At 47.0% G+C, this 144179-nt stretch overlaps 3 protein-coding genes and 1 long non-coding RNA gene across 7 annotated transcripts in view; 2 read left to right on the forward strand and 2 right to left on the reverse strand.

The window, feature by feature from the left end:
• CYBA (cytochrome b-245 alpha chain) overlaps positions 1-17322 on the reverse strand; it is a 17375-nt gene extending 53 nt beyond the window's left edge. The window contains exons 1-6 of the mRNA XM_083164237.1: positions 17176-17322; positions 11589-11658; positions 7935-8009; positions 6622-6705; positions 5510-5591; positions 1-969 (exon numbers count right to left, since the gene is read on the reverse strand). The exon at positions 1-969 is cut by the window's left edge and continues 53 nt beyond it. Of these exons, the coding sequence (XP_083020363.1) occupies positions 790-969; positions 5510-5591; positions 6622-6705; positions 7935-8009; positions 11589-11658; positions 17176-17233 (549 nt within the window). The 5' untranslated portion in view covers positions 17234-17322 and the 3' untranslated portion in view covers positions 1-789. The remainder of the gene's footprint in view (positions 970-5509; positions 5592-6621; positions 6706-7934; positions 8010-11588; positions 11659-17175) is intronic.
• A 6194-nt stretch (positions 17323-23516) lies between these two features.
• On the reverse strand, positions 23517-65499 carry MVD (mevalonate diphosphate decarboxylase). Of its 4 annotated transcripts, XM_083164984.1 has the most exons (12): positions 65311-65499; positions 58789-58913; positions 42176-42248; positions 42003-42073; positions 39685-39799; positions 39053-39196; positions 37875-38074; positions 37668-37742; positions 35606-35824; positions 35210-35325; positions 31992-32100; positions 23517-23879 (listed from the first exon to the last, which is right to left on the reverse strand). In XM_083164984.1, exons 3-12 carry the CDS (start codon positions 42225-42227, stop codon positions 23799-23801), a joined length of 1182 nt encoding a protein of 393 aa, XP_083021110.1. In that variant the 5' UTR covers positions 42228-42248; positions 58789-58913; positions 65311-65499; the 3' UTR covers positions 23517-23798. The 4 variants fall into 4 exon arrangements, with proteins under 4 accessions (XP_083021110.1, XP_083021111.1, XP_083021109.1 ...); XM_083164985.1 differs by lacking the exon at positions 58789-58913; XM_083164983.1 differs by lacking the exons at positions 58789-58913; positions 65311-65499 and adding an exon at positions 43159-43299.
• Positions 43459-60904, forward strand: LOC146045873 (uncharacterized). The gene is made up of 3 exons (XR_014465646.1): positions 43459-43616; positions 50684-50834; positions 60563-60904. It is a non-coding gene; the product is annotated as an uncharacterized LOC146045873 (long non-coding RNA).
• Positions 65246-100318, forward strand: CA7 (carbonic anhydrase 7). Its single transcript, XM_083164986.1, has 7 exons — positions 65246-65405; positions 82022-82219; positions 83315-83433; positions 84447-84542; positions 88856-88918; positions 94474-94629; positions 98703-100318. Exons 1-7 carry the CDS (start codon positions 65366-65368, stop codon positions 98829-98831), a joined length of 801 nt encoding a protein of 266 aa, XP_083021112.1. The 5' UTR covers positions 65246-65365; the 3' UTR covers positions 98832-100318.
• Positions 100319-144179: the final 43861 nt, after the last annotated feature.

The following is a 144179-nucleotide window of genomic DNA, read 5'->3' on the forward strand; positions in this document are numbered from 1 at the left end:
AGCAGCAGCTGTATACGGTGAAGCATCTGGTTGTCTCCCGTCAGCACAAGTCCAGAAAGGACAATGCTGGTTATCTCATATTTCATATAGAATTCTTTCCAACATGTCCCTCTTGTATTCGTAGGAGGCGATGGCTGGCTTATCAGTAGGTACTCGATATTAGGGGAGTTTAAATTTAGCGCTCAAACCTGCTGAGAAGCGGAAATATAGCCCCAGTACCTTTATATCATTAATTCACCACATGGAACACAAACATCTTCAACCCATCATTGCCGAGAGTGAGACGGGCACACATTTCAGCCATTTGACTCATGTACAGAACTAAATATAACAGTTACAAATTATGGGGTCATTCTTTTTCTTTCCTGTAACGCAAAGCAAGAGGTTGCTTAAAATAAAAAGACACATTTTCTGCACAAATCCAAAATGTCCGCCTTTACATCCAAACATTTTGAAGGCTCTTATTAAGGAATGATCTCTCCTCTGTTTAGCATCTAAGCGTGATATAAACAAAACAGCCATCTTCATCCGGTATCCCGCCACAAATACGAGAGAACCCACACTCTCCTCCACGGAGGAGGATATAAAAAAAATTGGGGACAGATCCATGAAGAGAAGGCAATTTTACCTCCACCCAGGGGAGGCAGTCCACAGATGTGGCCGGGGAAACCAACTGTTATACAAGAGTGGGTTATATAAACCGTCCATCAACAATGTTGACTTAAAAATAAAAAGATAAAAAGATCCTTCAGCCATGTGGCAACAATAAAAAAACTTCTACCTATAATGTCATACTTCATCCTGGACTGGAATGGGGTTGACATGTCCCTCGTCCACCTGCTTGCGGCGCACCTCTGGGGGAGGCCGGGGAGGGGGGTTCTGTGGCGGATGTTTAATGGTCTCTGCCGCTCTTAGTTTCGGAGCTGCTTGCATTTCGATGGGACGCCATTCCTCTTTACATATGGCAGCCTATAGAGAGGGAGAAGAGGTGTCAGTTCTGGCAAGACAGAGAGAGGCCATATCATAAATGTAGATGAGAAACAATACACAGGTAACATCAGTAAATAGCTGAACAAAGGGATGGGCCGGCACTGTCCAGCACTGTAAGATAGCATATTTGGGAACCGCAATCTAACTTTCGGTCAATAGAAAGTAGCGCAAGTCCACTACCATGAAACCAGTCCAAAATATGGGTGCTGGACGGCTCCCCGACAGTCGGGATTCCGACAGTCAATACTCCAACGTCGGAATCCCGACTGCTCCCTCGTGGGGGTCCACGACCCCCATAGAGGGAGAATAAAATAGGTGGCGAGCGCAGCCCGCAAGGGGCTTCATTGCGCTCCCCCCGCTGTGCAGTCGGGATTCCGATGTCTGAATAATGACTGTTGGAATCCCGACTGTCAGGTAACTATACCACACCCCAAAAATATATAGTAACATTAATACATATTGTTTATATTGTTAGCTAACTCTAATATATCAGATTTGAATATTGTTATAGGAAGCACCTGGATGCATATGATATTTTGGGAAATATAATGGACTTTAATAGAGCCGTCCTCCCAAAAAGAGTCAGGAGAACAGATCGTCACGTATCAAGTGGAACAAAAATGCCTTGAACAAGAGGGGTGAGATTGGAATGCCATAACTGAGAAATACGACTAGGTATCTTTATGCCTAAGCAGGGCTGGTGCAAGGGTTTCTCTCACCCTAGGCAAAACTTTGGCTTCCTGCTTCCACCACCCACATGCCAACGTCGACTTTCCATGCCGTTTGCATTGAGTTCAACAAGCATCAAAATAGGTCTTGGTTTAAAGATAAAAGGGACTTAGAGGCCGATTTACACACGATTGCATGGCTGCTTTTCGCAGCACGGGTGATTATCGAATGTCTGTGCATGCATAGGTTACACAGTGCGCATGCGCGAGCCGTTCGTGCGACAGAAGCCGGTGACTGCCCGCAGGGTGATTGATACCCTGTGGGTAGGTGGTTTAGAAAGGTTTTCCCCTCATGTGCACGACTGAGATCGCATTCACAGCTGTAATAATGGGCGGGGGGGGGGGGGTATGTGGACACTGTAGCCGCGGGCTGGCGTTTACCTGATTGCTGGGTTGCAAAATCTCGCAGCCCAGCAATCAGGTCTGAATCGGGCCTTGTTATCAACTTAAGAGGATGCCTTAAAGGGGGATGCAGTCAATTTAGCTACAGTCAAAGTCACATTCATTATGCCGACATGGTAAAAGTGCCAGCACGGTCAAAATACCAAAAAGTCTAAACGAGTTTTTCATGATTTTTTTTCTTTGAAACCGACTTGTTTATACTTTAACATTCCAGTTGACATGGTGGGGGAACCTAATAGTGTGCCTGAAGCATGGAGCGCGCAACGAGCCATGCGAGTAGACGCAGTACACTTATACAATGTTCATGTGACCTATGTTGTCATAAAAACCCCCCCACCCCAAAAAAAAAAGTATACTTTTTTGTCGCCATTTTGACCACACAGATCGTATCTGTATTTTGACCATTGGCCAATAGTGGTCGGCATTTTGACCGTCGGCATTTTGACTGTAGGTAAATCATCCTGAACCCCTAAAGGTAGTCAGTGCAGGTCTGGGCCTGTCAAAATAAAGCAGAGCAATCCCTCCGATATTTACTCACAAAATATATAGAGGTCTATTTACTAAGCCGTGCAGAGAGATAAAGTACCAGCCAATCAGCTCCTAACTGCCATGTTACAGGCTGTGACATATAAACAAGGCAACTCATGTACTGACCAGGCCGAGACTCAGATCCCTTCCACAAACCATCCCAACCCCCCTGAAGGATTACACAATATATATCAAACACAAAGAAACAACCCAAACAAAAACAGAACCCGAAAAACAGAAATAAGCACATAGAACAAAGAACCTTCTGAAGCATCTAAACGCTTAGTAGGATACGTCCGTACAAATTAGTTCGAAGATTAAGAATAAACACTGACACGTGTCCTATGGGCAACAAGATTGCAGCGTCGCAAACCAGCATATATGGTGCCAGATGTACTAAGTCTTGACAAGTGATAAAGTGAAGAGAGATAATCCAATCCAGCCAATCGGGTGCCTGATGATGTCCCGACAGTCAGAATTCCGATGGGCAGTATACAGACATCAGAATCCCGACTTTTCAAATGCCAGTTGGGATTCCGACTGACAGGGGGTATTCTCCCTCGTGGGGGTCCATCACCCCTGTAGAGGGAGAACAGGACCTGTGATGAGCGCAATGAGCTACCGAGCCTGGAGCTTGTGGCTTTCCCATTGTATTGACTATTTTTTGTGGGACGCCACCAAGAGGTACAGTAGTTAAGCCATTGAAATGTTGTGACTATTTGACAAGTGCTAACACCATCTTTAGTTTGACTGATATGGTTTAATCACCATATCTCCACAGGCTGACGAATCACCTAGCAAAGTAGGCAAGGTAGGTTTATTAAACTGGTGTAGTGCTGACCCTTTAAATGACACTAGCCACACATTGTTTCCCCGCGGACAATTTTCAAGATCATCCAGCTTATCAGCCATAGCATTGTATAATAAGACATATATTTATTTACAGTTTCTTACATAGTGCAACATATTCCGTTGCGCTTTACAATTGGAAACAACAGTGGTAAAACAAACTGGGTAGAAATAAACCGACACAGAGGTAGGAGGGCCCTGCTCCCAAGCTTAGAATATATAGACCTGCAACTCAGTGGTATCACACTTGTACACCATGAAACAGCGCTCCTAATTGTGATTCAGCCTGACCAACTCTCCATGTAAGCTGATATAAGCTTTCCATGAACTCAGTTATAGCATTCTTAAAAGTGTCTCCTAATCAAAGGGGCTATAGTTACTTTTATAGCTTTTACTATGACACAGTAGGAGTCCTGGGATGGGATGAATGAGATGGACTCACAGGGGAGAGCTTTGTCAGATGCCGCCATCTTGGTTTGCTGCTATTGATGAAAGGACCTCCAGCGTTGCTGATTTCTGGGCATGAGAGAGAAATATCTTCCCATGCAATAGGGATATGGCTCCTGGACCCTTCCGATGGGCTCTCGGCCAGGTGGACCCCTTGGTGCACTAGTAATAACCCCACCCCTGTATTCCTAATGCTGTGTATTTACATACACAATAGAAGGACAGAGACCCCTTGTGCCTGGTGGTAGCACCCACGCCCACCTGTCCTATATATTGGTTTTAATTAGGTTCCTGACATTTCTGAGACTGCATGCAGAGCAAGGTGAGTCCTGCACAAATGTATATTGGATTATCAGATGGGAGGGTGGATTTCTGGTTTGTGGGTCCCCCTGGACTGCTGTGGCTGTCTGGCCTCAGGAGCACCATGGATTAACACTTATTTTCATATTTACTTCCATCCCTATCATGTGTGTTGTTTCAGTGTAACTCATTTACCACCTTCACTTCTCACTACTTTATTTCTCACCTCGTTACCTCTCACTAATTTACCCCTGCTATTCTCAGCAGCCTCTCTCACTAACCTATTCTCACTTTTTTCACTATATATTTTTTCACTTTTGTGTTGCCCTGGGGTCACTCAGCTGCTTTGCTTTGGGGTGCCCCATGCCTTAGATTTGTACCCCCCAAAATGTTAGGGACTTGCCCGTTTAGGACCCCACCCCTGTATACCTATTGTGCACCTGTAACCTTGTCTTTGTATGCAGTACTACTGAAAGGTCTCCGCAGGGTCGCACCTCTCATTACCGGTGTGCACCCCAGGACACAACCACTGTAAACCTATTGTGCACCTGTAACCTTGTCTTTGTATGCAGTACTACTGAATGGTCTCCGCAGGGTCGCACCTCTCATTACCGGTGTGCACCCCAGGACCCCACCCCTGTATACCTATTGTGCACCTGTAACCTTGTCTTTGTATGCAGTACTACTGAATGGTCTCTGCAGGGTCGCACCTCTCATTACCAGTGTGCACCCCAGGACACCACCACTGTAAACCTATTGTGCACCTGTAACCTTGTCTTTGTATGCAGTACTACTGAAAGGTCTCCGCAGGGTCGCACCTCTCATTACCAGTGTGCACCCCAGGACCCCACCACTGTATACCTATTGTGCACCTGTAACCCTGTCTTTGTATGCAGTACTACTGAAAGGTCTCCGCAGGGTCGCACCTCTCATTACCGGTGTGCACCCCAGGACCCCACCCCTGCACTAGTAATAACAAAGGCTTGTTCATAACTATATTTTCAATAAAGCATAATGCCATTGGTTGGCACACAGTTCACTTGAAGGGAACACGTGATATTCTGGTTCATACCTCGCCCCTCAGTCAGAGGTGGATTTAGACCTCATGGGGCCCTAGGCAACATACCACGTTGGGGCCCTGCTCTCTCAATCCATGAGGGCCTCAGTGCACAGATACATCCTACAGGCAGATTATTACTTATACATAACTCCGGGCCCATGTCTGTAACCTCCTAATACACCCAATCAGCATCCGCAATACTCACCACGAGGTAAATGATGGCTGCAATACCAAGACACACTGTGCCCAAAATGGTGGCCAGGATGAATCCTCCGGGCACTGCCAACCTGTGGGAATGGCAAATTATAATTTTAGAATTGAAATCCTTGAATGCGTGTCAATTAGTGGCAGATGTTGGTCTCCCTGAATGCGTGTGAATTAGTGGCACATGTTGGTCTCCCTGAATGCGTGTGCATTAGTGGCACATGTTGGTCTCCCTGAATGCTTGTGCATTAGTGGCACGTGTTGGTGTCCCTGAATGCATGTGAATTAGTGGCACGTGTTGGTGTCCCTGAATACATGTGAATTAGTGGCACGTGTTGGTGTCCTTGAATGTGTGTGAATTAGTGGCACGTGTTGGTGTCCCTGAATGCATGTGAATTACTGGCACGTGTTGGTCTCCCTGAATGCGTGTGAATTAGTGGCACGTGTTGGTGTCCTTGCATGTGTGTGAATTAGTGGCACGTGTTGGTGTCCCTAAATGTGTGTGAATTAGTGGCACGTGTTGGTGTCCCTAAATGTGTGTGAATTAGTGGCACGTGTTGGTGTCCCTAAATGTGTGTGAATTAGTGGCACATGTTGGTGTCCCTAAATGTGTGTGAATTAGTGTCATGTGCTGTCGTCCCTTAATGCATGTAAATTAGTGGCATGTGTTGTTCTTCCTGAATGCGTGTGAATTAGTGGCACATGTTGGTCTCCCTGAATGCGTGTGAATTAGTGTCACGTGTTGGCGGCCGTTAATGCGTGTAAATTAATGGCACGTGTTGGTGTCCCTGAATGTTAGCTCTCACGAGCAGGGCCCTCTCTCCTCATGTGCATTTCTCAGAATATATATAAATATCTCTGCCACCCTAATGGTTGCTTCATTGTCCTGTCCCCTGATGCAACTATCCGTATTTACCATGTACTTGTCCTAAATTGACTTGATTCGTTATGAGTTATTGCTCATATGTGTATAGTTAGGCGCTGCAGAACCTTTGTGGTGCCATAGAAATAAACGATAATAATAAGGTGTGTAAGTTAGTGGCACGTGTTGGCGTCCCTCAATGCATGTTTCATCCACAGTAAGTAGAGTTATGGATTATTAGTGATACTTACCCTGCATGCAGTATAGCGCGGACATAATAATTCCGTGTCAGGGGCCCGAACACTTTCACTACCGCCGTTAAGTATTTCTGTCCGCTGCAAATACAAATATCCACGTGTCAGTCCAGCAATAGAATATCTAATCCTACAGGACAATATAACATCTTTGTCCTACATGTGAGGCTCTGGCGCACTGGGTGTATGATTCATATGAGAATGCAAATGGTTTTCAGATCTGCTTCATCTGATAGGAACAGGGGCATTAATAACGGCAGCGGAGGATAATCCCCCCCCCCCCCCAACCATAAAAACAGATATAAATGCTAACTGTAAACCATGTGTCTACAATTCATTAACAGCCTAAAAACATTGTCTATTCATTCTCCAAACTAGGTACGTCACTGAGGCACTTTATGCCTCATGCCTCCTTAGTAGAACTGGTTTCCAGCATTTGGCTAGTTTGAAAATGGACACAGGCCACAAAAAACAGCTCTATCCACCACGTGATGCTGGTAAATCTCTTCTATAATCATATCATGTTTGCACTTACCTGTAATAACCTCAGTTCTGCCCCAATAATACCAGTAATAACTCTCTCTGGGGTACATTTATCAAAGTGCAGTTTTGATACTGAAATCGCCACGTGAGGTGTTCAGCCCCAATAATGGATGATGTTCAATGAGAGAAGTGCCAACATTGCGATGGGTGCAGCCCCTGCGGGTCTCAGATATTAGGGGGATGGCAATGCCGGGTCACCCAGCTGAGACCTGGCTCTGAGGAACCAGCTGTAAGCATGGCCAGTGGTCCACAGTTCTGCCTCTGCTCTGGACAGTGTTTAGCGCACATTAATCCCGATATACAGTATATATATATATATATATATATATATATATATATATATATATATATATATATATATATATATATATATATATATATATATATATATATATATATATATATATATATATATATATATATATATATATATATATATATATATATATATATTGGAAAAAAGGGCACTCACCAATTTGATAAAAAGTCCAAACGGTTTTTATTCCATATGATAATTAGATGCTGACATATCAGCTATGATATGTCAGCATCTAATTATCATATGGAATAAAAACCGTTTGGACTTTTTATCAAATTGGTGAGTGCCCTTTTTTCCAATATATACTCTGATGTTTCATTCATCTGTAGGAGCACCCCCCAGTCAACCAGATACTAACTAGAGTGCGGACTTTACATAAAAATTATATATATATATATATAGCAATGTATGTGCATTACACCACTAAGGCCTGACGCCCCTCACTCACCATCTCTCCATAGTAGAACCCTTCTTTCTCTTACTTCTGGGATACTCCAGGAGGCTGATGAAGACGCCGGCAGCTCTGGGAACAGGAGTTAAGAAATCCAGCCACAGAAATTCCTAAATACCCTAAAAAGTTATCCGGAACGGCCCTTTTACTGCCAGGGCCAGCGGCAAACCCCACATTTCCAATTACGGTGTCTCTGTTTTATTACACACTTATTGCACATTCATCAGTCGGGTATGAGGGATATTACAAGAGGATAAAGGCAGCAAGGAACTGGTGCATGTATGTATGTATGTATGTGTGTGTGTATGTGTGTGTGTATGTGTGTGTGTGTATGTATGTATGTGTGTATGTATGTATATGAGATCTACTAATCCTAATGACTTGTAGGCTGAACTATCCCCCCCAAAAAAGACTACTTAATTGGAGGGCAAACATGGGCGCTGGTACTAATATAAATATGTCCGTCAGTACTGATTCAGCAATAACATTCGGATTCGGTATGGAATCCCGGCGGTTGGAATCCCGGCGTTCAAAATCCCGACCGCCGAGATACCGACAAGGGGGGGACGTGGAGCAACCCCCCCCCTTGCGGGTAATCATGACTCACTGACAAATTTTAAAAGGGAATACATATAGATGACCAGTGGTGGCGATGACAACTCTATGGTGTCTCTGATCTGCGGGCGCCCTGTGCGCGGTCAGCTGACATCCACTGACATCAGCTGCCTGCCCCTCGCACCGCGTCATTGGGGAATTACCCATGAAATGCTGGGCGTTCCCATAGGCAAATTCCCCAGCCTGCCTCCCCACACCCGTCCGCGCCCCCCTGCCTGGACTTATGTGTGCGAGCGCTGTGCGGCTGCCCATGCACAAACAATCTATCCCCTGTGTGAATGCGCGGGGGACCGATTGAATTACAATAACCCCACTATATATATATATTTATTTATTTAATATGCCAGCCTATGCTGAATCTCATTACAACACAATTAACATAATAAGACTGGGGATTATCAAACAGATACACCATGTACACCAAACATTAGCTTCCATTCATGTAAGGAACACAGACTAGACACTAGACCATTCTGTATGCTTCTGGATTACTGCTGATAATTGCTGGTTTACCCTCTAGTATAATAATAATAATAATAATAATAACTTTTGTATAAACAATAGTTCTCCTGCTAAAACTATATTAAAGAATAAATCACTGAGATTATATATAGGTTACAACCTAGGATGTCCTGGAATGTACCAAACATCGTCACCTGCGCCGCCGTCAGGAGAAAGCGGTGTGAGGAAACCACAGAGGGCAGAAGTACAAGTATTCCTGCAGGTGGGGGAAGTAATAACAGGTTGCATCAGGAGACTGTTCACTGATCACAGGGTAAATCCTATAGTGAGAGGAGTAACTGTCACAGAGGATGGGGAATAATGACAGGGAGAGGGGCCGCAATTAGACAAGGGTCAGGAAGAGGAATAACACTCTGGTCATTTTTTAAATAATAGAAAGATAGCAGTGTGAGCTGGAAATATTGCACAGTGCTGAGAGACAGCACGGTTGGTGTTATGGTTAGCATTACTCTGCCTCACAGCACTGCGGTCATGGGTTAGATTAGCACCGTGGCTCAAACTGTGTGGAGTTTGTATATTCTCCCCGAGCTTGCGTGGGTTTCCTCCAGGTACTCCGGGTTCCTTCTACAATCCACAAATATACAGGTAGGTTTATAGGATCCAAACTAGAATTGAACCCTAGAATGTCTGTGTGTGCGTACATAGGCATACTATATAGGGCCTACATCGAACAGTGTTTGCCATCTGTGCAATTGTGACGAGGTCTGAGGCTTCCTCAAATCTGCTACAAAGCTTGGCTGAAAGAGGCTGGTGCGGATGTCACAGACCCTTCCTTAAAATGCCCAGGCACTCCTGCATTTTTTCTGACACACCCAGAAAACGGCAGGTTACCAACCACAAATGTCAGCTTTCTGTCAATCAAACTGCAACTACTGCGCTCAAACTGCGAGCACATAGCGATGCAGCTGATGCGCAAACCCAGTCGTTCCATAATCTGCTGAATTGTGATAACTCTGATTCCATTGCGGGAACCAGGAGCGACCAAGTAAGAATTCTGTCCCCAGCAAATTAGTATGTTTTCCCCTTCATTTATACAGCAGCAACATATTACACAGTGCTCCTCAATCTGAGAACTATGCGCCTGACTCAGACCTGTCAGCAAGGCTGCAATTTTTGCAGATGGACAAAACCATGCTGTGCTGCAGGTGGGGCAGATGTAACATGTGCAAAAAATTGTAGCCTTGCTGACAGGTTTGGATCAGGCCCTTTATATGCACATTATTCCTTGGCCAGCAGCTCACAATCTAATTCCCTAACACAGGCAGACAGTCTCTCTCTCTCTCTCTCTCACACACACACACACACACACACACGTGGCAATGTGACGTGGCAATGTGTCTTTGGATAGGTGAGAAAACATCTAAAATTTAAGAGAACATGTAAACTCCACACAGATAACAGCACTGTAACGATGTATACAGCAATACTCACATAATCGGGTCGATTCAATACGGTGCACAATAAATAGAGACGGGAGGGAGCTCATCAACGTGCCGCTAGCTCCGCCTACTGTATTTCTGCTTACACCCATCCTGGGGTGCGTGCGAGCATAAATCCAACAAAACTAGGATGGTAATGCTGTTTTAAGCGCTAGTTTGGCGTAAACAGCATTGTCCCGAGGCACTTAAGTTGGGGACTATGTAAAAACCGGACCCGGACTAAACCCCGGACATCAAAATCTGCAGTCCGGAGCTTGTAGTGTCCGGTCCAGGGGGGTGTCCTGTCCTGGGGGTTCCCTGTGATAGCTATCATCAGGGTCATGGGGAAGTGGAGATTACAGCCTCCCTGTGTGGTCCGGACCGTCCGGTTTTTGCTACATGCCCGGACCATACATGGAGGCTATAGGGCTATTTCACACACTCCGGCTCCTGCCGGGCGGTGAAACCCCACACGGCCAGGAAGCCGTGCCGCACACAGCAGTTTACTATGGTGGGGATGGCCACAGCCAGGCAGCCGTCCCTTCAAGTGGTGGGATCCGGCTGCAACCAGGTTATTAACTACAGTGTGTGGCACAGCTTTTTGCCGTTCGGGTTTCGCCGCCCGGCAGGAGCCGGAGCGTGTGAAATAGCCCTTATTCTTCCCCTCCACCACTCCATGGCGACAGGTATCTCAGGCAGCCCCCCCCCAGGCAGGACACCCCCCGGACAGGACACCCCCCGGACAGGACTGCAGAATTTGATGTCCGGTCCGGGGGTCTTGTCCTGGTCCGGTTTTTACCCATACCCCTTAAATTGGAAAATGCTGATACAACGTGAGTACCGGTATTCTCCAATTTAGCAGAACGCTGATTAGAATATACCGTATTGAATTGACCCCGCCATTATATTCTGTGAAGCATTGTGTTGTTTCTCCTGTGTGTTAAATTTACACCCTCTGGATTTTACTCCCCCAAAACGTATAAAAATTGTAATAAATATATAGGAAGGTAGGATTAACATGAGGTTCCAGGAATGAGAATGGTGAGGAAATGGGGTCTCACCCACAACAAAGGACGTTAGTTGTCACAAAGGATACATGGCGTAAGCGCCAAACTCCCAACCTTTAAACTGCCCGGCCACCGCCACTATGCCGCCAGAGAGGAGGACTGTGGGAAGAAAAAACATGAGTTACTTCAAGGTGCCAGTCGGGTTATCTGTGCTCATCGTCATGTAATCCAGACACTGCAAAAAACGCCATCAGATTCACCATGTTGTTACCTGGGAGGAAAGATATATAGTAATATTTTGATCAAAACAGGCTGTTTATAACAAAGATGTGATAAATTGGCTGATGGAGAAGGAAGTGGGGCTATGAAGATCAGTGCTGCACGCCAGCATTGGGACTAATGCTGCCTCAGGTACCTGGGGGCAGATGTATTATGTCTGGTAAAGTGGCACCAGCCAATTATCTCCTAACTTACCTCTTTCACATCGCAAATGTTGGGTCGCACCAGGGATTTGGACCCGGTATTTGCGATGATTATCCCCCATACCGACCAGGCAATAAGCCGGTTCGCTGACATCAGAGAGGGGGCGGAGTGTCACCGGGCAGGAGGGAGGCAGAGCTTGGAGCTGACACTGCCTCCTCCCTACAGTGTGAACGTCACACTGTACAGCAACCTGGGTCCAACTGAGTTAATACCCTTCTTTTAACCCGGGTTGGAATGCCGAATTGCTGGACCCGGGTAAATCGTAAAGGCCCTTTCACACTGCACATCAACCTGGGTCAGACCCGGGTTATCTGTGCTATGTGAAAGGGGTAACTGACATTTTTCAAACACAGCTGATTGGCTGATGCGTTATCACCTTGCATCTTAATCACAACTTTATCAGGCTTAATACATCTGCCCCTTGGTTACTAAAGGCAATAGATGGGGATGTGAACTGACCTGGCTCCTCCCCCTGGCGTGGAATGTCACATTGTTGGGTATCAAAGGTCCTTTCTCCCACTAGGATCTAGCACAGTGATGGCTAACCTTGACACTCCGGATTTTGTTGAACTACACATCCCAGCATACTCAGCTACAGTTTTGCTATTTGGCCATGCTAAAAATGATGTAGGGCATGCTGGGATGCGTAGTTCAACAACAGCAGGAGTGTCAAGGTTAGCCATCACCATACCTCCTAACTTTTGGACATGCCGGGGCGGGACAGGCGATTTTTCGGGGGGCGTGACCTATCGGAAAGGTGGCGTGCCATATAATCGTGGCGCTGTCGTGAGGCCACGCCCCCGTTTTCCGCCGCTGTGGGGCATGCCTATGAGCTGCTGGCCAGCCCCCAGCCCCTCTGCCTGCATGCGCACAGCATCTATTCACGGACTACAGGGGGGACTCCCAACTGTACCCCCCCCCCGCTGCGGGACACTGCCGGCAGCTGGAGGGACATACCGGGACATTCCCGCGATAAGCGGGACAGTTGGGAGGTATGCTCACCGATCTAGCATCTCGTGCTCATGCAGCCTATATACCCATCGGTAACCATACTAGGACTCAGTGTAGGTGTTCAGGGTTCTAGGCAGATTGTATAACATTGTTGTATTGTCCCTAGGGGGTAGTACATTATATAACAGATAAAGTAAGTGTGGTATCAATTATCAGTAACAGATAGGAAAGTCTGGTTGATACGTAAAGCTGCAAAATTCGCAGATTTGAATGTCATTTAAGGGACCCCCCCAAGCCATTTCCCCGCATGCTTGCAAGTGGATGTTCACCATAAATATCCATTCACAGCCTGGCGTGTGGGGCCAACATTATTCAATGGTTGCCGACCAGCGAATGATTTTGCAGGCGCTCGCAGACCTAAGACACCATCTGCGGGAAGCGGGCGAGCAGCTAACATCCGCTGACTACCCCCCCATAGAAACCGAACAGTTTTCAAAATATCCTCAGGAATAATTTGTACCGCCTGCACATCTATGGTGTTAGTTAGCACACAGCAGGCGCCCAATCTAGATGACCTGAAAAACATGCACCTCGGGCTCCATGAGGGCGGAGTGTGATAAACACGATCCATGGCCTAATTCAGTTTCGCTAATGTGAAAGGGTCGTAGCTCACTGCGAGTTGATAGCCGCCACCGCCGCCCAGACACTACTCATGGTCACATATGATAAAATATATAAAATAACACCCCAATAAACTTGTGTCAGCATTTTCTGCGTCCATCCTTTGCTTGGCAACTTTTTGTACCGGTTGACCCTCTCACCCAGTTGACCTTGTAAAAGTCGATCATATGGGGGTTGACTTATTGCCGAATGACTGAACCACACCCAGTTGCAGCACATCAGGGTTGCATGTTAGAAGTAGGACGTGCAGATTTCCCCGCTTCCTCAGGCCTCTGCTCTCCCGCCATGAAGCAATCGCAGGACAGGACATACATTTATGTAATACGCGATGCAGCAACTAGCTGCTGCCACACTTCCCCCCAGAAAGATGAACTAGCTCCTGTCTTGCAACTGAGCAATTGCCCAAGTAACAGTCACAGTGTAGGATACAGCGGCCTCACGTACCATAGTGCACAACGCCAGCTGGGTGCGGTAAGGCCGCGCACCTCATGCGGTCATTCCTGTACCCAGCGACGGAGCACACCCGCAGGTTACTCATTTACCAATGTTTATAGACTCATTGTTACAGACAGATCATTTCTACAACAATATTTTTCTTTTTCCTTCGAAAGGTTGACTCATTACCACAACCCGACCCATCGACTTCAACACGGAGTAAAAACAGTGTTTTTTGTGGCTGCATTGTTGAACTGTACATAGAATCATGAAAGCACGTGTAGGCTGAAACCTGAACGCTCTGTTTGGAAAGGTCTCTGAAGTTTGGTACGGGAGTCATGATATCCTGGCGGTTAGGATAATGGAGATCAAAGGGTGGACCCCAGCATCCCGATCCTGAGAATCCCAACAGAGGCTTCGTGTTTATCCTAGCCCGAACCGTCTTTTGCAGGAGCCTCACCCTAACCCTATCGGTAGCACCTAAACCTAACGGGTATGGATCATTAGGTCTACAAGAGAATGGTCGACATCATTAGGTTGACATGCAGAAAGGTCGACATGGGTCTAGGTTGACATGCCATTAAGTCTACACAAGCATTAGGTCAAAATGGGGAAAGTTCAACAGTCAAAAGATCGACCTGGGGTTTTTCACAGTCGACATGGACGCTGCGCTGCCATGCTTCAGGCACGGGGCCTCGCTATGCTCGGCACACTATTTTATTCTCTCATCACGCCCTAGTGGATGGTAGGGCATGAAATACCGCCTGTCGGCACATGTCGGCTCAAAAAATTGTGAAAAACCTCATATCGACCTTTCGACTGTAGACCTTGCCCATGTCTACCTAATGCTTGTGTCAACCTAATGACCTGTCGACCTTTCTGCATGTCGACCTAATGGTGTGGACCCAATGCTTGTCAACCTAATGACCGTATCCCAACCTAACCCCCGTACCCTGCTGCTTAAATTAAATCCCCCCTCGGCACACACTAGACCGCCTCGCATACTTACTGATTGGGATGACGGCCGTCGGAATTCTGGCATTGACATCTTGATCTTGTCAAAGGTTCCATGGCAGTCTGGGTGCTGGTGTTTGTTAAATTGAACACCAGCATCCTGACAGCATCCTTTATTTACAACATTAGCCTATATAGCATTAGATTACAGCATTAGCCTATAGATGGGATGCAGTTAAAATCCTGGCGGTCGGGATCCCGTCGTTAAGAATCCCGACGCCGGAATCCCGACACTTTCGCCCTCCGTAGGTGTCCACGACACCCCTGGAGGGAGAATAAATTAGCGTGCCGAGCGTAGCGAGGCACCGGGCCTGCTGCGTGGTGAGCGCAGCGAGCCCGCAAGGGGTGGGCGATCCACGTCCCCCCCTTGTCGGGATTTTGGCGGTCGGGATTTTGACCGCCGGGATTTCATACTGAATCCCTATAGATAGGTCCTAGTGATCAACCACACATGTCTCTCACATAATATAGAAGTAGGGAACTTCTACATACTCGCCTACCTGACCCTCTCCATGAGGGAGAAAATGCTCTGTTCCTGGCCTTCCCTGGTAATGTAGGATTGCCATCACCTGTGGGGAGCTAGGTGACTGATAATAAAGGTGTTTCACCACAGGTGATGGCAATCATACATTACCAGGGAAGTCCAGGAACAGAGCATTTTCTCCCTGAAGGAGAGGGTCAGGAAGGCAAGTATGAACCCTACTTTAAGAGGGCTGTCACCCAGGGTCCCAAGAGTTTGCATTCTTTGGGATAAATTTACTAAAGCTTTAAAAATGAAAATCAGTGATGTTGCCCTGAGCAACCCTTTAGATTCTGTCTATAATTTCTCTAATGAATACTAGAAAATGATACAGAATCGGATTGGTTGCTATGGGCAACATTAACGCTTTTCATTTTCAGAAGCTTTAGTAAATGTACTTCTTTGTGTGAGTAATGTTGCAAGATATGAAAGGCCGTGGTGGAAGAACCAGCTGCCTCCAGGTGCGGAATGTGGATTTCTGGTTCCTCATTTTACTTCCTCCTCACCTCATTAGTGTTTCATAGACATCACGCTGCTGGGGCTTAACCCCTGCTAACCTGGGCTGTGATCAGGAGAACGTTCACACAAGTAAAGGTGCCTGCAGATAGGTAATAGAGGACCACCTGGACCCTAATATCATTGTGCGAGGACCTGCTAATATGACAGCAATACTGATCCTGCATTGCCCTAATGGTTTGTGATGTTGTTATACAGAGGAGCCGTCAGCAGGTTATACACGGGCTGCGTAGATAGATAGATAGAATTCAGTACTGAGCAGCGGCACATAGGCTTAGAAATAGGATAAAAAGTCCTTTATTTGGGCCCCGAAATAAAATACTTTTTATCCTATTTCCAAGCCTGTTTCAGTGCCGCCACACAAATACATAATTATTATTATTATTGTTTATTTATATGAAGCCACAAGGGTTCCACAGCACCGAACAAGGCAATTTAGGACAAGCGCATGGTAAAAAAGGATAGTTGTATCAGGAGACATGACGTTGAAGATATATCTATCTATCTACTGTATCTATACACACATCATCTGACAATACATAGATGAGCAACAAACAAAACCAAGAAAATAACGAATTACAGTACAAATACAAATGAGGACAAATACATGGTAAATAAAAGACAGTTGCAACAGTGGACACTGACGCTATTATAAAAGTGGCAGAAATATATTCTTATAAAAGCACATGAGGAGAGAGGGCCCTGCTCGTTTCATATATACATATGTGTGTGTGTGGGTAAGGCAGTGAAGAAAAGGCCCCTTCCTCTTTCGTCTGTGATTATCCAGTCCTGTATTATTACAAATATTAAATTGCAGAAAAATAAGTTTTTAGCACCTGTGGTACCCAAAGGGTTAACAGAAATGGAGTTTTGTTAGACTACAAATGAAGCAGAGGGGTTCTTAATGACATACGAGACTTCCCTGCAGAGTACTGGGGTGATGGGAGATCCGTGTACCACAGCGATAGAAGAAGCTGTATCAGCACCAGCAGGAGGATGTCACCTGTACTATCTGTGCCAGAGTTACCTGGGCTGCTGCCTTACTGCCACCGTGTGTGTGCCCGTATCATACTCACTCAGTCCTGATGCCAGGGCCTGCTCATTCGCCCACATCGCCCATTCTATCTGACCCATCGCTGGCACTCGCAGAGGTGCTCTCAGGAGTTAACTAGTAAGAACTCTGCCACAAAGTATCACTTCCTGCTGGATGGGGCTGTGTCATATACATGTTTCTCCTCCCACTCAGCAGAGTGCAGCCTCCCCAAGCCCCAGCCCCTCCTGGTTCTCTTACTGGGGTAATGCTGGGCTGCTGGGACTTCTGCTCCTATCTGCGGCATGCAGTTCCAGTATGTTAGCTGGGTGTTGTGAGGTCATTATATTAATTATTACTATTATTATGATGGAACTCTGTGGTCACTTGCAGCCTGTACAGAAGTTGCTGCAACTTTGCAGATAGACGTTGCCTTTCTGTACAAACCTATAAATGGGATAACCCTAAGGGCCATTTATGTACAAGAATTAATATTGGCGATTATTTATTTACAGTACGAATGCGCAGGCATTTGATAATTGCTTGATCTGCGAAGTCGTCAACCAGCGATCAACACTAAATCAGACCCACTATAAGATTCGCAGCACCGCTAATATCATTAAACGAGTGGAAACAAACTTAATTATATCACGAACGACAATGTTTAGTAAGGTCACCAATCCCCCCCCACTGAACATGCAGGCATTAACGATATAAAAGAGTGCCTTTTCTTGGTGCACCTAGAGAAATAATACTTAGTAAAACATCACTTTTATTGAGTTCATTTAAAATAGTTGCGAAGATATAAAAAGTACTGGACAACACATAAGACAACAAATAGTGATTTTTAAAAAGGATAAGAATCCTCACCTAGCGGGACCCCACTACCCGTTATCACCGTTATTATTTATAATAGATATAGTGTGGCACGGAAGACTTGTTTATATTACCAAAGTCATGTAATGTGGATAAGTCAGGTTTGTAACTTTATCATATACAATGTATCACAATAGTCCTGAGGCTCACTTAGTGCAGCCACCAGCACGCGCTTGAACACGGATGTGATGCCGTTTCAGCGCTGCTGTTAGGCTTGCTGGAGCCAGTAGTTCCACAACCTGCGTTCCAACCGCAGAGCTGAGTCTGAGGTGTGCCTGTGTGCACTCCCTCGCTCATGTGGATCTAGAACAGGCAGGGACACACACGGCTCTGGCGCCAGAGACCGTGTCAGTGTACTGATTGGGGACCGTGTCCAACGGAAACCCCAATGTAGCCAACAACAAATATATATACAGTTTGTAAGTGGGGAGGGGAAAGTGGGGTATTAGACACACTAGGTGTGTAGTTAGTCGAGCGTACGCTTTCGCAAAAAAGCTTCCTCAGGGTCCTGAGGAAGCTTTTTTGCGAAAGCGTACGCTCGACTAACTACACACCTAGTTGGAACGCAGGTTGTGGAACTACTGGCTCCAGCAAGCCTAACAGCAGCGCTGAAACGGCATCACATCCGTGTTCAAGCGCGTGCTGGTGGCTGCACTAAGTGAGCCTCAGGACTATTGTGATACATTGTATATGATAAAGTTACAAACCTGACTTATCCACATTACATGACTTTGGTAATATAAACAAGTCTTCCGTGCCACACTATATCTATTATAAATAATAACGGTGATAACGGGTAATGGGGTCCCGCTAGGTGAGGATTCTTATCCTTTTTAAAAATCACTATTTGTTGTCTTATGTGTTGTCCAGTACTTTTTATATCTTCGCAACTATTTTAAATGAACTCAATAAAAGTGATGTTTTACTAAGTATTATTTCTCTAGGTGCACCAAGAAAAGGCACTCTTTTCTGTCCTCCTTAAAATATCCTGTCTGTGCCTTTGGTAGCACACCCTCGCATTTACATATATTCAATTAATCAATTATGCTATGAGGGTCCACCCGTTTGTTACAATAAATCTACCTCTGTGCAACTGACAAACCTTTCTCTAAACATTAACGATATAAGCAGATTTGCCTGCGGGAAGAGATGCATTAACAATATAGTCTATACACACTACTAGACTACATACACGATATTGTTAACGATATCAGACTTTGCGGCATGGCCATGCTATGCGTTGTGCCAAATCCTTTTGAACAACATTTTCTTGGCATCGCTAATGTGACAATAGTACAACATACGAGCCCCCTGTGATGCGGCATTTCCTGTAGCCTCTGTGTGCGTCTAATCGGTACAAAGGCAAAACACAGAGGATAGACACCAGTGCGCCGCACCATGCCTAGCGTCACATGTGCTTAGGACCATAGGGTTGAATCACTAATTAGCCTGGAAGCAGTTGCCAGTGACAGGCAGTTGCAGCGTTATAGAAGTCTGCAGGTTTTTGTTCGAGCCTCAGGATAGGCCACGATATCCTGCAGCACTGGGCACAGAATCTATGGGGTAATAACTGTTCGCTGTGGACTTACTGAGCGAGGTAAACGGCTTGTAATTGAATAGCTCTGGGCTATAAAGTCTGAGGCTGCAAGCTTTTTCCCCCATCGCCTATAAAGCTATGTACACACGCTTCGATTTGCTTTTGATTTGATGTTAGATTCGATTTTCTATTAGATCTGGCATTAGATCTTCAGATTCAATTTGGCATTAGATCTGTACTTTTGCATATATTGAATTCGATTTACATTCATGGTACAGATGGAGCTTGGCCCATCTTTGCCCGTCTTCCTGAAGCAGAGACAGGCAGGGACACACAGTGTCCCCGCCGAGAGACAGGGACGCGCGTGCGTGTAAGACGCACGTGAGTCCCAGTTCAGTGTAGCCCCTGTCCGCCGGCACTCACCAGCGGGGAGGGTCTGGCGAGCCCCGGCCAAGGATGGCAGGGGCTACATCTGTACATTGTACACATTCGATTTACTGGATCGAATTCCATATTTCCTTGGCTGCACAGTAGATTTTCTTTTAGATTTTGAGAAAATGGGAGCGCGCATCGAATCGGATGTGTCCTAAAAACCATTCGATGTGGATTCGATTTTGCTTCTAGAAGCAAAATCGAATCGAAAATAGCCAAAAATCGATGCACGTGCACAGGGCTTAAGTAGCTAACGGAATCATGTCCCATAATATACAACAGAAGGTTCACATGGGAATGTTCAACACAGGTTTTTCACTTTTTTGTCTATGTCAACATCTGTCGACATGGACACAGAATTGGTGTACCACATCCCCTCACATGGCTTGCCGCGCTCAGCACACAATCATTTGTGTGCCCACTTGTGGAAGTAAAATCAAGTCCAGAGCCGGCCTTAGGCATAGGCAAACTAGGCAATTGCCTAGGGCATTTGGAATGCCATGGGGCACCAGCAGCTTCTGCTGATTAAAATGATATGCAGCATGCCTATATTCTGTGTGTGAGTGAGGCTGTATCTGCATATGAAATAGTGTATTCATGGAAATCACTGTAACAGCATTCCGTATGCAGGTACAGCAACAGTCGCACACAGAATATAGGCATGCTGCATATCATTTTAATCATTGGAAGCTCCTTATGTGTACTGGTCACATAACAATGCAAATAAAACAAATTTTCAGCAAAAAAGGCACCCAACGTTAGCAGAACTGGCCAGGAGCTGCATGGCCTATTGAGGCTAAATGTATGAGGAAACATCTGTATCCAAGCAGAGGCAGAGGTCATGGCCATGCCCCTTCCTAGCAAGAACACACCCCTGTTTGGGCTGCGCACCGAATGTGTGCACTGTTTCTATTTAAAATATTGAGGGTAGGAGCACCAATATGATGACTGCTGTGATGAGGGTTGATGGTGCTGGGGAAGGGGAGCAGGGTCAAAGGCGGAACTATTGGCAGTGCTAGGGGGCACCAGCGAAAATCTTGCCTAGGGCGTCATTTAGGCTAGGGCCGGCTCTGATCAAGTCAGTTTCAAAATTAAATCAGGGAAAACTCGCGTCGACCTTTTGTCAATGTCGACCTTTTGTCAATGTCGACCTTTTCACGTGTCAACTTATTGCCTGGCGACCAAAAGTGGCCAACCTATTGCTCGGATACCACAGTGCAGTGAGCACAGGATTACAGACATACTATTACAGGAAGCGGTTTGCTAATGGTCATTATTACCAAAGGGTTATTTCTTCACTTGTAATGGTCTCGTTATCAGTAGGGAATCCTCTGCTGTAATGCATCGGTGGAACAGAAGAAAAGACACTGCAATGGTTGAGAAGAGTACGTGTACTTAGCATTAGCACGTGCTTCTAATTGATTCTGGTAGGCAACTTTATCCCATAGGACTGTCTGTAACCAAAACCAATAGAATCAACACTGTTTAAAATTACCTTTCACCAATGTCTCAACACATTGCTGCTGCTTCTTATAAATGTAACAATACATACCCTCCAACACCGGGTGTGGTATGGGACTCCGACAGTCGGGATCCCGACAGTCATTATCCCGACTGCCCGGAGTCAGACAGCATGGCGAGCGCAAAAAAGCCCCTTGCGGGCTCGCTGCGCTCGCCACGCTGCGGGCACGGTGGCTCACTACGCGAGCCACCTATTCTATTGGACCCCCACGAGGGAAAATAGCGGGTGTCCGTCGGGCACCCGGCTGTCGGCATTTTGACAGTTGGGATCCCGACGTCGGGTAAATGACTGTCGGGATCCCGACCCGTCCGGCACCCCCAACACCTGTAGGGCAGAAATGGGTACAAATTCTGAAAGGGGGCACGGCCATGGGTAAAGGGAGTGCAGCCACGCCCCCTTTCCTATACTTTCAATAGATAGCAGGATGCCCAGAAAACCGATACAGAGCCCTTTTTGGCTAGTACAGGCCATGAAAAAAAAAAAAGACCTGTACTGGCCAAAAAGATGCTGTTGGAGTGTATGGCACTGCTACCTCTTGTGTGATGCCTTGGAGAGGTTCTACTGCGCTGGACTAAGGGGTCCCATGTTCTGGACTTGAACCTCAGGAATGTTAGGCACCATCGTAGTGTCTAAGAACATTGGAAAAATGACGGCGCCATTTTCTAGATGTGTTGAAGACAGTGGGTGAGTCCTTTGCGTCCGTTACACAAGACGTCTTCTACAGCATTATATGATCACACATCTGCTGTGTACAAAGATGCAGTAGCTGTGTGAACTGGGTCTCATCCCTTACTCAGGACCCCGTTCGGAAGTGCAGAGTTAAATGCAGGTTCAATACCTCCTGCTAATCTCATCTCCGATGCTCTACTGTGTAGGAACCTCATACCTCCCAACAGTCCCGATTACCGCGGGAATGTCCCGGTTTTTGGGGGACATTCCCGTGTCCCGCGGCGAGGGGGCTGTTGGGAGTCCCCCCTGTCAGCTGCTGAGCAGCGGTGAATAAATGCTGTGTGCATGCGCACAGCGTCTATTACCGCAGCTAGCGGACCATTAGCTTTAGTGGTCTGATACAAATTAATTAAGCTTCCAGCTTTTCATTTTTCCATATTCGCAGTCTCATAATTGTCCCCTGATCTGTCTGTAAGTAATTGATTATAATGAAGTATACCAACATGACAACCACAACTCAAATCGTTCCTCTACGGCCGAGTGCACACTGGGCAATATATGGACGATATTGTTAACAATATTGTTTGCATATGATCCAGTGTGACAATCACATCAGCGGCTGTATGTACGGAGGGGGAGGTGGGTGACATCACGAGAACGATCGGTGTGTGTGCACTATATCGTTCTCCCGCAGCACTGCCGTTATAATTAACTAGCGGGAATCCCCTCCCCCCGCAGTCATTAGCCACTCACATCGGCAAGTGTGTGCCGATGCTCACAGTCGTGGGTATCGCTATGTGTACACACTAGAACTCTCTCCTTACATAGCCTCCAAATTTTCTTTACTGATCCCTATAAGGGTTAGAGATTCAAACTAAGCAGAAAGGCAGATCTCCAAATGGTTTCTAACCGACGAGGATTGGGTTGAGCTATTTCCGAACATTTTGCAGACACCCTAATTGCTCTTATATTACGCCCCATAAATGTTTATGTTTCACCAAATAAATTCTAAATTAAATATTAGATTAAAAAAGTCTGAGAAGTGAGCCTTCTGCGGTTATAGTGACCTGTGGACATGGGGGAACGGTTATCTCCCAGAGGAACGCAGAACCATTGGCAGTTTGCTATAGTGCCGCTACTGTATACACACCATGGACTGAGCGGCTTCCTGGGCCACACCCTCTTTCACTGGTGACATCATTGACAGGAGAGCTACTCGAACAATGTTTCAGGCCATGAAATAATTATTAGCAGGTTGTCGCAACGAGACACCAATTAAGTGATGATTAAAAAGGTTCCAGTGCGGTCGAGATCTTGAAGGTTTTTCCAAACACAGACAAAGCCAATAAACTGCGTAAAAAAGGGGAGCATTAGCTTGTATTTATTTGCCCATTAAACAGGGAGTGACCAATACAAAAGGGTGAACCGGACAACGAGACTTGCCAAATTATTTCATTGTTAAAGTTCTTCTGCGTTTTCCATGACAAATTAGAATCAAATTAGAATCTCCCCCCCCCCAACTGTGGAAGTGACCCAGGAACAGGTCTCATTTATAGTAACAGTCCTGGGCATCCAATCTTGAGAAGACGTTTGGCTCCTGAGTTGTACAAGGGTCTTGTGACTCGATGATGCGTCATGTACTTGGTTTGGGAAACCCATCGGGTCCTAACAGATCCAGGGAAAGATCTTGTGATTCCGCAGGGCCTGGGCCAGGCTGAAATATAAAACCATAAAGAAAAATATCAGATCTGCCTATAAGACAATAACTGGGTACAGGAACAAAGAAAGCTCACAGAACTGCCTGGTGCCACCACTGGCTGGCACAGATGGCATGGAGAAGGGTTGCTTCCTTAGTAGCGTGTATGCGGGCTAGTATCTAAACCAGTAACTTTGAGGGGGAACCTGGCACAGAAGATGGCATTTGTACATAGTGAGAGGAGGGATAACATAGTCACTCACTTTACTGAGCGCAACAGCGAGAATTGGCATGATGTAGGAGGAAAGGAGGTGGCAGAGAGGGGAGGGATAAAAAGAGAACAGATATAATTTGATTGGTTGCTATGGGCAACATCCCAGCTTTAATAGAACTCCCATCTTAGTATATTTACCCCTTCATGGCTGAGACCAAGAAAACCAAATTATGAAAAAGAGAGACAACATTGATTACATTGCCATGCTGACTACCCCTTGTTTTAGGGTTGGGGGTTTAGAGTGTGGAGAGGTCGGAGTTCAGCTGATGTGACAATCCTGCCTAAAGGCCTAATTCAGACCTTACCGCAGATATCAGCAGATCGCTACTCTGAGATTTACTGAGATCTGCGCAAGCCACGACCGCAGTGTAACATCTCACATGCAGCTGATGTGACCCGAAATATGGATGGCCTGTGCCTGTGCCTGGCTTTGCTGCTAGGCTGTGCAGCCAGGGTACAGGCGGTGATGTGCGAGTGCTTTGCTATGCTTTAAGAATGTACCCGCATCATTTTGAAGGCACAGGGTTGGAAGGCATCCTAGTCCTGTGCCGGGCAGCCCCACATAGTTGCATTCTGTTTTAGTCTGTACTTATCTATCTTGTTGTTTGTGGTCCCCTTGTACGACACTACAGAGCCATTCTTAGCATCCTTATAAATAAATGATGCTGATAAACAATACCATGCCCAAAGACATCCTGGATCAGCACTGGAATGGCCACTGACGCAGGCAGGGAGATGGGAGAATAAAAACAACATCTGCTGTGATCACTGCCGGCATGGCACCAATGTGGGTAATCTCTGCATGGGGTGTATGTACGAATACTTGGAGAGAATAAAGGTAGGCACACATGCAATACTGCTGCACTGCCATCCAGATAATGTGGTGCTGTTAATAGAAATGAGGGACAGAACAGTGATCGTTCAGACGTCCATTAACCCCTTCCCGACATTTGACGTATATATACGTCATGGCCGGGATGTACTTCCCGACACATGACGTATATATACGTCAAGACTTCAAAGTGCCACTGCGTCTCGAGACGCAGTGACAGAGGGACGATGTCTGCTGTCCCTGACAGCAGACATGTCCCTGCATGCCCAGGGGGGGCTGCGATGCCGCCCCCCCGTCGGCGATCGCTGTGATTGGCTGTTCAGTGTGAACAGCCATTCACAGCGTTTTCCTGTGTTACTGGCGAATCAGACGCTCGGTAACACAGGTGTCAATCACCGCCGGGCGTCAGGGGGCATGAGGGGGTCATCGGTGACGACGACACCTCACCCCACCTGCCCCCAAGGCTGTGATTGGTCCGTGGGACCCACGGACCAATCACAGCCAAGGCGCGTGATTTAAACTAACGGTGACTGCGCTGCAGACGACATTCCGGTCTGGAATTGCGTGCAGAGCGGTCACCGTGCCAATCTGTCGTGATACATACCTGATCCTTGCCTGAAACTTACCTGATCACCGCTGATCACCGCTGGTAGCGTGCTGCCAGCAGCTGGATACTTCCTGGATCTTGTGACTTCTGTGTGTGCTGCTGCAGCAGTGTCATAGAGTCACAGATCGTGAGAGATAGGGACAGATAGTGACAGAGAGTGATAGAGAGTGATAGAGTGATAGAGAGTGCTATATTTTGTGTCTGCTACCCCCCCTTTTGTGCTGATCAGTATATCTGTGCTGATCAGCAACTTTTTGGGGGTGCAGGGTTTTTTTTTTTTATATATACCTGTCAGTTGCTGCCAGTTGCACTGTCAGTTGCACCAAAGGTTGTGCACCTGCTGCCCCTCACTGGTAATCAGTGTCGCATCACTGATCACCTTTTTTTTTTTTTTTAAGGGTGCTGTGGGGTCTTTTTTAATTTTTTTTTTTTACACACACTGTGATTTTGTGGGTGTCCTGTGGCCACTGTGCGCTGATCAGTGACGTACATCACTGATCAGCTTTTTCGGCACAGGGTTGATCTATTTTTTTTTTTTTTGATCAAATTCCTGTTGCCTTTGAGCGCTGTTCAGTGACGGACGTTACTGACCAACATCTGTGCTCAATTTTTGGCGCAGGACCTTTTTTTTTTTTTTTTTTTAACCCCTTCAATTTTTTTTTTTTTTATTGGGATCAAATTCCTGTATAAAGTATTTTTTTTTTCTGCACTACATACACACTACACACTACATACCCCCCGTGTTGAAATAAAGTTTGTACCCCCCCTACACTATACACGTGTTGAAACATTACACTTACAGAAACACAAAAATAAAAATGGCATCCCAAATGTCATCCCAGTCATCCCAGTCATCCAGAAGAATGTATTCAGCGGAGGAGGCATATGCCATGCTTGCCTCTGACTCTGACACAGCCAGTGATGCAAGCGGGGAATTTGAAGGATTCGCCTTAAGCTCCTCTTCCTCCTCTGCTGATGAGGGACCCCCTCAAAGACGCCCCCGTAGAGCAGCTGAGACCCCCCCCCAAATGATTGATCCCGTATGGACCCCACCACCAGACAATTTTGAGCCCCAGGTTCCTGAGTTTTTGGCCATCCCAGGAATCCAATTTGATTCAGCAGGTCTCAGAGAAATTGACTTTTTCAAATTATTTTTCTCTGATGATTTTATAAATTTAATGGTGGACCAAACTAATTTATATGCCCAGCAGTTTATTGCTCAAAACCCCACGTTATCATTTGCTAGGTGGACCCCTGTAGATGCAGTAGAGATGATGACGTTTTGGGGTCTGGTGTTACATATGGGCATAGTAAAAAAGCCAGAAATTAGGCAATATTGGAGTACAGATGTTCTGTACAGCACCCCATTTTACCGTATGGCCATGACTCGGGCTCGTTTTGAGATAATCCTTAAATTTTTACATTACACCTATAATACACTGTGCCCACCCAGAGATGATCCCACCTTTGACCGGCTATTCAAAGTCAGGCCGGTCATTGATCATTTCAGTGCCAAATTTGCAGAGATGTACATCCCTGAAAAATTTATTTGTATTGACGAGTCCCTTATACATTTTAAAGGAAGGGTTAAATTCCGCCAGTACCTTCCCAGTAAGAGGGCAAGGTATGGCATAAAAATGTATAAGCTGTGTGAAAGCACCTCAGGGTACACCCACAGGTTTAGGGTATATGAAGGGAAGGATTCAAGAATTGAACCGCCAGAATGCCCCCCCTCCCTCGTAGGTGTTAGTGGAAAAATTGTCTGGGATTTAGTGCACCCCTTCCTGGATAAAGGTTATCACCTCTATGTGGATAACTTTTACACTAGCATCCCCCTGTTTAAGGCCCTTGGTTCAAGAGGTACAGCAGCTTGCGGTACTGTGCGTAAGAACCAAAGAGGCCTCCCAAAAACGCACATTGCCCAAGTAATGAGAAGGGGTGAAAGCAGGGGAATATGCACCGAAAATATGTTGTTGGTCAAATATAAGGACAAGAGGGATGTCCTTATACTGACAACAATTCATGGAGACAGTACCACCTCCATCCCTGTACGAGGTACCAGTACCCACACCTCAAAACCTAATTGTATCCTAGATTACAATAGGTACATGGGCGGAGTGGATCTTTCAGATCAGGTACTGAAGCCGTACAGTGCCCTGCGGAAAACAAAAATCTGGTACAAGAAGCTGGCCGTGTATATCATCCAGATGGCACTGTATAACGCTTACGTGCTATTCCGTTCTACCAGCCAGAGGGGGACATTTATGCACTTTCAAGAGGAAGTCATAAAGGGCCTAATATTTGGGAACCAGCAGGCAGAGGGCCCCAGTACTTCTTGTACTGGCCCCCGTATTGTACCAGGGCAGCATTTTCCTAACGAAATCCCCTCCACTGCAAGAAAGGGCAGGACACAAAAAAGGTGCAAAGTTTGCTATAAAAAGGGAATAAGAAAGGAAACTATTTTCCACTGTGAAACTAGCCCCCACAAACCCGGCCTACGTATAAAGGAGTGTTTTAAAATATACCACACATCTATGGATTATTAGGTTCATCATTTCACCGTGCTTCGGGGGTCTTGCTAATGCCACATAGCACCCACCATTCATTCCACCAGAATCTGAGCTGCAAAATCCAAAAATCACTCCTTCCCTTCTGAGTCCTGCCATGCACCCAACTGGTATTTTTTGGTCACATATGAGGCATTGCCATACTCGGGAGAAATTGGGGCACAGATTTTGGGGTGCTTTTTCTCCTTCATACCTTCTGAAAATGAAAAATTTTGAGCCAGAACTGCATTTTTGTGTAAAAAAATGTAATTTTTCATTTTCACTGCCCAGTTGTACCACAATTGGTGAAACCCCTGGGGGTTTGAAATGTACACTATACCCCTAGATGAATTTTCTGAGGGGTGTAGTTTGCAAAATGGGGTCACTTGTGGGGGGGTTCCACTGTATTGGTGCTTTGGGGGTCTTGCTAATGCGACATAGCACCCACCAACATTCCACCAGAATCTGTGCTGCAAAATCCAAATATCACTCCTTCCCTTCTGAGTCCTGCCACTTTTTGGTCACACATGAGGCATTGCCGTACTCGGGAGAAATTGGGGCACAGATTTTGGGGTGCTTTTTCTCCTTCATACCTTCTGAAAATGAAAAATTTTGAGCCAGAACTGCATTTTTGTGTAAAAAATTTAATTTTTCATTTTCACTGCCCAGTTGTACCACAATTGGTGAAACTCCTGGGGGTTTGAAATGTACACTATACCCCTAGATGAATTTTCTGAGGGGTGTAGTTTGCAAAATGGGGTCACTTGTGGGGGGGTTCCTAAATTTTAGCATCTTATGGTGCCTAGAAACCTACATGGTGCCTAAAAAATAATCTCATAAAAAGGAGGCTCCAAAATCAAGTAGGTGCTCCTTCTATTATGAAGCCTGTGGTTTGGTCAACGTGCACACTAGGGCCACATATAGGATATTTATGAACACAAAAGAATTGGGGGAATCAATTTTTAGTCACATTTCTCTAGTAAAATCTACTGTGTTCCTTAGAAAAATGTATTAAAATTGAAAATCTGCAAAAAAAATGAAATTTTGAAATTTCACCTACACTTTGTTTTAATTCCTGTGAAACACCTAAAGGGTTAACAAACTTCCAAAATGCTGTTTTGAATACTGTGAGGGGTGCAGTTTTTGAAATGGCATCATTTATGGGGGTGTCTCACATACAAGTGCCTCAAAGTCACATCAGAACTGAACTGGTCCCTAAAAAAATCAGTGTTTGAAATTTTCTTGAAAATTTGAGAATTTGCTATTCATATTGTAAGCCTCCTAGTGTCCAAAAAAATTAAAAGGAAGTTGAAATAATGATGGAAACATAAAGTAGACATATGGTCTATGTTAGTTATTAACTATTTTGAGTGGTATGATTATTTGTCTCACAAGCAGAAAATTTAACATTTTGCTAAATTTTCAATTTTTTTACGACATTTTGGTATTTTTTACAAAAAAACACAGACTGTATCGACCCAAATTTACCACTAATTTGAAGTACAATGTGTCACGAGAAAACAATCTCAAAATCACTGGGATAAGTAAAAGCAAAAAAAAGTTATCCCCACTTAAGTGATACATGTCAGATTTGAAAAAAAGGGCTCTGTCAGGAAGGCAAAAACTGGCTGTGTCAGGAAGGGGTTAAATCTTCCTTGTGGGTAAGGGCAAATCGGGCAGGGTCCGGGCCAGTGGGAATTTGGCCTGACTGCCCCTCATCCAGGTGTGTACACTACCCACCCATAAAGCAGACACAACTATAACAAAAAAGTACCAACCAACCAGTTCCATACCCACTGTAAGGACTCTTGTGCCCCCTAGTGGACAGAAAAGTAATAACGGCTGGAAGCTTGTTGAATGGTACTATATCTTTCTCCAATGCTTAAGGTACACACCTAAACTATGGCCAATTGGAAGTATGGACAGGAGGATTTCCCTTCGTCCAGTGTCATCCAACAATTGGCCGTACTCATTAGATTTGTAGAAGGAAAGGGGGTTTGTTACAGGCTGTGTTAACGATATGATACTGGTAAAAGTGTTATTAAAGAAACCAACATGAAACTAATAATGACACAATTGTCAAGAGTATTAGGTTGGTGGTGCTCCCAAAAGACGTTCAGCAACGAAGCTATAACAACAAGGTGTGTCCAGAGAAGGAAAAAGGAGGAACCAATTAGGTTTTTGGGTCACACTTACTAAATCGTAAGGTTGATGAAATAGGTCTACAATTAAAACATAGCTTTTATTGCACTTATTATAAAATGTAGGAATCAAAACTATTGTTAGTGTACATATGAGTACACTTGTTACAATAACACAAATAAATCACTGGTGTTCGGCGAAAATGATTGTTCCATGGTAACCACCCCCAAACAATTGTGGGTTAATCCCTGTTCCAACCAATTGGAGAACAAGACAATCCTGATGTCAATATTGTATTCAATATGAGTATTACAAAATAGGGTAATGGAGATCTCAAAGAGTAAAGTGGGAAACGGTTCCTCATGGGGTACCAGGTGCTTCCGCCTCACACAGTGTACATACAGCACCGAATATTCCCTACAGGTCTCCCAGCAGGTACTGATCCGGCCGGTCACTGCTTAGCTGCTGAGATTGGACGGGAACCGTGATGTGTGGTCATATACTCTGATGGGTGAGAGCATGGCATGTGGGACCAAAGGCCGCGTCTGCTTTCCAAGGGATTAGCTCAGACACCAACCTGTTGCCATTAGGGTATTGCAGGGAGGGTCTGGTCATCCAGTGAATGAGAGAGCAGTGAAGGAAGATTTAGAAAGACCAATGTCGTTTTTACAACATACAGATCCTTTTGCTATCCACCATATTATATTGGATGGGGGTTGAGAGGGGATGCAGTTAAAATCCCGGCGGTCGGGATCCCGGCGTTTAGAATCCCGACCGCCGAAATCCCGACACATTCTCCCTCCGTGGGTGTCCACTACACCCCTGGAGGGAGAATAAATTAGTGTACCGAGCGTAGCGAGGCACCGGGCCCGCTGCGTGGCGAGTGCAGCGAGCCCGCAAGGGGGGGGGGAGATCCACGTCCCCCCCTTGTTGGCATTTCGGCTGTCGGGATTCCGGCGTCGGGATTCTGAACGCCGGGATCCCAACCGCCGATCTTCAGTACTGAATCCGTTGAGAGTGACGGTCTGCACGCGTTCCCCACTAGAAAAAAAGCTGGTTGGTCCACCAAAAACGGGAAGGGTGGAAAAATAGGTAGATGTACCCCCTATACCTGAAGGGCTCACTGGTGTCAGTATTGTTTGTACCTGATCACCTGTGTGAACATGGGGGTTGGAATATAGATTATCAGCAAGATCATAAAATTGTGACAATATCATTTAAGTGTGTACTCACCCTTAGTACATAGACCACTATATCCTGCTAGTTCAGGCCTGTCCATCTTGTGGACCTCCAGCTGTTGTAAAACTACACATCCCAGCATGCCCTGCCACACTATTGCTATTAGAAAATGCTAAAACTGTGGCAAGGCATGCTGGGATGTGAACTTTCACAACAGCTGAAGGGCCAAAAGTTGGACAGGCCTGTGCTAGAGGAACATGTTACGCAATGCTTAGTAAGTGTGTTTGGCATTGCGGATACAGTGTTGGGAGTAGCTAGTACACACTGGGAAGTATTGGTACTTATTAGGCAAGCGCATTCCCAACAGTTCTGTATTAAAGCAACGCACCCAACAAATATTTCCTTACAACATTGCTGATGCAGGATCTGTAAACAAAATTAGCCCTGTGTCATGTGACCTTACAGTTTTCTTCTCTGTCAGGGACGCAGAGTTTTTAAACCAAGTTCTTATATATCCCAAAACACTTCCCTGCTCCTGCACGGTACTTGCCTGTGTGACGATCATATAGCGGACACCGCCTGGACACACCTCAGTTTCTACAGCAGACAACAGCTCCTGAGATAGGGGGGCTGGGCTGACCGGCAACCCCTTCAGATATCTGTAAACACATAGTCAATGACACAAGATGCGTGTGACTGAGAAACCACTTACTAGAGAACAGAAATATGCATTTCAGCCAATGAAGTTAAGTTTGCGTGGTGGTAATAGTGGTGGTGGGTTGTGGAGTCAAAAGATAGCTCCCCATACTGCAGCCATGCAATCAGGTGCATTCATGTCCCATCACAATGCACCTTGGGTTTCCATGAGAGAGAACCTGACTGGCCTGCTACAGAGGAGCCCTTTATATATAAACCAATACTATATGGATTCATGGATTGCACTCATAAATGGATTTATATATAACAATTAGCAATTGCTAGTTCTGGTGCAGTTGGGCAGGCCTAATACACACATTATATATTATTAACGCCGCTCAAAGCAAAAGCTTCGAAAGCTAGCCTGCTACCTTCTGTGTTTGTGAATGTGTGAGAGAGAAAGAGAAGTAGTTTTACTCGATGTAGTTTCACTTCCTGCCAACAGAAGGCAGTGTTTCCTAGTCACACGGACACTAGACAATATATATATATTTTCTTTCTTTCACAAGAAGGTACTTTCCTCCCCTATAATCTGCATTCCTGAGTCACTGTTAGGACCTGTAGTGCAGGTTTTGATGGAGTTTTAGACTAATATCACAATGGATAGGTCACGCTGCATAGAAAATACAAGTCATGGATCACAGCCTCTGATGACACACAATGGGGGAAATTTACTAAGATGTGTATTCTACTTCACATGTGATATTGCTATGGGCAAACAATCAGAAACTACTTCTTATTTATTTAGCACCCTCTGGATTAGAAGATAGTAGACAGGATCTGATTGGTTGCCCATAGCAACATCACATGTGAAGTAAAACACACATCTTAGTAAATTTACCCCAATATATCTAGGACATCTCCAAAAGGGGTCTAAACCACACGCATGGGAAATTACAAGGAGAGGTAGACATGACCTGGAGCTGTTCAATCTCGGATGAAATAAGAAACTATTTTACAGCTCCCTACGGTTACTGGACAGGTCCCTATACTGTCCAATCCTGTAATAAAGTCACATGTAGGGTGCGGTAAGTGTACAAGATGGAAATCTCTGCATGTAGTGACCAGTTTTTCAGTGCATAACACATGCAGTAGATTATGTATGAGACTCATGTGGCAGAAGAGAAGTTCTCAGAGTATGGGAGTGACATCACTGAGGGATAAGGGGTTTCCTGGGTGACTGACAGCAGAATGCATGCACTAGTTATTAGCATCAGTGAGCATTCAGGGACCATCCTGTGGAAACTGGATACTGGCCTAGGAAAGCATCTCCCAGTGAGGGCACTGACGTACAGCATTGCAGCCATAAAAAAAAAAAAAAAACAGACTTCACTTACATAACAGGGCCGATTTCATCCCCTTCCCCGATGCTCGGAGTCTGTGCATACGCAAACCCCAGAAGCCAATGGCTTTGGAAAGTTTCACACTCGCCAAGCGGTTAGCTCGAAGAGGGTAGGGAAGGAGAGAAACGTTGGACGTTTCCCTGGGAACACAAGCGTGTTGATGCCTGCTCGGGGCAGGTGGCTGACATCACATGACGTCAGCGGCCGCCCCCTTTTCAGTAATCTGCGGCGCGAATAAAAGTCAGGGTACTGCTTTCCTAGCATGGCGCCCACGATCTAGATTGTATGTGTGGGGCTGATATCTCAAGCATCTCATGTGTTTGTGCGGCATAAGATGCATGAGATGATGCAATCGACGAGATTTTTACATTTAAATCAATGTAAAAAGCCCCCAAAACCCCAATTTTAATTGCTAACCCCCCCTCATGGGTGAAATGGCCCCCCCATTGTTAACGCCACCCCACTATTGACGCCAACCCGAAGCGTGGCAAGCGCGCGAGGGGCGGCGGTACGCGTCCTGCTACCTTTTCATACCCCCACTATCCACGTCGGCGTGGAGTTCATTTTATATAGTGTGGCGAGCGCAGCGAGCGGATGCGGAATACATGTAAAGTAGTCCGCGTCCGCTTGCCACGCTTCGGGCTCAGTGGCTCGCTGCGCTCGCCACACTATATAAAATCAACTCCACGCCGACGTGGATAGTGGGGGTATGAAAAGGTCGGAGGACGCGTACCGCCGCCCCTCGCGGGCTCGCCACGCTTCGGGTTGGCGTTGATAGTACTGGTGGCGTTAACAATGGTTATTGGGGGCTCACGATTTTTTCTCTCATGGATCTCATGCATCTTATGGATGCATAAGATCCATGAGATTAAAAAATCGGGTCCATCGCGTTGATTGTATGCCTTAAGTACCTTAAACTTAAGGCATTCAATCAATGAGACGGGCGCCGTGCTAGGAAAACAGTACCAAAGTCAGTTTCAACTGACTTGTATTACTAAAGGGGAGAAAAATCATTGAACGGTGTGCGGACATCTAATGAATTCTATCCCGTTCGGCTGCATGCAAGGGGATGTGTTAGGGAACATACGCAGCCTAGCAAAAAGACCTGAATCAGGCCTAATGTACGCCCATTTTAGGGCATTTATTAGGTTATTTCATCTGTATTTCAGGCTTGTGCATCATACAAGAACATGCAAGAACTTAACAGAAACAAAAACCCATAAAACAGACCATGCGTTTTATAAAACTGAGCACCAAATAGTGGTACTCCCACTAAGCAGGAGTCATTTGTACCTCGCCAGATACACTCTGCACTGCAGAGGGCCAGATTTAAAATGTACAGATGTCTTTAGTGTTGGGAAGCAGCTTTATTCTAAATATCAGGGCAGAAGAAAATCTGCCCAGTATACGTGGGCTACATGCAAAAGCAGATAGTATTTTCCCTGCATGCAAAAAAATCCATGCCATAAATGCATTAGCCCTCCCCTTTGCTTGGTCTACTGAAGTGAGCCCATTATGTAAATGTTGAATGGACAGATATCACTTGGCTTGCAGCAATGGCTCACGCAGCGGCCAGATCTGAGGCCTTTGCTGCGCTATTGTACCAGGTAATAGAAGCGTCTGTTTGTTTAGGACCAGATGCAGCCAGTATTCCCATGTGCCCTAGGATACTCTGAATAAATCCCACACTGAGCAGAGAAATCTGGTTTTAGGCTTTGGTGCGACTTACGGGTCCCCGTTCGCCTCCGGTGGAAAGCAGCATTTCACAACCTCCACAAACTCATTGACTGTCGGCTCCAGGGTGAAGATGACAGCGTTAGGACCGGCATCAAAGCTGTATGCAACCTGCATGAGAGCAGAAAGACGTGGTTACTAAATGGACACAGAGTCCCCAGATCAATGGACCGCTTCTGCTAACGAGAGAGAGCGAGTGAGGGCACACGAGACACAGAGAGCGAGCAAGGTAGCGCGCGAGAGAGCAAGGTAGCGCGAGAGAGAGCATGGTAGCGCGAGAGAGAGCAAGGTAGCGCGAGAGAGAGCAAGGTAGCGCGAGAGAGCGTGCAAGAGACAAGTCTACGGATAACAGGATTCCTGGGAATTGGGCCTTGTGCAATTTCTGTCTTACCTTGGTCTGACCATAATGGGCGTTGTACCGATGGACCAAGCCGATTATTCTCTGTGATACCTGGTTAAGGTAAAAGATAGGTGGATAGGTGTCCAGGCAAGTAGCATGGAACTGATTACTGTCCTTCATGGTCAGCTTCCCAAAGGCTTCAAAATCCTTTTTCTTGATGGCTTCAATCATCTCAGCCATTCGTCCCGGCACCACTGACTCGGCCCGCAGCTGAAACGGCACAAAGGGGAGACACAGACATTGGAAAACAATATCCACAGAATTCAGCTTGTCGTTTATCCATGAGAATTCACCAACAAAGTATTTGGCTGTAGGAGGCTTCCTGCTCCTTCCATACTGACATTCATTCAGCAGTGCTGTATTTTCTGTTTACTAGCCCTGTTCCAACCACATAAAACCCATTCTTTATGCCAGTGGTTCTCAAACTCAGTTCTCAGGACCCCACACAGTTCCCGTTTTCCAGGTCACCCGACAGACGCACTCATTACTTACTGACACATTTTAAAAGATCCACAGGTAGAGCCAATTATTTTACTTGATTCAGTGAGGAAACCTGCAAAACATGCACTGTGTGGGGTCCGACTTTGGGAACCTGTGCTCTACACTCATCTACACTACCTATTAGATGGTGATTGTTTTTATGATTGGCTTACTGACCTTCAAAGTCCTACATGACCAGAGCCTAAGGTACCTGAAGCAGTGTCTGATGTGGGCAGAGGTCATGCTGCGACACTCAAGGATCTGCTGCTGATCGTCCGCACCCCCACTCCTGGAAACCTGCTGCACCACCGATCGGCATCTGCTCCCGCAACCCAGCTGCACCGCCGATCGGCCGCACCCCTGCTTTCGCCCGCACCATGTGAGTATATGCGCGGCGGACGATTTGTGGGGGGAGGGGGGCTTTTTTAATTAGGGAGGCCAATCCCGGGATTGCGCTTTTTTCAATTCCGAACTGAAAAAGTGCACCGGAATTGGCATCCCTACTCTACCATGCAAAGAGTCCCCCCACTGTCGAATCCCTCACAAATAGACTCAGGACTTTTCTGTGCACCCAAGAATTCACTAATGTCCCTTGTTTTGTATTTTGTGCTGTAACTGCAAATGTGGAGCATTTTGAGTCCTAGAAGTGCTATATAAATATCATATTTATTACTGGGAGGATGCCCAAAAACGATTGTATTAAATCTATAAACCATGTCTTAATGGAACATCTTTTGTAGTTTCATTGCTCTTAGGGGATAACACGCAGTGTTCTGAATTTGGCCCCTGCCCAGATGGTCAGCTTTTTGCATGCGCACTTATGACAGCGAACGGACGCAGTGAGTTACACACTCGCTGGGCCGTTTGCAGCGGGGAGGGACAGGGTGGCGAAGGGCCATGGGAACGTCCAGCGTTTTATGGACATCCCATGAAAACGTTGGGCGTTCCCATGGGTGAGCAGGTGGGCCAAGTCCTGTGGGGGCCGGCAGACTGACTTATTTGGGAAGGCAGGAGAAATCATTTGATGGTTGGTGACCATTAAATGATTTCTCCTGCATGCGAGGGGATGGGTCTTCGTTACAAATCCCCTTGCATGGTTGCGAGGGGAAATGGCGGCGAGGGGGAGGCGGATATTCAGTGGTGCAGGCTTTCTGGCACTCCGTAAACTGCGATCTTCGCAGCTTACAGAGTCAACCAGTATCAGGACCTTAATATAAAGAAAACATTCTATAAGTGAAGACTAAGGGGCTGTGGCATGCATATCTGTTTAGTGTTTGCATCTTGCGATTTCCTTCACTGCACTCCTTCTGTAGGCGAGAATACAAAACTCCATAAGCATACACATCTCAGCGGTGCCTCCATTTGCAGCTTACTGGGTGCACCTGGGCGTTTACATGTAATCTTAGTGTTCAGAAGGCATGAAACTGGGCAACTCAAAGGTCAGTATATGCAGAGATCATGTTGGACAGAGATCTTGCACAAAGGAAAGGGGCTAGTGCACATGGATGCATTCCAAAAGCATCTGGCCAGTGTACACAGGCAGGGACCGACTAGAAGAGTAATCAGGCTCTACCTTGAGCAATGGGCTGGTCTCCACACTGGTCTGCATGCCGGCAGTACTTCCCACGTGTTTCTTTTCAGCGCTGGCCTGAAACGTTACATTGATAATTTAGTGTATGTGTTACCGAATGCAAAGGTCTAATACAGGCATTTTAAACAGAAAAATGTCCCCAGTGCTGCATGCAGCCATCATGGACTGTACAGAATTGTCTGTAGTTACCACCAATATCAGGATCCGCAGTTCTGGCCAGTGCGATTCGGGTTCCACCTGCTGTGCCAGGCTGTCCTTGCCATCTTCTCGGTCTCCCATGAGCCACTGGACAAATCCTCCATACATACTCCGGCACGCACTGCCGGAACCTTGCCTGGCAATCTCAGACAGCTCCCCTTCCACGCCATACAGCTTGGCCAGAGTGTACACTGACAGAGAAAATATAGTAGGTATATATCTCATAGAACATTAACATTTGCCGAATAGCTGAATGTAGGCTATTCTCTATGGAACAGGACAATAACGGAGAGGGAGGCTGGTGATGGAATGACTGAATAGGAAGACTGCAGGAAAAAGATCTTCCTGAACCTTATAGCTTAACCTTATCCTTCCGATGATCTTCAGACATATAGGGGGAAATTTACTAAAGGAAATTTGTAAAAAATAGGTGTATTTGTATTAAGAAATACACTTATTTTTGACATTTACTATCCCGAAAAAATACGGCAATTCGTATTGATAGCACATCAATACGAATTGCTGTATTTTCGGGATAGTAAATATCAAAAATAAGTGTATTTCTAAATACAAATACACCTATTTTTCTACAAATTTCCTTTAGTAAATTTCCCCCATAACGTGTAAGGGTGTTTTATTAGAAGCTATTTTATATAGAGTAACTTGTATTTCAGAGTTGAATGGCACATAAATTGCTGGTTATTTAATTTCAATAAAATCATCTATTTAAGGTGCATACACATTGGGTGATTTTGCCCAGCTTGTATGGACAGCGATGAAGGAGGGGGAAAAAAATTGCTGGCCTCAAAAAAAATCGCTCAGTACATATACACGATTTTCACCTGTCAAAGCGATTTCCGCGGGGGAAGACAATTTTCCATAGTAGGATGCTATGGAACCTCGTCCACCCAGTCGTTCATCTGCTGGTAATATCAGCAGATAAGCAGCGGTGGCTGGCGATAATGCGGGAGTGCACAGCAGCGCTCAGTGCTGAACGCTGGCCCGTGGGCAGCTTTTCAGCTGAAAGCAAACTTTACTATTCAAGTGGCAAAGCTGCCTAAAGCATATTTTTCTAGTGAAATAAGTGCAGAGATAAAGCTGACTGTACACCATATAGTTGGCATGTTGAAGCTCCTCTCCCAAGCTAGTTCTAGCTGGTGATTCCTTACCCAAACAGGCGTATCCTGCGGCAGAAGATGCCAGCCCAGCAGCTGTGGGGAAGTTGTTGACTGAACATATGTGAACTTTGTCATTTAGAATCCTGGAGACTCCAACCTCGCTGCCACTTCTCCTCTTCCTGGCCAGTCGACGGACTAAAGGGAATTGGAGATTTCAACACAGAAATGTATTACCCAATAACCTACACACAGACTTGTACAATCAGGAATATTTCTGCGGTGGACGTTATTAGATCAGTTACCAATGGTGGGTTCCTATTAAAAGGAATCTGACGCTTCCACGGGTGACAAACTGAGAGGTCAGGGTTGGGCCAAATCCCAGTATCTCAATGGGCCCACTCCTGTCCTTGCTCCCTAATTTTCAGACTTCCCCTGAAATAAGGAGTCATCTAGGTAACATGATTAAGGCAGAATTGGACTTCAGAAGTGACTGTATTTCCGAATTCCTCTCCCTAAAAATGATCCAGTGGCAGAAAGACAAGTTTCTTTTTAAACTACTAGAATTTAGTAACGATCTTCCAGTTACTTCTAATTTGCATATTGCCAGTGACAAAATAATAATAATTATTTTAAAACTGTCCAATCAGAGAGATTATTCACAGTTTAGATGTCACATCACTCACTCTCACGTAAACAGGACTGTAGGCGCGGGTGGTTAATGTTATCCTCTTTCCCATTCAGCCAAATACGATCCTCAGTAAAGTCCCGGCTTGCGGCAATGGTGGTCGTGGTTTTTAGCTGCAATTTGCAAAACACATAAAGCATTAGAGACTGAAAAGGGGGCCCGATTCAGTCCTGATTGCGGCTAAGTAAATAAGCAGCGGCCAGCAGTTAGGTAAATGCTGACTTGCGAATTGTTCTGCTCCCTGCGCAAATAGATGTGTACTAGAGCAAAAAATTTCCAATTCTTGTTGCTATCCGCTCGCCCTCAGATAATTTTTCCACTGGGCACCAGTCATCGCAGGCTGGGAATAGTAAGGGACTTCTAATAGGTATATCCAGCCCAGAGCTGCCATCACACACCCTCCAGAGAAATGAATGGGTGCGCCTGGATTTTTCCTAACACTCCCAGCATTATTCTTAGAACTCCCATGAAACAGCCAGTTACCACCAATCCTCCCCCCCCCCCCCCTGAAAGCAAAAAGTAGTCATTTGCTAGCAGGTGTCGTGCATGCGTACTACATTCCTTACACATGTGCAGTGTATCAATAATCATCCGCTGTGCGAATTCGCTCAGCAGCGATCAAGTTTGAATCAGGCCCAGTGACAATCTGATTTATTGCTGTTGACTAAAGCACACGTCTAGTTATGTGTTGTCTGTTCTGATACCTGTATAACGTGGATGTGTGTGTAGGTGACAGGTACAATGGGCCTGATTCAGATCGGATTGCTCATCTGCACAGTTGCAGGCGACTACAAGTAGATCGCCACTGCCCAGACAGAAATAAAACCCGTCCGGTAAATTTGTGTGTGAATTGCAAAAATATTGCGATCTGCTGTCCTGTCATCGACTCTGCAACAGAACGGTTGTGGATCTTTTGGTCTACACGCATTGGGTCGACACCACTAGGTCGGCAGTCAGGAAGGTCAACATGGGTCAAGGTCGACACAAGCATTAGGTCGACATGGGCAAGGTCGACAGTCAAAGGATCTACATGGGGTTTTAAACTGTTTTTTTTTTTTTTTACCCGAATGTCGACACAATCGACATGGACACAGTTTGAAGTGCACCGTTATCGCTCGCTTTGCTTCGGGCACGGTGTCTTGCTACGCTCGGCACACTATTTTATTCTCCCACCACGCCCTAGTTGATGGTAGGGCATGAAATATCACCTGTCGGCACACAAACCAGTGAAAAAACCCCTGTCGACCTAGTTGGTGTAGACCTAAATGACTGCATCCCGCGCCAACTTCCTGTCAGTCAAATTGCTAGGGGATTTTGATTAGATCTATTCAGTACTCCTGTTGCTATCCTGGCTATCACATGTATGGCACGATACGTATGCATGTGCAGTAATGAAATAGATTGTGAATTCGCTCATCAGCTCAACGCTGTATAAACCCCAATACACAGCTCTCCCACACATAGGGCCTTATTCTGGTTCACTCTCAGAGGCAAATTCCTTCTAAAATGACAAAATCATGTGCACTGCAGGTGGGGCAGATGTAACTTGTGCAGAGAGAGTTAGATTTGGGTGGGGTTTTTCTGCAAAGTGAGATCTATATTGCAGTGTAGAAATAAAGCAGTCAGTATTTACCCAGCACAGAAACAAATAACTCACCCAAATATAATTCTCTCTGCACATGTTACATCTGCCCCACCTGCAGTGCACATGGTTTTGTCCATTTGAGAAGGAATTTGCCTCTGAGAGTGAACCAGAATAAGGCCCACAATATTTTATTAGTATGGTTTTCTATCTCCTTAATATTCCTAGCGGCCAGAATACAGGGTATGTGGTCACTGGCAGACAATGAAAACTCACCTGTTCAGGCAAGCCTATCATATTTCTACACGCATAACCCTCTGAGGCACTTACGTATTATATAGCTTTTCTTCTGGACTTGTAACTTGGTGGGACTGTTATGCCATTACTGGTGCCTGTCCTTGTGTTTCCCTCCTATATACCTACAGATTGTAAACTTGCAGCAGGGCCCTCCTACCTCCAAGTCTGTCCGTTGTTACCCAATTTGCTATCAGTGTCTACAATTGTAAAGCGCAATGGAATCTGCTGCGCTATATAAGACACTGTAAATAAATTAGTGGTCGACCTATACATTGTCTACTACTTATACCGTAACCAAGACAGGCATCAGAGTGCCAACATGAGGATGTTGATGCTGGAATCCGGACTGTCAGCATAGCGAACTTAAGTATGTGGGTCTGGATATCGTAAGGTAAGGGGGTGTGGGGGGGGGAATACAATAAGAATCTGTGACTAACCTGGTCCTGGTGGAGGGTAACGCTGAGGGAGGAGTTAATTGGCAGAATAAGTTGCTCGTTTCTCTTCCCCCCTGAAACGGAAATGAAAGTGGATTAATAATGCACCTGTTCCACTCCATGCTGAAGGCAATAACTGCATCTTATCAGATTGATGAAGTATCAAGGGAACTTACAGTATTTTATGACAGCGATGTTGACAGGGGCCGTACAGGTAACTTTCTTCATCTTCAAGTCACTGTTACTGTTCTGCTAGATTAGAGACATTCATTACACTCATAATTGGGCAGAAGTGCAGGGTACTTGTAAAACATGCAAGCCCTAATACACGCAAACTGTACCATTATAATCCATACACCCAAACATGCAATATCAAGCACTAAGCAGCTGTGACTATGACAGTGAGACAATATGCACACAAACCTGCAATATTATAACAGAATATAATGTATAGAACCACACTGCCTTCTATTTATTACAGTATACAGACACAAAAGCCATAGTTTTGACCACCAATATATAACCCCCTGATATAGTACATTATAGGGCACCAATCTGGTTGCTATGGGCAACGTCACGTCTTTTCCTTTTTAGCACCACTTTCTGTGTGCAGTTTATATGTTCCATATGTGCAATATAGTGGTATACACGGATATGTTATATATAGCATAATATAGGCCGTGCATAGTAAATGCATGCATTATATATACCAGTGTACACCTTTGTTACCAGTATACTGTATATTACCCAGATATATCACTATAAAACCAGTAAAAATATAATATAGTGAACACCCTCATTACCAATATATTAAATACATGGTGTTACATAGTTCAATCTACAGTACATAAATGCAATACAGTATCAATTAAATATATGTAATATAACAGCGTATATTCCTATTTACAATATATTTTCCCCATATATATCACACCTCATGCTACAAAGCACCGCTTACAGTAACCACAGGCAACAGATTTGTACGAAGGAAATATATAGAATAGACTGTACCCCAGATACATCACAATATAAAGATCAAGACAGAGTGTGTGTTTTATATATATATATATATATATATATATATATATATATATATATATATATATATATATATATATATATATATATACGTGTATCCTCTCAGCAGCAGCTGCGTTACCAGTGTGTGATCCAGCAGCAGCAAGGCAGGCCTCCTGCTGCTGTGTATACCGGCAAGGTTGGCAGGGCTGGCAGCGGCAGCAGCATGTGTGTGTATCACGTGATTATTGTTGTCTCCCACACGCACTCTCAGCATATCAGCCGCCGCTTTCCTATTGGACCGTGCAAAACCAGCTGCTTCCGCACTACCCAATCGCCGCTCAGACCCCTCCTTCGTCCTGCCCCCACCCCACCTGCTGGCCTATAGCGCTCATCGGAAGACTGAAGCCTGAGAGTGACAGAGAGGGAGAGAGTGAGAGAGAGAGTTGACAACCGGAACCGGGATCTGCACGGAACAAATGTTATCTCAGAGCAGTTTAAGGCGGGTGAACTTTCATGTGACACCTGTTACAGCCATACAGCTTCCTTTTTAGTTGTGAACTTGTGACAGGACTATATTGAAGCAAATAGGGAACCATGGTATGTAACGAAAACTCCCTGAGTATAGCCTTTGGCTGAGAGAATATGCTGTGACTTGTGGTTCTACAACAATTCTCGTCACAGGAGGAGGGGAAGATGGAGGCTGAAACCATATATACAGTAATGAGAATGTTGCTAGTGGAGAGTTATACCCCTTTTACACCGCCGAAAAATCCGGGTCAGCGGCGGGTCAGAGCCGGATCTTCGGCGGTTTAAATCCCTAACGCTGTGTCCCTTTACACGGGACTTCTACCCAGGTCCTGACCTGGGTAGAACACGGCTAGGACCTGGGTAGAGGGCGGTGTAAATGGGAACGCCGGGTCGGACGACCCGGCTCCCATTTACATGAATGGGGAACGTCCAACCTGCGGACCGCAGCGTCCGCAGGTTGGATGGGTTGTCAGCCTGACACTGACAGCCGGCGCTGCTGTCTGCTATACCCTGCAGACAGCAGCGGGGGAGGGAGGTGAACGGATGCCTGTGTGCCCCGGGGGGTGCGCGCGGGGACTGGGGGCAGCCCAGCAGCTTACCTTAGTGCTGGGCTGCCCCCAGCAGCAGTCCGGCGGCGGCGGTGATTGGCGCTTGGAGATGACATCATCCTGTCATCTCCAAGGGAGGGGGGGGGGGGGGCTGCGGGCCGGGCTGTCCACCCGGTGTAAATTGCACTAAACGCCGGGTCGCACCCGGCTTGAACCTGGGTCTAAAAAAGCCGGGTGCGACCCGGCGTTTTGGTGTAAAAGGGGTATTACAGTAAAGGCCCATACACACTGGGCGACTTTCATGTGAAAGCCGCTCAGTATCTCGTCTGAGCGGCTTTCAGCATGTGTTGACCTAATGACTGTCCACCTAAGTCGGGTCGACAATATGTCCGTAACCCAATCATCGATAGTTTTAGCTATAAATGGTTATTCATCACCTTTGGCTGAATGGCCGGAGAACTAATAAAAATGTGGGGGCGGGGCTTCCGAGTGTCGGGGGCAGGGCTATGCTCCGTGTCCCAACACCTTGAAGAAAAAAAAAACGATGTTTCTACTATGCCATCAATGTAGGGATACCATCTGGTTCTCTCCCCATCGATGGCAAAAGTATTCGACATCGGCCATAAACCATCAATGATTTTGAATCATCGATAGCCATCCCTATGGCAAGGCATGCTGGTATGTGTAGTTTCACAACAGCTGGAGGGCCACAGTTTGGACATGCCTGCTATAGATTGTAAGCTTGCAGCAGGGCTCTCTTATCTCTAAGTCTGTCTGTTGTTACCCAGTTTGTTTTATAACTGTCAACAATTGTAAAGCGCAACAGAATCTGCTGCGCTATATAAGAATAGCATAAAAGGTAAGGTGCACCTCAGTTCTGCATCATATATATATATATATATATATATATATAAATAATATAGCATAAAGAGAGTACCGTCACTCAGGGCTTATTTTGGCTGCAGTAATAGGTATCTTGCCCTGGTGCCATCCAGTGAGGGCAGTGTCACAACACAGCCCACAGCATATATTTAAGAAAAAATGGCCACCCATTGACTCCATCAGCAGTGAAGCAAGAACAAACTTTATTGCATCATTGGTCTATCTGGTCAACGTTTCGGGGCCGGACCCCCGTCGTCAGGACAAGTGGAAAGCTGTGTATAACCGCTTTTCACTTGTCCTGACGACGGGGGTCCACCCCCGAAACGTTGACCGGATAGACCAATGATGCAATAAAGTTTGGTCTTGCTTCAATGCTGATGGAGTCCCTGAGTGCCCATTTTTTCTGAAATATATATATATATATATATATATATATATATATATATATATAGAGGACCGGGACGGATCGGCACTCACCCAGCTTAATCAGCAGCCCAGCGTGCCCTTGTTGAAAAACAATACAGCAGATAGGATCCACACCTCGACGGTAGAAGAATCCAGACACGGCACTACCAGGACTTGGTAAAAGTTGCTTTATTGTCCTCAAAGTTTCGGGGACTGTTACCCCGTCATCAGGAGGAAGACATACAAACATACATTGCTAGTGTCTCACCTTATGTAGATCTCCACGGTGTTGCATCCACCGCCCACTTTGCAATCACCTCGAGCGCAGTCCTCACCTGGCTATGACGCAGCATGATGATTCTCGCCGGCCCTACCAGGTGGTTGCATAGCAACCTGAGGACGCTGCTTTCCCGAGGTTCATGCGTCATGTGCGTGTTAGCTGACAACCTATTGGACCCGCAACATACGGCTACATAAGCATAATCAAATACACAATAAAATGCATACATTATGATCAACGTACAAAACATATACAGAAATAAAATGGAGTACATAAGTACACTCAAAGAACATGTAGAAAAAATACACAGAAAAACAAAAACAAACCAGACAGCAATGCCGATACTTAATACAACCCAGAACCCTACTCATACTTATATTTCACATAAGACTATTCCAAGCTATTCTTTCATTAAGGCCTTTTGGAAAGGTTGTTTCCAATGCCCCCTCGCTCTGTTTTTTGAGCGAGGGGGAATTGGCGTATGTGGCTGCAGAAGCAGCGAGACTCGCAGCTAAATGCAGCGGGTTCGCTGCATTAGCCGCAGGTCTCGCTGTTTGGGGAATCCTCGCCGTCCAGTGACGGTGAGGATTCCCCCGGAATGTTGAATAGGGTGAGCATCCGGAAAGGGGGTTAAAACAGGGAGGATCGCTGGTTTTCTGTGATCCTTGCTGTTTAACCCCCTCGCTGGCTGTGGTGAGCAACATTGAATACTACCCATTATGTTATGGGGGTAACAGATGCATTGCTGGTTTGCGTCAGCAATATATGCGTTACCGCCACCACTGTCAAACGCCCCGCCCCCATGATGTTAAACTGATGAATTTGCGTATCTCCGTGGAGGGGGCAGGGCTAAAATGGCTCGATTTTGCCATATTAACTCCGCCCCTTCCTCTGAGACTCGCGGATTGCGGCATTTAAATGCCGCGATCGGGTGCGCAGCGGGTGTCCCCCCTGAATCCGGGAGGGTTGTCCACCCTTCTGGGGGGGGGGCGGGAGGGGGACCCGATTTTCGGGAGACTCCCGGCCTTTCCGGGAGGGTAGGCAACCCTGCACTAAATACAAATTGATTTACAAAAGTCTGTGGAGTGCCACCTATCAATCTCACTGCTCTCTCCAAGTACCAGTGGGTGTTTGTTTAGATAGATAGATAGATAGATAGATAGATAGATAGATAGATAGATGATAGATAGAAAGATATATGATAGATAGATGGATAGATTGATAGATATATGATAGATAGATAGATAGATAGATAGATAGATAGATAGATAGATGATAGATAGAAAGATATATGATAGATAGATGGATAGATTGATAGATAGATGATAGATAGATAGATAGATAGATAGATAGATAGATAGATAGATAGATAGATAGATAGATAGGTAGATAGATAGGTAGATAGATAGATAGATAGATTGATAGATGATAGATAGATAGGTAGATAGATAGATAGATGATAGATAGGTAGATAGATGGATAGATAGATAGATAGATAGATAGATAGATAGATGATAGATAGATAGATATGCCTAATTGTGTAATCAAACTTACAATTTAGAATCGCCTGCCTAAACCTTTTAAGTGATTTAAGAAGCTGACATCCAAATGTACATTGATATAAGAATATGTATTAATAGTGATATTTCAAATGTCTAAAATATATCCCCTTCTACATATAGGGCCTTATTCTAGTTCACTCTTTCTGACAAAATCCTTCTTAGATAGACAAAACCGTGTGCACTGCAGGTGGGGCAGATGTAAAATGTGCAGAGAGAATTAGATTTGGGTGAGTTATTTTATTTCTGTGCAGGGTAAATACTGGCTGCTTTATTTTTACACTGCAATATAGATCTCACTTTGAAGTAAAACCCCACCCACATCTAATTCTCTCTGCACAAGTAACATCTGCCCCACCAGCAGTGCACATGGTTGTGTCCTTCTAAGAAGGATTTTGTCAGAAAGAGTGAACTAGAATAAGGCCCATAGTCTTCACCCATCTGGTCAGCGAGTCTCATACACTTCCAATACATGGGGACCAAGTTATTATTATTATTATTATTATTATTATTATAATAATTAAAACTGTATATTGTTTTTCCCTAAGTAAAAACTATGCTGCTGCTTTGGACCACGGCATTAGAAACCAAGTATTGGTGTTGCATTCCTTCTCTGCTAGGGGTTCATTATATCCTTGTGTGTTGTAAATATACTCTGTTTTGTGCCTGATAAGTTTCTGCTGTATTTGCTGCGTATACACGCAGATTGCAGCGATTAGCGGCCATAGCGGCGAAAAAATGAGGATAACCATAAAATGTATTTCTCTGCTAATAATTGGAAGTCAACAATAGATATTCACTAAGGAGCCCTCCACATATGCCTTAACTTACAGCCAAATACAACCAATCAGGTGGAATTGCCGAACACATTGATATAGGTTACCATTGATTCAGCACAACTGTGTTTGTGCAAGTGTGAGAAAGAGATGTAGTTTCACGCTCCGCCAACAGATGGCAGTGTTTTCGGAGACTCACGGACACTAGACATGTATATTGATGATAATTATTTTATTTATATAGAGCACTTTCTCCAACAGGACAAGCCATAACTAGAATAGAATAAATAGAAAACCTTGAGCACACGTTAAAGGCCACCATACATTAGACCAGTGGTAGCCAACTCCAGTCCTCGAGAGCTACCAACAGTTCACGGTTTCTAGCCAAGCTGGGGCACAGGTGTATTCCTTACTCACTGACAAATTACAAATGATCCACAGGTGGAGCCAGTGCCAGATTAAGCCTTCGGGGGGCCCGGGGCACTTTAGACAGGGGGGCCCCCTTGCACTTGTCATTACTGGCCGCAAACTGCATAGGGGAATATTACACTGTCAAAACACAGAGTAAAGGCAGTATAAACTTGGTCAAAAAATTATTATTTTTTTGAAAAATACATGCCAACCACAGGGGGCCCCTAGCTAGAGGCATTATAATTATTATAATCCGGCCCTGGGTGGAGCTCATTACGTCACATGTGATTCTGTGAGGAGATCTGAAAAACATTAACTGTTGGTAGCTCTCGGACTGGAGTTGGCTATCCCAGCATTAGACCAACTGGTTGTAAGGATAAGGGCTGTTTCACACAGTACGGTTCCTGCCGCACGGTGAAATCCCGTACGGTCAGGGAGCCGCGCCGCACTCAGAATTTTATAATGGCAGGGATGGCCACAGCCCGGCAGCCGTCCCTTCCAGTGGGGGGATCCGGCTGCAGCCGTGCGGCCGGGCCGTGGCCGTCCCGTGTGAATGGACACAATAGTGTCCATTCACAACTGCTGAGTGCGGCACGGCTCCCTGGCCGTACGGGATTTCACCGTGCGGCAGGAACCGTACTGTGTGAAACAGCCCTAAGTCGGCCCCGATTTCCCCTGGCAGCTCCCCTGGCGAGCTCCCTAAGATTTGGCACTTGATGTTCCACTTTATTAAATGTGATACATCGCATGCGACTGTGCATCGTATCCGATTGGATATCATACACCTGCAATTTGGATCGATTTCACATGATTTATCGGCCCGATCCGCCAGAATCGGGCCCAAATCACAATGTGTATTGGAGCTTTAAGCATAATGCAGTACGGACAGTGTAATGGTTAGCATTACTGGCTCACAGCACTGAGGTCATGGTTTCATTTCCCACCATGGCCCTAACTGTGCAGAGTTCTCCCCGTGTATATTCTCCCCGTGCTTGCCTGGGTTTACTCCGCGTACTCTGGTTTCCTCCCCAATCCAAAAATATACTGGTAGGTTAATTAACTCCTCAGTGAATGTCTAGACCGCACACTGAAAGAAAACCTGCTGTACAGTAGGTGACACATTACTATGCAGTTACAACTATCCACCCTAAGATGGCACTACCAGCCTTCTCTAACTTCATGACCACTTCTGTATCTACATAACAGCATATTCTGCAATGTTATTACCAACACATAGGGGTATTCAATTAAACCTCATGCCTAATCCTCCACAATGCAGGAAATGCAATTCAATTAAATAACCCCATGTCTAAAAATCTTTATTCAGGCATGGAAACCTGACAATTTTGTGTAAACTGCAATATCAATGTTTTTTTCCACAGCGCACGAACCCGATTTTGCTGTTTTTATGTAAACTTTAGGTTCAGTCTGACTTTGGAATTCCCAGTGTGCGGCAATCCCTCTTATTTGGATTGCTCTGCACCTGGCAATTAGCAGCAAAGTAAACCACACAACTTAATGAATACCCCCATAGAAGCAAATAATAAATACAAAAATGCAATGATGATTATTTATGGTATAGAGCAGGGCTGGGCAATTACGGCCCTCCAGATGTTGAGGAACTACACATCCCAGGATGCTTTGCATTAGTTTGGCTATGTGGCCATGCTGAAACTGATGCAAGGCATGCTGGGATGTGTAGTTCCTTAACATCTGGAGGGCCGCAATTGCCCAGCCCTGGTATAGAGGCAATACGTTGTTTTTAGTGCATGATTCTGACATAGTGGTGGGTTTTGTGCTCACACATTATCATTATCACATTATGTCAGGGGGGCAGGGCGGACGCCACTAAGGGGTAGTACGTCAGGGGGGCAGGGTGAATGTCACCAAGCCCCGCCCCCATGGCAGGCAAACAATGCAATTTCCGGGTCCGCAGATTGGGGGAGAGGCTAAAATGACACGATTTGCTGCATTTTAGACATGCACCTCACCGTGGACCCGCTAAAATCTGTATTTAGTGCAGTGGGGAAGGGGGGCTGCGTGAAGTGGGAGAATCTCCTGGATTGCTTCTGAGCTGGGCAGGCTTGGCTAGGATCGCATGTGATTCTGCCACCTTGGATCGTCCCGGCTGGCTCAAGGGAAGCCTTTAAGTTAAGAACATACATGAAAGGGAAAACTCTGAGGTAAACTGATACCTGTTTTTATGATGTGTAAGATATAAGTTTGTTGTCATGGTCAAAATTCCTATTTAACCTGATGATCATTCTACACAAAGGTGATCGCTCTCCTTGTTAATCCAACCGTGGCAGGTGTCACAGACCCTCCGCTGGGTACCTGCTATTCCCACCATTGTCAGCGGTCCAACATGGGGAATGTGCTGATGAAGTGACAGAGCCAGGCCGGATACTGATGCTAATATCAGCCAGGTAATAATTGACCTGAACATTGATGCTTCAATCCATTCCCAAGACTACAAAGAGCATTTTTCATTTATCAGCGTTAATCTGCTTATCCTTAAAATTGATTGTGCAGTTATAAATAATAATAATAATATATTGATGCAGTGCCCTTGTCATACACTGATATACTGTGACCTGTGATTATCTTCCCTGACACTCTATAAATACCAACAGAAATGGCTGTAATCTGGAGAGCAATAAATCTCCAGGAATCCCATCCAGCGTACGAATGCATTGGCCCCAAGCGCTTGGATCTAACTGTGTATCCAGTATTATCATTGTGTGGGGCAAATGCAGGGGAACCGGAGTGGAGGCATGTGAAGGGATGTGCTCTCGTTACCGAGGGGAATCAGCTGAGGCGGGGGCATGTATTCACCCAGGGGGTGTCTCAGGTGCTTGGTAAGCTGCCATGTTCAACCTGAATCAGGCCCCTAGTACCTTTTGGTCCTATATAGCAGGCCTGGCCTGGCCAACCGGTAGCTCTCCAGCGTTTGTGAAACTTCACGTCCCAGCATGCCTTGCCACAATTCTAGAACTCCCTACTAGCAAAACTGTGACAAGCTTCCTCCTGGTCATAATGGCCAATGATACAACGACCCACAGGGTTTTAGGTCACGTGCAACCTCCTCGTCTGTGATATGACTGTGGAGTCAACAAGGCCGGTTATTAACCCTTTCTCCAACAGGTTCTAAATATAATATTTTATATGGCGCTAACATGCCAAGAACACCGTCCGGTAGCGACAGAAAATAACAAATTCCACGTTTTTCTAGGAACCATAAAAAAACTAAAAAAAAAATAGGTGTATTAAAAAAAGCAATATGGGTTCACAATCAGTCAACACATGAATAGGGTTGACATGCATTAGGTCACCATCTTTAAAGACGTCAATGTTAAAAAGGTAAAAATTAGATTTTTACTTTCTTTTAAAACATGAAAAACTCATGTCGACATTTTCATGTGTCGACCTAGAAACTGTCGACCTATGACCGCATACCATTTTAACTCGGACTTCCTGGCCCCGGCTGACTCAGGTGGCCGAAGGCTGCAATACCCATATTCCTAGTACTTCCCGACAGTTGGGATCCCGACAGTCGTTTACCCAATGTCAGGATCCCGACTGTTAAAACACTGACAGCCGGCTTCCCGAAGGCCACCGGCTACTCTCCATCGTGGGGGTCCACTACCCCCATAGAGGGAGAATAGAATAGGTGGCGAGCGCAACGAGCCACCGTGCCCACAGCGTGCCGAGCGCAGCGAACCCGCAAGGGGCTTTGATGCGCTCACCATGCTTTCTGAGTCTGGCCAGTCGGGATCCCGACGACAGGCTAATAACTGTCGGGATCCCGACTGTCGGAACCATATACCACACCCACGGAGACCAGTAGTATTGCCAGGCTTGCAATAAAGATATGGATAGGAATAAAGCAACTCCCATTACAGGTTGAGTATCCCTCATCTGTATAACGAAACATAGAACCTAAGGTTATCGGAATATCCCTTTTTTTGTTGTTGTTGTTTTTTTACCCCTGGACTGTTTTTCATACTCACCTGGTCCCCCGGCATCCACGACATCCATCGGGCCCAATGATGCGCCAGTGACATCACAACTTCACACGCACACCCGGGCAATGCATCACTGGGGCCGGCGATGCCTCTCAGGGTGGATGCTGAGGACCAGGTGAGTAACAAAATATTCCCAAATCTGAAATGATCCCTTATTCAAAATGATCCCGATTCCGAGCATTTTGGGGAAGGGTTACTCAACCGGTATCATTTTACATTACTGAATAAACACGTGTGAAAGAAATCTCTGAGCCATGGGAGTACTAATGTTACCCCAAGACCACAAAGGCTGAGTTCTAAAGCTATTACGACTTAAGCGCCATACACACCTGAGGTATGCGGTGGGGTGAGGCACAGCCTTTCCTGTCATACTAGCGTATATGCCGGCGTGTTGAATTGATAAAGTACGTCAAAAAATATAAATAATTTATAAAACAATTCTTATTTTTATTATTCTAATATTTTTTATAGTCAAAACTCTGGAGTTTTCTGCACATCTCTTATCAAAACTCAGCGAATCTCCAGCAGTGTATACTGCTGCACATGTGTATAATGCCGGCATGTACCCCTGGGCTCATATATTATGTGCAAATCTGGCTCTGGTACTTGCCAGTGGCTCTTGAGCCATTTACCTCACCTCATAAAGATATCACCAAATTTTGCCACTTGTTGTAACTAATCCCCAGATCCGAGCCAGCACGGACGTCATCAATCCGGGCCCGGATACGAGCAGCGCTCGGCGCTTCCTGCCTGACTCGAATCCGGGCGCACGGGCAAAACGTCATCGCCCGGCGTCGGATTCTCGCGAGATCACAGAACCCTTAAATTCCGCAACCTCGCACCGCCATCTTCACTCCAATCTCGGAGAAGGGTAGGGAAGGGTGTGCTGCTGCTGTGTGTGGTCTCTGCTGGGGCCCGTGCTGCTGTGTACTGTGTCTCTGCTTAGTGATCAAGACATCACCATTGCAAGGATGACTGGTGCTGTGTTCTGTCTCTCCTTTGTGCTGGGGCCTGCCTCTGCTGAGTCTGCTCCTGTATAGTCAGTCACAGTGTGATAGTCCACTGGTGCTGCTAGTGCCACTGCCTGCCCTGCACTGCCTAATGTCTGCTCTCTGCTGTTGCCACTGGCTAGTGCCTACCAAGTACCTATTGCAGTATATAATTCCAGTGTGCTGTTGCCCCTGGCTACCAGTACCTATCACAGTATATAATTCCAGTTTGCTGTTGCCACTGGCAGTGGCTACCAGTATTTTATTTATTGCAGTATATAATTCTAGTCTGCTGTTGCCACTGGCTACCAGTATTTATCGCAGTATATAATTCCAGTCTGCTGTTGCCGCTGGCTACCAGTATTATTTATCACAGTATATAAATCCAGTCTGCTGTTTCCACTGGCTACCAGTATTTATCGCAGTATATAATTCCAGTCTGCTGTTGCCGCTGGCTACCAGTATTATTTATCACAGTATATAAATCCAGTCTGCTGTTTCCACTGGCTACCAGTATTTATCGCAGTATATAATTCCAGTCTGCTGTTGCCGCTGGCTACCAGTATTATTTATCACAGTATATAAAAATCCAGTCTGCTGTTTCCACTGGCTACCAGTATTTATCGCAGTATATAATTCCAGTCTGTTGCCACTGGCTACCAGTATTTATTGCAGTATATAATTCCAATCTGCTGTTTCCACTGGGTGCCCACATGTGTGCTGTATCCATCCAGGGGTGCCCACATGTGTGCTGTATTTGTCCAGGGGTGCCCCCATGTGTCCTGTATCAGTCCTGGGGTGCCCGCATGTGTGCCGTATAATTCCAGGGGTGCCCCATGTGTCCCATATCAGACCAGGGGAGCTGCCCTTTTTTTTAATGAAAATAAAATTAAGGTGTTTTTTTTTTTTTTTTTTACTGCAAGGGCTGTTAAATGCGCTGTAGTCCAGGGGTGAGCCAAGAGTGCTGTATAATTCATGGGGTGTTGCTAAGTAAGGTGTGCTGCTCTTTTTTATAATTAAAAGAATACACATTTTTATTTTTACTGCAGGAATTTGTCTGCCGTATAATTCCATGCCTGCCGCCATGTGTGCCGTAACAGTCCAGGGGTGCCGCCATCTGTGCCGTATAATTCCATGTGTGCTGTATCAGGTCAGGGGTGCCACCATCTGTGCCGTATAATTCCTGGGGTAAGCCAAGTCTGCCGTATAATTCATGGGGTGCTGCCAAGTGTGCTGTATTAGTCCAGGGGTGATGCTAAGCGTGCCATATCAGTCCAGGGGTGATGCTAGGTGTGCCGTATCAGTCCAGGGGTGATGCTACCTGTGCCATATCAGTCCAGGGGTAATTCTAGGTGTGCAGTATCAGCCTAGAGGGATGCTAAGTGTGCCATATCAGTCCAGGGGTGATGCTAAATGTGCCGTATCAGTCCAGGGGTGATGCTAAATGTGCCGTATCAGTCCAGGGGTGATGCTAACTGTGCCTTATCAGTCCAGGGGTAATTCTAGGTGTGCAGTATCAGCCTAGAGGGTATGCTAAGTGTGCCATATCAGTCTAGTGTTTGTGCCGCACACTTGTGTGGCTTATCATAGTTATCCAGCTACCTCGGTGCAACCTTTTGCCCTAAAAACAATATTGTAAGGTGTGAGCTGTTCAGAATAGACTGTAAATGAGTGGAAATGAATGTTATTGAGGTTAATATAGCGTAGGAGCAAAAAAAAAAAATTTTTATGCAGTTTTTATGCTTTTTTAACAAAAAAATCAGAACCCAAAACCCAAGAAATCCAAACACAAAACACTTAGGAGGTGTTTTGGCAAAACCCATTAGAACCCAAAACCTCAAGGTAATCAGAACCCAAAACCCGAAAAGTGGCCGGTGCACATCTCTAGTTGTAACTGAGTGATAATATGGTATAGTGTGTATGCTCCATATTGTCAACGATATGCTCTCCCGCCGCACTTTAACAATGCCTTCCATCCTGCATGTACAGACAACAGCCCCATGCATGCACTAGCCGATGCCGGGTTCCCGCTGCAGATATCGCTGGGTACACACATTTTGAAGTGTGTTGCCAGCTTTACTTTTCTATATTTGATTATTTTGTTCCTACTAATGTAGGCAGTGTTCTAAGGCATCTCTAAAGTTGGAAACACACTACACAACGTGTGTACCCAGCAATATTGGTGGTCACAGGGTGGGTGTTTATGAGGCTTCAGTGTCACTCACTGCATCTTTACAAGAAGTGCAGTATTTAAATCAATGATACACAGGTCAAGAAAAGTATGACTAATTGGCGAATGGGATACCAGCGCTCAAAATACAGACCGTGCTAAACAAAATGGACTGGGTACGTTTACTTACCCTCTCTACCTACCCCCTAACCCTTCCTACATGCAGCCTAACCCTCCCTGTTGGTGCCTAACCCTAACTCCCCCCTTCCCCCCTGCAGCCTTGCCTTTACCCTCCCCCTTTTATTAGTGCCTTCCCACAGCCTAATAGGATGCCGACTTTTGGGATTCCGGTGCAAATCCTGAGGTCAGAATTCCCGCAGGATTTCAACCGCCGGGCATCCGCATCCCCAGAATTGTAACTGCATCCCCCACCAGTATAGTGTCCCATTCTATATGAAGGGATTTGCAGACAGCCTCTCCCCCCCCCCCCCCCCCCTACCATGTGACAGAGACATGTCCTGGGATACTTGCCAGCCATATATTATTACCTGATTGCTGGAATTTACTGCTGTGAATGAGGCAGAATATATATAAACTCACAGCCTGTAATAACCCTGTAATCACTTCTCATTACAATTTATCTCCCTGATGCTGATATTGGGACAGTGAAGGAATTCCATAACCTGCCGCTCACTAAATCAGTGTCTTCAATCAAGGCTACGGCTACGGATCTAGTGCACAAAAATCGGTTCTGCACATAAACATACTCTCCTATGGATGAGACCGAGGTCTGAGCTTTTTACACCTTGTGCCAGGCAACTACATCTTGAGTGTGCCCCCTGGCATGGGGATGTGTGTTGGCCTGAGCCTGTGGGTTGTCTCTTGTCATGTGGTGTGATGGGTAGAGAAGGTCTTGCCCACTCACTCCCAGTCAGGACTGGCTCAAGGCATGTTTGACGAGTGTAGCCAAACATGGGTTTCATCCTTGGTGGGCGCACCGGGTAAGGTACCGCCACAAAAAATCCATTTCCAGAGGAGCACTGCGCACTTGGCGGATATCTCGCCTACGTCATGACATCACGCAGCAGACCCTCCCACTCTCCCAGCGTATGCCCAATGAGCATTCAAGCAGGGAGGGCCCGCCATCGCTGCACATCCCCAGCGTAGCAGTGTTAGGGTCAGCATCACCCAACAGACAAGAGCAGAGCCTGTACTATAGACCATCTATAGTGTTAGATATTAATACTGTATTTCATACAGTATTCAGTGTATAATAATACCAATGTGTACATTAATGTCCAGCCTCGTTACTACAGTAGGTTCCCCCAGACTCCTGCACATGCCCCAATGTTCTGTAGAGTTGGAGATTGTGATCGGCATTTGGAACCCCCCCCCCGCGCTAGGATCCTGCGTTTGCTATCTGCATATATACTGTACCATCAGGCTCTGATATTCGCAGACTCGAGGCACTTTTCTGAATGCAGGAGATCTACAGCAGATTCATTCCCAGCCAGGCCTAGTACTACAAGTGACAGCGGTACGCAGTAGAGATGGGCACCAGGGATTTGGATTTGTCGCCGGGATTTGGAGTCGATTTGTCAAGTGGCGGTGAAAGGCTTTGGATTTGGATTTTTTTTTAAATGGTCGAGAAACGCCCATATCACGTAATTTTTGTGTGATTTTATGTCCCTAGAGTAATATTAACCTTAACAACATTAATTTCCAGCCCTTTCCAGACAATTTTGACCAGTTTACAGTTCGCAATGTTGTTTCCATTCAATTTAATTTCAATCCAAGGTCTGCAGCAAGCTGGTTGGTTATTAACACACGGAACTTCTTTTCTTTTTTTTTTTTTATAAACGGGGCTTGTATAACACTGCGCGGATGTAGAACAATCACACAAGTTCTGACAGTAGTATATGGTGTATTGGGGTGCAGTGCAGCACCCCGCACACCACAAATAATGAAAAAAAATTAAAAGCTGATTGAGAGTCTGCCTGTGTACTGTACCCCCAGGGCCGGTGCTACTACTAGGCAGTTTTAGGCATTTGCCTATGAGCGCTGGCCCTGGAGGGCAGCACCGCACGCTACCAGGTGAGGCTGCCCCTGTGTGAACAGCTTTAGCCCAGCATCGGGATATTTATTGGGGTATTGATGGAGGGGAGTCACGGCAATCACGCCAGCCCCTAGCCAGGGCTGGCTGGGAAGGAGGCTGAGAGGTACGGCTGAGTACAGAAGAGCGGGCACTGGTGACAGGGAGGTGGGCCTTGGCGTGGATGGGGTTGGGGAGGGCTGCTATCTCTGTGAGTCTGGGCTCCGTGTTACACGCACTCAGTCACATGCGGAGGTGGCTGTGAGAGTCACTGTCACAGCAACCACCTCACCCAACCCCGGCCACCAGCGACAGCCGACCTCCGTCCAGCTGCCGATGAAGGGTGCCGCAGGGAAAGCTTTGCCTAGGGCATCTAGAAGCCTTGCACCGGCCCTGTGTACCCCACTACACTGCCTGACAGCCTCTGCCCTCACTGACACAGCCTGCCTAACACACGACCAGTACAATAACCGAGCCCAAACCCCTCTGCACTGCACAACACCCCTCTCCACTGCACAACACCCCTCTGCACTGCACAACACCCCTCTGCTGCACAACACCCCTCAGACCCCTGCCAATAACACCCCAGACTACACTGCAGAGCTGTGCGCAGCTTGTGGAAGTGTGTGACAAATGGCGCCGAATTCTCGGGATGCCGAGCCTATAAAGACTTGGCGTCTCGCGAGATTACCGCATTCGGCCGCACTCGGGTTTCCGAGCAAAGCCGGAAACTCGTTAGCGCGGCGGGCACTGTTCGGAGTGGTTCGGATTCCACAGAATCCGAACCGCTCATCTCTAGTACACAATAGAGATATGCGTGGCTTATGACCGGTAAACCTGTCCGGGCAGATTACCAAGGTCGTGTTAGGGAACATGGTATGTCTATAGTAAACAGTATGAGGCCTATTACTGCAAACAAGTTTGATATAAACATAAATTACATTAGAGATTGCTTTAAAGTGACAGTTTTATAGCATGTACTTTTGTTTAAACAACACTCGGCTAAAAGTTAACCTCGCACTCACACATTATTCAACTTCCTCATTTTACATTCTCTGCAGCAGCGATGCAACTAGCTCTCCTGGTGCCCTGTGCTGGTCTCACCTCCTTTGCCTGTGACCTCAAGCACCGGCGGAGCGGGGTTACCGACACGCAGAAACTACAACGTTTTATGTAGTTGTGGCCGATGTCGAGACAATACCACCACGAAAATGGCTGTTCCGTGCACCCTGCAAGCCAGAAAACATCAAATAATTACTGTTTCTAGTCCACCCCTATTCAGAGAGAACATTATTATTTGGTTTTATCTAAAAATGCCTTTGCATATACAATGCGATCTCGGCGGTATCTACCAATATTGATACATCAGGCATCATCGCATCCCCCATAGAAACCTATAGGGATGCGGCTGCCTGTGGGGCAGGAGGGATAGCAACAGGTACTGGAGATTCCTGCTGTGGTCCCTCTTACATACATTCCGGAAGTACTTAATATTTGTGGCTAACCCCTAAAATATTAGAAAATATTCAATGTTAAATGGGCCCCTTTGATTTGATTTATACTGGCAGACATATCACTCTGAGGCAGCCTTATTTTTAGGGCTCAATAATATTACTGCAGGTGTGGCCTGCTGTACTCACTGCATGCTGCCAAATATTTGAAAAATGCTGCTACACTAAAGTAACAGGCTTGGCATAATTGTATTATAAACTGACCCTATGGGGCAGGGTGTCTTGTACAAACTTCTACAAACAATTGACCGCTAGCTAAGCAGCGGCCGTTCGCTGCATAGCAAGCGGCTTAACACTGCCCGGCCAAACACTCCACCGCCGAATCCCCTCAGGACCGTGTGAGGGGATGTAATAGAACACATCCTATTGCATGCAGCCGAAGGGAGAGAAATCATTCATGGTCGACATTCATCAAATGATTTCTCTCCTCTTCGAAAATAAAAGTCAGTCTAAACTGACTTTTATTTCCATTGGTGTCATGTGACGTCAAGCGCCCGTCTCCGTCAGGCATCGATGCGCCTGCGTTCCCAGGGGAATACCCAGTGCTTTAATGGTGCACAATGCATGCGCAATCCATGACCATCGGCAAGGCTGGATTAAGCCTTCGGGGGGCCCCTCCCACTTGTCATTACAGCCGCAAACTGCATGGGGTGAATATTACACTGTCAAAACACAGAGTAAAGGCAGTATAAACTTGGTTAATGGGTAACTGTGTGTGTGTGTGTGTGTAGGGGGGGGGATTAATATAAACACCACAGGAAAAACCTGTGTTTGTCCCTCTGTACCTTACTCTAGGAGTCCTGACAGGCTCAGCGCTGCCTCTGATTAAAAACCCTCCCATGACAAGGCCGCTGCTGCTGCTATCCACCATGGTCCTGAGAAGCATATGATGAGCTCCACCAAGCAGAGCTCAGCACAAGCCTCTCAGCCTCTGACCTCTTGTGCAAGTCTCAACTCCCAGTAATGTGCTGCACACTTGTGCAGTCAGTGTGCCTTGGCTCCCGATGCTCAGCACCATTAACCATTGTCACATTGGCAGATAGGTGAAGCCCCAGCACTATCCCACTCCCATTCACAAAACCTTTAGCAAAAAAAGCATGCCAACCACAGGGGGCCCCTAGATAGAGGGAAGCCCAGGGTACTGACCCCATGTGCCTCCCCCTTAATCCAGCCCTGACCATTGGGGATGGTTTTGAATTGAACAAGCGATCCTGAATCGGCTCCTATATGAAATGTCTGTATGTTATTTTGTTATATAATATAACATTGTTTTCAGCGCTGTCATTTTAGAAAATGCATTTAAATCTAAAAATAAATTAAACATGTTTTTATACTTTATTCTGAATGTTTTTATTTTCCTGCTGCAGAAACTGAATGTGTGAAATTTCGATGTCACGTCCGGAAAGTGCTTTATCTTCTGCGGAACCGATTTGAACATTTCATCCGTCATCCGATTCATCACCAAGTAAGCTGGAAAGTCAGTTGAAGTGTGACCAGAGCACACCTTGGACTTGGGTAAGATTTTTGCCCATGGCCACCAGGGGTCCCTATTGCTGATGTCCTGATTTTATTCCGTGCCGCATCACAGATCCAGCTCAGTGACAATCCCCCTCATGTTGTTAATGTGCCTCTTCTTGTGAGCAGAATGACTCATAGCAATTACTGCCCATATCCAGAAACACAGAGAAACAAATAAGAAATGCCCGAAATGCTGCAAATTGGTGGCTAAACGCCTTAATTACACAGGAGTCTGGGTTTAAAGCTCACACTATCTGCAGCAGATCCTGGATGGGAGTAACACAAACGATGGCGATTTCATGCAACCATTGTTCACCCAGAAACTCTCAGTGACTTTGTCGCAGGTTATATTCCGGCAACAAACAATGGTAAATTTGTTTACGATCTATAAATTTGCTAACGAACCAGCATACATGGAAGAATAGGACATTAACGGTGTTAATGACCAAGATCCTTGTTGATACAGCAGAACAGTTTTCTAAATACTCTTTGTTTGTTATCCAAACAAAAGGCAATATACTATATACATATAGACATAGTACCGTATACCTGACCTGTGCTGCTGTGATGGTGAAAGTCGGAGCACATTAAGCCCGCAGCAAAATGGTTAGGGCAGAACAATAAGAAAAGGTGACTCTGGGGGTTATTCAGACCTGTCCGCCGCTATGCTACATTACAGAGCACTGCGATCAGGTATATGCCACCCGCACTGTGCAAGCCACGAATCGGTGTGTACAGCTGCGAATGGCTTGCCGAAATTACGCCAATAGGCGATTAGCAGCAAATCCATTAGCAAGACGCTCAGCGGCAAACGATTTTCCCAGTGTGTGCAGTCTGTGCGTAGCCCTGGACTTAATCAGCGGCTGTGATAGAAGCAGTCGGATCGGGGCCGGAGCTGGGATGCGGTCATTTGGTCTACAGCATTATGGTAGACAGTCATTAGGTCGACACCATTAGGTCGACATGGGAAAAGGTCAACATAGGTATAGGTCGACATAGGAAACTGTCTACATGGTTCTAGGTCGACAGGTCATTAGTTCGACAGGTCGTTAGTTTAACAGGTCATTAGTTCGACAGTGTCTAGGTCGACAGTCAAAAGGTCGACATGGGGTTTTTCACTGTTTTTTTAGCTAGGGCGTGGTGTGAGAATAAAATAGTGTGCCGAGCGCAGCGAGGCACCGTGCCCGACGCACTGCGAGCGCAGATGTGGTGCATTTTCAACTGTGTCCATGTCGACTGTGTTGACATTCAGGTAAAAAAACTGTGAAAAACCCCCATGTCGACCTTTTCACTGTCGAACTAGACATTGTCGAACTAATGACCTGTCGAACTAATGACCTGTCGAACTAATGACCTGTCAAACTAACGACCTGTTGAACTAATGACCTTTCGACCTAGACCCATGTCGACCTTTTCCCATGTCGACCTAATGGTGTCAACCTAATGACTGTCAACCATCATGCTGTAGACCAAATGATCCCAACCCCCGGAGCTGACGTCGCACACCTTACCTTCAAAAGCCCGGACACACCTGCCTTTTCCCCGACACTCCCAGAAAATCGTTGGTTACCTCCCCTAAACACTGTATCCCTGCCAATCACCTTGCGCATGGCTAATGATTAAAAAATGATCAGGATTTTATCGCAGGTAGGCCTCGCTTATTTGTACTGTGATTCGTACACATGTGCAGTCTATCGATAATCGCCTGGCCAGCAAATTTGCAGCTGTACAGTCAGGTCTGAATAACCCCCTATATACACTGTGTAATGCGACCAGCCAGTGCCTACACTCTGTAACCTCCTCCTCCTCGCCCAGTAGCGGCTTGGCTAAACAAAAACCTTCATGTAAAAAGGGTCCACAATGACTCTCTATAATGTACTAAGGGGTCAATTCAACTGCAATTAGCTTTCTGGAGAGCGGCTTCATATCACAGATGCAACGAGGGCTTTTTTTCACCCTCATAACGGTGCGTAGGTAAATTTTGCTGAGATGATGGGGGGGTTCCAAACATGGCAAACATAGGTGCCCGGGTTCTACAAAAGAAAAAAGAAGGATATCAGATAACACATTAATGTTCTTTTTGCTATTAGACACATTTTTTAAAATAAATGCCCTGGTAGACTGAGTATATAATACAGACAGGATACGGGATACACTAGGTTGATCCTATGACCAGGGGCGTAACTATAGCACCGCAGCCCCCGCCACCGCGGGGGGGCGCTGTGCATGTGGGGGCGCCGGGGGCTGCGGTGCTATAGTTACCCCCCCCCAATCCCCCGCAGACTTACGTATCTCGCTGGTCCCGGCGGCTCCGTTCTTCTGATGAGGACCACCACAAAATGGCCGCCCCCATATAGCACACTGTTCTCTGAAACTGTCTGCGCGATAGGTAAGACTGCGGGGGAGGGGGTTAGCATAGGCGTTGGGGCGGCCGGGGGGGGGGGGGTGCTTGACGGGGCGGCGGGGGGGGGGGCGCCCAAAACGTAGCTACGCCACTGCCTATGACCCCACATACATTAGGTCAACCACTGACAGGGTCGGAACGTCACGTTTTTTTGAGCTGACATGTGCCGACAGGTAGTATTTCATGTCCTACCATCCACTACGGAGTGGTGGGAGAATATAATAGTGTGCTCGAATCATTGTGAGCAGATGCGGTACATTAGACGGTGTCCATGTCAACTATGTCGACATTCAAGACTAAAAAATTTGAAAAACTCACGTCAAACTTTTTACTGTCCACCTTCCCATGGTTGACCTAATGCTTGTGTCGTCCTTCTGACCCTGTTGACATAAGCCATGTCAACCTACTTCAGGTGTTGACCTAAGCCCTGTCAACTTTCAGTATGTCGACTTTCATTGACTGGAGCCTATCATCCAGACCCATACCCATACAGAAAGGCTCATTTATGCAGATATTGATTCTTATTGTATAGATGCTGCGTTCCGATGTCATTGCTGCTTGTAGTAGGACTCTAGCGGGCTGACATCACTGCCCTCGCTTCGTGCACTCGCCACAGGTTACTGTCCACATATACTGTTAATAAAAGATATCTTAAATTTGGGACAAAAAAAAATGTTGACTATTTGTGTGTTGACTACTTTCATGTTGTCCTCTTGGAACAGGTCGACCTTAAGCACTGGCCTCCGTTCATCTGTCGATCTTTTGTACCTGTTGACCGAATGACTGTTGACCTATCCAATATTGCTGTATTAATTGGGATACCATTTACAGTATGTTGGATATTATCCCATAATCCCGTATTTCATACCTCAGTCTTGCGGGAGGGGGCAGGGCAATGATGTCACGTTAACAGCATCACACCCCCAAATTGTGCCTGTACTCCCACCCCCACTCTGTCTCACCAGGAGCATAAAAAGGTCAATCAGTTTTCCCTGTAAACCTCTTATAAAGCACAAAAGATTATTTTCTCCATAGAATACTCTACACGCCCATAAAAACCCACCAAAAACACCCACAAAAATATAAGGGACGAAGTAAAAACCGGACCCGGACAAGACCCCAGAATGCTGGACCGGACATCAAACTCTGCATTCCAGAGCTTGTAGTGGGGGGGGGGGGGTGTCCTGTCCTCTGATGCTGTTCCAGCGTCTGCCAGTGCACCCGACCCTGTGGACGCCGGCAGCTTTACTCGTTAATTTACGCTACGCAGTCAGCGCTTGGTACGCTGCCTTACTACGACTACGCTGGCTGACGCTGACTACGTAGCTCTGACTACACCAGCTACGTTGCGCGCGCCGGCGTAGTGATAAAACACAAGTACCCCGGTTTTTGCCCATACCTGAAATATAAACCTAACGGCGCCCATCGCATTGTATACCATTATACTAAATAAGGTATACGATGGTATGCAATGCGACTCGATATTGTACAATAAAATATTGCATCGCATGCCATCCGCCCTTTTCATACCCCCACTATCCACATCTGCGTGGAGTTTATTTTAGATAGTGTGGCGAGCGCAGCGAGCCCCACGAGGGGACGTGGAATACATGTGAAGTAATACGCGTCCCCTCGCGGGGCTTGCTGCGCTCACCCCGCTTTGGGCTTGGTGGCTCGCTGCCCTCACCACACTATCTAAAATCAACTCCACGCCAATGTGGATAGTGGGGGTATGAAAAGGTCGGAGGACGCGTACCGCCGCCGCTCGCCACACTTCGGGTTGATAGTGGGGGTGCATTTAACATTGTAAGCACCCATCAGGGTGCTTGTACAATTAAAAAACGCATCATCGTATGAGGCTATATGGCATGCGATGCGATGCGCTGGCGTACGATGGACATGGCGTTTCTGCTGGGCAGGTGGAAGCCCCCCTCCGCTGCGGCTTCACCCCCTGCTACCATGGTAGTTACACCTTACTAATGAAATTCTGCATTCACTCATACGGTGCAAGGATTGTTTAAGCAGAATCCTGAATGGGAGGGGAGGGGGGTGAAAATTGGGCAGTGCCTGTGTCCCTCTAGTAATCAGCTGAGCCTCCCCCCCCCCCCCTCCCAACACCTCCCCTCAATACGGTCACTTTAAGAGTGATGTGACAGGTATTGTGTCTGTGATATAAAGGCAACAGGTACATACCTCAGGGACCGACTCTCTGCTGACTGACAGCCAGTCCTCACTGCAGCCTGTGACAATGACTGGCCAGCACTGCTGGGGATACGGGGAGGAGGACGGTAATGCCTGCTAATCTCTTCTCTCCATACCAGCATGGTCCTTACTGCTGCCACATTCCTCTGTGTATTAGCTGCACACAGCTCTTGCTTCTGTTTCCATCTGTGGGTTCCTGCCAGCTGGCTGCATCCCTGCAGTGTGTGCATCCCCTTATTGTGCACAAGGTACTGCCTTCCATAGTCCTAGGGACCACTGGGAACTCACCTGTCCTTACCCCAGTGCTGCACCCACCTGTCCTTACCCCAGTGCTGCACTCACCTTCCTTCTATTCATTACTTCTTCACTGACTTGTTTCTGCTGAACTGTTATTTTACTGGTTATCCAGGAACAGGTTTTATTTTGATGATTGGATCATTGGAAATCTTATACTTTTACATGTTTAGGTTCTAGAGTTTAGTGTAACTGTCTGCTTTTCTCATGTGTTAGTAAATGTGTGAGAAGCGCAAGTAAGTACATCAGGTGAGAGTCAAGGTGCCATCCCCACCAGCGTTCTGACACTGTAACGCTGCGCTGTAAAGTCTAGAAGTCACAACGACCTAGTTTTCACTGTACTAATTAACACATAAGTAAGTAGTTCTCACTTGTGCGTTCTCTTAAAACAGTGTGTGTGTGTGTGTGTGTGAATCAATCCATATATAACTTTATTGCCTGCATAATGCATTCCGGTTATGTGTGTACAATTGTTTTTGGTTGAGTTATTAATTAGGATTTATTAGTAGTAGTACTAGTTTGCTTTAGGTGATATAGTCTGTATGTATGTGTGTCTATATATATATATATATATATATATATATATATATATAGACACACACACACTGTATAATATATATGTAATATAGATGGGGTACCAGGCGGCACTCACGGACTTGTGACTCCCAACATGCTGATAATTAATCCTGAAGACGATTAATAAAATGTAAACGTTGAATCTTATCTGCATGCTGGGAGTTTTGTATCCCTAATATCACAAGTCCGTCAGTGCCGCCAGATACTCCCATCTATAATGAATTTACTGGGGAAGGCACCAGGCATCTCAGTGTCGATACAGCATCTATGGAGCACTGAACATTTGGATCTCTGTCTCTGGCCCATTTGTCATATAATATTTGCGGCTAATTCCCCGTTAGCCGCAAATATTAAGTATCTCCCAAATGTATTTAAGAGGGGCCGCAGCAGGAATCTCCGATTCCTGCTGCAATCCCCTCTGCACCGCTGCCTGCTGCGATCCCCTCTGCACCTCCGCCTGCTGCGGTCCCCTCTGCACCGCCGCCTGCCGCGGTCCCCTCTGCACCGCCGCCTGCCGCGATCCCCTCTGCACCGCCGCCTGCCGCGATCCCCTCTGCACCGCCGCCTGCTGCAATCCCCTCTGCACCGCCGCCTGCTGCGGTCCCCTCTGCACCGCCGCCTGCTGCGATCCCCTCTGCACCTCCGCCTGCTGTGGTCCCCTCTGCACCGCCGCCTGCTGCGGTCCCCTCTGCACCGCCGCCTGCTGCGATCCCCTCTGCACCGCCGCCTGCTGCGATCCCCTCTGCACCGACGCCTGCTGCGGTCCCTTCTGCACCGCCGCCTGCTGCGATCCCCTCTGCACCGCCGCCTGCTGCGGTCCCCTCTGCACCGCCGCCTGCTGCGATCCCCTCTGCACCGCCCCCTGCTGCTATCCCTTCTGCACCGCCGCCTGCTGCAATCCCTTCTGGGTTTGTATGAGTGATGCGATGCTGCCCAACATCAGGCAGCATTGCAGTGGGTTCCTAGGCTACCACCATTCTGAGATGGCGGTAGCCCATGGGCTACAAACCCCACTGCTGCCGGGGCAGTGGGGGCAGCGGGGATCAGCGCTAACCGCACATGTGCAGACCCCCAGCACCTGGGGAAGCATTAACACAAACAACTGTTAAGAATCATTTCAATAACAAGGAGACTGTAAAATAGTTTTTTTATTGTATGTTTAATAAATGTTTTAATACTCTGTAGTTGTTGTCAATCCCAGAAGGTGATAATTTATATTGAAACACTATTGTATGTGATAACTTGTGTTTGGGTTCTTACTAGTAGGGTACCCAGTGTTAAGAGCGACCTATTTCGGTCACAATTAGCACAATTTTAGAGATTTTTGTTGAGATATATATATATATATATATATATATATATATATATATATATATATATATAGATAGATAGATAACACTTACCCCCTCAGAGAAAGGATGGAGCCGGCACACGGATATATAGGTGAAGAAAAAAAGTGGTTTAATGGAAGGACATCATTGCACAAGGTGTCGGCTGCTGACCTGACAGCCGTTTCAACTGCATATAAGTAGTTTTCATCAGAGACCTTTTGGTTCTGACTCTTTATCTATCAGTCCTTTGAGTACCGCCACTCCCCCTTGGGAAAAATTGTCTATATATATATATATATATATATATATATATATATATATATATATATATATATATATACGAAAGTAGTGGTATTTGTAGCGCAAAACAAAAAACTAAAACCTCCTTCAATAAGTGTCACTGAATCCTTAAAGTCCAGAAAAAGCAACTCTGTACTTCCTTATGCACTCTCCCTCCGTTTCAGGGTGGCAGCACTCCTCCAATGGGTCCCTGTTCTTTAAACCCTTTTTAAGTAATCTGGAAAACAAGAGTGAGATGTGCGCCTCCTAGTGCAATACGTCAATGTTCGTACTCTTCCCTCCACCACATAGAGGGAGACTGACAGCACCCCAAAAATTTAAGGAGTACCGTTGATGGTGGTAATCCACCACTGTTTCTTTCGCACAATTCAGCAATGAGTATCCACTGTTAGCCAGGACAAAACTCTGCTCAAATGCTGGGATTCTTTTTTTTCCTCTCAAAAGAACATGTATGGGAGATAGGAGCAAAAACAGAAAACGGAGACAATAGTGTAATAAAGTTTTACACCATTTTTATTCCCAACACAATAAAATCTCCGTACAATAAAAGAATTTCTTTTTAGCTTATCTGATATGATGAAGTCAGTCCATCACCAAAAGTACCAGAACCAGTCACCTCGACGCGTTTCGTCCTTGCCCTTCCGGCTGGACTTCCTCAGGAGTATGACTGTTTCACTCCATAACCTTGCTTAAATAGGTTGCAATCAACCCATTTCCTGTTTCAAAATTCCCGCCAAAATCGCGGGTACACACTTCCGGGATAAACTCCTTTTGGAACGCAAATGTCATATCCGGAAGTCCCGATGGAACGCAAAGGACTTCCGGTTTTTTAAAAAACTTCACTATGAAAATATACAATCTTAATACATCAAATATCACCAATCGCGATTAGTCCATATGTACATCAATGTTTCCTACCTATGCCCACTTCTAAACTTAGCCGGCTGTCATATTTTCCTCGGCGCGGGTGAGTGTCATACGTAGCCGTGGTATGACACTCACCCGCGCCGAGGAAAATATGACAGTCGGCTAAGTTAAGAAGTGGGCATAGGTAGGAAACATTGATGTACATATGGACTAATCGCGATTGGTGATATTTGATGTATTAAGATTGTATATTTTCATAGTGAAGTTTTTTAAAAAACCGGAAGTCCTTTGCGTTCCATCGGGACTTCCGGATATGACATTTGCGTTCCAAAAGGAGTTTATCCCGGAAGTGTGTACCCGCGATTTTGGCGGGAATTTTGAAACAGGAAATGGGTTGAATGCAACCTATTTAAGCAAGGTTATGGAGTGAAACAGTCATACTCCTGAGGAAGTCCAGCCGGAAGGGCAAGGACGAAACGCGTCGAGGTGACTGGTTCTGGTACTTTTGGTGATGGACTGACTTCATCATATCAGATAAGCTAAAAAGAAATTCTTTTATTGTACGGAGATTTTATTGTGTTGGGAATAAAAATGGTGTAAAACTTTATTACACTATTGTCTCCGTTTTCTGTTTTTGCTCCTATCTCCCATACATGTTCTTTTGAGAGGAAAAAAAAGAATCCCAGCATTTGAGCAGAGTTTTGTCCTGGCTAACAGTGGATACTCATTGCTGAATTGTGCGAAAGAAACAGTGGTGGATTACCACCATCAACGGTACTCCTTAAATTTTTGGGGTGCTGTCAGTCTCCCTCTATGTGGTGGAGGGAAGAGTACGAACATTGACGTATTGCACTAGGAGGCGCACATCTCACTCTTGTTTTCCATATATATATATATATATATATATATATATATATATATATATATATATAATGTTACAGAATACACTGTTGTTTTTTAATACAGCATTGAGATATACAGTACTGTATACATTAGCCAGTAGCTGTATCTGGTGTAAATGCTTTTTTATTCCTGATACTGTTGGAACGTTTGTGTGTGACATTTGTGTATTTCCTCTGTATTCTCTTCCTTTTGCCTGTTACATTGTGTCCCTGGAGTGTTCTTTGGCGAATTCTGAGCGGCAGAACGTCAGTACTGTATGTGTGTGCATACACACTGAGAGATTTTCTCCCGTTTTAGCAATTTCCCCGGAAGTGGACGACTTTCTATGGCAGGATACTATGGAAAGCCATCCGCCCAGGTACAGTGGGCCTTATTCTGGTTGGTGCGGCCGGGCCGTACGCGTACGTTCCGGGGTTTTTCATGATCTGCGCATGCGTACAATCGCCAATGCGCAGGCGCGAACACTCCACAACGCTTACGGACGGGTCTCTCCGTACGAAAAAACCTGTACGCGAGAGTACGGGCATTGGGGGCGGCATAGGGGCGTGTTGAGGGGAGCGGCCGAAATAATGAGGGAAAATGGGCGTAAATATGGGCGTACACGGGGGTGTGCACCAAAAATGAACGGTGCTACTACCGCACGATCGCCTAAAGCACCGTTCATTTCGGACACAAAACAGGCGGCCGCCAACCGCCACCTCAGACCACCCCTACAGATACCGCATGCCAGCGTGCGCCTGGGTTTGCTAATTTACGCTGATTAATACTCAAACACATACACCTGAATGTAATAAGCAATGCTGCAGTCTATTAAGTCAAAACCATGATTTCACTACCTGCAAGCCACACACAGCACTCAAACACATTGGAAGCTTATCTTTCTATACTTCTCTACATTTAAAGGTTTGTTTAATTTAAGGTAAGAATCTTTTTAAGACCTGCTTATATATGCTAAGGTAGGTATTTGTTAAACAGTTATACACATTCACTACGTGCTTTCATAGACTTTACACAGTAGCACACTCAATCTACACAAGTCGACATGTGTCAACGTGTTCACTCTAATACAAACATAGGTTTTGTATTTATGATACAATAACATAAACCACATCTAACACCTACAAAGTATGTTTCAGCAATGTTTTAAGCCCATGCCCACTATTTTGCACACAATCTTCAATTGAGTTAATAGAAAACAATAATTGAATAACAATTAGAATAATTAATTAATTGTCAGAATTGTAGTTGAAAGGCAAGATTTGCAGGTCCATATATGTGAAGGGTATGCCAGCGTGCACGGACGTACGCTCACTCTCACGAGCGGTGACATAAGCTGAGTTTTCTATTGAAAACAATATGGACCCGTCCATGCAAGCTGGCGTACGCTCAGATAGCCGCAAGAAGTCGGTGGGAAGACGGATGAGAGACGTCCGTAAACGGTGGCGTACGCTCTGTTGTACGCCAGTTGTCGGAGTGCAAGGGCTGGTCCGTCCGTGTACGTTGGCGTACGCTCAATTGTACGCCACTCCCCTTCGACGTTGTTTCTGGCCGTACGTATGCGGCTGATTTGTGGGTGGACTTAACCCCAACGGCCGCGTACGGAGAGCGTACGTTAATAGTGAACGTACGCACATTTGGCCGCTCCGATCAGAATAACCTCCAGTATGTGCAGGAGGGGCAGGTGTGGGGCTGTGATGTAGGGTAGTGGGCTGCAGTGGCGGATTCAGGGGGGGGCACCCGGGCACGTGCCCCCCTGTCATTTATTTTGTAGCTGAGGACCAGGGCTTTCCAACAAACCCAGCCCCGTGTCTCTAGCCCCCCGGGAACCGGAGATATCACCTGGCAAACCTGTAACATTTTTTCCCCATAGGATAATATGGGACCCGTCAATTCCGACCCCCACCCGGTTCCGACGGCTGCCAGTTCCCGCCCTGGCATCACAGAAGCTTGTGGTTGATTTCATTCAATTCCAAATTGCTGGGCCTTCAAGATGATATCAGGCTGGTCCAAATCGGTCAATCGGTTCCAGAGATATTGCGTGTAAACTGATTTTTTTATTTTTGAAATGTAATTTCATGGCTGTTCATGTTCTTTGAGGGCAGATTACTCTGGAACCAAACGTTCCAGTTTCACTGGACCAAAATCATTCAAAGCCCACTCAAAAGTTCTTCAATATAATACTTGTCTCATGTAAATGGGTCAGTTGGTTCTGAAGATATAGCCGGTTAAATGAGATAACTGGTTAAAAGGGGGGAGATAACTGGTTAAATGGGGGGAGGGGTGGTTTTCTCTCCCCCTCACACCAGAAAATGCAGGGACTAGGCTGGTGTAAAAGGGGCCAACCTGGGAATGCATTTTCTGGTGTGAAAGGGGTATTATTTCAAATAGCCGGAACCTGCAGTGCTCTGAATACAGCCAGGCTCTGCCACTGTCAGTGGCTATCACTTCTGCCTGGCGGCTGTCCCCCATTTACCGCGAGCATGTATTCCCGTTGGCAATGAGCATGTAATTCCACATGGCAATGAGCATGGAACCTCTGGCAATGAGCATGGAACCCTTGGCAATGAGCATGTAGAGAAGCAGCACTTATGTAGCATAATTTTTAATAGGCATTATGGTGTTTGGCATAATACATAATGGACATAATGGCGTGTAACTTAACGTGTAATGGACATTATGGCATAAATGTTTAATGCGCGCCTTTTTTGGACAATGTCCCTGTGTATGAAGTGTATTGTGAATTTTGGCTTAATCTGTGTGGCATTATGTGAATTCTGGCTCAATCCATGTGGCATTATGTGAATTTGGGCTCAATCTATGTGACATTATGTGAATTTTGGCTCAATCCGTATGGCATTTTATGCATTTGGCTCAATCCGTGTGGCATTATGTGAATTTTGACACAATCCGTGTGGCATTATGTGAATTTTGGATCAATCCGTGTGGCATTATGTGAATTTTAGCTCAATCCATGTGGCATTATGTGAATTTTGGCTCAATCCGTGTGGCATTATGTGAATTTTGACACAATCCATTTGGAATTATGTGAAATTTGGCTCAATCCGTGTGTGTTAATATGTAAATTTTGGCTCAATCCATGTGGCATTATGTGAATTTTGACACAATCCAGGTGGCATTATGTGAAATTTGGCTCAATCCGTGTGTGTTACTATGTAAATTTTGACTCAATCCATGTGGCATTATTTGAATTTTGGCTCAATCCATGTGGCATTATGTCAATTTTGGCTCATTCCATTTGGTATCATGTGTAAGGGGCAAGTATAATGGGGTCTAGTATTTTGTTGCATAATGTGTAGAAGTTGTATATGGTGTTGACACGCCCCCTGTTGAGTGGCCACACACCCTTTTCCGGAGCGCGCCTTTGGCGCGCGCACAACTACATCCTTCACTTTTGTCACCATGGTGGGCCTGCGTACTTTAAATGCCAGGGCCTATTTTTAATTCCATTCCCACCCTCTCCTGCCGCTCTCTTAGCATGTACACTGGCGCCACTAACACCGCCCCTCCCCCACCCAAACCCTTTTATCATGGTGCCCCCCCTGTCATTTTATCCTGGATCCGCCCCTGGTGGGCTGTGTGTGCTACCCACAAGTCTGTCACTTACTGCAATGTGCCCAAGCACTCCTGTGAGAATCTCCCCCTACTACAATGGCCTAGGGGGTAGTCTAAGGGACAGGGGCAAAGATGACTTAAGGGGTGATTCAGGTTGGCTTGCTGTGAACCAAATTCAGTCCGAGGACCGATGTTGCGGGTTTGCACATGCGTATGGGCAAAAATACACTGGCTGGGCGTTCGCACATGAAAACGCTGGGGGTTCCTCTGGGAATGCAGGCGTGCCGATGCCTGCTCGGGCCAGGTGGCTGTCATCGCATGACATCAGTGCCCGCCCCAAATGATTTTTAGCCTGTATGCCCGCATGCGAATGGATGTGTCAGTGTACACATCCATTTGCATGCCAGGGAGGACATTTGCACGGTGGTGGGGGGGCAGGGGTTCACTCGCCCAGCAGGTGGCGTTTCAGCACCTGAATCACCCTGAATCACCCCCTTATTTTGTATCATGATGGGTCTTTGGCCCTTATTCAGATCTGATCGCAGTACAAATCTTTTCTTAAAATGGGCAAAACCATGCTGCACTGCAGGTGGGGCAGATGTTACATTTATAGAGAGAGTTAGATTTGCGTGAGTCATTCTGTTTCTTTGCAGGGTAAATACTGGCTGCAATTTAGATTTCAGTTTCAACACACCCTACCCAAATCTAACTCTCTCTGCTCATGTTACATCTGCCCCACCTGCAGTGCACATGGTTTTGCCCATTTTGAGAACAAATTTGTACTGCGATCAGATCTGAATAAGGGCCTAAATCTGTCAGTAAGTAGACCAATGGGAGTCTCCCCACACACACGCGCATTAGGTGCTGTTATATATATATTTATCCTCACTGGTACACGGGGCGAGTTGAAAAAGATGGAAGCACTAATGTGAAGTTATATGGAAGAGAGGCATCCTGGTTGTACGTAATATCTCATTACAGCTAATTGCAATATGATTAATGATACAAGATAGTCCGGGGAAATAGCCTACAGCTAATCACCAAGGTGTTTCCTAAAGGCCCCCATACATTAGGCCGACTTGTCCTAGGGACAAGTCGGACCCAATTTACCTGCGAGCCGCCCGGCAGCTCCCATACAATTTGGCACTTGATGTGACATTTTTTACATGGGATAAATTGCATGCGATTTATCCCATGTTAAAAAAAACCTGGGGAGCTGCAGGGCGGTGAGGAGTAGTGGGGGCGGGCAGCGGCAGTAGTGGGGGCGGGCAGCGGCGGCGGGCAGCGGCGGCTGCGGTGGTGGGGGCGGCCAGCGGTGGTGGTGGGGGCGGCCAGCGGTGGTGGTGGGGGCGGCCAGCGGTGGTGGGGGCGGGCGGCGGGTGCGGTGAGCGCTGCTGACCTGGCCGGGCAGTGTACTTACTTACATAGCAGCAGCGGGGACGGGCAGCTCAGTGGCGGCTATTATATTTTGAAAATACTTGTCAAATGACCGGCCGCTCTCTGATTGGCTGGAGAGCTCTCAGTTCACCTTCTCCTGTATCTAAAGGGGACACACAGAGTGAGAGCTGATTATGATACTGATTATGGCGCTCTCTGGTGTGCTGCTTCTAGCACAGTGTGTTCTGAATATCAGTGCTGAAATAGAGATCACACTCAGTGGCGTAACCATAAATTTTGCTCCCCCCTGCCAAAAAGTTTGTGGCGCCCCCCCCCATCCCCCCATGGCTCCTCCCCAGTGTGTTTCCTCAGCGTGTGATGTGATGATGTCACACACATAACAGAGAAGCTGAAGCAGAAGAGAGGAAGAGAGACCAGCAGACACTGCTGCTTCCCTTGGCTCTGACACATCCAAGGCCACCCCAGCACGCCCACCTGCCCGCCTATCCTGTACACAGTAGCCAATAGCCGGCTCTGTGTACAGTCAATTGTATCAGCGGGGGGATTTGTCGTCTCTGCCATGGCCGCACCCGCACTGTGGATGGCTCGCCTCCGGTGCTCAGTCAGTGGGCAGTGGCAGGCAATAGCATGTCAGTGCGTTGAGCGGGTGCCGGCGTCCACACAGACCCCGCTGCTGCTTGCTCCCTCAAGCGGCTGCTGGGGCTGCCTTACAGTAGTTACGCCACTGATCACACTGTGCTAGAAGCGCCACAGCAGAGGGGAGATACCCTAGACAGGTAAGAGGAACTGCACAGTTTTTGGAAGATGCAGAGGTCTAGAATAAACATTACCCAAGTCCTATATGTCTATACTGGTAAAATAATAATCTGCAGTTTATATGGTAGTATGGTGCTGTTCGGTTTGACTTTTTGGGGGTGAAGTACACCCAAAAACTGCTGTGGTCACCACCCAATACTAAGGGGAATGGACAGGCAATGGCACATTTGTTGGGACTTGTAGTTATACAATAGTAGGGGAACCACAGTTGAATCTATGACCTACAGAATGGACCATGGCTCAGGCAATGGCACATTTGTTGGGACTTGTAGTTATACAATAGTAGGGGAACCACAGTTGCATCTATGACCTACAGAATGGACCATGGCTCAGGCAATGGCACATTTGTTGGGACTTGTAGTTATACAATAGTAGGAGAACCACAGTTGCATCTATGACCTACAGAATGAACCATGGCTCAGGCAATGGCACATTTGTTGGGACTTGTAGTTATACAATAGTAGGAGAACCACAGTTGCATCTATGACCTACAGAATGGACCATGGCTCAGGCAATGGCACATTTGTTGGGACTTGTTGTTATACAATAGTAGGGGAACCACAATTGCATCTATGACCTACAGAATGGACCATGGCTCAGGCAATGGCACATTTGTTGGGACTTGTAGTTATACAATAGTAGGGGAACCACAGTTGCATCTATGACCTACCGAATGGACAATGGCTCAGGCAATGGCACATTTGTTGGGACTTGTAGTTATACAATAGTAGGAGAACCACAGTTGCATCTATGACCTACAGAATGGACCATGGCTCAGGCAATGGCACATTTGTTGGGACTTGTAGTTATACAATAGTAGGGGAACCACAGTTGCATCTATGACCTACAGATACACTGACGTTTTCACACTAAACATTTTATCTATCAGGATGTCAGGGAGATGGGAATATAACGTGACAGATAGAATTCCCTTAGTGGTCATTATTTCCCTGCTCCAGGGCTGTTCCTGTTGTAGAACTACGTTCCCTGAGTTAATGAGGCAAATTGTCCATTACAAGGGGATTGGAGGGGCGGAGGAGTGAGCGTTTCACCTGTGATCATGTATGACAAAGAAGCCACTTGTCCTTTTAAGTGAGACGATATTATCTCTGGCTCATCAGGGGACAGTGACGGCTGGTGTCTGTAAGACTCTGAGCAGCACAATATGTAATAAATCACAGTCCTCTGACACTGAGGGTGACATTTAATAGAGAGATTCAGAAAGTGAGAGATTTGGTAAGAAATCCCCAGTTTTTTTTTTTAAAGCGGCAATCATTTACACCGCAAAATCAAACTAGTTTTGCAGTGTAAATGATTGCCGCTTTAAAAAAAAAAATTCTTACCAAATCTCTCACTTTCTGAATCTCTCATCCTATTAAATTGCACCCTTAGCCTGACATCTGACTGGTGCCTCACACCAGACTGTCCTAGTACCAGAGGCATCCAACACCTGCGCAGATTAGCGGCGGGATAGCGTGTGCTACATATTGCAAGACCAATCCACGTGCAACTCTAACTGGTGTGACCGTGTGAAAAGTTAATGTCATTATTTTTATAATTAGGCTTCTTGGTAAGAGTAAGTTAATGTAAGTCTGGTCCGTATGCAAGGGGACCCCGCGCATGCACACAGCGTATCGTGCATATGCGCGGTTTATCCATGTTCGAATGGGCTGTGAATTCGCAGCCCCCTGAACGGGTGTGAATCAGGCCCATAGAGCAGGTCACTCCCTGGGGGATACATGATACATTACATAAGGCTAGATATGTTTTCATTTACTCTTATTCCCATTTGCATAGGAGGGGATTATATTGCATGTGAATGCCCGGCTCCCTCTGCAAAATACAATTTACTGTATAAAAGTTTCTCCTGCAGTGGAATGCGGCCCAACTCCTAGTGTTATGGGAGCAGGTCCTTTATCAGCTCACGCGATCCCACCTATGTGTCATATGCAGAGTCAGGTTATGTAACAGGCACATGGAAACTGACCGGCGGATATAGGTCTTCTGCTGTCCGGTAGGACGTTGTCCCCAATTTATTTGTTTTGCAGTTTATATACACACACATACACACATATACACACACACACACATATACACACACACACACACCTACACCCACACACGAGAATACCGCTTTATCAAAATGACCGAAACAAGTTTGATGTAGTTGATCACCCACAATGACAAAAGTAAGATACAAATCTAACTATGAAATGTACAAAGAATCAAAAATTTTATTTTTGTTAAATAGATACTGTATACCTTTTACCCCAAAATATAGATACACTGAGGTTACCCCCTTGATTTGAAAGGAAGCAATCATATCATTGTATCATACACACTGTACCCCCAGAAATTGATGATATATCCTGCTAGCACGGTACACAGCCTGGCAGCCATTGATGATGATGATGATTACCATGTATGGCTGTGTATGGTACAAAATTTGTACCACATACAGCCATTGATGTTAATCATCATCATCAATGGCTGCCAGGCTGTGTGTGGTACAGCAGGGTTGCCGACCCTCCCGGAATTACCGGGAGTCTCCCGAAAATCGGGTCCCCCTCCCGGAATCAGGGGGACCCCCACTGAGGCCCCCGATCGCGGCATTTAAATGCCGCAATCCGCTGGTCTCAGAGGAGGGGGCGGAGCTAAAACGATACACTTGTGTCTTTTTAGCCCCGCCCCCCCTCCATGGAGATCAGGGATTTCGTCTATTTCCCTTAATGGGGGCGGGGCTTATTGACGTCACAGTCAAGCCCCGCCCCCCAAACGGGTAATGAAAGTCTACTCTCCGGGGCTTCTCCCGGAGAGGAGCATTTGAAAGTCGGCAACCCTGTGGTACAGCCATTGAAAATGTGACGTCCAAGCAACTATTAGTGTCAGTATTACAAGATGATATAGGGACAGTCTGTGCAATGTTTCCCCTAGACTAGAGATGGGTATACCTTGACAGGAACCTATAACGGTAAAGAAACTCAGCGCCGCAGTGGCAGTACAGACCGCGCGCTGCCGAGATGGTGCAGCAACTAGTCGTCTCTACTGAAGAAGCGGGCGGACTTGGAGGCGGGGCCAGGGACATCACACAGGGAAGCGTGTTCTACACAAGGGCCTGACGCTCTGCACTGCATCAGGTCCTTGTACACTACAGTACTGTAACACACACAGCCGGGCATGCATATAGAATCTATATATAAATTCTATATGCAATGGAATGAAATGGATGGGGGTAATGGACGGTCGCGCTGCAGACACACAGCTGGGCATGCATATAGATTCATGTGCATGCCTGTCTGTGTCTCGGCAGCGCGACCGTTCATTACCCCCAGGAATTTAATTTTTACCCCATTTGGGGTAATTTACCCTTGTTCCCTGACCCCTGCTGTAGACAAATCCAAAAGGAATACCAGGGCTGAAACATTTTCTGATCATCTATATGCTAGATTTATCAGTGTAGTTTGTTGGTGACAGCAGTCAGGTGCAGGACAAATGTGCGACCAGCAGGTGGCGATAAAACCGCCCGCTGCACTGTTCTGCTATTTCTGTGCCCAGATCCCACCCTGTGATGGGCCAGAATCTGCCTGATTCTGATGTGCACGTAGCAAGCATCGCTGCTGTATATTGATATGTTAATACAGCACGAGACATCTGATATAAGAAGTCACCTCCTACATGTGTGATCCACTGCTCTGTACAAGTAACCTATGAGATCACACAAGCCGGCCGCTGCCCATCGACACTTTGTGTACTTTTCCCTGAATCAGGCTCTGTGGTCCCAGGCGAGGCTCCGGGGGTGTGGTAACTGGTATAGCGCCCCGACAGTCAGGATTCGCCGGTACTCCAATGTCGGTTTACTGCCCATCAGAATCCCAACTTTCGGGAGGTCATCCGACACCTAGTTCCAGAGGAGGGGCTGCAGCACAATTAAAAATTCAAATAGGGATGCCACACCCACTGCCACGAACTGCCATTTCAAACGGACTCGCTGGTAGTTGGTGTGGTTTCCCTTTTTGAATAAAGGCCAGTGCTGCAATCTCACCTCTGGAGCCGCCAATCCTTCTCTAAAATAATTGTATGCGGATCATTGAAATGATTCATCCATGGAATTGTTGTAAAAGTAAATAATGATCGACTAAAATCTGAAACGAAATACAGTAATGGGCGGGATACAAAATGATCCCGCCCTTTGCTACTTGGTCAGTCCTGCTGTGTAACGTGGATCGCACCACTGCAGGTTAGACACATGTTACCTCACTCCTCCAATCCTGAATATCCGGCAGCAGCAGCAGCTATGTGCTAGTACTTGGAATCTGTCTTGCTCAGAATACTCATTTACAGTTCTGCCTTTGATGTTCAATGGGCTATTATCATGGGGAAAACTAGAAGTTTTAGGCACAGCTCCTTCCTCAGGAGATTATTCTAAGCGTTTGGCGGCAGCATTACAAGTAACGTCTTATTACACCATCTAACACTGGGTCTTATTAATGTACTTTACATTCAGACTTAGCTTAGTAGTGAGTCCTTTTCCAACCCTCTTCCCTAACACCGTGATGGAGCACCGGGATTGCAGGCCCCAGTGGGACGTAATGATAGGGATGGCCATCAACCATCGATGATTCTAAATATTCGATGGTCTATGGTTGATGTAGAATAGTTTTGCCATTGATGGGGGAAAACCAGATGGTTTCCCTACAACGATGACAAGTATAAGCAAAGTTTAATTCCCCCCCAAGGGCCAGGCATAGCTCCATCTCGACACACATAAAGCCCCTCCCCCATATGTTTTGATTGTCCCACAGTCAGGGCCGGTGCTAGGGTGTCCGGCACCCTCCTTTCACATTGCCATTGCAACAAGCTGCAGCCCGATTGTGGAAGCGTATGCAACATGCGATCCTATGGAGGATCTCGGGTGCATGTACATGTATGCATACAGTGCTGTGTCCGCAAAATGTTGCAGGCACTAAAGATGCCCATACACATACCTCCCAACTTTCAAGCTTCCGGAGGCGGGACACAGTTGAAATTTTTGGGGGGCGTGGCCCCCATTTTGACGCTATGGGGGCATGACCCAGAGGCTCTGTGAGCCTCTAGCCATGCCCCCAGCCCCCTGGCTGCGGGAATAGACGCTGTGCGCATGCGCACAGTGTTTATTCCCCCCTGCTTAGCAGTCGACAGCCCCCCCTCACCGCGGGACACTGCCGGCCGCGGGTGGGACAGCGGGACAGGCCCTGATAATCGGGACTGTCCCGCTAAAATCTGGACTGTTGGGAGGTATGCATACACGCTGCGAGAATCGCATACGTTATGGGCTAGATCGCATTGCACGGCATGCATGCAATGTGTGTGCGATGCGATCCGAAAGCAGTACAAAAAGTATGTGCAGCACATACTTTTTGTACTGTGCGATGCGATGCACACGGGAGCTATTGCTATTTTAACTCTTGGGCAGTCCCTCCTCTTCTATCTGCATAGGCAAGACGCTGAGGACGCCATTACAACCCTCTCGTGACTGAGGGGGAAAGGAGGGGAGAGAAGGAGGAGATGGAAGAAGAGTGGAGGAGATAGAGGGGCCGGAGTGTTGAGGACTGGCAGTGGCACTGGCACAGCACACTGAGAAGAGGGAAGGAAGGGGAGGCGGCGCTGCTGCCTGTTCGTCATTTGATTGACAGCTTGCAGGGAGCAATGGGTAGGGGGAAGATCCGGATATGACATCTCATCCAGGCATTCACAGACAGCGCTACATGCCTCAGCGCAAGTGTCCATGAGGAAGAGGGGGCAGGTCGCAGGAGGAGGACAGTGTGTGTGCGATGCAGGGAGCTGCTCAGCTTCTCCATACTGCCGCCCGCTGTCAGACAGGCACTGCATGCAGGCTGTGTGCACTCGCGGTGCAGGGAGCAAATCTTTATACTGCCGCCCGCGGGTGGCGTGCAGGAGGCAGTGACAGTGGGGACTGAGGCAGCTTTAGCAGAGCAGGGAGGGAAACAGCGCCTTTTCAGCATGGTGCCTCCCTGCTTTGCAGGAGCTGCTGAGTGGGTAGTGCCGGCCCTGCCCACAGTCTGATCAATCAAATATAATAGATGACCATCAATGGTCATTCATTGCACCATCGATTCAGTTGCAACTTTTTTCATTGATGGCAACGATAGTCATCCCTACAAAATAAGCCAGATTACGTCTGTGTACAGAAAAAAACAGCGAGTGGAGTATCTTTCCGCTACAATGCCCCACAGATACTCACACTATTGTCATTACCAATGATGAGAACAATTGGCAAACAGCTATTAAAATGAATAAAACACAAAGGGGAGGGAAAGGGAGTGCAGGCATTCTAGGACCAGGTGGATACGTTCATTATTACGGAGAACAATTTTGCCAATCATGACATTAAATTTTGAAAAATATACATTTTAACCGGATGCAAAGATCAATTATCTACTGAATCCAATTGTATGCCTGCTTTACACTGTTGTGCAGTCAGACTGATGGAAGCTAGGATCTGATAGGGTCCTGATGTATTCAGCTTGTCCTATGTCACGACATGATCACTGTGTATCCACATATTGGTACTTGTTTGAAACCTGAAGAAAAGTTGTTATATACAGAGTCTCATTATCTTCTTTCCTTTCTGCTTACACCCTTAGGTCCCTCTGAGTGGCACCGCTATTTCCCCATCGCTCAGGGGAATCGCCAGTCGCCCATTAATATAGTCGCCGGTCAGGCTGTTTACAATCCTGGCCTGAAACCGCTGGTGGTATCCTACGACCAGTGCACGTCAATCAACCTGTCCAATAATGGTCACTCGGTCATGGTGGAGTTTGACGACAATGATGATAAAACAGGTAAATATGTCTTATCATCTGATATGGCTGGGAGCACCCCCTGGTTCTTAATTCATATGAAATACCAGTACTGTATGCAGTACCAGTTCTGTCACACAAGGCCCAACCCTATATGACCCTTTCCCATACCAGACCCAGAGTAGGACCGACTAGGAAGGGTGTGGACAGTTTGCAAGTTTAGCAACTCAGAATATACCTGATACATTGTGTCTGTTATCTGTTACACCTGGGCACAGTTTCCACTCACAGATCCGACAGTACCGAAATCTGATCACACCTCTCCGTGATATTCCACACCACTGACACAGATAACATTCACCCTGGAAATGGGATGGACAAATATTTGCTGAGCAGGTGGATTCTGAGAAATAACCCGATTATAGAGGTGACCTCAGAGGGACAGAGCTGAAAATGATGAGGCTGATTTACATTCTCTTACAGGATTAAAATAATCTCACTGTGTTAATGGAGTATTCTCACCGCACCCCAGGGGTAAGGTACGGAGTACAGAAAATTAACAGACAGGAGGCCAGATGCACTAATCTTCAAAAGTGATAAAATTGAGAGTGATAAACAGCCAACCAATCAGCTCCTGCCTGACATTTTTCAAATGCCGTCTGTGACATGGCAGGTAGGAGCTGATTGGCTGGTTGTTTATCACTCTCCATTTTATCACTTTTGAAGCTTAGTGCTCTGTGTTCCCGATGTCATACTGCAAAATACTCTTCTGCAAACCATGTTCTGGCTCTGTGTTACAAATGTTTACATGCCTGGTATGGAAATGATTGTCAAGTAAATGCCCAAGTCATGCAGGAAGGTGCAGTTGCACCGAGCCGTCTCCTTCTCTATTAGATTACAACCCCATTGTAAGGACAACACATGGCAACCAATCAGATGCTGCATATAAGTTGATAGAATGCACTTGATAAATGCTGATTCAAAGATGAAGGGGTTGTCATGGGCAACTTCTCCACTAGGACACTTAACCACTCTGCTTTATTATACATCTCCTCCTACAGTTCTGTAAGTGATTATTTACCCAGTAAAGCCCCAGATAGTAAATGAATCATCATAAACGGACTTTCCTGATTGCAGTGATCAGCGGGGGGCCACTTAATGAATCGTACCGCCTCAAGCAGTTCCACTTTCACTGGGGAAACCAGTGCCACGAAGGGTCGGAGCACACCGTGGATGGGAAGTCCTTCCCCTGTGAGGTAGGTGGTGGTACACACCTGTAGACAAAGTCAGCAGATGGCAATTTCCAGCCAATCAGATTCTGTCTATCATTTCTCTATTGCAACCTAGAAAATGATAGTTGCTATGGGCAACATCACCTTTTTTTTTCATTTTTAGTAGCTTTAGGACATCTACCCTTTATTTTTGGTTAAATGTACTGTTACTGTGATTAAGTGTAATTTGCGGCCTAAATGAAGATCAGGCGGCAGCCTCAGTGTGGCGTCTAAAGTGGGTCAGGCTGCCTGTCACTAGCCTAGACATTGGGCAGTTAGCAAAAGGGAAAGAGCAGGACCTGAGAGCAGCGCAGGGCAGCATAAATTGTGCTGACCAGTGGCGGCTCCAGAGGCGGGGCTGCAGCACAGTTTAAAATTCAAATAGGGGAGCCACACCCACTGCCAGTGAGTCAGTTTGGAATGGCAGTTGGTGGCAGTGCGTGTGACTCTCCTATTTTAATTTTGAACTGTGCTGCAACCCCACCCCTGGAGCCTCCCCTGGCACTGACATATTATTATTTTAAGGCGCCACAAGAGTTGTGTAGCACCGTATAAGGAGGATAAAGCTGATAAGTTACATAAGTACAGATCCAGCAGCAGGATCTAGTTATGGACAGAATTCTGTCCCTAGATCCAGTAGCAGGTACGGTTGATGGTCCATTTTGTCTGGAATAGTATAACCAATGATGCCACAGTGTAACACAAGCTCAGAGGACTTCACCTCCTCAATTAATGTTATTGTATGGAGGGAGTTTAGTCATGGACACCTGGAGGACAGGGTGCGGCTGGCCATTAATATTTCCTTTTACCAAAACCACACAATGAATACCAAAATAGTAGCACAATTCATACTGGTCTCAGAAACTCTATCCATGACGGTGTATACTTAACTGTCAGCAAATAGTTTCAGTTATTCTTCTGTCCGCCTATCGCAGATCATGGCTCGATGCCACCCGGCCAAGCTTTAAACTAAAAGAATTTGAACTGTTCTATTACAGCTGCACTTGGTTCATTGGAATGCAAAAGCGTACCCCACATTCGCAGATGCTGCGTCCGCCGCTGATGGCCTGGTGGTTATCGGAGTCTTCTTGGAAGTAAGTACGGACGCGTTGCTTGCAAAGGAAATATACAGATTATTGCAGGAACCTTGTTAGAGGCAGATATATGTGATTATTGCATTTTACAGAGAGACATAAACTGTTTATAGAGAAACCTAGCACATGGTTGGGGCATATATAATGTCCTAGAAGGTCACAGGTGCTATATATATATATGGCAGCAGGTAAGCAATAGCCTCTTTTATAGAGCAGATGAAAATTCTGGTTTGATGCACCAGGTGACCGATAACAGAGAGCAGTAACTCACAGTACAAGAGGTAGAGATGTCGTACATTGCACAACATGTTCCTGAGCCAGGCAGAACTAGATCCTTTACTAGCTGACGGTCTGTGGACACATGGTTTATGGGAAGATACACAGATAAGCTGCATACCGTGTAGAAAGCGCCCTGTTACCAGCCTGCAAAGTGTATCAATGACCAGATCCCCCAAATTCTGAGCCCAACACTTAGTACAACTTAAACCAGAAAACAAATAGAGGATAGCTTCCCAGCGCTGGTTGGGTCCAACCAGGGTTATTTTTCAGCAGGCTCCAGCAGAGCCAGATTAAGGTCTAAATAGGCCTGGAGCTGAATGATCAAGGGCCTATTATGTGCAATAATAGGGGTTGTGGCCAGCACCTAATAATGTGGGGGGCGTGACCAGTGTTCTGGTTGGGTGGTCTGCTCATGGGTGTGTCTGTATTTGTGTAAATACTTTCAACTAATTATATATGCCTGGAAAAGGCAGGGGGCTGGCATAAGAAAAATGCAGGGAGATATAATGGCGGTTGAGCTCCAAAGGTGCATCTGCAGGACGCCGATGTCCTAAGATACTTGCAGGGTGAGGCGGCACTGCAGTCATAAAAAAAAACACTGAAAGCCGAAACTTGGTAGACAGCATTTCAGCACCTTTTATGTGGTCACCTAAATTTACCACACGATATACCCCTTATACAAATCAGGCAACACAATAGTAACCCCCTTATACAGTACTTGCCTCTATTACATTATGCCACATGGACTGAGCCAAAATTCACACTATGGCACACAGATTGAGTCAAAATTCACGTTATGCAACATGGATTGAGCCAAAATACACACTATACCAGGCATATCCAAACAGTTGCCCTCCAGCTGTTGTGAAACTACATGTCCCAGCATGCCTTGACATAGTTTTAGCATTCCCTAATAGCAAAACTGTGGCAATGCATGATGGAACTTGTAGTTTCACAACAGATGGAGGGCTATACCAGACAGATTGAGCAATAATGCACAATATGCTTCATAAATAGGGGCATTGCACGCCAAGGGTGCGCATTAAAAATTTACACCATAATGCCCATTACATGTTAAGACACACATCCTAATGTCCATTACGTATTATGCCAAACACCATAATGCCTATTAAAATTGATGCTACATAAGTGTTGCTTACCTACATATTCATTGCCAGGGGTTCCATGTTCACTGACAGGGGTTCCATGCTCATTGCCAGGGATTCCATGCTAGTTTCCATGTGGGATTACATGCTCATTGCCAAGGGGAAATACATGCTCGTGGTTACTGGAGGACAGCCACCGCCGGGCTGAAATGACAGCCATTGACAGCTGGGCAGAGAGCAGGGGGCTGCCCGGCTGTATTCAGAGCACTGCTATTTTAAATAATACCCCTTTCACACCAGAAAATGCAGGGACTTACCCAGGAATATGGTCCCAGGATCATGCAGGGACATTCCCGGGCTGGCTCCTTTTACACCAGCCTAGTCACTGCATTTTCTGGTGTGAGGGGGAGAGAAAACCACCCCCGCCCCCCTTTAAACAACCAGCTATATCTTCGGATTGAACTGACCCATTTACATGTAGGCTTCGAATGATTTTGGTCCCGTGAAACTGGGCCATTTGGTTCCAGGGGAATCTGTCCTCAAACAACATGAACAGCCATGAAATTATATTTCAGAAATGAAAAAAAAAAAAAAATTGGTTTACCCGCAATATCTCTAGAACCAATTAACCCATATGGACCAGGTATAAGATTGAAGGCCCAGCGATTTGGGTTCGACTGATATCAACCTCGAGCTTCTGTGATGTCGGAGGGGGAACTGGCAGCTGTTGGAACCGGGTGGAGGTTGGAATTAGTGGGTCCCATGTTATCCTATGGGGGAAAAGGTTCTAGGTTTGCCTGACAGTATCTCTGGTTCCTGGGGGGCTAGCGACACGGGGCTGGGCTCGTTGGAAAGCCCTGGCCCTTAGCTACAAAATGGGCCCATTGTTAATCCGGCCCTCGGCTCCAGCAGGAACTGAGGCCCTTATTCTAGTTCACTCTTTCTGACAAAATATTTCTTAGATGGACAAAACCATGTGCACTGCAGGCAGCAGCGCACGCAGGGGGGGTTTCTGAGTACCCAGAAACCCCCCTAGGAGTCTAAGGGCCCTCAGCTGAAAGCTGAGGGTCCCCTCTTTCCATGGGTATAAGAATTGTAAAAATCGGCCCTTCGGAACCGGAGATATCTGACTTCAAAGCAGTGGTCCCCATCCAAGCCTGTTAATTGCACTTCCCAGTCAGATATTTCAGGTTCTGTCTGACTTAGAGTTTTTCTGAGGGTATAATCCAAAAGCCGGGACTCTCCCCCTTTGAACGACACTAGCAGCTTATCTCTACTTTTCCCAGAACCAGAGATATCAGCCTTCCAGCAGCTGGTTACTGCTCCAGCTCCACACAACTGGTATGTAGTTTTATATTCTCGTTGGCGGATTGCTCTGCCTCCTGAACTCTGATCCCCTAGTCCCCAATACCATTTGGTAGGTGGGATTCTCTAGTTTTCAATTCCATTAAAATCTAAAATATCTATTTCCGGGAACTGGAGATATCTACAGTCAAGCAAGCTGTCCTCCCACCAGAAAATTATGAATAATAAGCCCACTCAACTATACACCCCTCCTCTGCATATTAAACATCCTCTACCACCCTGGAAGTTATGTATCAGGGCCCCTTGATTCAGCCCAATGCCCCCTTCTCCCACCCCATCTCCCACCATCTGTGCAGTAAAGGGGTAATTAGTGGAAATTACTGATCCTTCCTACATGCTGAGTGGTTGATATAATACCCCCTACCACCCCCGGGACATCAAAGCTTCCCCCACCCCTACCGCTGGAGGATCAGTAGGGGCCCCAATACATTGCTATGCCCAGGGTTCTACACTGCTGTTGACGCCCCTGTATGTATGTATGTATGTATGTATGTATGTATGTGTATATATATATATATATATATTTTTTTTTATTTATTTATTATTATTATTTATATACATTTGGTATATCTATAATACTTTAACTGACCCGGCATATACTGGGTCACCTAAGTGTCCATCTCCGTGCTTTGCTCCGCCCCTCTGGAAACCCCCTTCTGAAAATCCTGCGTTTGCCACTGGCAGGTGAGGCAGGTGTAAAACCCCACCCAAATCTAATTATCTCTGCACAAGTAACACCTGCCTCACCTGCAGTGCACATGGTTTTGTCCATCTAAGAAATATTTTGTCAGAAAGAGTGAACTAGAATAAGGGCCTCAGTTCCTGCTGGAGCCTGCTGAAAAATAGCCCTGGGTCCAACTAATGATATGCACACGATGTTCCAGGATATATACCCTATGGGACCACACTGACCTTGGTGTTGGTCCCTATGTGCAAAACAAGGTTTCTTTACAGGTTCAAATCCACAAGGTCTTTTACACTTCTATCCAAGCTAGGGGAGAGTACAACTGACCTGATGATAGGTCCCTATGTACACATCACAGTTTCTTTTAAGGCTTCAATTTTCTGTGTCAATCACACACTATATTTCAGATAGTACTGACCTGGTACCAGTTCCCCATGTTCACATAGGGGTTTCTTTGTCGCGTGCCAGCCAGCACAGTGAATTCCCAACTCCTGACAACAAGATTTCCAAAAGATGGATAATTTATTGTGAATGGTACAACATTTTTCCAATACAGGTAAAATCGAATAAAATAGAGGGACAGAGAGCTCCAGACAATGACCACCCAATTTCCTTCTCATCCATATTGAGTAGGAGAACGGTGGGACCGATGGAAGGGGTCTATCCAGAAGCTGTCCGTACCTCTCTCTGTACACACCAATGCGTTTCAAAGTTAATCTTTCCTCGAGGAAATACTGAAATACCACTTCTCCCCCATATTGACATTTTATACACCCCCCTAGATCATTAAGTACTCACAGGGGCAATAGATTTAATGCAATTGCAAAGGAAATATTTGAAATTAAGTCATTGGTTTTTGTATTCTTGTTGACCTGCAGACTGGAGAGAAGCACCCAGGGCTGGACAGACTAACAGACGCTTTGTATATGGTCCGGTTTAAGGTAAGTGTCATTTTTCATTTTATTCCTTGTGATTCCATAGCGTGCCCTGGGTAACGGCACAGCAACATTTATGTAGTGGCTTGCTCAAAGCCTGCATTGTGGGTTTCTAAAGACATCCTGCTAATAAAATATTAACACAATTTTAACAGAAATCCCGGATAGAACAATATCCAAATATAATCACTGTCTCTGTCTATACTCCGCGCCCCGAAACATCGTTTTGCTATTCCATTGATGGAGGGAAACCATCTGGTTCTCCCCCATCGATAGTAAAAGTATTCGACATCGGCCATGAACCATCGATGATTTTGAATCATCGCCCTATTCAGGGCCCCATAGCAAAGTCTGGAAAGCCCCCCCCCCCCCCCCACCAGTGCCAGGACAGACACACACTGCGTTACACGATGTACAAACAGCACGCACCCAATGTCACACGAACAGTACGCACACACTGTCAGTCACACACACTGTCAGTCACACACACTGTTACGCACCCACTGACACACACACAGCACACACACACTGTCACTCACACACACACACATAATCACTGCGGGTCCCATCGTTGTATCCGGACATCTCCTGCTGAAGCTCTGCAGCTGTCAAACTCTGGGCCTCTGAGTGCGGCTCCACTCCTCTGTGCGTGCAGCTCCATGTGCGGCTTCCGTTGGCTGTCAGTGGCAAAGCCATCACTGATGGTGAATATCACGGCTGTGTCCCAGGGCTGCTGCCAGTTTGAAGTGGAGAGCGGAGCGGGAAGTGTCAGTGTGCCCTACTTCCAGTGCTGCTTCTGGATCCTTCTCTGCAGTGCACAGGAGTCAGCATGGAAGAGCCCTAAGGTGCTGGGCCGGCGGACCCCATAGCAGTTGCATCCCCTGCACCCTCTGTAGTTACACCACTGTAACCACACGACCCATCTACAGGTACACGCTATGGTCCAATTTATCAGGAGCTAATTAACCTACAGGCATATTTTTGGATTGTGGAAGGAAACTGGAGTACCCGGAGGAAACCCACCCAAGCACAGGGAGAATATACAAACTCAACGCAGCTAGAGCCATGGTGGGAATGGAACCCATGACCTCAGTGCTGTGAGGCAGTAACGCTAACCATTACACCATCCGTACTGCCCCATTGCATCCCAAATTCCAGAACTTGTACCTAACTGTAATGGAATAGAGCTTTGCTACAACCGTCTATACCCCCACAGTCCAGTTTGTCACTGCAAAACGGGAGTGGGGACCAAGGTGATTTTTAGGGTTAGAGACCCCTATTTGAGTAGAGAAGGGTGACTCTTCGACCTATGACATTATCATAAGTTGCCACAAACCCAGGTGTCAGTGTCAGGAAGAACAGCCAGAATCCTGTGTAGCTCAGTCAGTACACTAATAATGACATAGGATCTCTTACTCACTAACCATATCTATATATAGGTACCTGCCTATTGTCCTTGTACAGTTGTTTTCAATTCCAGCTAACACTGGCTATGGAAGCCCGATATTGTGTACATTGTATAGCCGGTATTGTACATTTTGTGTAGCTTGTTGTGGTCCTCCGATCCGGTTCCGCAGTAGGGATATCACTTACTAATATACCTTCTCAGCCCTATATACAGTCCTTTCTTAGCAGAAGCTTTTGTAATGTACATCATTGTGTTTCCCAGTATTTCTGAAGTCTGGAAAAACCTGCCTTTGTTAGTATTGGCTATTATACCGCCCAGGTCTTATATATGGCTGTATTTATCCAGACATTGTTAATGAAACCAGCAGTCAGTCATTACAGGTGCACTGAACCCACATGCTAACATCTCGTTCCGGGATATAAGGATATTCAGATTTCAGGTGGCTTAATTACTACCTGAGCTTTTTTATATTTAACAACGTGAAAACCTGGACTGTTAAGGTGTGTACACACTAGCCGATATATCGGCCGATCAATTGAATGATCGATGCACCATATTGATGCACATGATATATCGATGAATGGTATCGTTCACAGATATATCGCTTCAGCTGTGCAACACAGCCGAAGCCCGATATATCTAAGGCGCTGTGGATTGATTGATCTGCAGATATATCTACTAGCAGGGCCGGACTGGCCATCTGGGCCAAATTTGAGTCCTGCTGGACTCTCTGCCGTTCAGCGACGCTGGCCGCGGCTTAGGGACTTTGGCTGCGGCTCAGGGAACATGGCCGCAGGCCTCCTGCATTGAGGACCTGTCTAGACTGTGCAGGAGGCCGCTACAGAGGGCATGGCTGTGGGCGGACGAGGGGGCCATAGGAGGAACCAGGAAGCAGCGCATCCAGCCTGCCTGCCTGCCTGCCTGTGCCAAATTCCGATCCTCACACAGATCCATCGGTCCATCGGTATGTGCGGACCAAGTGCCGGAGAAATTGGAGCGCCCGCTGCCTCCGCCCCCTCCCCCTGCGTGAGGGAGCTGCTGCCGCGTGGGGCTTAGCCTGGCAACAGTGGTGCTGCTGGGATGGCCGGACTCCTGGAGGCAGTGACGCGGTAATCATGTCGACGGGTGGTGGTGGACAATGCCTGGACTGTACAGGACTGAGGAGTCAGGACACCACAGGCTTCTCCCAGAGAACTTCTCTGAGAGAAGCCTGTGGTGTCCTAACTCCTCAGACCTGTTATTATGCAGGGGGAGCAGCCTGTGGTGTCGTTATTGTGCAGGGGGAGCAGCCTGTGGTTATTGTGCAGGGGGAGCAGCCTGTGGTTATTGTGCAGGGGGGTCAGCCTGTGGTTATTGTGCAGGGGGGGCAGCCTGTGATGCTCTGTTATTGTGCAGTGGGGCAGCCGCAGCCTGTAGTTTCCTGTTGTTATTATACAGGTGGAGTAGCATGTGGAGTCCTGTTATTATACAAGGGGAGCAGCCTGTGGCATCCAGATTGTGTCATATTCTGTAATGGGCATTACGGTGTGTTCCATAATGTGTAATGCCTCCTTTTTTCTGATGCCACGCCTCCTTTCCATGAGACCACACCCCATTTTCACCACGCAAGGGTCCCGCCTACTGCACGTGGGCCTGTCTGCTCAAAATGCCAGGACCGATTTCTGGTCCGAGTACGGCCCTGTCAACTAGTGTGTACCCAGCTCTAGTGTGACCTAGGGCACATGGGGCAGTGGTTTGGGACATATCTGCGCCTCAATGCAGCATTAGAAAACAAGGCATTTCCCATTCACCAGCTGCCTCTGTCACTTTGTTGCTGATGCTGTAATATGTTACAGACAATGCTGGAATTCTCCAAGGTTAATTTAGCTAAATCGCAGATTGTCAGGCTTTGCAATCACTGTGTCCTTCAGTGGTTTCCGGCCACAACGCAGCCCCCGCGGTCAGACACAGACGAGGAGGAAAACACTTTGGGTTTACAAGTTTAAACAGATTAAATAAAATGAACCAACATTTTTTTATTATTATTATTTAATACATTTTTGACGGCTCTTTTTTTTTTTGTGCCATATTTTAAGAAACCAAGGGTGACATTCTATGGAATGTGATTGCCTTTTTTTGCGTTAATTAGACAGCAAAATGGCGATATCGCATTTTTCCTTAAAATCGCAAATTTAATGGGATGCGCTAAGGGACTGAAATCGCATATTATGTGCGTTAAGGTATGCGGACTAAAAGTGCGAGATTAATTCGCATTTTTATCGCATCCAGATGTATTCGTACAGAACAGTATACAAGTCGCTTATTTAATGCAATGCGCATTTGCACATCGCACTTTTTAGGTGTCTAATTAGCGCAGCTATTTCAGTACAGGTTCTGTTTGGTGAAATAGCCAGAACCCTGCACAGATCGCAATGTTCTGTGCAGGGTTCTGCTGTAAAAAATAAAACAAAGGGTTAAAATTAATAAAAAAACGAGCGCGGCGTCCCCCGCCCGAGCATAACCAGCCCCGGGCGCTTTCCTGAAAACGTGCGATTTTCAGACATGAAAATCGCACATTTTCAGGACTAAAGACAGCGCACCAATTCGCCGCAAATCGCACCACTTCGCACTTTTCAGCCTCAAAAACGCATCACATTAAATATGCGAATTTTGACAGAAAAGTGCGATTTCTAAAAGTGCGATTTTCGGCGATGTGGTGCGCTAAAAAAACATGCGCATTTAAGTCAAACCATAGAATGTCACCCCAAGAATCCTATTTGAGTTCTAATACAGAAAGAAAGTAAATGGGCTGGATATTAATCGCAGGGCGATAGCGACGTGTGGGGCCAGGTATCATTATTGCTATGGCCCCTATACACAGAGCAATGTAGGGGCATTTTCTAAGCGATCTACTGAGGTGTGTAAGTCCCATTTGGGTTATGCTGCATTTAGGTTTAGGGTTAGGCTGTCATTGGGGTTATTGGGCCTTATTCTAGTTCACTTTTTCTGACAAAATCCTTCTTAGATACAAAACCATGTGCAATGCATGGGGGCAGATGTAACATGTGCAGATAATTAGATTTGGGTGGGTTATTTTGTTTCTGTGCAGGGTAAATACTGACTGGTTTATTTTTACACTGCAATATAGATCTCACTTTGAAGTAAAACCCCATCCAAATCTAATTCTATCTGCACAAGTAACATCTAACTCTATGCTTAAGGCCCATGGTTACCTAAAAATATGCCCCAACAAGCATTTAGGGGCCCATTTATCAAACCATATTTGTGGCTAAATCCCCGAAAACGCACGGTTTCGGGGTTTAGCCGCAAATACTAAGTATCCCCTAAATGTATCATAGGGGGACCGCAGCAGGGATCGGAGATCCTCCCTGCAGCGCCGCCGGCCGCATCCCCCATAGGTTTCTATGGGGGATGCGAAGCTGCCCGATGTATCAACATCGGGCAGCCCGGCTTCGCACCCCTGGGCTATCGCCATTCTCGGATGGCAATAGCCCATTGTAGCCTATGGCTACACATCGCACTGCCCGAGTCGGGCAGTGCGGTAAGAGGGGTCGGCGGGGGTCAGCGCATAACCGTACATGCGCAGACCCCCCAGTTTCCGGCTTAGCACTTCGCAGGGACAGGCTCCTTTCGGAGCCCTGTCCCTGCAGTGCCAGGGATGATACATCCCAGTGATCTGATCGCATTTTACAATGCGATCCTGGGCAGTAATATTCCGGCCAGATCGCATTGTAAATGCGATCATGATAAATGTGCCCCTATAGCACACATATGCCCTTTGGGTGGAGCATGACACACGCCCTTAATGGGGCACTGTGCAAAATTCTACTGCCAACTATAATCTCCCTGAAACTAGTTTTCAAAAGTAGGCAAGACCCAGACTATTACAGGAATGACAGCTCAATGCAGGTGTTTTATATATAGCCCTATAGTGCAACATACAGTGACTCATATCCTTCTTATCACTGCCTGCTACCGCTTACGGGAGTGCTGCCTCATCACTCACACCTTGCCTTAATCACAAAGTCATTGGTAACATAATGTGTTTTCACCAGATTACGGGGTAGGCGGATGTGTTATCGCCTGTGGTCTGCAATACAGCGCAGGTTCTCTGTTATGGATCTTACATTGATCAGATATAATTCTCTTCCAGGGGACCAAAGCGCAGTTTGACAGCTTCAATCCTAAATGCCTACTGCCAGCAAGTCTGAACTACTGGACGTACCCCGGTTCCCTGACCACGCCGCCCCTCAATGAGAGCGTGACATGGATTGTCCTTAAGGAGACTATTAAGGTTTCAGAAAAACAGGTCAGTGAGATGTACAGCAAACTGGGTCTGTCTATAAGGACAGAACCGGCCAAAATGGAGGAAGAATGGGATGCCTCCATTACGGAGGATAGCCAGTTTATATATTATTAATACAGTGCGACCAAATACTTAGCCCTGTGGCGCTTACAGTCTATATTCCCTGCTACGTATACACACATTCAAATCAGAGTCCAGTTTTTAGATTGTGGGAGGACCCTGGCGTAACCCACTCAAACACATAGGCCCTTGTTCTAGTTGACTCTGACGGATGCGTATTTTCGGACGGCCACCGAGTGTTCTTAGCCCCGCCTACCGTACGGATCGCTTACACTGTCCGAATGCGGTAAGACGCAGAGCGAACGGACCGCGAGTGGATGTTTCATGTGAACAACTCCCCTATCTGCGGGAACCTCAAATGATGGACCGAGTGGTCAGACAGCTCCGAGTGCTCCAGACCACTCGGACATTTCTCCGTGCGAAAGCAGAGATATGGGCGGGCAGCTGGCATCTGGCTATGTCAGCTGTCCGGACCCCACACGTGCCTCACAGCCGGATTACCATACGTACGCTCAGCGTTTTAAAGGGAACGCCCATGAAATGTGGGACGTACACATATGGTAATAAGCCCAAACAGCTCTTCACGCCCCTCACCGCCCCCTGCTCGGATTGTAATGACCAATCGTTTTCTGTACAGAATTCACGCCGTATTCGGACGTGCGCGGTGTTCGCCTCTACACATGCGCAAACACAATACATTGGCCATTCGACCGAACACGCAGCCGTCTGACTCAACCAGAATTACGGCCATAGAGAACATACAAACTCCCCACCGTTAGTGCCATGGTGGGAATTGAACCCATGACCTCATTGTGGTAGGCAGTAGTGCTAACCGTTACACCAACCTTGCTGTCCCGGCAGGGAGGTCATTTAGTTGCAGCAGCACCAGTGTGACGAGAAGTGAGAACGTTTGGACAGGCGTAAAAGGCACGTAACACTGCCAGTTGGAGTTGTTTTGAGAGAACGGCACCTTCTGCTCTACGGGAGGTTAGTGTGGGCGGTGCATGCGTGATGACGTCACCCGCACAGCATCACAAGGAGGAGGAACCCGGCGGAGATGAGAAAAAAAAATCTGTGACCGTTTTTGTACCCTACATGTGACATTATTGCGCCCCCCCCCCCCCCCCCCCTCCAGCGCCCAGTGCACATGACCCCCCAGCCCCCCCCCCCCCCTTAGTTACGGCCCTAGTGTAAGCTGTGATATCTGCCTCTTCTATATCTCCCCAAGGCTGCATCCTGATACCTCTCCTCTAGATGGCGCTGGCAAGAAATAATATTCTGGCTATTAGCCTGGGGCACCAATTCTCTGCATCACACTGATGTGCCCAGGCCAATCCCAGTTTGTGAGCCTGTGTTTGGTTAACATGTGGCAGTGAGGCACTGACTGATCGCCATCATATTTCCACTGATAATTATATTACAGTTTACTGACAATGTTATTGCAGACGCTGTTTCTGGTCATTCTAAAATGTGCAAAGAGGTGAAAGTAATATTAGAATTCTCCTTGGTAAATAAACAGCGCTTTCCAGATTTGACCGCTCTAGAAAATGGACTGTGAGGAGATTAAACTCTGCACCCGATTGGTATCTTATTAATTAATTAAAATGCAATCTCGTGTTTGCCTTTGGATTGTAAAAGCGGATGAGGTGAGAGGACCGGGCTTCTGTGCAGGTGGGGCAAGTGGTGTACAGTAAGTCACCAGCAATGTGGGGCGTGTCACCATCAGCGCTCCGTATTGTGCAAACTCACAGTGCAAGAGGAGTGCAAACTGGGAGGAGCCAATGTCAGATATCTCCCAGGAGCCATCACAGAAAGAGGGGCACTCCCAGAGCAGGGAGCAAGCTTGTCACAATGTTTGCCACAATGTTTGCCACTTGTAATGACAAAGCGGAATTTACAGAGGCAAGCAATCGCCAAGCAAAGCCAGGCAGGCTGGAAATCGTAAGCTCATTAGCAGATGTGGAGTCACTTCTGAATGGGTGTGGTTTATTAGGATGACCGTGTCTGGTCGACCACTATTGGTGAACAGGCAGAAGGTCGGCACATGAAAAAAAGTCAACATGCACTAGGTTGATGTGGTCAAAGGTTGACACAAGCAAAATGTTGACATGAGTTTTTCATGTTTTTTTGGGGTGTCTATGTCAACATAAGTCGACATGGACACAGTATTAGTTTACTGTGTGCCCTCACATAGCTCATAGCGCTACCCATGCTTCAGGTGCGGTCGATCCTACCATGGCCCTAACTGTGCGGAGTTTGTATATTCTCTACGTGTTTGCGTGGGTTTCCTCCGGGTACTCCGGTTTCCTCCCGCAATCCAAATATATACTGGTAGGTTAATTGGCTCCCAACAAAATTAACCCTAGAATGTCTGTGTGTGTGTACATGTGGTAGGGAATATAGATTGTAAGCTCCACTGGGGCAGGGACTGATGTAATTGTTCAACATATTCTCTGTACAGCGCTGCAGAATATGTGTGCGCTATATAAGAAACTGCTAACAAATAATAAATATGTGTGTTGTAATGTGAAAAAGGTTGTGCTACTATATGGTGTAATTGAATTGGTGGTGTTATTGTGCAACCATGCCCCTTCCTTATGAAATCAAAGCCTTTATTTGCCGTGCATGCCTTCCGTGTGCACCGTCCTTTATTGAATATGGGAGGGCGCAAATTTTAAGTTTGCAGGGAGGCATCGAACACCCTAGCACCGGCCGAGTCTGACTGACTCCCTGCATTATCCTTTCATAGATTTACAAACGGCAAGTTTAGGTTTTATTGTTTTCTAGATCCTTCCTTTTATAATCAGAGGTTTATGTCATAGATATATGGTGACATCTTCCTCCAGTGTCACATAACTTTCCCTCATGAGACAGCTACTATTGTGTGCATGGTACAAGTTAGTCTGTCATATAGAGCTGTTTGTATGCAGGGTTCCATGTGTCAGTTAAAGCCTCCCCTGTATAGATTCCCGTGTCCTGTTACAGTCTTCACCTGTCCTGTTACAGCCTCCGCTGTCCTGTTACAGCCTTCCCTGTCCTGTTATAGCCTCCTGTGTCCTATTACAGTTTTCACCTGTCCTGTTACAGCCTCCCCTGTCCTGTTATAGCCCCCTGTGTCCTGTTACAGTCTTCACCTGTCCTGTTACAGTCTTCACCTGTCCTGTTACAGCCTCCCCTATCCTGTTACAGCCTCCCCTGTCCTGTTAGAGCCTTCACTGTCCTGTTAGAGCCTTCACTGTCCTGTTAGAGCCTTCCCTGTCCTGTTACATCCTCCTCAGCCTGTCCTGTAGCAGTCATACCTATCCTGTTACAGCCTCCCCTGTCCTGTTACAGCCTCCCCTGTCCTGTTAAAGCCTCCCCTATCCTGTTACAGCCTCCCCTTTCCTGTTACAGACTCCACTGTCCTGTTACAGCCTCCCCTGTCCTGTTACAGCCTCCCCTGTCCTGTTACAGCCTCCCCTGTCCTGTTAAAGCCTCCCCTATCCTGTTACAGCCTCCCCTTTCCTGTTACAGACTCCACTGTCCTGTTACAGCCTCTCCTGTCCTGTTACAGCCTCCCCTGTCCTGTTACAGCCTCCCCAGCCTGTCCTGTTACAGCCTGTCCTGTCCTAGCCTCCCCTGTCCTGTTACAGCCTCCCCAGCCTGTCCTGTTACAGCCTGTCCTGTCCTGTTACAGTCTCCCCAGCCTGTCCTGTTACAGCCTCCCCTGTCCTGTTACAGCCTCCCCTGTCCTGTTAAAGCCTCCCCTATCCTGTTACAGCCTCCCCTTTCCTGTTACAGACTCCACTGTCCTGTTACAGCCTCCCCTGTCCTGTTACAGCCTCCCCTGTCCTGTTACAGCCTCCCCTGTCCTGTTAAAGCCTCCCCTATCCTGTTACAGCCTCCCCTTTCCTGTTACAGACTCCACTGTCCTGCTACAGCCTCCCCTGTCCTGTTACAGCCTCCCCTGTCCTGTTACAGCCTCCCCTGTCCTGTCACAGCCTTCCCTGTCATGTAAAACTTCCCTGTTTCCCCAGATGGAACGGTTCAGGAAAACCCTTCTGTTCTCCGGAGAGGAGGAAGAGGAGAGGATCCACATGGTGAACAACTTCCGGCCTCCGCAGCCTCTCAAGGGCAGGAAAGTAGAAGCGTCTTTTCAGTGCTAATGTCACTCAAGAACACAAACTATCTCGCCAGCCAGCGACTTTTTGGCTGACCACGGGGCTCCTCCTCGCACCACGTCCTGCCTTACACCATCCTGCCTTCTAGCTGCAAACGTTCTCATTGATTGCTCGCTGTTATACTTTAATTTATAATCAAAATGTACTTTTTATATAGAATGGAAAAGCCGCCCCCCCCCCCATTTCCCCACAGACCCCACCTGTACCCCTTGTCCATCTACCTGTAATATAGTAACTCGGCTTGGATGCGCCGCTCAACCCTGGTACTGTTATTGTGACATGTGATGAACTGTGTCCGGTTCCATAATCTGCACCTATCACACACACAGGAGGTAATTCAGGGTGACTCGCAAAGCACATTTGGTTTGGTAATGGACAAAACCATGTGCAGTGCAGGTGGGGCAGATGTAACGTGCAGATAGAGTTAGATTTGGGGGAGTTATTTTTTGTCTGTGCAGAGTAAATACTGGCTGCTATATTCTTACACTGCAATATAAATATCAGTTTGAACAAACCCCACCTAAATCTAACTCTCTCTGCACGTTACATCTGCCCCACCTGCCGTGCGCATGGTTTTGTCCCTTAGCAAACCAAATGTGCTTTGAGAACCAACCTGAATCACCCCCACTGTTCGTTGCTTCTGCATTATCATGATCATTCCAGAAAATGTGGCTCCCACCATGTGTAAGCCATACAATAAATGCACTTCAATGCGAAGCTTTAGCTAAAAAATATATATATATATTTGTATGCTTCTTCATTGTACAAATGCCATATTTCTGAGAGAGTCCATCACACACTATTCGCTTTCCTGAGCAGGCCTACTATAAAATGTACAATCCTGTGACTGGTCAGTGCCGATTCTGTAATATATTCAACGCTTTAAAATGGCAGCAGAAGGGTGGGGGTGGAGTCAAGCTGGTGGAACATCAAATGTGATTGGTCCCTTAGCTCACATCCCTGCCTTTCTTTGTTTTATTGGAAGAGGCCGTGAAAGGAGGGGAGGAGCAGTTCCTGGTAGGACGGACAGAGGAACTCGTCAGTAGCATTATTAGTAAGCGGCAGTGCAGATTTAGATAATCATTGTAATTCTCGTTAAGAATTGTATTTGAGATACTTGCGTTAGACAATCATGCTCCTGGGCACAGAATGTGTCTCCTGCAGAATGAGCTTTATCATGGAAAATATTCTGTGCTGCTGGGGTGATCGATTCACCTGCCTGGTAAGGAGTATATAAGTCATTCAATCTGGAAAGGATTATTTAGCACTTCAGAACGTATTTTGATTATAGCATGTCTGTACATAACTTTTGAGCTTCTAGGAAGATTTGCAGCGTTTCCGTCCCCACTAACGATGACTTTGAATAAACATCACCTGATCTGTACGCGCCTTGTATTAATCTGTTGGAAAATGCTAAATTGTAGAAGCAATATTTGTGCAAGACACCGGCCAAATAAACTTTTTTTATATAACTAGATTTGTTCTGTTATATTATTTTATCTTTAATATATTTAATATATTTATATTGTCATCATTTTCACGGTGTTATACTATTCTGTTCAAATATATCATCTTCCATAGTCATTGGGTATTTTGAGTTGTACTATGTTATAAGGAATAACATGAGAAGCCAGCGTAGGATCAAGCGGCTTGTGAATGGATTTGCGGCTAGTCACCGATCCAGCAACAATTTGCAGGCTTGCCCAAGGCGGGATTTCACTCAGGATTACCTGATCGCAGGGCTCTGCAATTTAGCAGCCGTTTAGTCAGTTCTGAATTAGGCCCAAAGTCTCAGCCAGTCAGCACCCAACTGTCATGTTACAGGTTGTATTACAAAATGGCAGTTAGGAGCCGATTTGTTGGTACTTTAACTATGTCCACTTTATCTCTCTCCAAGGATAAGTAAACATCCCCCATATTACTACTGTTCAGTATTCCCCTGTGTATTCTTTGCTCTATATACGTTGGTGTTCATATAGAGCAGGCTTTCCCAACCTCCACGGTCCTCAAGGCACACCAACAGTGCAGGTTTTAGTGATATCCAGGCTTGAGCACAGGTGACTTAATTAGTACCTGAGTGATTCTGATTAAACCATCTGTGCTGAAGCCTGGATATCACTAAAACCTGCACTGTTGGTGTGCCTTGAGGACCGTGGTTGGGAATGCCTCATATAGAGTCTAGAAATATTACATCAGGTAGCCAGGTTATAGCATTGAGCAGCTTATGCACTAATGTTATAGAATATTACAAAATGCAGATGTCTCACCATAATTAGCATCTTCCACCAGGAGAGTTAGATGTCTGCAGTGAAACGCATGGAGTTGGATGTCTGCAATGAAACGCGTGGAGTTGGATGTCTGCAGTGAAACGCGTGGAGTTTTGGATGTTTGCAGTGAAACACGTGGAATTGGATGTATGCAGTGAAACATGTGGAATTGGATGTGTGCTGCGAAAAACGCGTGGAGTTGGATGTGTCCAGTGAAACGTGTGGAGTTGGATGTGTCCAGTGAAACGCGTGGGTTGGATGTGTGCAGTGAAACGCGTGGAGTTGGATGTGTGCAGTGAAACGCGTGGAGTTGGATGTGTGCAGTGAAACGCGTGGAGTTGGAGGTGTGCAGTGAAACGCGTGGAGTTGGATGTGTCCAGTGAAACCCATGGGAAGGGAATGTGCAGTTTTTTATATACAGTTTATTCCTTGCCCTATAAAGTTTTGATGGCTGTAATACTTCATTGGAATGTTCATAGCGTATTCCCAGCCAAATCCACTTCATTGTGACAGGCAAGCTGACATTTAATGCTGTTGCCAAATAACTTATTGACTAGTAAATAGAGAACTAAGTAACTTTTATATATCAGGTGCAGTTAATCATTAATACCGCAGAGAGGTTCTCATAATAGAAAACAGGTAGCCACCTGTATGGGATGCTTGGTGGGAGTACACCAGATACATTTTATTATCTCCAGTGGGATTGGCCATATACCCTCATATATCGCCCCTTCCACCCTAGAATCTGCAGCTGCTGATGGGAAAATCTTCTGATAAACTCCTGACATTTCAATGTCTATATTTGTGAATGTTACTAACACCCCGTCCCCTAGAGCCACTTGTGTCTTATCTTTTATTAACCCTATAAATAGTTCTATCAATGTCTGCGGTTCAGATCATCTCCGTCAGATAATTATCACTCATTGCCCCGATTCCTTCTGCATCACATATAATTTATTGGCTGAGAAGTTCAGTCATTCCTGCTAACTGTTCCCATATTCTAATGAGTAACGGTTGTTGGATCTCATCAGCCGTCTTGTCGTTCCTATGGACTGCGAGAGCAGGGGGCTCAGCACATTTAACCAGGAAGAGGGTAAAAGCCAGAGACATAGTAAATGCATAGAAAAAGCCGGAGACCCCGCTTAATGCTGGCGATGACTTGCCGACGGGAGTGGGGGTGTTGGTGTCAGGATACAGATGCCCGGCATCCCGATTGTAAGCAAGATGTACTTGTATTTTGCAGGGGAAGGTATATGGTCACGAGGTTGACACTGAAAAGGTCGACATACATTAGGTGGACATGCCCTAGGTCGACACACACTGAAAAGGTCGCCATGGCTTTAGGTCGACAGGGTCATTAGGTTGACACAAGCATTAGGGCGACATTGGGAATGTTGACAGTCCAAAGGTCGACATGGGGTTTTTCAGTTTTTATTTGAGCCAACATGTGCCGACTGGTGGTATTTGCAGGTGGTGTGAATTGGGGTCAGGCTGCACCTGGCAAAATGACCGGCACTAAAAAATACCAGAGTGAAAGGGGTATAAGGCAGAACAGACATATGCAGCCAATCTGCACTACGGTCACTGTCCAATTGTGTTTATTGCAGCCATTGTGGAGCTATTGGTTCAGCCCCTGCAGCTGTGTGTAGGTAACAGGGGCAATTACAAAATTAACTCCTGGTCACTAGCCTGGGGTGAGCTCTTATACAGAATGTACACAGAACACGCTCACATGCGCTGTAAGATCGCATATGTGTCCCTAAGAGTCACAGGTTCTCAAAGTCGGCCCTCACACACAGTGCATGTTTTGCAGGTCTCCTCACAGAATCACAAGTGAAGTAATTATCTCCATCTGTGGATCTTTTAAAATGTGTCAGTCAGTAATGAGTGCACCAGTGTACCTGCGAGGTTAGCTGGAAAACATGAACTGTGTGGGGTCGTGAGGAAAGAGTTTGAGAACCCCTGCTCTGAGCAATGAAAGGGCATACTTGCCTACCTGACCCTCTCCAAGAGGGACACAATGCACTGTTCCTGGACTTCCCTGGTAATGTATGATTGCCAGCACCTGTGGTGAAACACCTTTCTTATCAATTACCCAGCTCCCCACAGGTGATGGTAATCATACATTACCAGGGATGTCCAGCACCTGTGGTGAAACACCTTTCTTATCAATTACCCAGCTCCCCACAGGTGATGGTAATCATACATTACCAGGGATGTCCAAGTCCAGGGTCACTTGCATACCTCCCAACAGTCCCGATTATCAGGGCCTGTCCCGCTGTCCCTCCCGCGGCCGGCAGTGTCCCGTGGTGAGGGAGGGCTGCTGGGAGTCCCGCCTGTCGGCTGCTAAGCAGCGGGGAATAAACGCTGTGCACATGCGCACAGCGTCTATTCCCGCAGCCAATGGGCTGGGAGCATGGCTAGAGGCTCACAGAGCCTCTGGGTCATGCCCCCATAGCGTCAAAATGGGGGCGTGGCCTCCCGGAGAGTCGCGCGTATAGGCCACGCCCCAAAATTAGTCCACGCCCCTGAAATTTTCAGCACGCCTGCGGCGCGTGGCAACTACTTACCGCCTACAGCTCAGCCGAAGTTGGGAGGTATGAGTCAGGTAGGCTAGTATGTGAAAGGGTTAAAACCTAGACAGCAGATCCCACACCCTGAGTGACAATGAAGGAAACACAATGCTCCTTCCTGTATAAAAATTACAGTACTGAGCTCCTGACCTCCTGGGTCTCTCTGTAGATTAGTCAGGACCTCTCCCTCCATACAGCCGGTATCAGGCTGTATCGGTGTCACTCTGTGCCTGCTTCTTGTTCCCAAGGGCAGATTAAGGAGGTTTATGTGATGGGGTCACATCTGCCAGACACAACAAGCGTTTCCACATCCCCATAATTCAGCGGAGTATGAGGCCATTCATTCATTCACAGAGACAATATTATTAAATAGGTGCCAGCGATTCTTGTTTAAACATTTAGTAGATGATATAATGGTTCTATCTTCTGTCCTTCTGTCTGACCGGTTCTGCAGAACAGCCTGTGTCATTACCCTTGTGTCAGAGTCTGCCTGTATTGGTACCCTTGTGTCAGAGTCTGCCTGTATTGTTACCCTTGTGTCAGTCTGCCTGTGTCGTTACCCTTGTGTCAGAGTCTGCCTGTATTGTGTCAGAGTCTGTACTGCTGTTAGAGCTCTAGATTGTCCTGTATGTATCTGTGTGGGTCATAGGGTTGACTTAATAAAGTCGACATACTTAATAAGGTCAACATACTTCGACCACTGAAGGTTGACATGGCTACGGTCAACAGGGTTGGAAGTTTGACACAAGCATTAGGTCGACAGTCAAAAGGTTGAAATTAGTTTTTCACTTCCCCCCCGAATGTCGACATTGTTGACATGGACACCATAAGTGTATCGCCTCCCCGTGGACATGCACTTTTATGTTCTCCCTCCACGCCCTAGTGGATGGTAGGGTATGAAGTACCGCCTGTCGACCTTTTCACTGTCGGCCTTCCAACCCTGTCCACCTTAACCATGTCAACCTATTTAAGGCATTGTGGCCTACCCTCGCCTTTTTCTCCCGGCTTAATACATCTGTCCAAATGTCACCTATCCCCTGGCCCCCTAATGCCGTGCAGGCTGCATGCGCCCACTAACCGGAGGGGGAACATCAGGCTATAGCTCCATACGTCATTCTACCCCTGTCACAAAGCTGCACAATTATACTACAGCTTGGGATCCCACAGACCAAAAGTGGACTCTGTGCCTGTAAGTATGATTCCCAATACTGGGACTAGGTATAAACCGGACCAGGACAAGGCACAAGTACGCCGGACCGGACATCAAACTCTGCATTCCAGAGCTTGTAGTGTCCGGTCCGGGGTTGTCTGGTCCAGGGGAATGCCCATACCTCCCAACTGTCACGATTTTAGAGGGACAGTCCCGATTTTCGGGTCCTGTCCCGCTGTCCCACCCGCGGCAGGCATTGTCCCGCTGCGGGGGGTGGCAGTTGGGAGACCCCCCAATCTAGTAGAATAGACGCTGTGCGCATGCGCACAGCGTCTATTCTCGTATGAAAATGAGGTCGCGGTTAATTAGCATAAGCCACGCCCTAATTTGCATACGCCCCGCCCCCTTTTCAGGTGTCCCTATTTCCTCCGGACAGAAGTTGGGAGGTATGGAATGCCTGTGATAACTTTCACCCGGACAGGACACTAAAAGGTTTTTGAGTCTTAAGTGCATAATTTTGCATTCTTTTGCATTAAACTGTAGTTGCCATGCTCTTGACCAATTCTCAAGTTTACCTAGATCATCAGTCATTTGATTTACCCCTCCTGGTGTGTCTACTCTGTTGCATATCTTTGTGTCCCGCACACTAAAAATCGCCACTTCAGAATGTGCCGCATATGGCATCTCATTAATTATGCAATTTTGGAAAATGTGCAAAAAGTTTTTGGCGAAAATAACGGCAATACAAAAAAACCTCATCTTATTAAATGTCACCCTCTGTATTAACCTGCAAAGAACAGGTTGCCCTCTGCTGGCCAGCACTAGGCCTGCAATTGTATGCAAAGGACCAGTCTGATCTCTACTGGTCAGCACTCGGCCTGCAACTGTATGCAACAGACAAGGCTGCCCTCTACTAGTTGGCACTAGGCGTACAGCTGCATGTAAAGGACCAGGCTGCCCTCTACAGGTCAATACTAGGCCTGCAGCTGTATGTGAAGGATCAGGCTGCCCTCTACTGGTCGCCACTAGGCCTACATCTGTATAAAGGACCAGGATGACCTCTACTGGTCAGTACTAGGCCTGCAGCTGAATGCAAAAGTACCAGGCTGGTCGGCACAAGACCTGCAACTGTACAAAGGACCAATGTGTAAATGATTGCTGCTTTAAAAAAACTGTAAATTTCTCACCAAATATCTCACTTTTTGAATCTCTCATCTCATTGGGCCAGATGTATCAAGCTTCAAAAAGTGATAAAATGGAGAGTGATAAACAACTGGCCAATCAGCTCCTACCTGTCATGCTAAAGGCTGGGTTTGAAAAATAACAGGTAGAAGCTGATTGGCTGGTTGTTTATCACTCTCCATTTTATCACTTATGAAGCTGGATACATCTGGCCCTAAATCTCACCCGTAGTTTCTCTCGCTATCACAGATGGCAGTGTTTTGGAGACACAATCGGACACTAGACATATATATAGATTACTGAATTAAAAAAATATATATTAGCAAACACACAATTATGTGATGGGCGGGGACTAGGGTGGCCAATCCCGGGATCGGGATCGGCGGGATCCCGGGATTTGGCCTAAAAAAGTCCGGGATTTCAATCCCGGGATTGGATTATCCAATCCCAGGATTTTCGGGATTAGACTGCGCATGCGCAGTCTAGTGCCGGGCAGCGTCTGAGCACTAGCTCAGACGCTGTCCGGCTCCCGAATCCTGACCCCTGCATGCGGCGATGCGTAGCGTGACAGTAGAGGTCACGGTGCGCAGCCTTCTGCTGTGCCCGCCCCCTTCCAGTCTCCTCCGCACGTCGCCCGCCTGCCTCTGCCCGCCCGCTTCCTTTCTGGCCTGCGGCCTGGCTGCTAAGAAGGAGGTGCTTGAGCCTGGAGGCACCGTGCACCTCCGAACCCAGTCCCGGCCGGCCGCCCGCCCGCCCGCTAATGTAAGTAAATGTGCGGGTCGGCCGGTGTGGGGGTGGGTATGTGTGGAGTAGAACTGTATTAGGGATGCCAATCCCGGGATTGAGCATTTTTCAATCCCGGATCCCGGGATTGAAAAAATGCCCCGGGATTGGCATCCCTAGCGGGGACTTATGGCTGGCTCCACCCACATCAGGGAACGGCTGAAACATCTGTAAGAAGAAGCGTATGTGTAAGGCATGTATGGATCCCACATACATGGTGGAACACACCCCATGCCAAAATCCCACACTCCCCAATAAGGCCAATCAGGCGACAGCTATTTTAATGAGGCAGTCTTTATATTTAGAGACAGAAAAGGCTGCAGTTTGAGGGGAGCATATGTATTGGGCTAATATGGGCATAGTTTGGGCACATCATGGCGGGGTGAGGGTACTTGCTGGAACTCCAGAGGACTGGAGATCTGACCTGGAAGCCCGCTGCAGCTGTGAAAAGCAGGTAAGACACCACTGAACCACCGGGGACTATATGTTGACCTTCTTATATGTTGATATTTCATTACTGTCTACAGGATGATGGCGGCAGCAATATGACTGTAAAGATATCATACCCAAGCCATTCAGAGACTCCATAGAGAATTTTTACAAGGATTGTTATTTATCGGAACCCATCATCCCTTCGGTGGAAGGTTGTTACCTGGACGCTGAGGTGGGTCACTGTGACCCGGGTATATTTTATGCCTGATATTGAAATTGTAAGGATGATTCCAGAAGATTATTAGTATGTTTGGACTAATGAGCTTATGAATAAGGTATAAATAAAAAGTCATAGAGAATAGGGAAGGGACTTTTCTATTTCTATGTAGTCTTCAAAAACAAATCAATAAAACTGAAAACTTCGGTGTTATTGCCAATATCTTAACAAAAAAATAAACTCTCTAAGATTAAACTTCTTCATTGACTTAAGTGTCAGATATTTAAAAATTAAAACAATACAAAAACGAAATCAGTCTTAGGAAACCGTTGCACTGATGTTGAGGTTGGGTCATAATAATCTTTCTGGTGTTTGCGCCCCTCTAGTTCTCTGCGCTGACACATGGTAGCAAGGAACGGGTAGGGAGGGGTAATGTTGCATAAGTAGAAAGATACACATAATATACAATGCCCCGGGTCACTATGACCCAACCTCAATGACGACGGATTAAAGAAGCCCGTGGGGAACAGTCAACTAATGCAATGGCTGGCAGCATCGGTAAATGGTTAGTGTGGCAGATTAGGCTCCGCCACCTTCAAAATTAATTGGGAGGATTACAGTTTTGGAAGGTACATTTACAATATGTCTGTTGATGGTTTCAGTAAAGGGAAGGGGGAGGGAGGGGGATCTGTTCTTATAAAACTGGCTCAATGCTGCCATCATGTGGTCAGTTATAGGACCTGTTCTCACAGTCTACAACCTCTTCTACTGGGGCATTTTTGAATATGGCCTTATTCTTATTTTATTTTTATTTATAAGGCACCACAAGTGGTACACAGTGCCGTACATAAAGAACACATTAGAACAGTACAAGGTATACAGAACTAGACATAACAGTGACAGAAGAACAAAAACAGAGCACAATTAACAGTACAAATCTTGGTACACAACACAGCTGCATACCTCACAACAGTCCCGATTTTATCGGGACAGTCCCGATTGTCAGGGCCTGTCCCGATGTCCCACCCACGGGCGGCAGTGTCCCGCGGTGTGGGGGGGCTGTTGGGAGTCCCCCCTGTCAGCTGCTAAGCAGCGGGGAATAAACGCTGTGCGCATGCGCACAGCGTCTATTCCCGCAGCCAGGGGACTGGGGGCATGGCTAGAGGCTCACAGAGCCTCTGGGTCATGCCCCCATAGCGGCAAATGGGGGCGTGGCCTCGAGGAGCTGTGAGTATAGGACACGCCCCCAAGTTAGGCCACGCCCCGAAAATTTCGGCGCGCCGTAGGCGCGCAGGAGCATCGTCCCGGATTCAGTACTTCAAAAGTTGGGAGGTATGCAGCTGAGATATAGGGAAATGAGTGAGATGCAGGTATAGAGTGTAGGTGAGAAAATCTGTGTACACACGGGAAAAAAAATCGCTGCCAATATGGTCGCTGAGCGATCATATTGCCAGCGATTGGAATTTGCAGCGGCGGTAAATCGCCGGGTGCGCGCTCCCGTTTTTAGCCCCCTTATGATCGCTGGTCACAGGAGCTTGCTCAGCCAGCTCATTCCCTCTGCGGCTCCCCCAGCAGAGGTTTCCTTTCATCAGCGACCATCTCTGGTCGCTGATAAAAACGGGACACTGAGCAATATATCGCCCCGTGTGTACGCACCGAGAGCTGTAATTGAAATTCAAAAAGAGTGCTGTGAGAACAGGAGGGAGGAGGGCCCTGCTCTAAGGAGCTTACAATTTAGAGGGAGGGGAGACAGACAGGTGACATGAGGTGCAGGTAAGGAGACCTGAGGCAAGAAGTAAGCATGGCAGGGGGGGTCAAGGGGGACAAGTCTGATGGGCCCCAGAGATCTGAAGGGCCCCAGGACTTGCCCTCAGCCTGGGTGCACTCAGGTAGGCACCCATGTTACTTTTTAATTTGCACGGGCAGATTATGCTACTGTGTGGTATAATATAAAACGTGTACTACTCTGTGGCAATGCTTCTTGTAAGATCAAGCTCTTTTTGTTGTTGTGTGTGCCAAAAGTATTTGAGGGCGCAAATTTATATTTTGCAGGACAGCACCAAACACCCTAGCACCGGCCCTGACAGTAGTGATGGAGATGTTAGATATAGTGCATGCCAGGGAAGGCAGGGTGGCTAATAGTTGGTCCCAGGCATGTAAGGACGCCTTTTGTGGACGGTAGCAGAGTTAGTTGGGTGGGTCTGAGGGGCCTAGGGATTCTAAGCAGGTCAGCAAGGGGAATGGAGGGGTCAAAGATTGTTCAATATCCACCATAGATGAGTTAGGGTCAGTGTAAAATTTGAGAGGAGCCAAGAGGCAGGCGCTATGGTAATGGTATAGATCTGGAAGGTCCAACCCGCCAAATGCTCTAGGCAAGGTCATTCTAGAGTTTGCCAGTGTAGGGGGCTCTTGGATGACCAGATGTATTTTGTTAGCATGGAGGTACAAAGCTGTAGGGATTTCTTGGGGAAGATGTAAGGGATAGTGCAGAACAAGGACATCAGTTTAGGGAGCAGGGACATTTTGAAAGCCGCCATACGGCCCATCCAAGAGATATCATACGCCAACCAGGATTTAGATGTGATGGTCAGAGCTGCGAGAAGGGGAGTATGGTTTACAGAGAAGACATTAGGTGTGTGTGAGGGGATATGTATGCCCAAGTATTTTATTGATTCTGTCTGCCAATTAGATTTATGGAGTGATTGCAGATGGGCTAAGGATCGGGAGAGGTTAATCGGGAGATCATCCGTTTTGGTGGTATTCAGTTTATAGTAAGAGGCTGCACTATATGCATGGAGGAAGGGGAGCGTTCTAATAGGGTTAGTCACAAAGAGCAAGACATCGTCCGCGAAGAGGCTCAGTTTATGGTGGTCTGGGCCTATTTTCAAACCTGGGAAGTTTGTGTCTTTGCGTATGGTAAGAGCAAGAGGTTCGATTGAAAGGACAAAGATCAGGGGGGAAAGGGGACAACCCTGTCGAGTGCAGTTTGTGATCGCGAATGGATCAGATAGAAAACCGTTGCTGAACACCCGGGCTGTAGGAGAGCTGTATAGCGTCATGAGCGATGTGAGAATACGATCCCTGAAGCCAAAGTGTGAGAGTACCTCTCGCATATTGTGCCAATTCAGCCTATCAAACGCTTTCCCTGCATCAAGGGATAGGAGAAGAAGGTCCTGATCTCTGGAGAGAGAATCAATTAAATTGAAGACTCTCCGTGTGTTATCTGAAGCCTGTCTTCCCGGACAGTGCCGTCCCTGACTACTGTGGTGAGACTAATTCCAAACTTCAATCTGAATGCTTGGAAAGCCCTGGGTATCTCCTTTCTAAGAGACATCCTTGAAGGATGCTCTTTACTCCCCTTTCTCACTTACAGCATCAATTTTCCATCCCCCCATCTGAATATTTCCACTACCTTCAAATTGCACACTGGTGGAAATCACACTTTCCTGTCCATATCTCTCCAGACACTGTTTCTCAGACACTCCTCACCAGACCTTTTACGATAGGTACTAGAGGTGACATATTCTTCTGGCACAAGACTCTGATAACCCCTGATATACTCTCCAAGACTCCCTCTCACGTGAAATGGGAAACAGACCTGGGCAAAAAAAATAACTGGGGTGAGCCAGGTCTGCCAATCCAGGGGTGATGCTAAATGTGCCGTATCAGTCCAGGGGTGATGTTACCTGTGCCGTATCAGTCCAGGGCATAGTTGCCTACCCTCCTGCATTCTGCAGGAGACTCCCTGAAATAGCAGCAATCTCCCTCTCTCCCTCATTAGTCTAGCAATCTCCCTCATTTCACCTAGCCCATATTATACTGTAAATTTTTTGGGGGGAAAAGGAATGAGAGATAGATACATTTACATTGAATTATGAGCATTCAGCACCATTTCCCAGCACTTTACCAAGTATAGTAGCTCTTACTAACTGTTTTGGGGCTCATATACATTTGGATATTAGTCATTTTTAAAGATTCCTCTCAGATGTAGCAGTACACACCCACGCTTCTAGGTGCCAGGTTGAGAATCTCTTTTTCAGAAACTCTCCATATATGGAACTAGACACGCCCCCTCAATGGGGCACTGTGCAAAATAATCTTCCTGAAACTCATTTTCAAAAGTAGGCAAGTATGGTTCAGGGGGGATGCTACTGTAGGTGAGCTGTATCAGTCCAGGGGTGATGCTAGGTGTGCAGTATCAGTCTAGGGGTGATGCTAAGTGTGTCGCGTCAGTCCAGGGGTGATGCTAAATGTGCCATTTCAGGCCAGGGGTGATGCTAGGTGTGCCATATCAGTCTTGGGGTGATGCCAAGTGTGTTGTGTCAGTCCAGGGGTGATGCTACCTGTGCCGTATGAGGCCAGGGGTGATGCTAGGTGGGCTGTATCTGACTAGGGGTGATGCTGTCTGTTGTGTCAGGGGTGATGCGAAGTGTGCCATATCAGTCCAGTGTTTGTGTCGCTTATCACAGTCATCCAGCTACCTCTGTGCAACCTTTTGGCCTAAAAACAACATTGTGAGGTGTGAGGTGTTCAGGATAGACTGGAAATGAGTGGAATTCAATGGTTGGTGCGGTAATGTCCGCGTGCGTTCGTGCCGCCCATGTTTTGTGTCTGCGCATGTGCGAGCCGGACGCATGGCCACATTCCGCATGAAATGTGTACACTACGAACAGGGGGTGGAGAGGGGTGTGAAGGGCTGTTTGGACTCATTACCATATGTTTACACCCCGCGTTTCATGGGCGTTCCCATGCAAACGCTGGGCGTACGTATGGTAATGTGGCCGTGACGCACGTGTAGGGGGCGGACATATGACATTGCCGGATGTCAGCTGCCCGCCCAGATCCCTGCTTTTGCACGGAGAAATGCCCGTGTGGTCTGAGGTTGCGGAAGCTGGCGGGCCACTCGGCCCTGCATTCGATGTTCTGCGACCATCGAATGATGGGGGAGGTTCCCTGAGATGGAGGAGGTGTATTCATGATAAATACACGTGCGGTCCGTTCGGACAGCTTCTTACCGCGTACGGACGGAGTTGGCGATCCGTATGTAAGGCGGGGTTTAGGACGCACGGTGCTGGCCGCATATTCGGATCCGGCCGCACCGATCAGAATAAGGGCCAATGTTATTGGGGTTGATAATAGCATAGGAGCAAAAAAAAAAAAAAAAATTCTGTGATTTTAGCAATTTTTATGTTTTTTTCCAAATAAAAATACAGATCCAAAACACGAAACACAAAACACAGAAATGGTGGTGTTTTGGAACAGATGCCGGAGACCCAAAACACGTTTCGCGAAATGCAAAAAGTGGCCAGTGCACATCCCTAGTTAGGAGGGGGTTTGTGACGTTACTGAATGGTACAGTATCGCTAAGTTTGTATGCGCTATTTCCAGTGACGTGCGGTGAGGTCATTGCCTGGGGAGGCACTGACCTCACCGCACGTCACTGCATACATACATACATATAAGATCTCTAAATAGATAGATAGATTTACAGCCTGTTGTATAACTCATTAGGATAAGGCTCCTGCAGGGCCGGTGCAAGGCACCGGAGCGCCCAAGGCAAGTCGGGCGGGGGCGCCCCGGTGCCCAGGGGGGGGGGGTGTACCTGTATTATAAAGCTGTCGACGTCCCTGCAGTGCTGGAGCGGGCAGGGGTGTCCGTGCCGTGGGGGTACCTGCGGCACTGTCACTGTAAGTGTATAAAGCTGCTGGCGGCAGCGGGGTCCCTGCAGTGAATAGAGAATAACTAGCGGTATGCGCGCAAGGGCGCGGGAAGCGCTTCTGATTTTGAAAACACTTGCCTGTTTTTAAACCCAGAAGCGCTTCCCGCGTCATCGCGCGCATAGCGCTAGTTATTCTCTATTCACTGCAGGGACCCCGCTGCCGCCAGCAGCTTTATACACTTTTTTTTACTTTAATATTCTTTATTTCGTTTACATTTTAAACAGATTCACATACAAAAGAAGAAACAAACAAACATAACAGATGCCATTATTGCAAAGTAACAATATTACATACTTTGAAAAAGGGAAAAAAAAAAAGAATTACATACAGTACATTAATTCATAATCCTGTGTGCATTCACCTAGCTCGCTCCTTGTACGCTGTTAATTCCTATGCTAATTATGAGACCATTCGACAGTCATGTTCTTATAAACGTTCACCCTATATATATCGTTGGCTATTACCGCTGGCAAAAGTGCCGGAGTGCACGTTATTCCTATAATTCCTTTAGGTGTGGGGGGGAGGGAATTTCCCCTTCTTTATTAAACTTATCTTATCTATTGCTCGTAATTTTGTGTCGATGAAAAAAGAAACATTTATTATTTTTTAAAACATACTTACAAAGTAGCTACATTTATCTCTTAGTAGTTTCTAATTTATTAGTGCTCTTAAAGTGCTTGTGCATACATAAACAAGAAAAAAAAAAATATATATGTATATATACATAAGCATCTATAACCATATATACACTCTTCCCTCCTTCCTTTTTCAATTTATCTCTAATTAGCCACCTGCTACTCTATACCTTATAACAGTGAGCGGTTATTAATTTTTATCGTGTTTATATCGTGCTTATATAGTGAATGTTTTTATCTTTTGGTAATTTCTAATATATTTGTGCACTTTATACTACTTATGCATATATCGGTGTTAGTACTTTATAGCTATTTTTTTTATAGCTTTTAATAGTGTGCCTTATAAAGTGCCAACTAATTATTAAACACAAGAGAAAAAAAAAAAAAAAACAACAATATCCCTACACTCTCCCCTCTCCGGATTTTATTGCACTCATGTATTCTCGCCCATACGGGGATCGTACATTGCCGAAGAGCACCAAAGATCCCATTTTGCGTGGTATCTATTCATAGCTTTACGTTCTTTATACATAAATTTCTCATGTCTGTGCACTTCATTGACTAGCGCTCTCCACTTCATTAATTCAGGATTTTTATCTGAGAACCAGACCCGAGCTATTATTACCTTAGCCAGCGTACAGAGACATACAATACAGGCGTATGTATCCTTGGAGCATAGATCAGACATCCCGGCTCCAAGTATACAGACCCTTGAGCCAAACTGTACCCCAGTAGGGGCTATACATTCAATATCTTGCCAAACCCTCCTCCAAAACAATTGTATCTCTGGACATTCCCAGAGTAAATGCCAAAACCCTGCCTGTCCTGCCTTGCATCTTGGGCATCTGTCATTTGTTCTTAATTGGTGCTTATGCATCCTTGCCGGAGACCAGTAGACCCTATGCAAGATAAAGAAGTAGATTTGTTGATACCTAATATTTGCGGTAGCATTTTTTATCGAGGCCTTTGCTTGATTCCACTGTTCTGTTGTAAGGGGACCTAGATCTTGTTCCCATTTCTCTTTCAAATGGAATAGTTGTTCCTCATGGCATTTCCCGTTCAAGTTAGCATAGAGATATGAAACTTGGCCTTTATTGCGTAAATTACCCAAAACTACCTTTATTGGGGATGAGTAGATTTCAAGTGTAAGCCCCCCAAATTGTGCAGTAATGGCATGTCGCAGCTGCAAATATCTATAAAATTCTTTGCTCGGGATGTCCCTTTCTCGTTGGAGCTGTTCAAATGTCTTAAAAATGCCCTCATTATAGAGTTGTCCTATATTATTGATCCCCCTGCTTTTCCATATGTTGTCTTTAGAGATTTTCTTAAGCTCGGGGTAATTATTGTTATACCAAAGTGGCGAATCGGCTTCCGTACCTCTGCAATTGTATATCGCATGTGCCTGCCTCCATACTAAAATTGCTTGGCGAATTACTGCTGGGAGTTTATTTATTTTTTCCCCAGATAGAAGTAGTTGTAGGGGTGGATCTGTCCAGGAACATTGTTCCTCTAAAAAGGCCTGCAAAATGTGGTCGCAGTTGGAAATCCAACCACTCAGGTATGCCAGTTGTGATGCTAAATAATAACTTCTAAAATTTGGGAGAGACAGGCCTCCCTGCTCTTTTGATCTACACAAAGTTTTTAAAGCAACCCGAGGAGGTCCGCTCTTCCAAACGAAAGAAGTAACTATGGAATCAATAGCTGAGAAGACCCTTTTTGGCACATATACTGGTGAATTCTGCCATACGTACAGATATTTTGGTTGGATTATCATTTTTATCATGTTTATGCGGCCAGTGACTGTTATGGGAAGTTTCTTCCAGATATTGGATCTGTTCTTAAATTCTTCCGTTATTGGGTCTACATTAAGTGATACATAATCTTTAACACTAGGGGACACCCATATCCCAAGGTATTCAAATTTTAGGGTCCATTTCAACTGGCAACTATTTTGATGATCTAGAGGAATTAAACCTGACATAGGTAGTATATTGGATTTTTCCCAGTTTATTTTCAATCCTGAGTATGAACCAAAGTCGTCCACCACCCTCAACAGTGTCTGTAGAGACTCATCCGCATCAGCCAAAAACAGGAGCATATCATCCGCATAGAGGGCTATTTTATCCTCATAGTCCATTATTTTTATCCCCTTTATCTGATCTGTAGCTCGTATCACAGATGCTAATGGCTCAATTGCTATTGCAAAAAGGGCCGGTGATAAGGGGCAGCCTTGTCTAGTTCCTCTGAAAAGCTTAAAGATGTTTGAACTATGTCCATTCACTGAGGTTCTAGCTATTGGTGAATCATAAAATAATTTCAGCCAGGCAATAAATCTCGGTCCAAATGCATATCTATGCAGAACTGCCCAGAGATATTGCCATTCCACTGTATCGAAAGCCTTTGCTGCGTCCAGGGACACAACAAAGGCTCCCGAGACCTTTCCCTGCTCCCTCTGCAGATGGTAAAATAATCTGTGAAGATTCTGGGTAGTGGATCTCCCCGGCATAAACCCTGATTGATCTGGGTGGATTATTACATTTATAATGGAGTTCATTCTTAACGCAAGGATTTTGGCCATAATTTTAACATCTGTATTCAACAGAGATATCGGCCTGTACGATTCGGGGAGCATTAAGTTCTTATCCTTTTTTGGTATTACAATTATTCTGGACTCAAGCATTGACGGAGGGAGGGCACCCCATTCCAATAATGAATTAAACATATCCGTTAGGTATGGAACAAAGAAGTCAGCATATAATTTATATACTTCTACCGGAATCCCGTCACACCCCGGAGCTTTGGCCGCCGGGAGGGACGAGATTGCGCTTGCGACTTCCTGCAGCGTAAAGGGCTCTTCTAGCTTGGCAGCCTCATCCCCCGTCAATACTCGCAGATTCACATGACTCAGGTATTGCTGCATCTCGTCCTCTGTCCGAATAACCCGGGATTTATATAGGTTAATATAGTAGGCAGCGAATACCTCCGTCATGTCACTGCCGCTGTGGCACTTTTCACCGTTAGGTTTAGTTATACCGGTTATTATATTTCTGTTATGTGATGCTTTTGACAGGAAGGCCAGCTGCTTGCCCCCTGTTTCTGCTAAATAATATTGCTGATGCCCAGAGAACATTAGCTTCCTTTTTGTTTTACTGTATAGATATTCAGCCCACTCCTCCTGGGCCTTAAGCATGCGTCCCCTGTCGCCGGCTGATTGTGACATAACATATTCTGCCTCTATCTGTTGGACTGAGTCCTCCAGTTCCTTTTCTTTATCTTTACTGAATCTTTTTACTTCATTAATCTTTTTAATAAATGTCCCCCGTATAACTGCTTTGAGGGCATCATGGCGTATACCAACATTCTCATGGGTCTTATTATTTATCAAGTATTCTTGCCAGAGATCAACCAGCTCCTTATTTTCTCCAAGTATCTTTAACCAATAGGGGTTTAGTTTCCAAGTACCTCGGCCCCTATCTAAATCAAGATCTAACTTCATAATGACAGGAGAATGGTCCGATATGCCTCTCGGCAAGTAGTCGATATTACTAATTACTGGAGCTAAACTTTGAGAGATCAAGATCATGTCAATCCTTGATAGAGTATTATAAGTAGATGAAAAGCAGGAGAATTGAGCTTTACAGGGGTTTCTCACTCTCCATATATCTATAAGACCAAGCTCCCCTGTCAGTCTGGAGAAAGAGGTTGGTTCTGCATTAGTTGTTCTTATACCAGAGCTAATAGACTCCTTCCACCTGTCAAGATCTGAATTCATAACATTGTTAAAATCGCCCATACAAATGACCGGTGTATCAGGGTCAGTAGAGGCACATAGAGCTGCCTTACGTAGTATTTCATTATTGTATGGGGGAGGAATATATACTGCAAGTATGAAAAGTGGTTGATCATATACCTTAGCTTTTAAAAAAACATATCTACCGTAGGGATCTATTATGCTCTGTATTAATTCGAATTGCACACCTTTTTTTATCAAAATTGCAACCCCGCGGGCCCATTGTGTAAACGTGGAGTGGAACATGTTTGCAACCCACGTCTTTTTTAATGCTTGTATTCTGTCACCTGTTAAATGAGTTTCGGTCAGGCAGATTATATCTGCACCGTACTTCTTAAGTTGTGTCATTACAAGTGACCTTTTAATTTTATTGTTTAATCCGCGGATATTCCAACATAGGCAGCTTACCCCGCTCTTGCTGACTTTATTTTTATCCATCCCTACCCCATACATACCGTGATACCAACGTATCTTCTAAATCGTGGCTATAATAATAGATACAACATAGTTTATAGGGGCCCCCTTTTTTCTTTCCCTTTCTTAGATCAGCTAGTTGTTTACTGTCGTTTATTGTATCTCGGTCCCCCGGATTAATCAAACCAATCAGAACTGGACATATCTCCCCCATGCAAATAAACATTAACAGTTCCCAGTGTGGAGTTTCGGCAGAATACCAATATACGTAATTACGTGGTGGTGCGGGATAACATCCAACACCCTTAACCATCCTATGGGTAGGAGTAGGCAGCAATGTACCACAGTGTTTCCATCCCATAGTGTGGTAGTATATCTCTCTTCGCAACAATTTAGTAGGAGTAACCCGTAGCCTAACCCCACTTTGAGTAGCAAAACAACAAAGATTAGTCACAAAGCGCCGGCATAGTTTGAAAAAGGGGAACAAATAATATATCATATTTAGCATTGTGGCGAATGGTGGTTTGCATATCTGTACAACAGTATATTACCGACCAATAACCTAACCAATGCATGATCAGGAGAGAGCATCCGTGAAACACAATATATCATCACAGTAATACAGTAATGTACACAGTTACATAGCAGTTTGGCATCTTTGACTAACAACACATACACCCCCCCGTTTCCCCCTCCCTCCCTCCCTGTATATCCTCTAGAGCTAGTGGTATACCCAGTGCTATTTTTGTAGGAAAATAGGTTCAGGAACTGTGGGCGGGGCAGAAAGTGGGCGGTGATATGGGAGGAGCTACAAAAGGGGCGGGGTATTACATTAAAAAAAAAAACATATAATTCCTCCCAACAGTGGCAGTAACATAACAATCCCCAGCAGCAAAGTGGAGAATATGCGCACACCTTAGGCGCGCAAGGGTGTAGCCTCACTGCAAGGGGCGCAGCATTGCAGGAAAAGACTACTTTATACCGCAGTTTTGCAACCTGCACGCCGAGAATTGGCCCATTATACATATGCCCCACCCACTCCGTAACGCTTATTATACATATGCCACACACAGAGATGCCCATTATACATATGCCACACACAGAGATGCCCATTATACATATGCCCCACTTCGTGATGCTCATTATACATATGCCACACACCGTGATGCCCATTATACATATGCCACACACAGAGATGCCCATTATACCTTTGCCACACACCGTGATGCCTATTATACATATGCAACACACAGTGATGCAAATTATACATATGCCACACACAGAGAAGCCCATTATACCTTTGCCACACACAGAGAAGCCCATTATACATATGCCACACAGAGATGCCCGTTATACATATGCCACATACAGAGATGCCCATTAAACATATGCCACACAGAGAGATGCCCGTTATACATATGGCCCACACAGATATATATATATATATATGTTTGGGGAAGCTAGACTTCCGCTAGCTAGAGGGTGCATGGAAGCCTGGCACTATTTATACACTGCATGTTGCACTCTCCCTCCTCCTAATGTAATGTAGGCAGAGGGTAATGTCCAGGCAAGACGGAGTGACAGGAGAGAGAGGAAAATGGTGAGATAGTGCTACAATGGAGAGGTAGATGGTGATGCAGTGGGTGGCTACAGGGAGAGACATAGGGAGCTGGGGAAGGTGGAGAGAGGGATGGGAGTGAGAGGTACGGGAGATGGGGACAGTGAGAGGGGAGAGGAGTGAGGCAAACAGAGTGAGGGGAGAGAGGAGGTGAGTGGAATAGAGAGAGGGGGGTGAGAAATGGGCAGAGAGGGGACAGGGAGGGTGTGAGTGAGAGACAAAGAGAGGGAGTGAGTAAGTGAGACATAAAAATAGGGGGGAGAGAGCGAAGACAGAGAGAATGTAGAGAACGAGAGGATGCATGAGAGGGGAGAGTAAGTGAGAGGGGATGAGAGAGGGGGCAAGAGAACGAGGGGGTAGGTGGAGGGGGTAGAGGAGGAGAGAAAGAGAGGGGGAGAGAGGGATTGGGTGAAAGGGGAAAGTGAGTGATGGGAGGATAGGGGGAGAGGAGAGAGAGATGGGCAGAATGAGAAAATGAAGAGAGTGTGAGGGGGAGAGAGAGGGAGAGGAGGGTGAGAGTAAGTGACAGAGGGAAAGAGAGTGGGGGAAGGGAGAGTGGGTTGAGAGGAAAGGGAGATAAGGAGTATGTGAGATGGGGAGCGAAAGAGAGATGGGAGGAGAGAGTGAGGGACCGCAGGGCCGATGCAAGGTATCTGCCTACTCCCCCCCCCCCCCATATTCCCACATACACACACCAATACTCCAGGAGACTGGGGTTAAAGGAGGAAAGGAGGTGGTAGAGCAGGAGATGGGGTTGTAGAGGAGGAGACAGGGGTCAGAGGAGGAGAGGGAGTGGTAAAAGGGGAGAGGAAGTGGTAGAGGAGGAGAGGGGACAGAGGAGGAGAGGGGGTTGTATAAGAGAGGGGGTAGAGAAGGAGAGAGGGGTTTAGGGGTGGAAACAGGGGTTAGAGGAGATGGGGGTGGTAGAGGGGGAGATTGGAGGTAGATGAATAGAAGGAGTAGTATAGGAGTAAAGGGGGTGTAGAGGATGATATGGGAGTGGTAGAGGAGAAGAGGTGGTGGTATAGGAGGAGAGGGAGTGTAGAGGAGGAGAAGGGGGTTGGTAGACGAGGAGATGGGGGGTAGTAGAGGAGGAGATGGGAGGTAGTAGAGGAGGAGATTGGATGGAAGAGGAGGAGATGGGGGGTGGTAGAGGAGGAGAAGAGGGGTGGAGAGAGGATGGTATAGGAGGAGAAGGGGGTGGTAGAGGAGGAGTGGGGTGGTATATGGGGAGAGGGGTGCTATAGGGGGAGAGGGGATGGTATAGGAGGATACGGGGTGGTAGAGGTGAATAAGGGTGGTATAGGGGAGAGGGGGGGAGTAGAGGAGGTGAGGGGGTGGTAGAGGAGGGTGGTAGAGAAGGGAGAGCAGGCAGGTGTTTGATTGAGGGGGGAGTAAGGATTAGGAGGTGCAAAATAATTTCTGTAACTATCAAAGTGGCGAGTGTACCTCAGGCAGCTCTCCCTCTCTCCAGGGCCTCCTCCTCCCGCTCACCACGTGCCGGGACCTCTTGTCTGCGATCCCCTGGTGTAGAGCCTCAATCTCCTATCTGTGGCACCCAGGCCTCCTCCTTCCAATCCACGGTGACGACTTCCTCCCGCCATCCACAGCAACGTGTTTCCTCCTGATCCGTGGCACTGGCAGCAGAGGACTGCAACTCCTTGAAAGAGCAGGAGACGGGGTTATAGATGAGAAGACAGAGGTTAGAGGAGGAAAAGGGGGTGGTAAAAGAGGAGAGGAGGTTGCATAGGAGGAGAGGGGGTGTAGGGGAAGAAACGGGTTAGAGGAGGAGAGGGGGGTTTAAAAGAGGAGGAAAGGGGGATGGTAGAGGAGGAGAGGGTGGTGGTGGTAGAGAAGGGAGAGCAGACAGGTGTTTGAAAGTTACAGAAATTACTTTGCGCCTCCTAATCCTTCCTCCCCCCTCAGTGGTGACTGTACCTCAGGCAGCTCTCCCTCTCTCCAGCGTGGGCCTCCACCGGTATGCTGGGCCTCTTGTCTGAGGACCCCTTGTCACGGCTAAAGGGCTGGATGGAGTCGTGTGGTGCACAGGAACTGGAGACGGACCAGGAGGAGTAGGATTGAAACGTGCCGGTTTAATAACGGATTTCATAAATGATAAACTTCACTCAAATACTTCTTTAAGTGACAGTTGGATAACTTAAATAGAGTCCAGCACAATACTAATAACGGGCAGGTAAATCTGGAAACGTATACTTGATGAGCCAGAGTACATAGAGGAAGATCCGGAAAGAGGTTGATTTGATGATAGAAGAAATGGATCCGGATGACTGAAAGATGATGGAATGAATGAGTTGAATGAAGAAGGACAGCGGAAAGCTGAGCAGGGTAATTCTGGGACACAAGCAGGAACAAGCACTAGGTAGGACTTGCAGCATTGGTGTCAGGAGAAAACTTCCTTGTAGAAAGATGCAGGGAGCAAGGCACCAGAGTCAGGAGAGAAAGAGCCAGGATCCAGGAAACAGCTAGGAGTTGTGAATGACTCCAAAGACTCATTGCACTGACACTGAACAGCCTAGGCAGATCCCCTATATCCCCAGGGGGCGGCTGCCATTGGCTGTCAGCGCAGGAAGAGGAGGGAACCTCCACTCTGGGCCAATCTGTCTCCTGCCCTCAACCAAGATGGCGACGCCGGCCTCCCCTGCTGCCATCCCTACCTGGAGCTGCCCCTACTCGCACGCCGCAGCCTGGGACCTGCACACGCTAGCCGGCGGCGGGCGCGGACGGGTGAGTATTGTACCCGCCGCGCTCCGTCGCGGCTACGTGTGACAGTACCCCCCCTTTTCAGGGTGACCCCAGGGCGCCTATGGGCCTTGTGAGGATTTCTCTGAAGAAATTGCTTTATCAGCTTCGGAGCGTGAAGATCAATGGAATCCACCCAAGAGTTCTCTTCGGGACCAAACCCAACCCATTCCACCAGATACTGGGTACGAGATTTGCGGCAGCGAGAGTCTATAATGCGTCTTACCTCGAATTCAGCCCCACTCTCGGAGTTAATCTTGGGTGGTTTGGGAATCCTATTTTGATAAGAGTTCAACCTTAAAGGCTTGAGGAGGGACACATGGAAGGAATTCGAAATCCTTAGGGAAGGAGGAAGTTGAAGTCTATAAGCGACCGGATTAATGACTTGGATGATAGGGTATGGCCCAATGAACCGAGGAGCCAGCTTCATAGAGGGCAGACGGAGGCGTATATGGCGGGTAGACAGCCACACCCGGTCTCCGACTTTCAATCGGGGCGCTGCCCTTCTTTTTCTGTCTGCCATCCTCTTGTATCGGGCGGAAGATTTAAGAAGAGCGGTGTGGACTTCTGACCAGATTTTAGCAAAGCGTTGTAATGAAGTGGTTGCTGCAGGAACTTCGGAAGAGGATAATTCTGAGAAATCCGGAGACCGTGGATGTTTGCCGAATACTGTAAAGAAGGGAGTGGTTCCGGAGGAAGAGTGATAGGAGTTGTTATGCATATATTCTGCCCACGGGAGAAGATCCACCCAGTCATCTTGGGAAGACGAGACAAACAGTCGGATAAAGGCCTCCAAGTCTTGATTCACCCGTTCTGTCTGGCCGTTGGTCTGGGGGTGAAAGGCAGTGGAAAACTTGAGTTTGACCTGTACCGCGGCACAGAGAGCTCTCCAGAACTTTGCAACGAACTGTACTCCGCGGTCGGATACAATCTCTTTGGGCAGTCCGTGGAGTTTAAAAATGGTTGAGATAAACAGCTGGGCCAGTACTGGAGCAGAGGGGAGACCTTTTAGTGGGAAAAAATGGACCATTTTAGAGAATCGGTCAACCACTACCCAGATTGCAGTATGACCTTTTGAGGGAGGTAGTTCACAAATGAAGTCCATTGACAGATGGGTCCATGGTTCTGTGGGAATGGTTAGAGGGCGGAGAGGACCAGCGGGAGTTGTTCTGGGCACCTTATGCTGAGCACATCTCACACAAGAGGCGACGAAGTTGGTTACGTCGTGGCGGATGGTTGGCCACCAATAAGAACGTGACAGGAACATCAAGGTCTTTTGTGCTCCTGCGTGCCCTGCGAAGCGGGAAGAATGTGCCCATGTCAATATTTTCTTGCGGAGTTCGGGGGGAACAAACGTTTTACCTGGAGGAGGAGATGGCTGTATGGTTACTTGGGCGAAGACCACCGGATCGAGGATTGGACGAGGAGGTGTCTCTAGGTCAGAAGTCGTCTCAAAGGAGCGGGATAGAGCGTCCGCCTTAGTATTCGTGGTTCCAGGTCGGAATTTAATTTGGAAATCAAAGCGTTCAAAAAACATCGCCCAACGGGCTTGGCGGGCAGTAAGGCACTGAGCCTGTTTAAGAAAGGACAGATTTTTGTGGTCTGAATACACAGTGATCTTATGCCGTGCCCCCTCCAGAAGGTATCGCCACTCCTCTAACGCAGCCTTGACTGCAAGCAACTCCTGTTCCCCGATGGGGTAATTCCTCTCTGCCGGAAGGAATTTTTTGGAGAGGAAGGCACAAGGGTGTAATTCTTGATCCTCACCTTTTTGTGACAAGATGGCCCCGATCCCTTCCGAGGATGCGTCCACCTCGAGAATGAAGGGCCTGTCGAGGTCTGGTTGGAGGAGGATTGGTGCCGTCACGAATGCTCTTTTTAACTGCTGGAAGGCAGAGGATGCTTCGGGCGACCATCGGCTTGGATCAGCTCCTTTGCAAGTGAGAGCAGTGAGGGGAGCAGCGATAGTAGAGAAGTTCCGGATAAATCGCCGGTAATAGTTTGAGAACCCTAGGAATCTCTGAATTCCTTTGAGCGTTGTGGGGGCTGCCCAGTCTTGGATGGCTCTCACCTTCTCTGGGTCCATCTCTATCCCAGTGGCGGAGAGAATGTGACCCAAGAATGGAATGGACGTGACCTCAAAAACGCACTTCTCCAACTTACAGAACAGTTGATTTTGGCGAAGACGTCGTAGGACTTCGGACACTGTCTGTCTGTGAAGTTGAAGATTTGGAGAGAAGATGAGTATATCGTCTAGATAGACTACGATGGAGTGGTACAGCAAGTCCCGAAAGATATCATTTACAAACTGTTGGAAGACGGCGGGGGCGTTACAAAGGCCGAAGGGCATCACCAGGTATTCATAGTGACCGTCGCGCGTATTAAAAGCCGTCTTCCACTCGTCACCTGGACGGATCCGGATCAAATTGTAGGCCCCTCGCAGGTCCAATTTAGTAAAGATTGCCGCCCCTCTGATCTTGTCGAATAGTTCTGCGATAAGGGGTAAGGGATAGCGGTTTTTAATGGTGATGTCGTTCAGGCCCCTATAGTCGATACATGGCCGAAGACCGCCATCCTTCTTTTTCACAAAGAAAAACCCGGCCCCGGCCGGAGAAGTAGATGGTCGAATGAAACCTTTGTTTAAGTTCTCTTGAATGTACGAGGACATGGCCTCAGTCTCGGGTAGCGACAGAGGATAGATGCGGCCACGAGGAGGGAATTTCCCGGCCACCAGTTCTATCGGGCAGTCCCAAGGACGGTGAGGAGGCAGGGTGTCGGCACCTCCTTTACTGAAGACATCTGTAAATGAACGGTATGGTGCGGGTATAGGCAAGGGTGGAGCTGAAGAGGATGAAGGACAGTTATCCTCATGTTGTGGATGGGTCTGGTAGACCGGAAGGATCTGAGGAATGCAGGTAGACTGGCAATCTGTTCCCCAGGCCTTGACCTCCATATTGGTCCAATCGATGTGTGGGTTATGTTTAGAGAGCCAGGGAAGGCCCAGGACCATTGGATGTGAGGACTGTGGAAGAATGAAGAATTCGAGGGTCTCTTGATGTAGAGCTCCTATGAGCAGTGTCACCGGGGTGGTCTGATGGGTGATTTGTCCACTACGAATTCGACTCCCATCCACTGCAGTGAGGACCAGCGAATGATCCAGGGGTTGCACCGGCAGGGCATGTTGGGTGACAAAAGAAGACGAAAGGAAATTTCCCGCTGCCCCAGAGTCCAATAGGGCCTGAACTCTTTTTCTCCCTTGGGGACACACAAGGGTAACCGGAATGGTGGAATCAGAAGAAGAGGGAGATGGAAGCAAGACTCCTAATCGGACCTCCCTCGTGGAGATTAGGAGCGGTCGTTTCCCGGCCGCAGCGGGCAGGAAGCCAACAGGTGAGCTGAGGAGCCACAGTACATGCACAGATTCTCTCGCCGTCTTCGGGACTTCTCTTCGAGAGAAAGACGAGAGTGGTTGATTTGCATGGGCTCATCTGTTGACACCGCAGGAGGCGGGGTTGGTCTGGAAGCGGGTGCGACATTGGAAGGGAATCGAGGGCGAAGGCGATCAGAGCGATTCCTCTCAAGTTGGCGTTCTTGGAGTCGCAGATCGACCTTGTTACATAATGAAATGAGTTCAGCCAGGGTGGAAGGAGAATCGCGAGTTGCTAACTCGTCCTTGATGCGGCCGGCTAGGCCGTTCCAGAAGGCAGAGACGAGAGCCTCTTCGTTCCATCTGAGTTCGGAAGCCAGGGTTTGAAATTGCACAACATATTGTCCCACTGGGCGACTGCCCTGACGAATTCTTAGGATCTCCGTGGCTGCGGAGGACACTCTGCCAGGCTCGTCGAAGATGCGACGGAAGGAAGCCACAAATTCTTCATAGTTGTTGAGGATGGGATCCGCACGCTCCCAGAGGGGGGACACCCACTCCAGGGCTGGGCCTGCCAGTAGGGACACGATGTAAGCCACTCGAGTCTTGGGAGAGGGGAAATTGGAAGGCTGGAGGGTAAAATGGACGTCACATTGATTCAGGAATCCTCGACACCCCCTTGGGGACCCGTCATATTTACTGGGGGTTGACAGCTGCAGATGGTGAGGAGCAGCTGGCCCCGGAGAAGCAGCAGAGGCCGAAGCTCCGGAGGTAGGTGCTGCCGAAACTGAGGGAGCCACCTGAGGTGGTGACAAGGTCTGGAGGAATTGAGCCACTTGACGCTGGGTAGCCTCTACTTGTTCCAAGCGAGCCATGATGCCTTGAAGAACATCCGTCATGGAGGCCTGTGCTTCACCCGATTCCATCGGGTCAGTGCAAACTGTCACGGCTAAAGGGCTGGATGGAGTCGTGTGGTGCACAGGAACTGGAGACGGACCAGGAGGAGTAGGATTGAAACGTGCCGGTTTAATAACGGATTTCATAAATGATAAACTTCACTCAAATACTTCTTTAAGTGACAGTTGGATAACTTAAATAGAGTCCAGCACAATACTAATAACAGGCAGGTAAATCTGGAAACGTATACTTGATGAGCCAGAGTACATAGAGGAAGATCCGGAAAGAGGTTGATTTGATGATAGAAGAAATGGATCCGGATGACTGAAAGATGATGGAATGAATGAGTTGAATGAAGAAGGACAGCGGAAAGCTGAGCAGGGTAATTCTGGGACACAAGCAGGAACAAGCACTAGGTAGGACTTGCAGCATTGGTGTCAGGAGAAAACTTCCTTGTAGAAAGATGCAGGGAGCAAGGCACCAGAGTCAGGAGAGAAAGAGCCAGGATCCAGGAAACAGCTAGGAGTTGTGAATGACTCCAAAGACTCATTGCACTGACACTGAACAGCCTAGGCAGATCCCCTATATCCCCAGGGGGCGGCTGCCATTGGCTGTCAGCGCAGGAAGAGGAGGGAACCTCCACTCTGGGCCAATCTGTCTCCTGCCCTCAACCAAGATGGCGACGCCGGCCTCCCCTGCTGCCATCCCTACCTGGAGCTGCCCCTACTCGCACGCCGCAGCCTGGGACCTGCACACGCTAGCCGGCGGCGGGCGCGGACGGGTGAGTATTGTACCCGCCGCGCTCCGTCGCGGCTACGTGTGACACCCCTGTTGCAGAGCTAGGGTTGCCAACTTTGTGTTGAGAGATTCCTAGACATTGGCCTGCCCACAGCCTGCCCCTTGACCCACCCACAGCCCCGCCCCTTGGTCTGCCTTATCATGGTTTTTTTTAACCCTTGCTTCAATTCTATTCTGGATTTTGCACACCGTGATGCCCCTTACACGTTACATCGCACACCGTGATGCCCCTTACACGTTACATCGCACACCGTGATGCCCCTTACACGTTACATCGCACACCGTGATGCCCCTTACACGTTACATCGCACACCGTGATGCCCCTTACACGTTACATCGCACACCGTGATGCCCCTTACACGTTACATCGCACACCGTGATGGCCCTTACACGTTACATCGCACACCGTGATGGCCCTTACACGTTACATCGCACACTGATGCCCCTTACACGTTACATCACACACTGATGCCCCTTACACGTTACATCGCACACCGTGATGGCCCTTACACGTTACATCGCACACTGACGCCCCTTACATCGCACACCGTGATGGCCCTTACACGTTACATCGCACACCGTGATGGCCCTTACACGTTACATCGCACACTGATGCCCCTTACACGTTACATCACACACTGATGCCCCTTACACGTTACATCGCACACCGTGATGGCCCTTACACGTTACATCGCACACTGACGCCCCTTACACGTTACATCACACACTGATGCCCCTTACACGTTACATCACACACGGATGCCCCTTACACATTACATCGCACACGGATGCTTCTTACATGTTACATCGCACACGGATGCCCCTTATATGTTACATCGCACACGGATGCCCCTTACATGTTACATCGCACACGGATGCCCCTTACATGTTACATCGCACACGGATGCCCCTTACATGTTACATCACACACTGATGCCCCTTACATGTTACATCACACACTGATGCCCCTTACATGTTACATCACACACTGATGCCCCTTACATTTTACATCACACACTGATGCCCATTACATGTTACATCACACACGGATGTCCCTTACATGTTACATCATCATTTCAAGGCACCAAAAGCAACTGCGGGGCAGGGGGAGAGGAACAATTTTTATAGTAAAAGGTGCACTGCTGCAGGAGCGTGGAGGCCTGGAGGTGGGAGACAGCACCTGAGCGAGGAACCCTTCTAAAATATCAGCAGAGGGACATAAGTCATTTTTAATATGTACTGAAGGCTGCACAAGCTCAGCACAGAGTCAATCTCACCCGCTCCCCGTTCTGCGCTGCCTCCTGCTGTGATGACTGCACTGCAGAATAAGAACTACACAGCAGCAGGCAGCGCAGCACGGGGAGCGGGAGCAGGTGAGATTGACGCGCTGCTGCTCAGAGCACCGCACCGTGACCACACTCACCAATTCATCTCTGCCGCTTCTCCCGCGGCTGCTTCGGAGGTCGTGGCCGCTCCCCCTATTCGTGCTGGACTGACCGCCTGCCGCCGCTGCGTAGTGTGTAGCTGCTGTGGACAGCGCTACCCACAGAGTCCCGCAGCGGCCGGCATGAAGTAGAGGCTGCTGTGACTGCCAGACGCACGCCGCCCACCACAGCCAGGCACACTCACTGGCTATTCAGTCGCTCTTTCCCCTTTGCGCGCGATGAGCCCCCCACCGCGACCCGAGTACTGAGCAGGTTCCGGAACGCCGTTCCTGATGACGTCATTTTTAATTTGAACTTCAGGAACGGCGTTCCGGTGCGTTCCTGCTGAAAAATAGCCCTGGGTATACCTATTCCCCTTAAAACCAAAAAAAGAAGAAAGAAGAAAAGAAAAAAAATATACACTAATAATAAAAAAAAAAAAAAAAAAATAAACCCCAAGTTACGTCTTTTTTCCCCCCGGGGGGTGCAGATATCTTTCCCCTCATTTAGGGAAACCTACCCACAGCTTCTTGCAGCAACTAAGGGTCCCCCCACAAAACATATGCCATTGCTCCCCAAGACCTAAGAAGCAATCAAAACACAGAGGAGACAGAGAAAAAAAAAAAAGGTAAATATATATTTTAAGTTGTAAGGCGGATCCATTTTTATTTTCCCCTTCTTCTCTAAAGCCGCCTATGGATGCATTATCATTTTCCCACACCAGGCTGGCGATCCAGCCACTCTGTTGCCTCCTTATGGCTGATGAAGAAATATGTATTATTATCAAAGATAATTCTCAGACGTGCTGGGTAGAGCATTGAATATTGAATATTCCTTTCCCTCAGCCTTCGTCTAACATGGATAAAGTTTGCCCGGTCCTTTTGTATTTCAGGTGCAAAGTCAGGATAAAATGAGACCGGTTGGGAGTTGTAAAGAATTGGTCCCTTTGTTCTTGCCAGGCGTTGTATTGTATCTCTATCCCTGTAATGTAACAATCTAAATATCAGTGTCCGTGGTGGAACTCCAGGTTTCGGGGGCTGTGAGGGCACTCTATGGGCCCGCTCCACTGTAAATTGCTGCGTGAATTCTTCTCTTGAGAACAGTTGTATAAGCCAGTCCTCAATGAACTTTGCAGGGTTTGAGCCCTCAACCTTCTCTGGAAGGCCAATCACTCGGATATTATTCCGTCTATTTCTTCCTTCCAAATCCGACATTTTAGCTTTAACCAGAGTTACTTGTACTGATAGTTCCTCAATTTTTTTGGTCAGGGACGGTGTGACATCCTCTAATTGGGATATGCGCTGTTCAGTTTCTTTCACTCTATCCCGAATTTTTTGCACATCTTGCCTGAGGAGAGATATGTCAGTTTGCATTTGGTCAATCTTTTCCGTGACTCTATGCTCTGAATCCGCTATCGCTTTCAATATCTGCTGTGTTGAGTGAGCAGGTTCAGAAATAGATGTCTCCAGTTCTCCGTGTGAAGAAGGTGAACTGGGTACACTCGGCGTGTTTGATTTGGATGCATGTGTTGATCTAAATTTATCCAGCTTTGCGACCGTGGCTGCAGCATTCGTAGTTTTACCCATTGAGGCGAGTGACCTTCGCTTCACTTCACTCAGGAGAGGAAAAAAAAGAGGAAGAAAAAAAAAAAAATATATATATATATATATATATGTTATCCTCTGTGTTACACAGCTCAAATGTGCCTGGGTCTAAAGCTGGGTACACATATATACAATCCAACCGTTTGGCCGACTGTACTCCCGTCGGACCGTCCACAAACAACAGCCGATCACGCGCGTACACACCTGTACAATTTTACTTGCGACGTCCGATGTACTCCCGTCCAAACAGTCGCAAGAAAAAGATTGTACCACCGTACACACTCTCTCGATTTGGGCTTTTGACACGATATATATGAACAAAATTATCATAATGGGCTGGGTTAAGGGCATACCAAAACAAAGAGGCGTGAGTACAGAACCTAAACAAAAGTGACGGGGTACGCGTCTACTAAACTTCAGTATAGAAATGCCGGTCTGGTCCCGCAGTTAAATTTGAGAGGCACAAGCAGACAGACAATAGCCCTTAAAATGGCCAAGGATAATACAAGGCACAGTTGCTAATATTTCAATATGCATTACATAATGTGACACACACGGAGCACCAAACTTCTATAAAGCCGGGTATGCGACTAGTCAGTTTGCGGTAGTCACCCTGCCAAACTGCTATAAAGCCGGGTATGCGAGTATAGTCAGTTTACGGTAGTCACCCTGTAGTCGCAAACTTCTATAAAGCCGGGTATGGGAGTATAGTCAGTTTGCGGTAGTCACCCTGTAGTCGCATACCCGGCTTTATAGCAGTTTGGCAGGGTGACTACCGCAAACTGACAAGTCGCATACCCGGCTTTATAGAAATAATGAACTACAATAGTTACACTATAATAAGTACATAGATTGCATTCATGAAGTTGTAATGGCTGGACGAACATGCATATTAGATGTAAATGTGTAGCAGCAAATGATATCAGAAATAAAAAGGGGAGATTTATGAGGTGAATATACTGAACACAGTTTATTTTATCAGTAATAGTGCAATGTTACAATGTTGTCAAAACAAGTCTAGATGGTAACAATTGGAAGCAACACATGTAACAATGTTAGATAAAAGGGTATGTGCACATATAATGTCTGAAAATGGTGAATGTTAATGTGGCTATTACAAAACAATATGCATTACATAATGTGACACACACGGAGCATCAAACTGCTATAAAGCCGGGTATGCGACTACAGGGTGACTACCGCAAACTGACTAGTCGCATACCCGGCTTTATAGAAGTTTGGTGATCCGTGTGTGTCACATTGAGGTTTATTCTAGTTCATTCTTTCTGACAAAATCCTTCTTAGATGGACAAAACCATGTGCACTGTAGGGGGGCAGATGTAACATGTGCAGATAGAATTAGATTTGGGTGAGTTATTTTGTTTCTGTGCAGGGAAAATACTGACTGCTTTATTTTACACTGCAATATAGATCTCACTTTGAAGTAAAACCCCACCCAAATCTAATTCTCTCTGCACAAGTTACATCTGCCCCACCCGCAGTGCACATGGTTTTGTCCATCTAAGAAAGATTTTGTCAGAAAGAATGAACTAGAATAACCCCCATTATGTAATGCATATTGAAATATTAGCAACTGTGCCTTGTATTATCCTTAGCCATTTTAAGGGCTATTGTCTGTCTGCTTTGGCACATTATATGTGCACATACCCTTTTATCTAACATTGTTACATGTGTTGCTTCCAATTGTTACCATCTAGACTTGTTTTGACAACGTTGTAACATTGCACTATTACTGATTAAATAAACTGTGTTCAGTATATTCACCTCATAAATCTCCCCTTTTTATTTCTGATATCATTTGCTGCTACACATTTACATCTAATATGCATGTTCGTCCAGCCATTACAACTTCATGAATGCAATCTATGTACTTATTATAGTGTAACTATTGTAGATCATTATTTTTATAAAGCCGGGTATGCGCCTAGTCAGTTTGCGGTAGTCACCCTGCCAAACTGCTATAAAGCCGGGTATGCGACTACAGGGTGACTACCGCAAACTGACTATACTCCCATACCCGGCTTTATAGAAGTTTGCGACTACAGGGTGACTACCGTAAACTGACTATACTCGCATACCCAGCTTTATAGCAGTTTGGCAGGGTGACTACCGCAAACTGACTAGTCGCATACCCGGCTTTATAGAAGTTTGGTGCTCCGTGTGTGTCACATTATGTAATGCATATTGAAATATTAGCAACTGTGCCTTGTATTATCCTTCATTTTAAGGGCTATTGTCGGTCTGCTTGTGCCTCTCAAATTCCTTTATGTTGTGACAGCCTGATATATCATGAGCAGCGGAGCCGCGGCTCCGTGAACTACATTAACCCTGTCACCTCCACACATGATTTATTCATGTGTGCGTTCTGAATGCAATGTACTTATTATATTGTAACTATATCTGTAGGAGAGATTATGCAGCTATAGAACGCCCACATGGGCGTTCCAGCTTTGGCAGTATAGTCGCAAGGACGGCAGCATATCGATCGAACGTGCGTACACACTGCACTTTTGTTCCGATATGAGGCCGTCCTGTCGGATGAAAATTAAACTGCAAAGAACCATCGACCGACCGAGTATGGACGGACAAGACAGTTTTTTGCCGTTTATCGCTCGTACGGGACAGCGTACACACATATACAATTGAACGGCTGTCCGACCCAGAACGGAAGAACGGCCCGACAATTGTATATATGTGTACCCAGCTTAAGATTGCAGGATTTGTCTCCGGACAAAATTTTACTGTCCGGCTGGGCACAGGGGAAGGGCAGATCGGTCTTGACGACTATGGAGGTATTTATTTACCAGTCTTCAGGCGGCTGTTTTCTCTGCTGTGAGGTTAAGAGGATTTTGCCTGTAAGCACAGCGAAAGACCACAGTCAATTACTGCTTACAGCGGTTTGCTTTATGTTCTCCTTCGAGTTCTCCTCTATAGAGTGCTAGAGGGATTAATGCCTGTTGCTGTAGCAGTCAAATGTTATGTTCTAATTGTTTGCAGCCGGCACTTTGATTTCAGTTGCATATATGGGGAGGAAGGGCTCCTAAATATAAAAAAAAGTATCCGGGCTTTTACGGAGCAGTTTCTGGGTATATATAGAAAAAGTCTCTCAAACCACTATTTGTATTTCACTGTCCGGGGCTCTATAGCCTACACAGGCTGCCTTGGAGCTATATTCCCCAGCAAGTCCTTTGCCCCCGTGACTTATTTAGCATGTGGTTTGGTAGTAGGAGAGAAAAAACAGCCAGAGCCTTACCGGCTATGTAGAGCGCCTCTCTTCCTCCCCTCATGCGCTGTGCAGATTCTGGGTCAGGGTGCTCGTCGTCCCCTTGGCATCCACCTTCTGTCGGAAGGATCGCTGTACTCCCGGCAAAGGACTCGTGTGGGGTGATTGTGCAGGATATCCACAGCCGCTTTTGCCAGAGGAAGCGACAGGGCGCCCACGCCGGAGCTCACGTGCCTCCAGGGGGTGCGCCCGCACATCCGTCTCCGTTCCCCGTGTATTCAGCGATGCAGTCCGCCCGAAGCTCACCGGTAGTTAGTGTGAGCGTGCAGGATATGCGCGTAGCTGCGCTTGTCAGAGGAGGCGACAGGGCGCCCACGCTGGAACTCGCGTGCTTCTAGCAGGTACGCCCGCAGGTCCGGCTCTGTTCTTTATTTATCAATCCGCCCGGAGCACACTGGCAGTCTGAGCCTTTACCCCAGTAGTAGCAACCCAAGCAGGGAGGATTATTTTCAGGTCCTGGGGAGCCGTATGGAAGTCAGGATTATACCTTGTGGGAGCAGCAGCTCAGCTCACCGCTGCCGCCTCAGTGCTGCATCCGGCCACGCCCCAACAGTCAGCAGCTTTATACACTTACAGTGACAGGGCCGCAGGTACCCCCACGGCACGGACACCCCTGCCCGCTCCAGCACTGCAGGGACGCCGACGCCGCCAGCTATATGCTGGGGGTGAGGGGCGAACTGCCGCCCTCCAGGTGCCAGCGCCCTAGGCAAATGCCTAGAGCTGCCTAGTGGTGGCGCCGGCCCTGGGCTCCTGTCCTCATGTCCTGCTATCCATAACTGCTGCTGCATGCTGTCTATGTGAAGGAAGCAGTCTGTATATCAGAGTGCTCACATTGGAGAACGTCCCTGCGTCTGGCTCAGCACTAGCTCAGTAGTCTGCTAGCAGAAATGTAATGCTGCTGAGATGAATTCCTGGCCTCTCCCTGCCAGCTTTATAAGGAAGGCAGTCATATACACAGCAGCAGCAGCAGCACATGCACCAAGAGCCTGGCTGCATTGAGAAGGATCAGGACATCTGCAGTTACAGGGAGAGGGCTGCTGGGGCTCTGGATCTGCTGGCCCAATCACATCTGGGGGCTTGCGTTTATACTGGTGCCCCTGTCATTGCGGCATCAGTATAAGTGCCGCTTCCCCATTCATTTTCAATGTGCTTTCACAGACCATTGCTGCACCCTGCCCCCCTGCCCACCCCTTCCTGCCCCACGCTGCCCGGAGTTTTAATGTTAACAGCGGGAGGCACCTCTCCCGCTGCCTCCCACCCTCACATGCAGCAGGGTGGAAGGCAGCCGGAGAGGTACAAATGATGAAAATAATAAAAGAAGATATATAAATATCTTCTTTTTATTATTTTCATCATTATGACAGGGGAGGCTCTGCCTCCCCTGACTGCACGTCCCTGGCTATTTCGTTCTCCTGGGAGCTCCGGTGTTATAGCTAACGATATCACTCCCGTGGGGAATAGTCTAGTGCAGTGGTTCTGAAACTGTGGGTCCTGACCCCAGAGTGGGTCCCAAACTTCTCAGCTTGGGGTCGCGACTCCATGTTGCTGACCATCAGGCTGATGACTTTTCTAATCTCAGTCAGTGATTCCAGGAGTCTGAAAATCTGTTGAATTGTCTGTTATATTAGACTCCTCCCATCACTCTGTGCCTCCACAATGCTGCCATGTATGTGCTGTCTGCTGACTACACATGTGATGTGATGACCTTCTGCAGTAACTTGCTGGGGTCCCGTAATTATTTTTATTGTCTGATGGGGTCCCAGAGCAAAATAGTTTGAGGACCCCTGGTCTAGTGTGTATGCGGGTCACCCTCCAGAAATGGACACCCCAGTATTGCCGGCATACACAGTACCTGCATATGTGGAACCATATATTCCATATTTGGGTAAGACCACTTTATAGACCATAATCTTTTTTTTTTGCTGCTGTACCTGTTATTATACAACCTATGGACAACTATTAGTGATTCGCAAAGGGGACCTGCACATGCGCATAAACAACCATCGGGACGGGGCCTAAATCGCTATATAGCCAGCAGATTAGAATCACTCCTTTTATTTTTGTAGGCGGTGTGCACATTACTGTTATTCATAACCTGCATACACACCTATTACACTAGAGGGCGCTGTTTCTCATTTTTTTTAGAACCTAACAACCCCCTGAGACAACAGAACGTTTCCCAGGAGAATAATCAGCGAGTTGTGTATTGGACAAAGGAGCACCTTTTGAGATTTATAAGGACTATGTCTAGTAATTCAGACCCATTAGGGTAGAAGTGCTTAGCAGTAACCCCCCCCCCCCTCCCCTTCTTTATGGTTAGGGGTATACAGAAAAGGTTGACATGGGCTTATTTCGACAGGGTCATTAGGTCAACACAAGCATTAGGTCGACATGGCGAAGATCGACAGTCAAAAAGTTTACACAGGTTTTTTCATGTTTTTTTTTTAATCAACATGTGCCGGTAGGAGTTATTTCGGGATACGGTCGTATTATCGACCCGACTTAGGACGACAGTCATTAGGTCAACACCGTTGGGTCGACGGGTACCAAGGCCGACAGGGTTCTAGGTCGACATGGATGAAGGTTAACAGATGTCTAGGTCGACATGGGACAAGGTCAACATGGATATAGGTCGACAAATGTGTTAGGTCGACATAGGTTAGGTTGACAGGTCACGATGTCGACATGATTTTTTTCACTGTTTTTGAGCCGACGTGCCGACAGGTAGTATTTCATGCCCTACCATCCACTAGGGTGTGGCGGGAGAATAAAATAGTGTGCCAATCGCAGGGAGGCATTGGGATAGGGTTGACCTCCAACTGTGTCCATGTCGACTGTATCGACATTCGGGTCAAAAAACAGTGAAAAAACCCATGTGACCTCATGACCTGTCGACCTAACCCATGTCGACTTAGCGCACGTTGACCTAAACCATGTCGACATTGTCCCATGTCGACCTAGACACCTGTCTACCTTCACCTATGTCGACCTAGAACCCTGTTGACCTTGCAGTCTGTCAACCCAATGGTGTCGACCTAATGACTGACGACCTAAATCGGGTCGACAATACGATCCACACCCATTATTTCATGCCCTACCATCCACTACATGATAGATAAAATAGTGTGCCGAGCGTTGCAACCCATGCAAGGGGACGCAGTGCACCAATACAGTGTCTATGTTGACCATGTCAACATTTGGGACAAAAAAGTGAAGAACTCCTGTCGACCTTTTGACTGTCGACCTTCCCCATATTGACCTAATGCATGTGTCGACCTAATGACCCTGTCCACCAAAGCCCATGTTGAGCTTTTCAGGTGTTGACTAAAGCCCATGTCGACCTTCAGTGGTCGACTTAATGCATGTGGACCTTCCTGTGGTTGACCCAATGACCCATACCCTCTTAAGGAACCTGTTAAAGCCTCCATGCATTAGGCCGACTTGTCCTTAGGACAAGTCAGACCCAATTCTCCTGTGAGCTGCCCGGCAGCTCCCCGGGAGGCTCACATACACTTTGGCACTTGATGAGCCAATTCTTAAGGCCCCCATACACTATAAGATTTGGGCACGATTTCACCCGATTCGGATGAATCGGGCCATGAAATCGGCCCAAATCGCATGTTTTGACATCCCCTCCGATCCGATGCGCGGTCCCGTGCACATCGGATCGGAGTCGGGCAGTCGGACCGGCTGTACATAAGATTTCCTAAATCTTATGTGCAGCCTCCGGGCAGGGGACGCCAGAGCCGGGCAGGGGGAGAGCCGGGCAGAGTCAGCGGCGGCAGATGCTGGGACGGGGACGGGGGGGGGGGGGCGCAGGAGAGCCGGGCTGGTGGCACAGGCAGTGTGCGGGGGTGGACGCCGGTGAACTGACGAGGGAGCTGGGCGCAGGAGGACCGGCGACAACTCTGCATCTGCAAGGAAAAAAAAAACAATTACAAATAAATGGGCAGCCAGTGATTGGCTGAGAGAGCTCTCAGCCAATCAGCAATTGGCTGAGAGAGCTCTCAGCCAATCACTGGCTTCCCATTCATTTGTATTGGTTTTTTTTCCCTGGCTTGCAGTGCAGAGTGAGTGAGTCCCCGATCCTCCTGCCCAGCTCCCTCGTCTGTTCACCGGCATCCACCCCCACACGCTGCCTGTGTCACCAGCCTGGGTCTCCAACGCCCCCCCCCCCCCCCCCCCCCCCGCCCGCTGCCTATTTGACAGCTTACTATGCCCGGCCCCTCGCCCCCTGATTCTGCCCGGCTCTCCTCCTGCAGCTCCCCGGGAGTTTCATATGATAAATCGCATGGCGATTTACATACCTCCCAACTGTCACGATTTTAGAGGGACAGTCCCGATTTTCGGGTCCTGTCCCGCTGTCCCACCCGCGGCAGGCATTGTCCCGCTGCGGGGGGGTGACAGTTAGGAGACCCCCAATCTAGTAGAATAGACGCTGTGCGCATGCGCACAGCGTCTATTCTCGTATGAAAATGAGGTCGAGGCTAATTAGCATAAGCCGCGCCCTCATTTGCATACGCCCCGCCCCCTTTTCGGGCGCTCGCACGGCTTCGCCGCGCGAGTGTCCCTATTTCATACGGACAGAAGTTGGGAGGTATGGATTTATCATATGCAAAATGTGTGAAACCTCCCGGAGGAGCTGCTGGGGAAATCAGGTCCGACTTGTCCCTAGGACAAGTCGGGCTAATGTATGGGGGCCTTTACATGTGATAAATCGCTTGCAATTTATCACACTTAACGGGGAGCTGCAGCGGGTGGTGAGGAGCAGGGGGCGGGCGGTGATCCTCATCATGGGGATGCCAGAGCAGGCAGCGGGTCCTGACGCTTTAACTAGCTGGTGGCGCCGGCGAGTGCTGATTTTGCCGTTCTCTGATTGGAGAACGGCCAGTCATTTGACAGGTATTTAAAAAATCTATCTATCATCAGCAAGTACTCAGCTACAAACCACACAAGTTTATATAGTCTGTAAACTGGCCCTTAACAGTACACACTGGTACCAGTCATGTTTGGCTTTCAATGGGGAAGTAAATACAAGTCAGAGACCTTGTTTATTGTTTTTGCCGGACGATCAGCTCCACTACAAAGGCCGCAATGCTTTGCAGTAATTTTAGGAGCTTAGGTCGAATACATAGCACTTACTTTCATCTGCCCGCTCATCTATACACGGGTTGGGAGTGAGGGGAGGGTGCACTGTTTACCCTTAATGGGTGCTGATTCACAGTTAAGAGCAAAATAAAAGGCATGGTCCACAATTCCCTGGGAAATCTTAGCATTTTGCAAACATCACTAGGAAGCTGGCTGGATGTGGCCTCCGTGAATGCAGGAGACTGCCTGAAAAATCAGGAGTCTCCCGGCACATTTGGGAGAGTAGCTAAGTATGGCTTTATTGTTACACTGGAAATAAGATTTATGCTAGGATACATCTCTCCCAAATCTAAACCTCTCTGTACATTCTATTATTTATGAACAGTTATTGATATAGTGCACTCATATTCCTCAGAGCTAACAATCTATAGTCACATGATGGACGTACACACTGGGGCAGACCGGCCCAACCTCCTCTTTCTGAACCTCCTCCTGGTTCAGACTGTGTGCACTCAAATTACACATCTTTAATATATCCCTTTTCTACCAAAATGCTGGGTCCGACCTGGGTTTTGGAACGTGGTTCCGAGCCACTTCACAGATGGGTCAGACGCCGTTCAGCTGCAGTCTGGTGACCTACAGGGTACAGTTTGACTCCTTTTGCACTGCTTCCAGCTGTGATCAGCCCCAGACTGTGTGCATGGCATTCACACAATAGTAGACGGCAGCTGTCCTTGTTCCGCTAGCAGGGAGTGCTCTCAATAATTAGATTTATTTACTAATTAAGAGATAATGGCCTAGTTTTTTTTGCAGCTTTATCTGACATATCAGAGTAAATAATTGAATCGGCTAATGGAATACATTGTTCTGGAACATTTACCACAATAGTCCATAGAGCTGTAAATTCAGGAATCAGGTCTTTATCAGAGATGAAGAGCCCTCAGTATCTCCCCACAATCACCAATAATGGCAGCAACAGTCACATCAAACAGAAGGATAATACCAAGCACTAACTAATGTAACAACATCCAGATTAGAACTTGAAGCGGGATCCTTCCCAGCCCCCATTGCACATAACAGAAAAGATTTGTTTGCATTCTGGAACACAATATATGTGAATTCTTTTCTTCTACACATTATGCAACAAAATACTAGACCCCATTATACTTGCCCATTACACATGATGACAAATGGAATGAGCCAAAATTCACATAATGCCACATGGATTGTGTCAACATTCACATAATGCCACATGGATTGTGTCAAAATTCACATAATGCCACATGGATTGAGCCAAAATTCACATAATGTCACATAGAATGTGTCAAAATTCACATAATGCCACACGGATTGAGCCAAAATTCACATAATGCCACACGGATTGAGCCAAAATTCACATAATGCCACACGGATTGAGCCAAAATTCACATAATGCCACACGGATTGAGCCAAAATTCACATAATGCCACACGGATTGAGCCAAAATTCACATAATGCCACACGGATTGAGCCAAAATTCACATAATGGCACACGGATTGAGCCAAAATTCACATACTGGCACACGGATTGAGCCAAAATTCACATAATGCCACATGGATTGAGCCAGAATTCACATAATGCCACATGGATTGAGCCAAAATTCAAATAATGCCACAAGGATTGAGCCAAAATTCACATAATGCCACATGGATTGAGCAAAAATTCACATAATGCCACAGGGATTGAGCCAAAATTCACATAATGCCACACGGATTGAGCCAAAATTCAAATAATGCCACATGGATTGAGCCAAAATTCACATAATGCCACACGGATTGAGCCAGAATTCACATAATGCCACACGGATTGAGCCAGAATTCACATAATGCCACACAGATTAAGTCAAAATTCACAATACGCTTCATAAACAGGGACATTGTCCGCCAAAGACGCGCATTAAACATTTACACCATAATGTCCATTACACATTACACACCGTTATGTCCATTATGTATTATGCCAAACACCATAATGCCTATTAAAAATTATGCTGCATAAGTGCTGCTTATCTACATGCTCATTGCCAAGGGTTCCATGCTCGTTGCCAAGGGGGAATACATGCTCGCGGTAAATGGGGGACAGCCGCCGCCAGGCAGAAGTGATAGCCACTGACAGTGGCAGAGCCTGGCTGTATTCAGAGCACTGCAGGTCCCGGCTATTTTAAATAGTACCCCTCTCACACCAGAAAATGCATTCCCAGGTTGGCCCCTTTTACACCAGCCTAGTCACTGCATTTTCTGGTGTGAGGGGGAGAGAAAACCACCCCTCCCCCTTTAACCATTTATCTAATTTAACCGGCTATATCTTTGAAACCAACTGACCCATTTACATAAGACAAGTGTCATATTGAAGAACTTTTGAATGAGCTTTGAATGATTTTGTTTCAGTGAAACTAGAACGTTTGGTTCCAGGGTAATTTGCCCTCAAAGAACATGAACAGCCATGAAATTACATTTCAAAAAGAAAAAAATTATTTTACCCTCAATATCTCTGGAAGCGATTGACCGATATGGACCAGCCTGGTATCATATTGAAGGCCCATCGATTGAATTGAATGAGATCAACCACAAGGGAAGTGGCAGCCGTCAGAACCGGGTGGGGGTCGGAATTAACGGGTCCCATATTATCCTATGGGGAAAATCGTTACAGCTTCGCCAGGCGATATCTTTGGTCCCTGGGGGGGGGGGGAGCAACATGACTGAAGGTCGACAGGGTCATTAGGTCGACAGTCAAAAGGTCGACATGGGGTTTTTCACCTTTGTTTTTTGTCTGGAATGTTGACACAGTCGACATGGACACTGAAATGTAGCACTGCGTCCCCTCGCAGGTGATGCACATACAGAGGACGCCCCTCCCCAGGTGATGCATGTACAGGGGATGAGGGATGCCACTTACCAAGTGATGCATGTACAGGGGACGCCCCTCCCCAGGTGATGAACATACAGAGAACGCCCCTCCCCAGGTGATGCACATACAGAGGACGCCCCTCCCCAGGTGATGCATGTACAGGGGATGAGGGACGCCCCTTTGCTAAGTGATGCATGTACAGGGGACGCCCCTCCCCAGGTGATGCACGTACAGGGGATGAGGGATGCCACTTATCAAGTGATGCATGTACAGGGGACGCCCCTCCCCAGGTGATGCACATACAGGGGACACCCCTCCCCAGGTGATGCACATACAGGGGACTCCCCTCCCCAGGTGATGCACATACAGGGGACGCCCCTCACCAGGTGATTCACGTACAGGGGACGCCCCTCACCAGGTGATGCACATACACGGGACGCCCCTCACCAGGTGATGCATGTACAGGGGACACCCCTCACCAGGTGACGCACATATACGGGACGCCCCTCACCAGGTGATGCATGTACAGGGGACACCCCTCACCAGGTGATGCACATACACGGGACGCCCCTCCCCAGGTGATGCACGTACAGGGGACGCCCCTCACCAGGTGACGCACATATACGGGACGCCCCTCCCCAGGTGATGCACGTACAGGAGACGCCCCTCCCCAGGTGATGCACATACAGGGGACGCCCCTCCCCAGGTGATGCACGTACAGGAGACGCCCCTCCCCAGGTGATGCACGTACAGAAGACGCCCCTCCCCAGGTGATGCACGTACAGGGGACGCCCCTCACCAGGTGACGCACATATACGGGACGCCCCTCACCAGGTGATGCATGTACAGGGGACACCCCTCACCAGGTGATGCACATACACGGGACGCCCCTCCCCAGGTGATGCATGTACAGGGGACGCCCCTCACCAGGTGACGCACATATACGGGACGCCCCTTACCAGGTGATGCACATACACGGGACGCCCCTCACCAGGTGATGCACATACACGGGACTCCCCTCACCAGGTGATTCACGTACAGGGGACGCCCCTCACCAGGTGATGCACATACACGGGACGCCCCTCACCAGGTGATGCATGTACAGGGGACACCCCTCACCAGGTGATGCACATACACGGGACGCCCCTCCCCAGGTGATGCACGTACAGGGGACGCCCCTCACCAGGTGACGCATGTACAGGGGACGCCCCTCACCAGGTGATGCATGTACAGGGGACGCCCCTCCCCAGGTGATGCATGTACAGGGGACGCCCCTCACCAGGTGACGCACATACAGGGGACGCCCCTCACCAGGTGATGCACATACACGGGATGCCCCTCACCAGGTGATGCCTGTACAGGGGACGCCCCTCCCCAGGTGATGCACGTACACGGGACGTCCCTCCCCAGGTGATGTACGTACAGGGTCCGGTCTGGGGGGGGGGGGGTGCCTGTGACATCTGTCACCCGGGAGAGGGGGTGGGAGAGAGTAAAGCCTCCCTGTAAGGTCCGGATATGTTGCAAAATCCGGAACGGTCCGGACCACAGGGGGGGGCTGTAATCTCCCCTTCCCCATGTCCATTGTGAAAGCTATCACAGGCATCCCCCCGGACTACTACTATTACTACCGGAACCCTATGGGGCAGATGTATTAAGTAGGGATGGCCATCGACCATCGATGATTCAAAATCATTGATGGTTCATGGCCGATGTCGACTACTTTTGCCATCGATGGGGGAGTACCAGATGGTTTCCCTCCATCAATGGAATAGCAAAACGATGTTTTGCTGTTTTTTTTTTTCCAAAGTGCTCGGCCCCCGACACCCGCGAAGCCCCGCCCCCGAGTTTTGATTGGCCCACAGGCCAATCAATCAAACGCAATGGATGACCATCGATATGTAAAAATATCAATGGTCATCCATTGCATAGTTAAGCACTATCGATGGCCAGTTGCCGAATTGCGATCGATGGCAATGGCAACGATGGCCATCCCTAGTATTAAGCCTTAACAAGGGATAAATGCAAGGATGATAAAGAGAGATAAATTTCCAGCCAATCAGCTCCTTACTGACTTATTTTAAACACAGACTGCAACATGGCAGTTAGGCAGTGATTGGCTGGACGTTGCGCCCAGTAGCAGAAGCATCCAGCAGGAGGACAGTGCCGGGTCCCGGCAGCCGCTGTCCTGCGCAGGCTCAGCTCCAAGAGCCGGGGAACCAGATACACAATTGTATCATCTGCATACAGAACATTGGGGGGCGGCGGCTGGGCGGGGCTACTTTTGTAATGCTGGTGACATAGGAGGATGGAGGGCCGGGGCTGCGTATGAGGAGAGGGCAGTGTCTGTCTATGGGGAGGAGACAGGAAGGAGTCAGGGGAGGAGTCAGAGTCTGTCAGTGAAGACTAAGGGCTATTTCACACAG

Source organism: Crinia signifera, chromosome 11 (genome assembly GCF_055691185.1).
Source record: "Crinia signifera chromosome 11, ASM5569118v1, whole genome shotgun sequence".
NCBI lineage: Eukaryota > Metazoa > Chordata > Amphibia > Anura > Myobatrachidae > Crinia > Crinia signifera.

Coding starts and splice junctions, on each gene's coding strand:
- MVD (XM_083164982.1), bottom strand. CDS start 43,293: ATGCTGAGAGTGCGTGTGGGAGACAACAATAATCACGTGATACACACA. Junction 42,252..43,158: donor TGCTGCTGGATCACACACTG/GTAACGCAGCTG, acceptor TCTCTAATCTAG/CAGAACAGTAACAGTGACTT. Junction 37,743..37,874: donor TGCGGATCCTGATATTGGTG/GTAACTACAGAC, acceptor GTAACGTTTCAG/GCCAGCGCTGAAAAGAAACA.
- CA7 (XM_083164986.1), top strand. CDS start 65,366: ATGACTGGCCAGCACTGCTGGGGATACGGGGAGGAGGACG. Junction 65,406..82,021: donor GGGATACGGGGAGGAGGACG/GTAATGCCTGCT, acceptor TTACACCCTTAG/GTCCCTCTGAGTGGCACCGC. Junction 94,630..98,702: donor TTAAGGTTTCAGAAAAACAG/GTCAGTGAGATG, acceptor CTGTTTCCCCAG/ATGGAACGGTTCAGGAAAAC.